This window comes from Heterocephalus glaber, unplaced genomic scaffold, assembly GCF_053883595.1.
Source record: "Heterocephalus glaber isolate CG9 unplaced genomic scaffold, H.glaber_assembly_v1.0 deba00000122, whole genome shotgun sequence".
Classification (NCBI taxonomy): Eukaryota; Metazoa; Chordata; class Mammalia; order Rodentia; family Bathyergidae; genus Heterocephalus; species Heterocephalus glaber.
In genome coordinates, this window is record NW_028258138.1 from 88,553,348 (window position 1) to 88,674,653 (window position 121,306).

A 121,306-nucleotide genomic window follows, 5' to 3' on the forward strand; every position below is an offset into this window, starting at 1 on the left:
ACTTTAGCAGGAGGGGCCTACCAAGAGATCCTTAGGTCATTGGGTATTTGCCCTTGCAAGGGATTGTGGGACCCCAGCCCCTTCCTGTCTCTCTCTGCTTCCTGTTTCAGGAGATTTTGGGCTGGTTGCCATTGACAGGGGGCCAAAGTAACAAACCAGACTGCTTAATCTTGAACGGAAACCTCCAGAACCATGAGCCAAAATAAACTTTTTCTCCTTGTAAGTTGTCTCGGATATTCCTTTACAATGACTGAGAACTGACTGATATAAAGAGGTAGCTGGTGATGATGGAAAGGAGCTTTGTGGAAAGATAGGAAGAGGGGCCATATTGGGCTGAAGCCTTCGTCCATTGACTCAGGAAACACAGGTGTCTGTGACAGAGTAAGACAGACACAATCCCCAACTAAGACAGGAGAGCCTCTTCAACAGAGCATCACAACCAACAGCGTCTGTTTAACAGGGAGTTTCGGTGGGCTGTGTTATGAACAGCCCTCCAGCTGCCTCTCTGGAGAAGCAGAAGCTGAGAGGATGCTTATGAAAAACAACAAAACAAACCTAGCTCCAAGGGGAAACTCTTAGTCTAGAACTCCACCTTGTCCACTTCCCTGCATTTATGTCTGCAAATAGCTGGTTCAGAAATAGCTCACCTCATTCAGAAATTCCTAAAAAATAAGAACAAGAATGACACTAACACACTATAGGGAAATTTTAAATAGGAAGAAGAAAAGAAAATGCAAAGGAAGTTCATCCCAAACGTCTTGCTGAGGAGCAAATGCATCTGGGATGAGCCAGTTTGCCATCAGCCTGAAGGGGGCATGGGGCAGGAGGCACCCACTGAGGGGTCTGGCATCTGACAGGGGTGCAGCTGCAGCATGGGTTTTAGACAAGGTCTTGCTATGTAGTGAATAGACTGGCCTTGAGCTCACTATGTAGCCTAGGCTGGCCTTGAACTTGTGATGATCCTCCTGCCTCAGCCTCCCGAGTGCTGGGGTTACAGGTGTGTGCCACCATGCCTGACCCACAGAAGTGTGGTTTTGACAATCACTTCAACATTATGTAGAAAGAGACTGAACTTTGAAATCAGGCCGATCTGGGATTGAGTCACAATTGTTTTGTAGTGTTTTTGGTTTTTGTTTGAAGGTTTGTTTGCTTTGAGACTAGGGGAGGTTGGTTGTTTTTGAAACAGGTTTTCACTGTGTCCCCAGGGCGGCCTTGAATTATCTGTGTAGCTCATGCTGGCCTCAAACTCAAGATCCTCCTGCCTCCAGTCTCCCAGTGGTAGGATCATGGGCATACCACCATACTGAGCTAGAATTATAATTCTTTTTTTTTTTTTTTTTTTTTTTTAAGACAAGGTCTCCCTATGTGGTTCAGGCTGGCCTTGAACTCACTGTGTAGCTCAAGCTGGCCTTGAACTTGCCTCAGGCTCCCAAGTGCTGGGATTACAAGCATTTGCCACCCCATCTGGCAGGAATTATAATTTTTTTTTTTTGCAGTTCTGGGAATCGAACTCAGGACCTTGCGCTTGCAAGGCAGGAGTGGTGCCACTGAGCTAAACCCCCAGCCCAGGAATTATAATTTTTTTTAAATTTTATTTTATTGGTACATTTTAGGTATACAATATAATGACATTCATTATTGGAAATTTGCACCTTTACATAATCTCTCTTGGTTCTTATTTTTCCCCCTTCCCCTGCCCTCCCTTCAGCCCCTCCATCCCTCCCTATTTACAAATACTTTGTTTCCATTTTTCCATTTTCTGATATTAATTCCATTCCCTTCTTTCTTTTCCTCTACCCCTCCCACTTCCCCTTCCCCTTTGCTCCTTTTCTTCCTATTTCACATTATCTATTATACCTCTTAGTCCTCATTTACACTTTCCGTTTCTCACACTAGAGAAACTATTCAGTATTTACACACATGTGTCTTACTTATTTCACCTAAGAGTATGGCCTCAATGTCCATCTACTTAGCTATAAATGTCTCTAATTTCTCTTTTTTATGGCTGAGTAGTACTCCATTTTATTAAAAAACCACATTTTCTTTATCCAGTCTCCAGTTGATGGGCATTTGGGCTGCTTCCAAGTTTGTTTGGTTTTTTTTTTGGTACCAGAGATCGAACTCAGGACCTTGTACTTTTGAGGCAGGCGCGGTGCCACTGAGCTAAATCCCCAGCCCTCCAACTTTTAGCTATTACAAATTGTGCTGCTATGAACATGGGTCCGCATATATCACAGTGGTATGATTCTTTTAATTCTTTGGGGAAGATACCCAGCAGGGGAATAGCGGGGTCAAATGGGACTTCCAGTCCTAGTTCTTTGAGGTATCTCCATACTGATTTCCACAGTGGTTGCACCAGTCTACACTCCCACTAGCAGTGGAGCAGGGTTCCTCTTTCCCCACAGGCTCATCAGCATTTGTTATTGGTTGACTTCATGATAGCAGCCATTCTTTCTGGGGTGAGGTGGAATCTCAGCATTGTTTTCATCTGCATCTCTGGAATGACCAGTGATGTTGAACATTTTTTCATATGTTTATTTGCTATTTCTACTTCTTTGTCTGAGAAATGTCTGTTCATTTCAGATGCCCATTTTTGGATTGGGTCTTTAAATTTGGGAGGTCTGATCTGATTTTTTTGAAGTTCTTCATAGATTCTAGATAGTAGACCTTTGTCTGAGGGACCGCTGGTGAAAATTTTTTCCCACATTGTGGGTTGTCTCTTCACACTGCTGGTGGTTTATCTTGCTGTGCAGAAGCTTTTTAATAAGAAGAGATCCCATTTGTTGATTATGCTAGTTCACAGGCAACTGAGGTTTTGTTCATAAAATCTTTTCCTACACTAATGTCTTCAAGAGTTCTAACTAACCTCTGTTCCAGCCAATTCAGCGTTTCTATTTTAATATTTAGATCTTTAATCCATTTTGATTTTAGTTTAGGGCATGGTGAAAGATATAGGTCTAGTTTTAGTCTTTGGCAAGTTGAAACCCAATTTTTCCAGCACCATTTATTGAAGAGGCTATCTTTCCTCCAGTGAGGGTGTTTGGCTCCTTTATTGAAGATGAGATGGCTGAGTGTGTCTGGCTTTGTTTCTGGATCTTCTAATCTGTTCCACTGGTGCTCAGGTCTGCTTCTTTGCCAGTAGCATGCTGTTTTTATCACAGTAGCTTTGTAGTATAGTTGCAGGTTGGGGATTGTGATACCCCCTGCCATGTCTCTGTTACCTAAAATTGCTTTTGCTATTCTTGGTCTCTTGTTCCAAATGAATTTTTGGATTGTTTTCTCCAGGTTTGTGAAGTATGCTGCTGGGATTTCAATTGGGATTGCATTGAATCTATATAGCAGTTTTGGAAGTATGGGCATTTTCACTATATTAATCCTTCCTACCCAGGAGCAGGGGATGTCTGTCCATTTTCTGATATCATCTTCAATCTCTTTTCAGAGTGCTATAGTTTTCAGAGAAGAGGTCTTTGATTTCTTTTGTTAGGTTGATACCTAGGTAATTCAGTTTTCTGGATGCTATTGTGAAAGGAATTGTTTGCCCTATTTTTCTCTCAGTGAGTCTGTTGTTCATGTAGAGGAAAGCTATTGATTTTTGTGTGTTGACCTTGTAACCAGCTACTTGACTGAATTTTGTTATTAAGTCTAGAAGACTTTTGGTGGAATTCTTGGGGTCTTCTATATAGAGTATTGTGTCATCTGCAAATAATGACAATTTGACTTCTTCATTACCTATCTTTATTCCTTTTATTTCTTTCTGTTGTCTAATTGCCGTGGCTAATGTTTCCAAAACTATATTGAACAGGAGTGGTGACAGTGGACATCCTTGTCTTCTTCCTGATTTTAGTGTGAAGGATTTCATTTTTTGACCATTTAATATGATATTAGCTGTTAGTTTTTCATAGATGGCTTTTATCAGATTGAGGTAGAGACCATCTAGGAATTATAATTTTTATAATCTGCTACCTAAGTGATTTTGAACAAGAAACCAAACTTCTTCATGTCATTTTTTTCAGCTTTGAAAGAAGAATAACACTTCTCCATAATGTTCATTTGTGGAGTTAATGAGACAACATTTGTTCAGGCAGTAGGTTGGGCTGGCACCCAAAGTATTCCCACAAAAGAATAAAATTTTAAGACTCAAAAAGGACAAGGACAGGGCTGGGGATTTAGCTCAGTGGTTCTGCTGCCTGCCTTGCAAGCAAAAGGACCTGAGTTTGATCCCCGGTACCAAAAAATAAACAAACAAATAAACAAAAAACGACAAGGACAGACATGAGTAGAAGAGACACAGCTGTTACAGTTTGGATCCTAAGTGTCCCCTACTTTGTCCCATGTGCTAGAGGCTTAGTCCTGTCTTAGGACTCTTGAAGGTGGTAGAAATTTAAGAAGCAGGGCCTAGTTGGGGGAGTCTTTGGATTATTGGGGGTGTGTCCTTGGGGGAAATTGTGTAACTCCGGTCCTTTCCCTTTCTCTTTTTTGCTCCCCAGCCACAAAGAGAGTGGCTTTGTCCCTCCAAGGTGTCATACCGCAGGCCAAAGCAGCAGGCCAGCCAATCTTGAACCAAAATCTACCACACTGAGCCAAAATAAACTACTTCTCTTTGTAGGGTGATTATCTTGGAATTTATTACAGTAGCAGAAAGCTGATGAAAGTAACACTCAAAGGAATTATTTGTTATTATTTGTAATAAAGACGTCTCAGGAACACCCAGATCAATTCTAGTTACCCTGGGAATACAGTCATCCCTGAGCTGAACTGGGCTGGGCTGGTCTGCACTGGATGAAGTTCAGTTTAGACAGAACCAATTTCATAATAGCGTGGGAGACAAAATGCACTAGCAAAGGAACTCTTTGTCTCCAAAACCATGCTGGAAGGACAGTGCCCTGATTAAGGTCATGAGGAGGCAGTGTCCACTGGGAGGACGTCCCAGGAACACTCAGGAAGGCATCAGACCACCTAGGCTGAGGAGCACCCATGCCAGAGCCCCCCAACATCCCCATCCTAGCCTGAGGTTTCATGCTCATTGAGTAACCCACTGACACTGTGGCGGGGGGGGCGATCCTGGGGATTGAATTCAGGCTTTTTAATCTTTATTTTGAGATAGTGTCTTACTAAGTTACCCAGGCAGAACTTGAACTTTGTGATCCTCTTGCCTCAGCTTCCCCAGGTGCTGGGATAATGGATCTGTGCCACCACATCTGGCTTCTGGTGACATTTTGACTTCCAAAAGACTTGATCATAGGAAGAGGAGGTGCTGATAAACCAAGCCTCCACCTGGCCTCCTTAGAGCCATCTCCTTACAATCTAAAGGCCCTGGGGCTGGCACCCGGGCCACCCCACTTCCCTTCATGATTTGGAAATGCCGATGGGGACATCTGTAGCTTCCACCTTTTTCTCTCGCCCCACTCCAGACAGGTATGAGACGAGGGCAGAAAAGAAAGTGCTGGTGCTTTGAGTTCCTGGACCCCTGCTCCATGATTGTCAGTGACAAGATGATCAAATGCCACACTTAGCCCTTCTGCAGAATAGCGTCTGTTATGGGATGCTTCCATTTTCATATGGCTACCTCTGGTTCTCTCTTTCTTGTTTTAGAAAAAACCTCGCCATCATGAAACTCCTCCTCCTTCTTGCCTAGCGCTATGCCCTTCTTTTCCTCTCTTGCATGGAGGAAATAACGGCATTCATTATTTCCCAGAATGCCGCCAGACGTCACAGGTCACATGTGGCTGCCTCTTTCCCTTCACACTGCGCTTTCCCACCATCACTCAGGTGCTTGTCACGCTGACCCTGTGGCTTTCTCTGTCTTCATGGCTCATCTCCTGGTGTCATCTTCCTCTATGAAATTCCAGGAACAAAAGGAGCAGATACTTTCCTAAGAGGTGGCTTTCCTCTCTACCTGCCCGGACTAACAGAATGAAACTGAAGTCTCCTGTGTGTGTGTGTGTGTGAGAGAGAGAGAGAGACAGAGAGAGACAGAGAGAGACAGAGAGAGAGAGACAGAGAGACAGAGAGACAGAGAGACAGAGAGGGTCTCACTAAATGGTTAAATTGCCCAGGCTGGCCTTGTGCTTGGAATCCTTCTCTTTTCTTCCCCCGCCTCTTTTTTTTTTTTTTTTTTTTACTTTTTTCCCCAGTCTTACTAGAAGTTTATCAATAATCTTTTCAGAGAAATAACTCCTTGATTTGTTGTTGATCCTATTATGTTTATTTCATTTCTTTTTTAAAAATTAAGTTTATTGGTAGATTTTAGATTATACATAATGATCACCTTCATCATAGGGAATTTGGACCTGCACACAATATCTCTTGATTCTTCTTTTTTGCCCATTTCCCCCCCCCCCTTCAACCCCTCTTCTTCTCATTATAAAAGCTTTGTTTCCATTTTTTCCTTCCATTCTTTCTTCTTTTTCCCTTCCTTTCCCCTTCCCTCTCCCTCATTTTCTGCTCTTATCTGTATTATTTCCTTATTTTTATTTTCTTTCGGAGTTTTTAAATTTTTTTCAAATTTATTGAGATGAATTTTTAGCTCACTACATTTTAGCCTTTATTCATGTCTAACCTATGAATCCAGGATTCCACAACTTCCTAAAGCATGACACTATCTGCATTCCACAACTTTTGTACTTTGTTATCACCAAATTTAAAATATTTTCTAATTCTCATTGTGATTTCTTTTTTGATGCATGGGTTATGTCAGTGTATTAATATTCAAATATGAGAATATTACAGGTTTTTCCCCCTTTTCTGTGTGTGTGATTCTGGAGATTGAACTCAGAAGCCCCCACATGTTTTTGCATTCCCAGCCCTTTCTATTTTTATTTTATTTCAATATTTTTGAGACAGGGTCTCTTGCTAAGTCCCCCCCCCCGCGCCCCCAGGCTTGAATTTAAGATCCTCCTGGCTCGGCCTTGAGTGCCTGGCGTCCAGGCATACATCACTGGGCTCACTTAACTGCACTGAAGTCGGACAACGCACTGGACTGATCTGCGCTCTCTGAAATGTGGGGGTAGCTGCAGCACGAGGTCTGTACAGAGACGCCAGCCCAGCGCCTCCCGGGCCACACGGCCTTCCGTGACGTCACTCTGTCACTTTACTCACCAGGGGAAGACAGGCCTGTAACCAACGAGCGGGAAGCACCTGGCCTGGCCGTTTCTGCTTCCAGGTTCTCAGGAGAAGCGTGACTGCCTGAAACCACCATGCTTCGAGACCCCTAGCTGGGTGGGAAGCGGCGATGAGGAGTCCCGAAAGGAAACGGAGGCCAAGCAGCGCTGGGCCTCAGGCCTAGTGACCAAAGGGCGCCGTCCTGGACCGTGCCCTGCGTAGCCTGTACACTCCAGCTTTCCGCGGACTCCAGGGAGAGCCCAGGGAGGTCCGCCCACCCGAGCCCAGCGAGCCCACGGCCTCCAGGGATAAGAGGAGCTGTAACTGTCGAATATGATATTCTGTGTCTCATCGGGTTCATTATTAGTTTATGTATTCAAATCTATTTCCTTAATGACTTGGTTTGGTTTTATAAATTACTGAGAGAGGTGTATTAAAAATGTCTCACTATGAGGGCTGGAGATTTAGCTCAGTGGTTCTGCCGCCTGCCTCCCTTGCGCAGGGTCCCGAGTTCGATCCCCGGTACCAAAAAAAAAAAACCCACAACTCTCAGTATGAATTTATATTTATGCATTTTCTTTTTAGTTCTATCATTTTTTCCAGTGCTGGAGAACGAACTCTGGGCATCCCACATGCTGGGCAAGGGTTGTGCAATGAGCTACACCCCCAGCTTCCAGTTCCATAGAATTTTTGTTTTACGTGTTTTGAGGCTATGTTATTAGGTGAACACAAATTGAGCAGTATAGGTAATATAACTTCTTGTCGTTGTTAGTATTCCTCTTCTCTCTAGTAAGGATTGCTTTGTCTGATATTGATACAGCTAAACCAGCTCTGCTTGGGTTAACGTTTGCATGGTATGTCATTTTCCATTCTTTTACTTTTGACCTTTCAACATTCTCATATTTTTATCAGCAGCATGTATTATTTTTAAAAGCCATACTGCCTATTTTGATCTTTTAATCAAACACTCAGTACACTTACCTTGAAAATAATTATTCATGGGGCTGGGGATTTAGCTCAGTGGTTTCCCTGCCTGCTGCACAAGCACAAGGACCTGAGTTTGATCTCCGGTACCAAAAGAAAAAAAAAAGTGGTGTACAAATAATTATTTATGTACTTAGGGTAATAATTAACATTTCCACAATAGATCTTTTCCTAAAGAATGAAAAAAATTTTCCCTGAGAAGAAATAAGGGTTATTACATTGACATTGTTCACTGAAAAATCTACTTCAAATAGTTGCTTTTGTTAATCAAGCTTTTTAAAAGCTTCTGTTTAGAGTTCAACTACATAACAGTGTGGGTGAACACCTTCTCTCCCCTCAGCTACTGTTAACTTCTGTCTTCCAACCTTTCAGGATGGGGAATCCACAGCTGTCATGAACTTTGTGTCTTACAGAAGCATCAAGGCCCCTAACTCTAATTCCCCATACCTAGTAACTCCAATTTGACTATAAAAGGTACTAGTTTTGTTATAGCCGTTTCAGCAAAAAGAATCATGCCACGAAAATGTCCAAATTAAAAGTCCTTTATAGCCGGCGACCAAAAGGTGAGCTCTCACTCTTAACTCCCTCTTGGTACCGAGAAAGTAGGGAAGCCCTGTTTTTAAAGGGAAAAACCACACAACCACACAATAGAATGTCATGATCTCATCTTTGAGCAAGCACAGGGTACAGAAGCAGATTGCAAGTCAGATTAAAATCCAATATTTGGGGTCCAGCAGGAAATTCCTATCGTTATGGTTAGGGCCACAGTATAACAGGTCCTGTCCTTTGTTCTGAACCACAAGGTAAGCTAGGTGCTGGTTAACTTACCACTTTGAACAAGCAGTCTGAGGAGGAAAAGGGGTGAAGTTCAGGCACAGGCCTTTGGGGGGTTTCTGGTTAACTTGCTTACTTCAGTTTGATGGTTGTTCATCACCTACTTTATGAAAGAAACCTCACTTAGTCCTCACCATCTGCCTATTATTTGGGCATTATCAATTTGCCCTTACCACACAGCGGAGGTGTGGCCAGGTTAAAGGTCCAAGGTCACAAGCTAAGTGCTGTGGTGGGGACTTAAAGCAAGAAAACGCTCTGCTTTCTGATGCTGGCAGGCAGCTGCTGAGACTCGAGGCCTTCCGATGCATGGGTAGGAGTCTGGTATCACATGTGTGTTTGCTTTGGCAAAATGCAGAACACAAAGTAAATAGCAAAAGCCAGACATGTACTCCAGGAAAGGTCTATAGGTTTTCATAGAATTAATACCTCGAGCAGTTTCTACTGCTATCCAATAGTGACAGGAAGGTAAGATACATCACTTAACAGCCAGGCCTTTCATATGAATATCTAGAGGACACTCACCCTAAATAGGATTTGATGCTAAATACCATTTCTGGGAATTGTTTTGCCCAGAGAAACTTTATAATTCCATAGGTCTAGAAGTTCCCTCAGAGGTCAGCTATTCCAGGCCATTTATAGTACTGTTCAGCAATTATCTTTTAAAGTAGTGTTCTAAGGATCTCTTGCTTTTTATGTTACATGTGTGTGCAATGTTTAATTTTTTATAAGACATCACATAGGGCCGGGGATTTAGCTCAGTGGCACTGTGCCTGTCTTGCAAGTACAAGGTCCTGAGTTCAAACCCCGGTACCAGAAAAAAAAAAAAAGACATCACACAGACGGGTATGGTGGCACACAGCTATAGTCTCAGCACTCTGGGAGGCTGAGGCAGGAGGATCAAAAGTTCAAGTTCAGCCTGTGCAATTTAACAACTCAGTGAGTCCCTGTTTCTAAATTTTTTTTTTGTTACCAGGGGTGATCGAACTCAGATCCTTGCACTTGTGAGTCAGGCGGTGGAACCACTGAGCTAAATCCCCGGCCCCCTTGTTTCTAAATTTTAAAAAGTGCTAGGGATGGAGCTCAGTGCCAAGGCCCTAGGTTCAATCCCCAGTACCACACACACACACACACACACACAAACACATCACACATAGAAAAGTAAATGGGGAGGTGCTAGGAATCGGACCCAGGGCCTTGCACATGCTGAGCACACACTGTACCACTGAGCTACAACTCAGGGCCCAGGAAAAAAAATTTTTTTAAATTATTTCTAATAAGACATTTCAATGGGGAAATTATAGTTTCTCAATGAATAGTGCTGGAACAACTGAGTGTCCACAGCCCAAAGAATGAATCTGGATTCCTACCTCACACCACATACAAAAAATAACTCAAAATTTACCAAAGGGCTAAATATAAGACTTAAAATCATAAAACTCTTAGAAGAAAATATAGGAGTAAATTTATATGATTTTGGGTTAGGCATAGGCTTAGGTACAAAACCAAAAATACAACCAAGAAAAGAAAAATAGAGAACTCTGGTGTAGCAGTGCACATCTGTAATCCCAGCACCTGGGAGGCAGAGGCAGGAGGATCGCCATGAGTTCCAGGTTGGCCTGGGCTACAACATGAGTTCAAGGCCAGCCTGCAATACATAGTGAGACCCTGTCTCAAAAAAAAGAAAGAAAATAGAAATTGGATTTATTAAAATTAAAAACTTATGCTACAAACTATATCATTAAGAAAGAGAAGGGAGGGGCCAGGGATTTAGCTCAGTGGTTTTGCCGCCTGCTGTGCAAGCGCAAGGACCCGAGTTCGATCCCCAACACAAAAAAAAAGAAAAAAAAGAAAGGGAAGGGAAAAAAACCACAGAATAGAAAAAATATTTGAAAATTGCATATATGGTAAGAAAATTGTATCCAAAAAGTATGATGGACACTTGACTTATGAACTCAATTCGTTCCCGAGGTCTGGTTGTAATTCAAGTTGATCAACTGCCTTCAAAGTCTCTCTCCTGTACACAGGCACATCTCAGTGTCCTTAGAGAGACACTGGCTCAGGATTTCTCAGTTAATCCCACACAGGAAAGGATGCTGTAATGTTCCTTCCAGAACTCTGTAAGGGTTAAATCTGTATCTGAGACCATCTGGAAGCACAAGTGGCTGGCATTCTGGTCGTAACTAAAGACTTTGTTCATAAGTTAAAACTAAAATTCCAGTTATAACCTGAATTGTTCATATGTCGGGCCAGTGGTAACTCAAGGGTCTACTATATAAAGAACTTTTAGAAGTCAATAATAAAGAGACAACCCAAATTAGAAACAGGCAAAAAACTTGAATGGATATTCCTTCAAAGAAGATCCAAAGCTGGTCAATAATTACATGAAAAGGTGCTCGACATCACTAGGCATTAGAGAAATACAAATCCAAACCATGAGATACAGGGCACACTCACTACCACACAGACAAGTGCTTGAGGGTGTAGCTCAGTGGTAGAGCAGGCTTTGCATGCACAAGGCCCTGGGTTTCATTTCCAGCACCACAAACAAATATAAATCAATACCATAGACAATAACAAGTGTTGTCAAGGAACTGGAGAAACTGAACCGCTCATACATTACTACTGGGTATGAAAATGATACAGCCACTTTGGAAAACAATGTGGCAGTTCTTCAAAATGTTAAACGTAGGGTCTGGGGGTTTAGCTCAGTGGTTTCGCTGCCTGCTGCGCAAGCGCAAGGACCCGAGTTCAATCCTCGGTACCAAAAAAACAAAACAACAAAAAAAATGTTAAATGTATTCACTGACCCAGCAATTCCACCCTTAAATATAAACCCAAGAAAACAGAACATACATCCACACAAAATTTGTACTTGAAGTGTTCATAGAAACATCATTCATAATACCCAGAGTGGAAATATTTAACAGAGGAACCGTGACTGCATTATGCTAAGTAGAAGAAGCCAGTTCTGAAGGCTTGTACAGCATGATGACATTCATATAAAATGTGCAGAATAGACAAACCTTAGAGACCGAAAGTAGTTTAGTGATTGGGGTTGTGTATGTGTTTTGGGATCTGGAGAGTGGCTTCTAAGGACTTCCTGGTGATGAAAATGTGCTGAACTTAGACTGTAGCATGTAAAAGGCCCTAGGTTCAATCCTAAGCACCAAAAACAAAACAAAGACTGTGGTGATGGCTGTAAAATTGTCAACATACTAAAAACCACTGATCTATATACTTTATGTGGCATGTAGATTATATCATAATAAAGCTGTGTAAAAGAAAAAAAGCTGATCCATTAAACTGATGCAATATGATTAAGGGGTCACTCCACCCATTATTAAACACTGAGGATATTCTCACATAAAATGAAACAATTTACATGAGCAATACTTAAAATCATACTACCTTTCACTTCCACTTATGACAATAAACTCTTAGGAAAATAGTTCATCTTTGCCTATTTTATTTCTTCATGTGCTTCTAATTCCTGACAAATTTATGTTATCAAATTATTTTATTGCTTCTGTACTATTTCAAGGATATAAACTGGGTGTGGGGGCTGGGGATTTATCTCAGTTGTTTCGCTGCCTGCTGCACAAGCGCAAGGACCCGAGTTTGATCCACAGTACCAAAAAATAAAATAAAATAAAAAATAAATAAACTGGGTGTGGTGGCTCACACCTGTAATCCCAGCACTTGGGAGGCTGAGGCAGGAGGATCAGGATCATCATGAGTTTGAGGCCAGCCTGAACTACAAAGCAAGACCCTGTCTAAAAAAAAAAAAAAAAAAAAAGGAAAAGTTGTCAGTGGAAAAATATAATTCTGAAGTGCTGGTGAGAATAGTGTTACAAGCCTGTATTATTAAATTTGAGTCATGAAAAAGGCCAGAGCCAGAGGCCACAGACATCCAAGTCACCCCAGCACTAACCTAAGTGTGCATGTTCTGTGGTCTACAGCTGCTGTGCACTTCTAGGAGGAACAGCAATTCTAACAAGATGACAGTTTCGAAAATCAGGTCATGGACATCTCCAAAATGTAGTAATGCCGGGAATTTAGCTCAGTGGTTTCACCACCTGCTGCGCAAGCAAAAAATGTAGTAAGCCCACAAGACTCCACGTGGCACGACCACATGAATAATGATGGGAAATCACCATGTTGTGACACAACCTCAGTTGGTTTAAAGACACAGAGAAGCCGGGCACGCAGGGTGGGCCTGTGGTCCCCAACACTGGGGAGGCTGGGGCCAGCCCTCGACCCCTGGGAGACCTCACTTCCAGAGACTCTGATGCACCTGACACAGAGGCAACAACATCTTTATCTCCTTGGAAACACAGTGCATGCGCTCGTCTCTATGTTCTTTGAGGTCCTGTTCAGTGCAGGGATCTAAGGTGCCCCGTGGGTTCATCCCAGGGGATGTAACAACCAGAGCTGTCTGACCCAGTCACTTCCTAGGCATTTAGTATCAGAAACCACCCACACATGAAGAATGAATTAGTAAAGTGTTTTACTCCATATGTACCAAGTCAGGGACAGAAACTTGTAAAATCAAAATAGAATAACCAGAATCATAAAACCTTGCATTCACAATATTGAACCTAGAAAAAACAGAATGTTAAAATTTTTTAAGAAATTGACAGAGAGAGAGAGAGGCTCATATAGAGTATGTTTCACTGACAATCTGTACACTCAGAATTTGTGAACATGTTACAAGGTGGGGGAAAAGTCCAGTACAAATGTCAAAACTCAGGGCCGGGGATTTAGCTCAGTGGTTTCGCCACCTGCTACACAAGCGCAAAGACCCGAGTTCCATCCCCAGTACCAAAAAAAAAAAAAAAAAAAAAAAAGATATCAAAACTCAGAGCCCGCTGCACCTGCCTGGCAAGCACAAGGTCCTGAGTTTGATCCCTGGTACGAAAAACAAAACAACAAAACTCAGAGCCAAAAATAATCCTGAGTTTTCCACAGGTACTCACTGAGAAAGAGAAGACTTCTCCACCACCCATTTCCTGGTCCCAGATGGGAGCAGTTATTATGCACATCTCTGGTAACATTTTATAGAAAATAAATGCCCAGATATAAGGACAATTTAACTTAACATTTCCTCTTCAATTTGCTTTTTATAGCAGACATATTGATTTCATCTTGAACATGATATGCCAGATAGCCTGAGCTTCCGGGAACAAAGTCATGTAACTCCCCAAGGTATTTCTTCATGGCATCAATTGATATGTAACCTAAAAAATAAGCAAAAACATACAATACATATTTGAAATCTTAAACCATGCATTTTTTGGTGTGTTATGACTGGGATTCAAAATGTCCCCTAAAGGCCTCACTGGGTTGAAGGCTTGGCTGCCAGCTGCTGGGATCTGAGGAACTTATCGGATCCTGAGGCCCTGATGTCATCCAGTGTCTCAATCCCCGAGGAGTGCCTAGCTCAAGGGCTGACAGGGAGCCAGAGCCTCGCTGGAGCAGGTGATCGCTCAGGTGTGTCTTTGAAGGGCTCTGCCTCTTTCCCTTTTCTTGCCACTCTCCTCAGCCAGGCCCTTCCACCATGATGCTTCTGCCTCAGAGCCACCAACTTCGGCCTGGAACATCTGAAACCCTTTCCTCTCTGAAGCTGTTTTTCTCAGGTATTTGGTCACAGTGATGGAAAGCTAACACACAGCATCTTTAAGATTTTTAAAACATGTTTTTTTAGAAAAGAATTGAAAAGGATTATTAAATAATACCAGTGAAAAGATTGTCCGTCAAATCTGATAATAATCAGGAAACATATTCCTTCCCCGTTTCTACCACCTTTTAAGCCCTTATTTTATTTTATTATTTGAGACAGGGCGTCACTATGTAGCCCAGGCTAGCCTTGAACTCACAACCCTCCTGCCTTACCTTCCCAAGTAGCTGGGAGTACAAGCATGTACCACCATGCCCAGTTAAACCATGGGTATCTTGGCTAAGAGTGTGACGTTCAGGTTGGAGCTGGAACAAAAAAGTACCTAGACCAAGATAACTAGGAATAACTGGCTTAGAGAGTAAACACTTAGAATTATCTATTATTCAACTGGCTGCTAACAGCACAAATAGCTCATCTTCCCTATCAGAGTAGGCAACATTTTCCTGCACTCCCAACACTGGGATAACATTCTTTGGTGAAAATTTAATTAGAAAAATCGCTATAACTGCTCAATCAACAAGGTTATGGGAGTGATTCTGATTAATAATCTGAAATATGAAATAGATATATGAGTATTAGGAAAATGAAAGGACACCTTGCCTAAATGTAGAAAGCTTAAGAACTCAAAGACTTTAAACAATTACTTGAAAGCAATTGCTACTATTTGAAGGATTATATTTTAGGTAATGCAAATGTTTGTGGTTTATACTGAAATTGAAATCTAATTTAAAAGTAAATATTATATGAAAAAATTCTGGTACAGCTCAAGTATGATTGAATTTAGGACACCACTACCATCAAGACCAACAGGATATCTATGTGTGTAGTTTAGTTGCTTTAATAATAAGTAATAAATTCATGATTAATAAACTATGAATCCAACCATATAAAACTGATTAATATATATATATATATATATATATATATATATTTTTTTTTTTTTTTTTTTTTGCTTCCGGGGATCATACTCAGATCTTTGCACTTGCGAAGCAGGTGGCAGAACCACTGAGCTAAATCCCCAGCCAGTATCTTTATAATTTTTTTTTTTTTGGTACCGGGAATCAAACTTGGATCCTTGTGCTTGCGCAGCAGGTGGCGAAACCACTGAGCTAAATCCCCAGCCCAACTTTATATTTTAATAATGGTCATTACTTTATTAGATCTCCTTTTTTTTTTTTTTGGTACCGGGGATCAAACTCAGGTCCTTCTGCTTGCGAGGCAGGCGGCAGAACCACTGAGCTAAATCCCTGGCCCTAGATCTCCTTTTTAATTCTTATTTTCATTAGTACATGTTTGCAGTACATAAGGGTTACATTCACCCTGGGAAGCTGGTGCGTGTGCATAACATTAGACCTTTGGAAGCATTGTTGCTATGCTGCATGTTCATGATGTTAGCCTAATGGCTGGTACCTATGGAAAAGAAACTAGTGAAGAAAAGTATTAATGTTTACTTAGTTGCACATATACACTGTTTGACGTTTCTAAAGACATATGAGGATCGGAATAAAAAATTGCTACATCAGTAAAACTATTCCCATGACAAGTGTAGGTATGATATTATAATACCTTTTTTTTTTTTTTGGTTTTTATCCATGGTCCCTGCCCAGAGCAGTCCGGGAGAGAAAAGCTCAGGGAAGAGAAACTAGACTTTCTCTCCCTCCAGGAGAGCATAGAAACTCAAATCTTCCTCTATGTTTCTGTCTTGGGAGCTAGTCATGAAGAAATTCCCTGTCCTACCCTTACCTAAAAGTAGTAGGTCATAAGACTCCGCTCTTTTCAGGTGCTGGGTGAGCATGTCTTTACTTTATGGCTGATTTTAGTATTTACCACTGACATCTTCATGGCGTTACTAAGCATTTGATAAGTCCAATGAACACAAGATGTTTCGTACCCACTGATGGAGTCACCTGAAGCACAGGCAATGCCAGCAATATACCACAAGTTCAGTTTTGGATCCCCACACTTTAGCTGAAGGGTTAGGTCCTGGGTGCCTCTGGGCAGCCATTGGCTGCTCCCATTCTTAGAATTTAAGGGCTTCTGTTCAGTTCATTGTCCTGTGCAGCCCAACGGAACTCTTGAAAGGCCAGGACTGCCTGCTATTATCATCACTAGGTGGCAGTTTTCTTTGATTTCTCCCCCAATATCCCCAAATTATACATTAAAAGTTCCTTTTAAAGTGCTTTCAGAAAGGATAATTTCTGCTATTCAAATGACAAAGAAGAAAAAAAACAAAAAACCAGAAGAAATTTAGAAGACACAGTGGTATGACAGAAGACACTAGGGATCTGTGGACTGTCAGAGAGGTAGTTTTAATACTGTTGAATGAGAAAATGATACATAATACAAATTATTTTTAAATCTCTTTTCAAAAACGTATGCTTTTAAAATTGTTTTTTTTTAATTGTTGTGTTTTTTAAATAATTTTAAAATTGTTATCAATGACCTCACTTCATGTTAGCTAGATCAAAGTATGCAAATATCTCTGGATGATTCAGACAAGACCTTCTTTAGATTATCCCATCTGTCACCTAAACCCTTTTCCATCTCCTCAAACCCTTATAAAGAACCCACTCTCTCACCCTGGTGGCACAATTCCTCTCTTGGAAGTCTGCCCACTGACCCCCTTGGCAGCATACTCTGATCTAATTAAAGTCTTGTCTTTTCTACAAAAACAAAACCATCCTCTCCCCCACACAAGATAAATATCCGCCTCGCTCAGAACTGTCCGAATCCCAGTGGCCACTTCTCAATTGGCCCCTCAGCTGCACCCTCAGTTTCTCCACATGTGGGGAACTCAGGTAAGACACTGGGTGATCCTACAGCTGGCTTCTGGGCATCTGCATGTCTCTCAATTACATGCAAAGTTTGGACGTTAAGCTTGTGTGTGTGCGTGTGTGTGTGTGTGTGTGCGCGCACGCGCATGTGGAAAAGGGGCCTGTGTTTTATCAACTTTTCAATGGAAACTACGATTGGGGTTGTTCATATAATCTATCTTTCAAGTCAATTCCAGGCATGGGCAAGGCCCTGGGTTCAATCCCCAGCACTACAAAAAAACAACTGCCAGAACAAGAGGGAGGAACCTGACTCTGATATAAACAAGGGTGTTTTTACCCAACCTAGAGACCACGGTTTAGCACAAAAATATGAGGCCTATCCTTGGGTCAGTTTTGCAGGTTAATTTATTTACTATATGAGTGATGTCTCTTCTATTCCCTGTATCTACTGAGTAGAGAGGGTTCTACTTGGTGGGACTTAACGTATAGCAGCAGCTTTACCTGCACACTGCTTCCTTGTTTCTCCCCTACTTGAGTTTACTCTAAATTTTAAGTTACCTGTTAACATGTTATTCACTGGATAATCCTGAAGAGGGAAGTACATCTGCTTTTCTATAACTGGAGTCCTTAAAAAGTTATTTTCTGTGCTATAAAATGAAACATACAGAAAGTTATATTTATATATATATACACACACACACACACACACACACACATACACACACACATGCACGCATGCACACAGACCTTGTACTCTCTGGAAGGCTCGATGAATACCAAACAAATCATTTTGGCTGGAAAAGGTAGTAAGTCAAAAGGCAATCGACTTCAACAAGTTCTAGCTGATGTGTCAAGTACCAAACAAATGAAGAGTACTGGGACAGAACTCACATCAAAATGCACCAAGTGCCAGATTTGACAAGTTTCAAAGCAGTCAATACCAAAGTACAAATATATATATATATATATATATTTTTTTTTTTTTACATACATATTTAGATTTGTATTACAATTGAGAATTTATTAACTTATTTCAGGCAATACATATTATAATTTAATGGTTCTTTGATCAGACTTTAATCTTATTGAATGAAAATGTTAACTGTAAGCTTCTTTTTTGCTTCTGAGTAATATAAGGGCATATATATGTGTGTGTGTGTGTATATATATATTTGGTTTTCTTGGCCACTTCACAAACCAAATATTTATTGTGCATGTAAAGGCCCGGATCATTCTCAGTATCAGTGAAAGCAAAACAATAATACCCCAGAATGAGAGAAAATATGCAGTATGCGTGTATGTATATATGCAATCTTAACTATACCAGAAAAAAAACATTGCAGACTCTATTTTTAAGGGATCAGAGCACTTTTACTTTTCAGCATTCAAATAATTTAGACTCTATTAACTAATACGTCCATATTTCACCATAACAAATGAAAAAACAATATTTGGGAAAACCATGATTTACAATAATTTTTTTTTTTTTGTACCGCGGATAGAACTTGGGTCCTTGCCCTTGCACAGCAGGTGGCGAAACCACTGAGCTAAATCCCCGGCCCTACAGTAATATTTTGAAATAATTTTTTTTTTTGGTACCAGGGATCGAACTCAGGTCCTTGTGCTTGTGCAGCAGGCAGCGAAACCACTGTGCTAGATCCTCAGCCCTCCAATCTTGAAATGATTTTTGACTTCAAAAAGTAAATTATGCATAGCGCATTTGTGTAACATAGTTATATATTCTTTTTTGGGGGGGGTACCAGGGATCGAACTTGGGACCTTGAGCTTGGGAGGCAGGTGGTGGCACCACTGAGCTAAATCCTTGGCCCTATATTCTAATTTTTTTTTTTTGGTAGCAGGGGTTGAAGTCGGGTCCTTGAGCTTGTGAGGCAGCAGGCAGAACCATTGAGCTAAATCCCCAGCCCTATATTCTAATTTTTTAAGAGCTGAAGAGTTTTTTTTCTTTTCTTTCTTTTTCTTTTTTTTTCTTTTTTTTTTTTTGTGAAAGACAGGGTCTCCCTAAGCTCTGGAGGCTGGTCGCAAACTCCTGGGCTCACGCAATCCTCCTGCCTCAGCCTCCCATGAAGCTGGGACTACTGGTGCATGCCACTGTGCCAGCAAATATCCTATTTTATAACTTGTCAAGTAATAGTATTTCCTGTACTTGGACTACATGTAACCAATAGATAATATAATTTTATGAAATTAAAACTTTAGGGCAGGGGATTTAGCTCAGTGGCACCATGCCTACCTCATAAGCACAAGGTCCTGAGTTTGATTCCCTATACCAGAAAAAAAAAGAAATTAAAACTTTAACAATAAAACTGAAGTCATCTTTGAATTTATTATATTCCTAAAAACATAAATTTAAAATGAATAACAGTGAAGCCTTTATTTTCAATTTTTTAAAAAAATTAAATTTCTTTTAAACGCTTCCAAAAGAAACTATACCTCAGTTAGATGAGATCTTACAAATAAAGCAAAATAGTGCTCTCCAACAAGTCTGAGACTAAACCCACTGGTCCACAGGAGTAGATGTATAAAGTGGTTTAACCACTCCTGAGGGCAATTTGATAAGAAATATCAAAAATACAAATGCACATGGCTTTTAACCTAGTAATTTCCCTTCTAAGAAATTACTCACACATATCTGCTCATGCAGAGTGAGAGAAATATTCACTAAAGCACTATTTTTTTTTTTTTGGTACTGGGGATCAAACTTGGGTTGTTGCGCTTGCGCAGCAGGCGGCGAAACCGCTGAGCTAAATCCCCGGCCCTAAAGCACTATTTTTAATAGCTCAAAATTACCTAAAAGTCCATTAAAATAGAGGACTAGAATTAGATAAACTATATATATATTACATATGTATGTATAAACAAGGTTAAATAAAATATAGTGAGTTCACATAATGGAATATCTCACAGTATAAATGAAAACAATTCTATGTTGTAACATGGGATGATCTCCAAGACAAATTATTGAATGAAAAAGTGCAAAGTTCACAACACTTTATAGAAAATAAAAAGAAGAAAAAAGAGTCTGTTCATGAATTTGATAGCACATGTGCATATATGAGAAACGTAACAGTGATTGCCTCTGGGAGGGAGCTAGCTCTCTAACAGTCAAAATAGGGGCCGGGGATTTAGCTTGGTGGTTTTGCTGCCTGCTGCGCAAGTGCAAGGACCCAAGTTCGATCCCCAGTACCAAAAAAAAAAAACAACAAAACTTTTCTTGGTGGAGTCTAACAGTCAAAATATTTTCAAAGCATCCCTTTATATTTAACTCTAAATTCCAAACCATGTAAACATGTTACCCATTGAAAAATTAAAACACAAAAATGAGTAGGCACAACTAGCTAAGAATAATATTTTTTAAAAGAGTAAGGAGGAGCTGGAGATGTAGTACAGTGATAGATTCCGTGCCTAACACGTGTGAGGTCCAGAGCTCAACCTCCAGGATCACACACACACACACACACACACACACACACACACACACACACACACAAAGGAATGAGTCTGGGCTTTTACTCTGATACATTTGTTTTTCAAAAGCTAAAGGAAATTTATTTGCAAAACGAAAATAAAGGCCAGGTGTGGTGGTGCACAACTGTAGTTCCAGCACTCGGGAGGCTGAGGCAGGAGGATTGCTGAGAGTTTGAGGCCAGCCTGGACTACATAGTGAGTTCAAGGGCCAGGGATTTAGCTCAGTGGTTTTGCCGCCTGCTGTGCAAGTGCGAGGACCAGAGTTCAATCCCCAGTACCAAAAAAACCAAAAAAACCCAAAAAAACATAGTGAGTTCAAGGCCAGTCTGAACTACATAGCAAGACTCTGTTTCAAAAAAAAAAAACAACCAAAAAACCTGAAAATAAAATTAGCTCTACACCTCATACTATACACAAAAATAAGTATCTCCAGAATTTAAAACCTATTCATTTCTGAAATTTCTGAATTATAAAGGGCTTTTCTGAACACAGAAGCAGTAGAGAAACTATTTGAAAAATTATTAATTTAATGATATAAAAACTAAAAATGTATATCTATGTATATCTACAAAAAACTACATGCCAGGCAACAAACGGAGGGTACAATTTATCAAATTGGCAGAAGGATAACACAGTTATTACAAAAGACATCAGACAAGTTGATAGAAAAAATAGTGAGACCTCCAACAGAAAAATGGAGAGAGGATAAAAGTGAGCCACGGAGCTGGGGATTTAGCTCAGTGGTGCTGCCGCCTGCCTCACAAGTGCAAGGTCCTGAGTTCAATCCCCAGTACCAAAAAAAAAAAAAAAAAGTGAGCCACAGAAAAAGAAACGCAAAATGTTAATGAACAAATTCGAAGAGCTTCAAAGCAACTAGTAATCAAAGAAAAACACAAAATAAAATGCCATTTTTCATCGATTAAATTGGAACAGGACTTCTTAATAATATTCAACACTAACAGTGCTTTATTTTTGCTTTTGGTTTTTTTGATACCAGGGATTGAACTCGGGACTTTGAGCTTTCGAGGCAGGCGGCGGAACCACTGAGCTAAATCCCTGGCCCTATAGGGTTTTTTAATTTTTTTAACAGTACCTTAAATTTGTACTTTTAGGGGAAGTAACCAGCATTATTTCTGACAGTCTTTAAATAAATCCACACCTCTTTTATCACAAATTCCACATCTGAGAATTTACACGAAGAAAATTATCTTAAAGAGCTGGGGATTTAGCTCTGTGGCACCTCGCCTGCCTTGCAAGCATAAGGTCCTGAGTTTGATCCTTGGTACTGGGGGGAAAAAAAGAAAAGAAAAGAAAATTATCTTAAAAGTAGAGCAAGATTTGTTTTAGCTTTATCTTATTTATTTTTATTTATTTATTTACTTATTTGGTGGTACTGAGGATTGAACCCAGGGCCTTCACAATGAGGTATATCTCCAGCCCTTTTTAAATTTTTTATTTTGAGACAAGATCTCACTAAGTTACCAGGCTGGGCTCAAACTTTTAAACATTTAAAGATAATTAAAAAGATGGTAACACAAATAAGAAGAAATACCATACATAGCCCTTACAAGTCATAATATCAAATAAACATATTCTACATAGGAAACTGCCCATAGAAAGTTAAACGTAAAATCAAGAGACAGACTGTACATGCTACCCGACCTCAACTCTGTTAACTGTATTTGTATAAAACTAGGGGGATCAGCGGTGCTATGCCTGCCTGGCAAACACGAGGTCCTGAGTTCAATTCCTGGTACCACCTCCCCCCAAAAAACTGGGGAAACATACTAATAAGTGGTGTGATTGACTTTAATTTAAATTTTCTTTATTTTTTCTGTATCTTCCATTTTGACAAATTATATACATTATATTTATAACAAAATAATTTTTAAAATGAATATTAACATGCAATTTTCAGAAGATTTGGGGAACATTTGGGAAGGGAAAACAGCATGATATTTAAGAGTTTGGGTCCTGGATCAGCTAAACTTGGTTTCAAATTCAGTCTGCTCCTGAATAGTACTGCGTGATTTGGTTCTCTGAACCTCCTTACTCAACTATAAAGTGGCACAAATACTGTAGTATTTATCTATCTCATACAGTAAGAACCAGATGAAATACTGTAAGCTGCTTAGTTTACAAATGTCTTCTATTTAGCAAATGTTCAACAAGAGTTCACCATTTAGCAAATTATTACTTCATAGCTGTAGGGTCAGGGTTTATTTTATGTTTTCACTGCAACCCCTGGTGGCTACACACACACACACACACACACACACACACACGGCTCTAAGCAGACACTACCTAAGGTGTATTCACACCCTTTGTCAATCTTATTGTTATTGGGTTGGATATATTTTTCCCAGATTTCTCTGTATGCTAAGTAAATTAGCCTTAATAAAAGAAAAACCTAAAGTGGAAAGAATATATAAATAAATCCATTAACTATCATATGGAGAAAGAAAATTGCTATTTGATTATTACAGCCAAACACCAAACTTTTGAACAGCTAGTGTTGCCTATGAACTTTGAAAACTACAGAACTGGAAAATACAGAATTGGGACTAGATCAGGAATAAGTATGCATGGTGAGGGGCCTCTCAGATTTCCCCTAACACATGGCAAGTCCAGGCTTGACTGCCTTTTAAACTGAATTTCTGAAGCCAAAGTAACCACATTATAAAGAATTTGGAAAGGGGGAAATCACTGTTAACTTGGAAATTACTGCTAAAATTTAATGTATTTTCCATTTTAAAATATTTTTAAAACAATGTAACTTATCGTTACATACATAGAACCCCGTTTCCTTCCTGGGAGGGTCAGCCAGCACAGTCAATGCAGGGAGCCAGAATTAGACTGATCCAATTCACATCGTACTTCTCCCCCACTTCATCAAAGTTTGTATGACTTTGGACAAATAAATCTTTTTAATCCTAAGCCTCCTTTTCTGTAAAACAGGAATGATGATGATGACGATGATGATGAATCTATCAATCTCATAGGAAGATTGCACACAATCTGCTCATTCACATACACTAAACTGAATATCAGTGAAGTACATGAATTCAATACCTTTTGGATAATTCTTTTTCATTCTCTGTGGCTAGTTCACTGTTTTCCCTAAAGGTATTTATTTCATTTGATGTTACTTCATCATGCTGTGGATAGCAAAAGAAATCACATTTCAAAAAATGAGCAAACCAATGAGAAAGTCAAAAATGTCCTCACCAAAGGAGACAAAGTAAATGGGAGATAGATAGCCACCCAGACAGACGGATGGACAGACAGACGGCTAGATATGGGTTCGTTCAGTCTAGCTTGCTATAAAAATACACATATAGCTATGCTATATATTTTGAGAGATACATAAAGAAGATTACAATATTTTAAATGTCAGCTATTTTTGCACTGCATAAGTAAAACTGGTGATGTTCCCTAATTTTTGAAATTTTTTCTAATATGATGATACTCCTTTTTGTCATAAAAATAGGGAAATAAAAAAGTTACTATTTTAAATTTTCTTAAAATGCTTGACTTAAAGGTTTCTAGGCTTCCTGTGAATTACAAATCAAAAATATGAAAAATGCTGAACACACTATTTCCACCTCAAAATAATAGCGAGGTATTTAGCTGTGCAGTTTTGGAAGAATTAAATATATTAAGCTTTTCTAAAAGACTCTGAAAGTGACTCAGATACTGGTAACTATCACATTTACCTAAAATGTCATTAGGAAAAGTCTAATTAGGTCATAAAACCACTCCAAGTAATAATAATGCTCTCCAAATGACCTTCATATTTATCCTTGTTATTCCCATTCAATAAAGTGCCTTCCTCCTGATGTGTTCTATGGTTATAATTAGCTGCTATTCAGCATCAATCAATATTTTTAAAGCATTGACAAAATCCTTTATCATATATATAATAAAACAATTTCTAGAGTCAATAACGAGTACAAACATACTAGTTTTTTAGTAGAAAAAAACACTGGACTGGGTTAAAACAAAGAAAATTTGGTTCCATTTTGCTTATAACTGTCTATGTGAACTAATGTCTTTCCCTTCCATTCACCTGTTTTTTTAATTTATAAAACTAAACAAATTAATGATCTTTAAGTTCTAGTACAGTTCTGGTATGCTCAGTAATTACTGTCAAATAAAAACCACTCCATCTTCATTCTTGTCCCTGGGGACACTGTGACAAATCAAAGAGTAGATATTTTCCTCCTTAGACAAACATCCATTTTTATCTCCTAGCCAAAGATACCAACAGAACTGTTATTTTGAAATGATGATGTTTTGGGTGTGTTTTGTGGGTTTTGAGGCAAGGTCTCACTCTGTAATTCAGGCTGGCCTCAGACTTGCTACGTAGGCCAGGACTGGCCTCAAAATTTCAATCCTTCTGCCTCAGCCCGCCAACTACTGGGATTACAGGCATGTGCCTCCAAGCCTGGCATGAATAGTCTTATTTATTTAAAAAATCTTCAGTTTTATCAATGTATTACTGTTAAAACAGTGTCAAATAAAATCATGTGCTTTATTCTGTCTCATTATTCCTAATGTTTTACAAGTAAACATTTTAAGATTTCATTGCTTTCAGAAAAATTTGAAATTGAAGATTCTAATCAAGTACTTTAATTCACTCTTACCTTTTCTATCAGAAAGTGTTGTTCTTGTTCCCAAATAAAACTACCAATTTTTCTTCTTATTTCTGTGGTAGAAAAACAAATCCAATACTATTTTTAAAGTAATTTTTCAATTTTGCATGAAATTTGAAATTTCTAGGCCACCATTATTCCACCTGCATCAAAATCACCTAGGATACTTATTAAAAGTACAGATTCCTATTGAATCAAACCACTGAGGAGAAGCTCAGGAATCTGAATTTCTAACAAATTCCTGACAATTCTAATGTTTTATAAGACTCACTGTTTTAGACTTCTCCTGTTAGAATGTCTTTATCAGATGTCAGGGTCTCCTTTTTTTGTTGTTGCGTTTTTGTGGTATTAGGCAAGGGCTCTACCACTACATTACAATTCCCGGCCTTTTTTATTTTTTTGAGACAGGGTCTCACTAAACGGCCCAGGCTGCCCTCAAATTTGCAATCATCCTGGTATGAGTGTCTCTATTACACCAAGTATTAATAAAGAGGACACTGTGGAGACAAAATAAAAAGTATAAAACTGCTCAGTTTGTAGAGCAGAGATTCTCAAGAATTAATTTACTTTTCTAAAAGAAGCAGATAAGCAGTATGTCTAGTAAGCAGGAATTCTGTAGTATTCAGTATGTCAAGTGACTGTCTTCCTCCCAACTCAATGACTTCAGAAGTTTCCACAGTAGATCAGAGGACAAAGAGTAACATTATTCTAGACTTTTGCTGTCTGGTATGGTAACACCTAGCTAAATATGGGTACTGAGTACTACAGTGTATGGCTTGTCCAAATTGAGACATGTCATAAGTATAAAATAAACACTGGAGTTTGAAGGCTTAGTATCAAAAATGTAAAATATCTCAATAATTTTATATTGATTATATATTGAAATGTTATTTGGGATATATTAGGTTAAATAAAATATATTCTTAAAATTAATTTTAGCTGGGTGCAGTGACAAACTGTAATCCCAGCTAACTTGAGAGGCTGAGGCAGGAGGATTGCAAGTTGGAGGCCAGCCTGGACCACTTAGAAAGACCTTGTTTCAAAATTTAAAAAGAAAACAAAAGGCTGGTGGTGTGGCACAGCACTCTCTGGGTTCAATCCCCAGTACCACAAAAAAAAAAATTAACTTCAAAAAAAAATTAAAAAAAAAAAATTAACTTCATGTCTAAGTAGATAAATACATATATACTTTTTTTAGTGTATGTGCTGCTGAAGTAAGCACATACATTTTTTTTTAAAGGAGTATGTTTCATTTAAAACAAATTTTTAGCCAAGGATTTAGCTCAACGGTTCTGCCACCTGCCTCACAAGTGCAAGGACTGGAGTTCGATCCCCGGTATGAAAAAAAAAGAAAGAAAGAAAGAAAACAAATTTTTAAAAAATTTAAATACATCTTAACATAAGATGCTAAACTCAGAGGGGTAAGGGCAGGGAGGGCAGGGGATATAAAAAGAATGAAGATGTATTATGCGCATGTGCCAACTCCCCGTGATGACTGTAACCCTTACGTACTGTAAACTTGCACTAGTAAAAATAAAAATTTTTAAAACTCAAAGTAGGGGGCCTGGGATTTAGCTCAGTGATTTTGCTGCCTGCTGCGCAAGTACAAGGACCCAAGTTCAATTCCCAGTACCAAAAAAAAACACCTCAAAGTAGGGGGCCTGGGATTTAGCTCAGTGGTTCTGCTGCCTGCCTCGAAAGCACAAGGTCCCGAGTTCTATCTCCGGTACCAAAAAAACAAAACAAACAAAAATTCAAAGTTAGGAATGATAATTTAAAAATCAGGTTGAATAGCCATTCTATAATATGAGCTCTTTGAAAGTGGATACTAATCAGCACAAATACTTTTTGAGTAAATCAATTCTCTCATCTAGTAATTAATTTATTTGCCTAAGGACTTGGAAAATTTAGCATTATAAATTTTATCTAGGTCTTTCTGAGACATCAACTACAGAAGAAACCAATAGTTGGGGTTTTTTAAAGTCTCTATGAAAATATTTTCAAGTTTTTTGTTTTGTTTTGTTTTATTTATTTTTCAGTACCAAGGATCAAACTCAGGACCTCGCACTTGTCAGGCAGGCGTGGCACCACTGAGCTACATCCCCAGCCCTATTTTGTTTCTTAGACAGGATTTCACCATGTACCCCAGGGTGGCCTTGAGCTCATGATTCTCCTTCCCTCCTGCCTCAGACTCCCAAGTGCTGGGATTACAGGCATGTGCTACCATGTGTGGCTAGCTTTTGTTTTTAATGCTCTCTTCACTGGGAATTTGTACACAGCTTCAATCTGTCCTTTCTGAGATGGACATAAACTGGGTAAACAAGATACATATTAAGCATTTGGTAATAATGTCAATCTACACATTGGAATATTTCAAGTTAGCTCAGAAAAGATAGGTAAGATTTGGACAGATGAACAAGGTAAGAAAACAAAGTAAGGAAAATTTTAAAATTTTAACTAGAAACTTCCAAGTAAGGAAACCTAAAACACAAATCTCAGAAGCACTTTATCTATTTTTCCCTTTCTATTTCACAGGGTTGTGAAAAAATGTAAACATACTTCCAGAAGCATGAAGAAAATTACATGCTAGGCAAGGTGATGCTCTGTAATTCAAGCACTCTGGGAGGTTCAGGCAGGAGGACTGCAAGTTCAAACTCAGCCTAAGCAACTTAACCATTTAGCAATAACTTGTCTCAAAATAAAAATTAAAAAGATAAAAAGGGGCTGGGCATGTATCTCAGTGCAAAGGCCCTGGATTCGATCCCAAGTACTGGGCCCCCCAAATATATATACAATCAAAACCAACCTTTAAAGAAAATGTAAAGAAAAATTCAGAAAAGTAATGAAAAGATTCAAAACTAGCAAAGAATATATTAAATGCTCTCCATATGTTGTAAGCTTTAATACATTATACTATTTTATCCTCAAAACAACATGGAAGAAGTTTAATACAGATAGGAAAAGTTTAATAGTTTAAAGTTTAATAAAGATAGGAAACTAGTAAGCACTGGGTCCTAGCTGGGGAACACTTGAAGGGCAAGATCTGCATCTGTCTTAATAACCATGGACTCCCCAGCACCTGGCTTGGAACCTGGCCAAGAGGGTATCTCACTGACTGTGTGAATAAATAAAGCCAGGATATACACACAAGGCAAACTGATCCCAGGCCCATGCTCCTCCCACTTGTATTAAATGGCACGAAACTCAACATTTTCTCATTGAGAACAAAGAAGAGTAAAAGTGAATTTGGCTGCCTAATGGGGAATTTGCTGGATTGAGCAAACAGGTGTTGGTTGAACGATCTTCGCTAACCTTTTTGCAGGCATGCAGGAGGAAGAACAAAATGACCTAAAGCCACTGAGTTTTTAATTTCAGCATTGGCTACTGCAGAGAGATAGTAGGCATGAAAAACTGTAGCATTATCTTCTATGTAATCAAGGCTCTGGTAAATTCTAGGAGAAAGAAAGGAAATCTTTTAGGTTATGAGATAAAGAACATATTCAGGGCAGGGGATTTAGCTCAGTGGTTCTGCCGCCTGCTTCGCAAGCTCAAGGACCCGAGTTTGATTCCCAGCACCAAAAAAAAAAAAAAAAAAAGAACATATTCAGTCTCTTTAAAGAAAGAACAAATGACTGTAAGTAGGGTACATTATAGAATATACTTATGATGGGGCCTAAGTCTAGGCAAGTCTCAGCTTTAGAGACTTGGTAAATTATTATATAAATTGAGAAATTTAACCTAAAACAGTATGGTTACCTGGACATCATCAGTGTATTAAGAATCAGTAATCTGTAGGGGCCGGGGATTTAGCTCAGTGGTTTCACTGCCTGCTGTGCAAGCACAAGGACCCCAGTTTGATCCCCAGTACCAAAAAAAAGAATCAGTAACCTAGGAATTTTACCCATAGTCATTGTTATAAGAGGGATCAATTAATTCTGAGGCATGGAGGGAAGTTAGGGAAACCTACACAGAGAGAAAACATCTCTCCTAGCCCTGGAAAAAGGTGACACATAGAGATGAGAAAGAGCATTACAGAAAGAAAGAGGAGGAGGAGGAGGAGGAGGAGGAAGAGGAGGAAGAGGAGGAAGAGGAGGAAGAGGAGGAGGAAGAGGAGGAAGAGGAGGAGGAGAAGGAAGAGAAGGAGACAGAGGAAAAGAATGAAGGAAGGAGGAAGAGGAAAAGGAAGAGGAAGAAAGGAGAAAGAAAATGGAGGAGGGGAAAGAGGAAAAGGAGGAAGGAAGAAAAGAGGAGAAAGAAGAAGGAGGAAGGAGAAAAAAATGAATGAACAAGAGGAGGAGGAGGAAGTAGAAAGATGAAAAACAGACATAAAAAGGTACAGTAATGACAGTTTAGGCTGACTGGACTATGGAAGACATGAGGAAAACTGGGAAATAAAGAAGGTGGGTTCTGGCCAAGACCTAAATCTGTGAGTAGTCAGGAGGGAAAAGAGGAAGGGTGGTGGGCAGTGAGTAGATCTCTGCCTCATAATCTGACAGCAACTCGAAGGAGAGGCAGAGGGCAGGTTCCAGGCACAGGAATCCGTGGGGAAGTTAGGTGACAGTCGAGCCAGATGTAGATCAAGGTGCTCCTACAATAGAGGCAGTGAGGATGAAGAACAATGACAAGGTCCGGGTGCAGATCTGGCCAGGGACTAATTCCTGCGGTAGAGCTCATCCTTCAGCAGAGACCAGGAAGGTTTCAGGTTTGGAGAGCACAGGGTCTGACCGGGTGTGGGGTGGCTGCACGTCTGGTCTGGACATGCTGCAAACGGGGTTCAGACACAGAGGGGCCCTCAAGGTGCCACGGAGGGAGAGGTGAGGGGCCAGCCAGAAACATTCAGGTGGGATTAGGGCAGAAAGCGCAAAGCAGGGGGGAAGCAGACAAAACAATGGGGAGGAAGAAAAGAGGGCAGGTGACCACGTCGCCCACATCTGCGGCTGAGAATTTGCTCCCTGCCTCATTCCACCACAAGGGTGTGTTAGCGGGCTGCAGCGTCATCCCCAAGTCCTGCTCCTGGGGGCGCAGAGCCCAGCCGAGACTTCCGGTACCTCAGCGTGTCGGGGTGCGAGGCGTCGCAGCTGAAGAGGAACTCGGCGGCTTCCGCGTCACTGACCGTGCCTCCTTCCGCCACTGTGGAGGCAAAAGCAAAAGCACAGGGTGAGCCTCGCAGGCAATCTGGCAACTGCCCTGCCTCTCGCGGCCCTTCTGCAGGCTTCCCACCCCAGAACTGCCTCAGGTCCTGGCTGACGCTGCCACAGAACCACCCGCGCTGCCCTTGAAACATGGCGCCACCTGGGCCAGGAGGACCGAGGGGAAGGTGTGGCCGGCAGCCGAGAGCACTGATTGGCCCGTGGTTCTAGGATGAGCTCATTGATTGGTTCTCAAAAGCAAAAGGCGGGAAAGGCCTTAGGCCGAAGAGGCAAGGTCACTACTGCACAGAACTGAGGTGCTGGCAGTGGCGACGGTGGAGGAGGAGTTCACTGGCACTGGTGAGTTTGAGTATTTAGAGTTACTATGCAGTGTTGTATAGCCACTGGAGCCAGTCCTGAGGCATCACATATTATTTTGAAGCAAAACTCATTATTTCATCTATAAAATGTCACTTTGAATCTCCAAAAGATGAGGACCTTTTCATATATATTTACTACTACTACTACTACTAATTATTATTATTATTATTATTATTATTATTATTATTATTATTATTGGCTTTTTGAGACAGGATCTTCTATATAGTTCAAACTGGCCTTGAACTCACTATGCAGTCCAGGCTGGCCTAGAATTCACAGTCCTCCTGCCTCAGCCTCCTGAGTGCTTTATGGTTTTCCCCCACCATACATGGCTTTGTGCCTTGTATAGTTTGACAGTTTTCTCTGTCAGTTTCAGCTCTATATAAATTCTATGTACTTTATTGGTATCAAATCCCCATTCTTCTAGTTTCCTGAAATAGTTGATTTTCATCCTTTGTTTTTCTAATATGTGCATATAAGGCCATAAATTTCCTTTTAAACTGTATGCCACAGTTTGTTTTGTTTTGTTTTGTGTTACTGGGAGTTGAACCTAGGGCCTCACACATGGTAGGCCGGTGCTCTACCACTTAGCTACGTACAACCAAGTTCCCTATAATTGTTTGAGATGTCATTTCTTATCACTCAGTTCAAAATATTTTCAGATTTTCATTATGAGTTTTTTGACTCATGAGATTTGAAATACTTTTAGATGTCCAAATACATAACAATTTGCTAGTTATCTTTTGATTGATTCCTTGTTTAAATGCGTTAAGCCAAGAATATGGTCTGCTTATAATCGTTTGGATTTTGACATTTTTCTTTATAACTGATCAGCTTATCATCAGTGTCCTGTGTGTGTTTAAAAAGAAGGTTGGGAAGCTGTTGGATGTTCTGGAGTGTTGGGTACAGTCTTATACAATTGCTCATTGGGCTTGTCAATCATATTGTTAAACATGTCTGATTCTCCATCAATTACTGAGAAAGCCATGTAGAAATTTTGTACTTTAATTATGGATTTATCAATTTCTTCTTGTATGTCTGCTAATTTTTTCCTTATATATTTTGAAGTTGCGTTGTTAAGTACATGTAAGTACACTTGTTATTATCATCTTGTTGACTGAACCTCTAAGGACTTAAATTTGAAAAGGGAAAACTTCAAAACATATAGACTAGGGGGTGGAGATTTAGCTCAGTGGTTCTGTCGCCTGCCTTGCAAGCACAAGGACCTGAGTTCGATCCCCGGTACCAAAAAAACCCCAACAAAACAAAACATATAGACCAGAGGAGAATGTCTTTCTGGCCCCAGTGTAAGAAAAGATTTTTTAAAACGAGGCACAAATGTTAATCATGACAGAAAAGATATGTAAATATGGCTACATTAGTCTTCTCTTAAAGTTATCAAACTTTGTAAACATACAAGCCACATAGCAGAGTAAAATATCTGCAGCACAAATAACAAGCAAATATCATACATCTTTTGATTACCATCCAAGGTCTGTTTCCAGCAAAGAAGTCACATATTGGTGCTTTTTTATGTTGAAAATGTAATTTTAATAGATAATTCTTCATCTTACATAGGATTACAATAAAATATACCACATTCTGAAGAAACCCCAGAAGTTATGAGAATGAGAGTGAAGAAAATCCAGATGGGCTACAAATCCATTAACTTAAACTGCAAGAGTCAATGATTCCGACCCAAAGGTTAACATTTACACATAAATGGCTACATAAAACTTAAAAATAATAAGAATGAAGAATTAGATGTGGAGAAAGGTGGGAAAGAACACTTTTATGAGGGAAGAAACTCTTGGGGATTTTTTTATCTATCTTTGTTTTGTTTTGTGATACCAAGAATTGAACTCAGGGACTTGCAATTGCCAGGCAGACGCTGCGCCCTAGAGCTACACTCCCGGCCTAGGAAGAAACTCTTATGAATGAAAAATTTACTAAAACCAAATTAAAGAATAAAAGTTCCCATACCATACTAGAAAGAATGGACACAAGACTCATTAATTGAAAGTCTGGTGCTCTTAAAGGAAGAAATCTTTCTGATGACACTTATGCAAGCTGCTTGCTTGAGATATCTTCTTAGTTCTGAAAGGAAAACTTGACAAATATCTCCACAAACCCCATACAATGATCAGATTGGTGTTTCTTAATCACACACTGGTGGTAACACATGAAGTTTTCAGACAACCAAGAAAAAAGTTACAGCCTACATTTGAAGCAAAAAGAAAAAAAATAGTGGCACAACATACAAAAGTCCTAGATGTCAGTTAGAGCTGCTTTCTTTGCTGCAACTCTCCTGTACAGTGATTTTCAAACACTGTGTCAAGACACTAATGATCACCTAAGCAGATAACACAAAACACGTATTTCAGATTTCTAGGGAGTTAAAAAGGTCAGATGCTGATGCTTTATGCATGCTCAGGGCCTGTTTGTAAATTCTCCATTCAGCAATACCTTAACACAAATTTGCATCGGTGAAATGAAATTGGCAGATCCATCTCTTGCCTTTCTATTTGTCAGATGGTGAAGACCAAAACAGAATGCTCCATCAGTTTTAATTTTTATATACAATTGTCACATTGGGAAAATGAAATAAACACAGTAAAATAAACTGTACAAAGGCAAAGTAGAGTAACAAAAAATATTTTACTGAAACATAAGATTTACAGAAGTTTCCAGACAAACCATACAATTCTCCTGCCTTCACCTCCCAGAGTGGTAGGATTACAGGCATGCACCATCACTCCTGGCTTCCTTTCTTAAAAATAGGGGGGGGTTTTGGTACCAGGGATCGAACTCAGGACCTTGTGCTTGCGAGGCAAGCGATGGAACAACTGAGCTAAATCCCTGGCCCTTAAAAAATAGTTTTATTGGATGTGAGGGGGATCTGGCTGCGACATCTGTCACCCCATTGATCGCCAGGGTTGATTCAGCTGATCTGGCTGGCTAGGCGGGCGTCGCCTTCCTCCCTCACCGCTCCATGTGCTTCCCTCCCGAAGCTGTGCGCTCTGAAGAGGACGACTACCCCTGATAGAGGAGGACCGTTTCCTGAGTCAAGGGTATACGAGTAGCTGCGCTCCCCTGCTAGAACCTCCAAACAAAAAATAGTTTTATTGTGGTATAATTCATATCCTGTAAAATTTTCCCATTGTAAGTGTACAGTTTACTAATTTCAAGTTTATATCATTATGCAAACATTCATTTTTGAGAAGTTATTTTCCAACCAGGCATGGTGGCACATGCCTGTGATCCCAGCACTTGGAAGGTTGAGGCAGAAGGATTTCTGTGAGTTTGAGGCCAGCCTGGGCCACATAATGAGTTCAAGCCCAGCCTGAACTACATAGCAAGACCTTGACTCAAAAAAAAAAACAACAAAAAAGGGCTGGGGATTTAGCTCAGTGGTTTCGCCGCCTGCTGTGCAAGCGCAGGGATCCAAGTTTGATCCCCGGTACCAAAAACAACAAAACAAAACAAAAAAAAGCAGCCATTTTCCAAATTTGGGTTAGAATTCTTTCACCCTACTCATTCTAACTAATCACAATTCTAACTTAATCACAACTTTTTTTTTCCAGTACCGGGAATCGAACTCAGGACCTTGCAAGTGCGAGATAGGCAGCAGAACCATTGTGCTAAATCCTCAGCCCATTAATCACAACTTTTACCTAGAATTTTCTTCCAGTGCATATTGACCTCCCCTTTCTCTGAATTTTGTAATCCTTGTCTTTCCCCACAGCAGACTGTAGATACCGATTATAAGGAACTCTTAAGAGGTAGCAAGTAGGTTCTCTTCTGTTTCCCAAACTCTTCATCATGCTACTTGAAATTCTTGACACTGTACCTAGAAGCCCACCATTAGAAATATTTACTTATTAAATGTGGAATGTATATTAGCTAGTAATGTAATGTGTCTGTTCAATTTTCTGAATTTGCTCTTTTTGCGGGGAGGGGTAAAGGGGATTGAACTCGGGACCTTGCGCTTGCAAGGCAGGCGGCAGAACCACTGACATAAATCCCTGGCCCTCATTTAGTTTTTTAAATTTTACTTTTGAGACAGGGTCTCACTATGTAGCCCAGGGTGGCCTTGCACTGAATTTGATAATTTAATACTCTGGTTCTGTAAGAGAATAAATATCTGGTTCTTAGGAGACAGTCGCTGTATTTAAGAATATGTATTAATAACGCTTGTAACTTCATCTAAAGTGGTTCAGCAGAAATAACAAGAGTAATCGTATACTCACTAATCGTAACAGTGTAGAGGATAGAGACCGAAAAAATGTGGCATAGCATTGATAGTTGGTGAGTCTAGATGGAAAGTAATGGGAGGCTGCGATACAAATGTATAACCTTTTGGGCCGGGGATTTAGTTCAGTGGTTCCGCCGCCTGCTGCGTAAGCTCAAGGATCCGAGTTCGATCCCGGCACGAAAAACAAAAAAAAAAGGTCCAACCTTTTGAGGTGGAGGAGGAGGCAGCCGGACCGAGCAAGCAGCACCATGTCGGCGCCTGCGGCCGGAGTCGGTAAAAAGGAGCTCAACTCCAACCACGACCTGGCCGCCGAGACCTCAGAAAAAGAGCAACAAGAAGCAGTTGAACATACTGATGAAGTACAAAATGAAATAGACAGACTTAATGAACAAGCCAGTGAGGAGATATTGAAGTAGAACAGAAATATAACAAATTCCACCAACCATTTTTTCAGACGAGATCAGAATTGATCACCGAAATCCCAAGTTCTTGGGTAACGACATTCATTAACTATCCACAAGTGTCTGCACTGCTTGGGGAGGAAAACGAAGAGGCGCTGCATTATTTGACCAGAGTCAAAGTGACAGAATTTGAAGACATAAAATCACGTTACAGAATAGGTTTTTATTTTGATGAAAATCCTTACTTCAAAAATAAAGTTCTCTCCAAAGAATTTCATCTGATTGAGAGTGGTGATCCATCTTCAAAGTCCACTGAAATCAAATGGAAATCAGGAAAGGATGTGACAAAACGTTCAAGTCAAACACAATAAAGCCAGTGGGAAGAGGCAGCATGGAAACCCGAGAGCTTCTTTACCTGCTTTACCGACCATGCTGACGCGGGCACAGATGAGTTAGGAGAGGTCATCAAAGATGACATTTGGACAAATCTGTTGCAGTACTACTTGATTGCTAATGTGGATGACAAGGGAGGGGAAGGAGAAGGACATGATGGTGATGAAGAAGAAGGCTTGGAAGACACTGTTGAAGGGGATGAGGATGAAGGTGAAGAAGATGTAGATGATGATGAAGGGGAGGAAGGAGAGGAGGATGAAGGAGATGACTAATTGAACACTTTTCTTTTTTTTCCTTTTTCCTTAATTTCCTCCAGTCCCTGGGAGCAAGTTGCAGTCTTTTTCCCTCCTCTTGTGCTCAGTCGCCCAGTTCTTGAAGTCTTTTCTCAAACGCCGTGGTTCCCAACTTACTTTGTGGGGAGATACCTTGAGCAGAACACAACTGGAAAAGGGTCTCCACAACCTTCTGTTCTAAATTCATTTTGACCCCCTCTTGTCTCCACACAAACTGTGGAATCAACACCACCGTGCTCTGTGGGGAAAAAGGAAACCCTTCTGCTCCCTTCGCTCTTCGGGAAGCTGGAGGGCGCTCGGCCCCTGGGCAGTAGTGCATAAAAGTCTAGCTCTTTTCCTCCTTTCTCTGTATGTTGGGCTCAGAGATTACACTATGTCTCTATGTGAATATGGACAGTTAGCATTTACCAACACGTACCTGTCTACTTTCTCTTGTTTAAAAAAAGAAAAAAGACTTTAAAAAATGGGGTATAGAAGGTCAGCAAAGGGTGGGTTTGAGATGTTTGGGTGGGTTAATCGGGCATTTGACAACATGGCTTCTCCTTTGGCATGTTTAATTGTGATGTCAGCAGACGTCCTTGCAGTTTAAGATGACATTTTTAAAATAAAATACTCTCCTAATGATGACTTGAGCCCTGCCACTCGATGGGAGAATCAGCAGAACCTGTAGGGTCTTATTTGGAATTGACATTCTTTATTGTAATTTTGTTGGTTTATTTTTAAATTCTTTTTTATTTTCACGGGAAAGGAAAAGGTAATGCGCAGTTTTAAACATTCAAAGTGTATCAGTTGCTTTGTTACAATAAAACTATATGGGGGGGGGACACAAATGTATAACCTTTTTATAAGTTTAAGTATTTTTCTTTCTCTTTTTCTTTTGTAGTACTGAGGATTAATCCCAGAGCCTCACAGTCCTAGGCAAGCACTGTACCACTGAGCTATATTCCCAACCCTAAGTTTTCATTATTTTTTAAAACAAAAAGATTTTATTAAAAAGCCGTATTCCTTTAACTCAGTGGTTTTCTGTCTTAGCCACACATTGGAATCACCCAAGAAATTTTAGAAACTACAGCTGCCTCAGCTCTGCCTGCAATGGAGTTTTTCTAACTGGTCATAGGTGGGGCCCAGGCATCAGAAGATGAACCTAATACACAGCATCCATTACATCGTAGGAATAATGCATGTCCCTTATATCTTAGAAGTGGACTTGTAGTCAGATTCTTTTCCTATATATCGGCCATACCTTAGAAGTGAATTACAGTTTAGTCAAGCTGGGAGTAGTGGTACGTGCCTGTACTATTTGAATATAGAAAAGCAACTGCCCCTCATAGATAAAGCAAGCAAAGGGGACTGAGAAAGGAAGAAAAAGAGTCAGATTTGCTATACTAAAAAGTATACTGAGAGAATTCAAAACAAGATTATACTCTAGTTCAGACCATCTACTACCTTTTTCTTGAAGTCTCTGCAGCACGTTTTTAAAAAATTACATAATAAGTTCTAGAAAATAAGGGAGAAGAAATTTTATGTCAAAAGGTAATTAAATAAGAAGGAGAGTGCTCATGAAGCTGGGCCTGGTGGTGGTATCCCAGCACTCTGGGAAGCTGAAGCTAGGATGGGCCCAGCCTGGGCATCTTGTGAGTTAGTGAGACCCATCTGAAAGTAAAAAATAGAAAGGGTATGGGGATGTAGCTCAGTGTAGAAGCCCTCGATTCAATCCCCAATACACACACACACACACACGTGCACGCACACACGTGCACATGTGAAAGTAAATCTAATTAGAATGTTTGTGCTGGAAAAATAATGGTGCCATGATAGTTCCTGGGCACATTTGAAAAGGTTTTCCAAGCATCCCAAATTCAAGTTTGCTTCAGTAACAATGACATGATGGTCATTCTCATGAGAGGGGCTCCTATGTTACAGAAGACCTCGGAGAAGTAGATGCCACCCGGAAAGGTGCCCATGAAACCCATTGAGGACTCTGAGAATGAAATTCCATGTATGAGCCCTGTTATTCTGAAGTTCTCCATGCACTGAGAAGATAACCCACTGAGACTGGTAAACTATTTCAATACTCCTTTAATAACACTCTGAATTTACACAATAGTATGACTGATCACTGTGGGTGTAAGATACGCAGTGGTTCTTTATTCTCCCCACCATCATTAAGGCAAGGGCAGAAGTAGGGATAAAGTTTCTCTGTGAAAGTGCTATTGAAGGTGTAAATGTGGGTCATGGTATTGGCATTATAGAAGGACACCTGCCCTCCCTCGTAATCCAGGTAAATGCCCACCTTGGTAAGGTTGTTGGCCAGTGGCAGACTGCAAGAAGGCAAATCCAAAGCCTTTAGGTCAGTTTGGTTCCTGAGTCTTAAGAGCCAGAATCCTCGCTCTGGAGTTAGAGGACAGTTGCCCTTCCGAATGATGGACTCTCTGGCAACTCCAACTGTCCATTTTGTCTTCTTTGCTACTTTGACTTCCCAGTACCACTTTCCAGATTCGAAGCTTTTGGAGCCCAGCACAGCCACACTTGAGTCGAACCTCTCTGGATCATTGGGCATTATCTTCTTAGTGTCACCATGCCAGACACTGGTCCGGTCTTTGGATAGCACTAGATTTGGGTGAGCTGTTTTAGGGTCCAGGGTTAATGGACATAGGCCTAGTAGTAAGAGAAAGCAGGGCATGGGAGGAAAGAGAAGTGAGTGGGAATTTCCACCGGAAGAGACAGCATTTACCTACCTCAGTGCTTTATCTCTCCATACACACAAAGTTTTAGACATACTGTAGGGCGTATTTATAGGCTTTTTATTGTTTAGGTATCCGTGTTCTATTTCCAGACATTTTTATATTAAGGGCAAAAATCAAGCTTTACAGTGAAGTAATTTATGTCTACTAAAGGAAACAATACACATAATGTAAATCTGTACTAATAAACGCAAAAGTACCAAAGGGGTAAAAATTAGATAAGGTTGCCCTGAGAAATCTTTCTAAGGAAAATAAGTATTTTGTTGTGAGAGAATAAGCGAGATGTATTTGCAATGCTTTGTGGGTAAACAGTGGGGGAAAAGTAGAGTAAATACAATCACCTCTGTGGGAGAGATAGGTAAGACTTAGCTAACTGCTAGGTTTTAGATGCCAATAGTGAGAAGTTTATATTGGATTTAACAGATAATGAGACATCTGAGATCTGGTGTGATTCATGCTCAGCATGTGGCCTACAAACTGGTTCCTAATCTGGGATAATTTATGTAGAAATTGAGAGTAAGATTTGAGGAACTTTTATAGCAATCTGAAGGAGCAGTTTCATGTCCAGTGAATTAAAATTGGGTCTTTTCTTTTTAATCTTTTTAAATATCAGATTCTAAGTAATTACATTGTATTCCTAAAAAAATATCACTTCATGACAGATTGAGATTTAAAAAATATGTGGATGCTTAAAAAGTTGATTGCATACAAATAGTAATCACTAGAGTCTAGGAAGAGTAGCAGAGAGAAGGGGGAGAATGGGATTGGGTAGGAGAAATGATTCTACTGTACTCTAATTCAGTAGGGCACTGTAATCGACAGCAGTTTATTATCTATTTCAAAATAACTGAAAGAGTTTGAAGCTTCTTGATATATAGGAAGGAGAAATGTTGGAGGAGATGGAAATGCTAAATGCTAATGACACAAATTCTAGGTGTGAGATAACCAGACATTGGCATGAAATTTGATAAAGGAACTATAATAACTGTGTGGTCACATCATGAACACAGATATATCTGCATATATTTGTTGTTATCGGATTTATTTATCCTTGGAAGTGAGATGGGTAGAGCTCAGCTGTCTTCCTGGAAGAGCCTGAGCCTTTTCCATCATCCCAAGGACTTCTCTTTTGAACAAGAGGCTTAGAAGAGTTTAAAATCCTGAATTTTTCTGTATAAGGTGACTCCCCACCCCCTCACGTACCCCCATGCACTTTGGGTCATTAATCTTCCCAATTCGAGGACTGGAATTTCTTTGACAGTGCCACCAGGACCTCTTACCAACCTTTTTAGGATCCAGCTTGCTCACACCAAGCCTCTGACATTTGTGGCTAGCTCAGCCTGCACTGGCTCTAGAGATAACCTGTGTACAGCAGCTCCGTGTCCTGTGTTTCCTTCTTGTGTCATGCTTGTCACAGATAGTTCTGTCAGCTCCACACAGCCGCAGAATAGCTGTGTTTTTGAACCTAAGCACTCCTGACTACTTTCACAAATGCGTCAGCCTGAATGACTAGAGTGGCCTTTTACCCTTCTGTTTCTATTCCTGCCCATCTGCAGCCTAATTTGCTTATCACGAGTGTAGTTGTACAGTTCCCTTCCCTTCCACTTCCTGTTGCACCTGAGATAAAATCCAGAGTCCTTGGAGAGATAACAAGAGCCATCTGGTTTACCCACCTCTCTGACTTCATCTCCACACAGCCCTCTTGCTTACTTTGATCCAGTTTCCCTTGCCTTTTGACAACTCCTTGAACATTCCCAGCTCATTCCTACTTTAGGGTCTCCAACACCTCCCCACCACCAGTATTCTTTCCCTACATGGTTCATGCCACATTATTCAGGCCTTTGTTCATGCAAATTAAATAAAATGTTAGTCTCTGTCATGAGTATTACTAGGAGTGTTCATTGTAAAATTCTTCAAACTTTTTTGTGTTTGGAAACCTGTACAATATAATGTAAGGGGAAAGGAGTTACCGTCTCAGAGACGTTTTCTCTGGCCAGCCTAAGTACAACCCTCTTTCTGCCATCACTGCTTGGTCTTCTGCTTTATATTTTCTTGTGAGGAAATTATTTATTTTAGTGTATGTGCTACCGAAGCGAGCACTGAAGTTATTTATTGAATGTACCCTGCTTTATTTTCTTCACAGTTGTTATCACTGTTGAGGTTATTTACTTCTTTGTTTGGGGGGGGTTGTTTGTTCTATTGTTGTTGTTGTTTTTTCCCAGTACCAGGGATCGAACTTGGGACCTTACACTTGTGAGGCAGGTGAGGCACCACTAAGCTAAATCCCCAGCCCTATTGTTTTTTGAGACAGGGTTTCACATGTAGTTGCCCTTGAACTCACTGTGTAGCCAGGCTAGCCTCGAACTCACTCACAGCAGTCCTCCCACCTCAGCCGCCTCGGTGCTGGGTTTATAGGTGTGCACCACCATACTTGGCCTAATTATTTATTTCTTCACTGTGCATCTCCTTCACCAGAATATCATCTCTGGGCAGGCAGAGCTCATCTGTTTTGTTTCCTCATGTATCTTTAAAATTGGAAACTGTTCCTAGGTGTCTAACTTTACTGAAGTTCCATGTGGAGCCTAAATCTTCCATGCTTTTGTTCCTGTGACCCTTCGGTCACACCAGACTGTAAACCCTGCCAGGGATTTATCCTCTCTGCTGCTCTTTTCCCTGTATTCTCTTCTTTTCCTCTCTCCACACATCCTCTTATTACTCATCTTTCTGCTCCCACCGAACCCTTTTCCAGTCTGCTTTTGGGTCTCCCTTCCCAGCTCTCCAGCAGCACCTGTTTACAAAATTCGCTCTTTACCTCCCTGCCTAAACAAAAACCGTGGCTGGCACACCCCTGTACATCCAGCACTCAGGAGGCTGAGGCAGGAGGGTCACGGAGAGAGGCCAGCCTGGGCTACATAATGAGTTCAAGATCAGCCTGAACTGCAGTGACACCCTGTCTCAAAAAACAAAAACAGAAACCTTGTGGTTCTTCCCCCCAAAATACACAGCTTCCATGGGACTATTCCTTCTCTAAATCAGTTGCCTGAGATCTGCTAGCCCCAGTGCCACTCCCAGACCACTGCTGTACTCCTCACCCTCGTGTGAAAATCCCTCGTTAGAGTCCCTCGTTATGTGATGCTGTTGTATACAAACCCCCTGGCCTTAGGGGCTTTCCACTCCTGGCCCCTAAACCCAGCCGCCCTCCCTTGGACACAGCCACCTCTCTTCCCTCCTTGAAGGTCCTTGACTTCCCTGCCACAGACTTTTTACTTCATTACCTTCAGATATCCTTACCAGAGACCTCCAGACCCTACAGTCATTGAGAACTAGTCATTCTCTAAAATATTAAATTCAGATATTCCATTCTTTTATTTCTTGAGCTTTCTGACTCTCATTTCCCTCATAACCATTACAGTGGACCCTTGAGTTACAACTGGACTGACATACGAACAACTTGGGTTATGACCGTAATTTTAGTTTTAACTTATGAACAAAATCTTGAGTTACGACCTGAATACTGGCTGCTTGTGCTCCAGATGGTCTCAGATACAGATTTAACCCTTACAGAGCTCTGGAAGGAATACTACAGCACCCTTTCCTGTGTGGGGTTAACTCAGAAATCCTGGGCCAGGGTCTCTCTGAGGACACTGAGATCCACCTGTGTACAGGAGAGGGACTTTGAAGGCTGTGGAGAGGAGCTGAGCCTTCATTGACCAACTTTCGTTACAAACAGCCCTTGGGAACCCTAAGTACAGAGTCCACTGTACTTAGCTTCGTTAACATCTGTAGTTCCTGATTTCTCCTTAGTATCTTAATCTGTTTCCTTCCTGACTTAAAATCCTTCTCTCAACAGCTCAGCTTCCCCCTTTTTTAAATAATCTTAATTTATTTTTGGTACCGAGGATTGAACCCATGACCTTGGGCTCGTGAGGCAGGCGTGATGCCACTGAACTAAATCCCTGGCCCTAACCTTAATATTTTTATCCCCTTGCCTGCCATGCAGTTTTGCAGCCCTGCATCTAACTACCCATTCAAATTCACATCCCAGCTCTGACTATAGCGTTGTGCAGATAGATACTACTACAAACTCATTATTTTCACTCTACGCTAGATCATCAACACTGCCCACAAGTCCTATATTTCCCAAATCAAACTCTCTCTGGTTCTTTACAACAACTTCAGATCTTCGACTCCCTCCTGAAACGTTTTATTCCACCACTTATTCCCTTACTCGGAGTCAGAAGGTTTCGTCTTCTGCTTCACAGAGAAAATAAAGTACATTCTGTAGAACCCCACAGTCCTTCCCACTCATACTGCAAGGTCTCTGGCAAAACTGTCAGCCTCCACCATCTTTCTCTCCTCTCCTCTTCCAGGGGAAACGGAAGTCAGTGTCTCCCCCTCCCCCGCCTTCCCTACTTCTACCAGTTCTGCCTTTTCTTCTTTTTAAAAATTTTCACATTTGTGGTACATAATGATTACATTCATCATGGAGAGCTGATACTTGTACAAAACACATTTTAAGGACCGGGGATTTAGCTCAGTGCTGCCGCCGCCTGCCCCGCAAGCGCAAGCGCAAGGACCCGAGTTGGATCCCAGGAACCAAAACCAAAACACATCTTAATTCTTTTTGTTCTCCTTCCCCTCCTCTCCCTCCCTGCTCCCTCCATCTCTCGGATCCCCTTCTCATTTTATGCCCTTTCTCAGAAGCATTGATTCCAGCCTTTCTACATGGATTCTTCCTTCTGGCATATTTTTTAAAGTCCTCTTTTGAGCCCAATGGTAGAGCACTTTCCTAACATGCACAAGGTCCTGGGTTCAAACCCCAGCACTGCAAAGAAAAAGTGTCCTTTGACTCTTATATGTACGTTCCCTTCTCGGTCACGCTTCTCAAACAGGTGACCCTTTCATTTCACTACTGCCTCATTTCCAAACCACTCCTGAATACATAACAATATAATTTCTACCCATCCCATTCTTGAAGTCGTTGTCAAAGTCACCGCTTCTGTTGTCTAGTAGTTTTCTTAGTAACCATCTCTAAATCTGGCATGAGTGACCACACACTTCTCTCTCTCTCTCTTTTTTTTTTTGGTACTGGGGATCGAACTTGGGACCTTTCGGTTGTGAGGCAGGCAGTGGGCACCACTGAGCTAAATCCCGGCCTCCACACATTTCTCTTTGACACTCTCTTCCCTCAGATTCAAGTCAACTTTATTTCTTGGTGTTTCTCTTATTTCTGCTGCCGTATTCCTCAGACATACATCTGATAAAAGACTTATATCCTTTATAACTTATCATTAATGCAACTCAATAAAAATATGGGCAAAAAATTGAACATAATTAACAAAAAAGTTATATGAATAGCAAAGAAACGTGAAAAGTTGCTCAACTTTTCAGGATGATCATTACAGATATACAAATTAAAACCACAATGAGATATTACTGTACTTCAGATAAAATAATTAAATTGAAAAGATTGACAATATCAAGTTTTGGCAAGGATGTAGAAACTAGGACTGCCATCCAATGGAAGTGGGAAGGGAAATGGTACTGCTATTTGAGAAAAAATAAACGTTTCCTGGTTTCTTATAAAATTGAACATACATTTAGCAAACACCCACAAATCCCACCACTTGATATATACCCCGAAGAAATTAAGACACAAGGATATGTAAACAGATAGTCACACAACTTTATTCATAATGGCCCAAACTGGAAACTACCCAAATACACATCAATTGGTGAATGAATAAGCAAATTGTCATGTATCCATAAAACATAATTATTGATACACTCAAGAGCATAGGTCAATCCCAGAAGTTACTGTGCTAGGTGCGAAAAACAGACACAAAATATGGCACAAAATATGATTTCACTTGTGCAATAGTTCCGAGAAGACACATCTAACGTAAAATAAAGCACCTCAATGAGTGTTGGAGGTTGGGAGAATAAGGGAGGAAATGATTGCAAAGGGTGATGTTGGAATTTTTTTGGACTGACAGAGATTTCCTGTTTTGGTTATGGAGATATAGGTACATAAGTGCATAGTCTGTCACAACTCATCAAATTGTACAGTAGATGCAAGGAAAGTGGACTAATTTTATGCTATGTTAATGATGCCCCAGTAAAGCTGACTTTCTTCCAGTGTCAATATCCTAGAAAAATTATTAACAGGGATAAATTTGTAACTTTAATGAAATCTACAACAAGTGATGAGTCAGTCTATTTTCACTCTTAAAAAACTTTCAAACGGGCTGGGGATTTAGCTCAGTGGTTGCACTACCTGCCTCACAAGCAGAAGGACCCAAGTTCGATCCCCGGTACCAAACACAAAACAAACCAAAAAAACTTTCAAACTTTATTTCTATAAAAATTTGTATTTAGAAACATAATTTAATGTTCTGGAAATGCCATTTCCGTTTTTTTCTCCTGCTCGATCCTTTGGTATGTGCAGGAATACAAAAACTTAGCACTTAGTAACCTTTTTAGACACATTTATTGAAATTATTGGTTTTCTTCAGAAGCACTGAAGAGCTCTAATTTCCTAAGAGAGGATGCTTTATGCTGTGACCCTCAAATGCAAGACCTTATGTGTACAGAAAAAGCGTGTGCAGAAACCTTCAGGGATTTATATAGCTGATTTAACAAAACAGGATAAGGTTTTGGCTGGTTGCCATATTTTATAGAACAATCAAAATCAGGCAGAGAAGTAATTCTAATAGAGTGGACCCTTGACTTAAAAACTCAGTTTGTTCTCAAGGGCTAGCTATAACTCAAGTTGGTTGATTGAAGGCTCAGGCTCCTCCACCAGCCTTCAAAGTCTCTCTCCTGTACACAGGCGGATCTCAGTGTCCTTAGAGAGACACTGGCCCAGGATTTCTCAGTTAACCCCACACAGGAAAGGATGTTGTAATGTTCCTTCCAGAACTCTGTAAGGGTTAAATCTCTGTCTGAGTCCATCTGGAAGCACAAACAGCTAGCATTCAGGTTGTAACTCAAGACTTTGGTCTTAAGATAAAACTAAAATTTCAGTTGTAGCTCAAGTTGTTCCTATGTCAGGCCAGTCATAATTCAGAGGTCCACTGTATCATTATGGAGTCATATATTCTTAGATCATAGCAAGAGAGGAAATTCAGTCATACTAACCAGCTTCCTTTTGGCTAAATGCTAACCTTCCCCCACATCAGATTCTAAAGAACCAATCAGGGCCCCAGAAGGGTCCCATCGATTACCAGCCCTGGGAACCAGTAGTCTAGCCCACAATACCTGGAGAGAGCGTGAACTGCATTTCCTTCCAGATCCTGTACTGGATGGGACCTCTGAACAGGCCGGGGGTCAGCTTCCTGGAGATCAGCCCTCTGGGCACCAGCTCCCAGGTTCCTTTTTCCAAGCTGCAGGGACAGAAGTCTGCTTCTTAGACCCTCTCCAGGACTGATGGAGGGTGTCAGGAGTACCACAGGGAAACACTCACCTAGTCAAGAGATGTGTGATGTCCTAAGAGAGGAAAGGAGAAAGACAGGAGTCAGATACCTGCTCATCAACTCCAGAAGTTTCTGTTGACTCTGATCACCACCAGAATCCGAGAGTCAGTCCGTACATCCCATGTACCTGTGTAGATGGTCCCCAACCGACTTCCAGCATCTTTCACCCTCCCTACGCTTTTGCTGATCTGCATCTCCCATCTAACCTAAGATAAATTGGCCTTCCCTTGCTTTGATTTCCTAAATTCTCTTTTATAGGCAAGAAGAGAGAAGCCAATACGACAATAATTAGGGATAAACGTTGTTGTTTTGTTTTTGAAAGAGGGCCTCTTGCACTCACAAGGCAAATACTTTACCACTGAGCCACATCCCCAGCCCTTCTTACTATATTTTGAGACAGGATCCTGCCAAGTTGTACAGGGTGGCCTCGAACTTGTGGTCCTCCTACCTTGGCCTCCCAGGAGGCTGGGATTTCAGGTGCCACCATACCCAGCTAAAGTTAAACTATCTTTTACTCATACTTCCAAATAGTCTCAGAAGAAAAGCACAGTAGACATTCCAGTCCCAAGGGCACCTTGCTTCCTCCTGCTAAGCTTCTGAGGTGACAATGTCACGGGCTAGGGCCAAGTCCGGCTTCCATCTTTTCAGAAAGGTCAGTGCATGATTGCTGAGAGCCAAAGATTCAACACAGCCTGCCACATTCTTATTTTTGAGAAATAGATTTTCAGAACTCTTTATGGAAAAAGATGAAAGTATTACTACACACTGTGGTGTTATTAATGGGATTTTATTATCTTGTTTTCTAGAGGGTGAAAGCAAAGCTTTCTGTGGACCATAAGGCAAAAGCAGCCTCCTGCTTTTTTCCTAGAGAATTTTAAAAAGCACTACAGCAGTTGTGTGTTTTGTTTTGTTTTGCCCTGGTGGTGAAAGGCCACTGCCACGTGCATCCCAGCCCCTGTCCCCCATCTGGGGCCCCCAGCATCCTGTGGAGTCTCACCTTGAGGAATTCGAAGGTGTTCTGCTGTTCCATCCGAGTCTTGATGCTCGCCAGCATATCTTTGGCGTGGAGAACCTGCTGCTGAAGCTGGTTCAGGCTTAGCTCCATCTCCTCGCTCAAGGCTCTCCCTTCCTCCTGGAGGGCCTTCACAATGTCCTTCTCTTTATTATGCAGGAACTGATGCAGCTTTAGAAACTCCAAGGACACGTGCTCCTGCAGATGTACCTTCTCTTCCTGGAAACTCCGTGTTCACCACAGGTATTACTAACACTAGCAGATGGTGTTGAGGGCCCATATCACTTATGCTAACACAACTCGGGAAATACCAGGCAGGAAAATGCATGTAAGTCAACCTTCAAACCTGCTGAAAAGGAGCCCTTTGGGAGACTTACTCCCGCTTTCCCAAGTTTAATAGTTTAGGATGAAACAGGCAAAAGTGGCCGTTAGGTTTTTGTTGTATAGCATTGTGGAGTTGAATAATACCCTCCTAGACTGTCACACCAGTGTCAGGCAGTACTGTTAGGCTGGGGCCACAGGCCCCTGGAAGAGCCGCCCTTACCTAGAAAGCAGAACCCTAAGAGGATGCTGCTTCTGCTGCCGGGAGCATCTAACAGAAGTCTGAAGCGCTGAAATTGCTAACTGTTACCCTTTAAGTTCTTCGGTGACCTCAGCCTCCTCACAGGGGAACCCTCGGATATCCCAGCTTCTCAGCTCCTCATTCTCCTCATTTCTGGTGATTCACAGCTTTATCTCATTCCCATAGTCACACCTAGGATTTTCATCAGCCCCAGGAATTGCACTGTCTCCAAAATAACATTTTATGCTGGGAGCTCCCTTACTCAGGAGCTCCTGTTGCAACAAGTATTGGATCTCATTGAAACTCTGAGTCTGTTCCTGAGCTTCTCTCCTCACAGCTCCTCTTTCCCATCTTGGACTCCAGGGTCCATCATTATTAACTGCAGTCTTAACAGCTCATCCCTTCTAGCTCACAATTTCCCTTTCCCTTACACCTCTCTCACCGCTGTTTCTCGGTCTTATTTATTGGTTCCACTTTCTCAAATAAGCTCTAAATATTAGAGTTACCTGACATTCTGTCCCAGCTGCTTTCCTCTTCTCATTCTATTCTTCCTTTCTAAGCAGCACCCTCTCCTCTCATAGCTTTAAATATCATTTAATGATGACACCTTGTCTCCAGCCTAGACGAACTTCTGAGCCCCGGGTCTCTATATCCAACTGCCTGTCTGATATGCCTCTCACATCTGATCAGTTTCCACATCCAGGTTGTTTCTGTTTCCAGAGTACATGCTCAAGGAGTTTATTTCTCTGCATCACCACTGCCTCTCTCTAGTCCAAGCCACTGCCATCGTTCTCTGGGATCCCTGCAGTAGTCTTCTAACTGTGGTCTTTGTCATTACCTCTCTCCAATCCTTTCTCCACACAGCCACCAGAGATATTTGCAGAATGAAATGAAACAATGTCCTGTTTAATGCCCTTTAATAGTTCATCATTATTCAGAGAATGAAGTTTTAAAATGCTTAACATTTCTACACCAGGGTCTACACGACCAAGGCCATATCTGCTTCTTCAATATTATTTTGCTTAGAACACATCAGTTTTATTGTCCTGCTTTTGATTCAGCAAGCAACTTTCTGTCTCAGGTTTTTGTATGTGTATTTCCCTCTTCCTAGAACCTTCTTCTCATGGCCTGTTTTCATATTCCCCTCACCTAGCTCACTTGGTTGTTACTTATCCTTTGATTCTCAATTTTTAATATGTGACTTCTTCAGAGCATACAGTCTAGGTTCTCCATTTATATATCCGTTAAAAAAAATTTTTTGGTACCAGGAATTGAACTCAAGACTTTGTGCTTGCCAGCCAGGCACTGCGCCACTGAGCTACATCCCTAGCTCCATTTATACATTCTTTTTTTTCTTTGGTACTGGGGATCAAACTCGGGTCCTTGTGCTTGTGAGGCAGGTGCTGGAAGCACTGAGCTAAATCCCCAGCCCAATATTTATATATTCTTAACATGCCCTATTTCATGTATAATAGTAATCACCATTATTGTTTTATTGTTATTGATGAATTGATTTAATTAATATCTCCTACTTCCGGAATCTGATATAATACCTGACTCACTCAATAAATATTTGCTGAATGAATCAATGTTGACACTAATAATTGAATTAGGAACTCTTACAAAAGGAAGAAAATTCTATGAATGGCCTGGGGATTTATCTCAGTGGTTCCACTCCCTGCCTCGCAAGTGCAGGGTCCCAAGTTCGATCCCCAGTACTGAAAAAGAAAATTCTATGAAGCCATCATTCTTTCCATCTGTCCTTTCCCTGAGCCTACATATCTCTTCTTCCAGATGCTGAATGCCAGGGAAGGCTCTCCTGCATAGAATAACTAACTAATGAAGAAACAGGGCTCCCAGTTTAGCTCCTCAACTTAGGGATCGATCTGCCAGATCTCTAACCATTAATGTTCTAAAGCTCCTGTGAAGTTGGAAGTATAAGCAATAGCTTTATTTAGTTTGGAAAATGCTAAGAAAGATCAGATCAGCTGGGCATGTAGCTCAGTGGCACAACACCTGCCTGGCAAACTTGAGGTCTTGAGTTCAATTCCTGGTACCAAAAAAAAAAGACCAAATCAAATAGGAAAGGTATGCAACTGGAGGGGTCTAGGTCCAGGATTCTTAGTTGTGAACTCCCAGGAAAGAAAAGAATTTCTTTGGAAATAGCAATTTTTAGTGAATTTTTCTGGTAAATTCCTTATTTTTCCATAAAAAGACTAGACAGATCTCAGCCCCACAATAATCACTTAGTGACTGAATTATCAAAATGATCGGATATTAAGCAGAAAATTAATCTGCTTTGTTATCAACTATTGGCAACCTATTGTGGGTTAAATCTAAAATGTTCCCCAAAGGCCAGCTGATGGGCTTTTAGGAAGTGATTGAATTATGAAGGCATTAATTTCACGTATGGATTAATTCATTGATGAATTCATAGCTGAATGGCTATTAGGAGAAGGGCCTAGGTGAAGGGAAAAGGTCATGGGGGCATGACCTTGGGGACTGTATCTTGTCCTTGGTCCTTTCTTTTCTGGCTCTTTTGCTCTTACCCTCTTTCTCTGCTTCCTGGCTGCCATGAGGTGAGCAGCCTTCCTGTGCCACACCCTTCTGCCATGATGTTTCTGTCTCACCATAGACCTGGAGCCAAACAACCATGTACAGAAACCATGAGCTAAACAAACCTCTCCTCTCTTGTTTATCTCAGGCATTTTGTCACAGCATCGAAAAGCTGACCTACACAGAAAATTGCTACTGGGGTCTATATCTGTCCAGGTAGTTTTAGTGCACAGGAGGAGTTTGGAAAATTTTGGAAGAGTGATAGAGAAGCCGTGGAATGCTATAAGCAAAACCTGATGAGAATTCTGGGGTGGGCTTAGAAGTCCAGAATGCAGGCAGTAAAGAATGTGCTCATGAGACTTCAGATGGGAGCATGGACTCTACTGGGAATTGGACCATTCATGTTATACTCTGTCAAAGGATTTGCCTACATCTTGTCCATGCCCTAAAACTTTGTGTAAGGCTCAATTTAAAGGTAATGGACTAGTTTATCTGGAGAAGAAAATTTCAGTATAACAGTATAACATTTAGTTTGTGATGTGGATATTGCTGGCTGCTTTCAACCAGATTTACGGTGGGATTCAGGAGTAAATAGCAAAACAGAAAGATTTATAAATTTTGCAGTTTGGCCAGAAAAGAAGCATGTATAAAGCTGGGAGCAAAGAAGGTATCATTACAGAAGAGATTAGCACCACTGAAAAGAAGGCATGGTGGGGCATGCCTATAATGCCAGGACCTGGGAGGCTGAGGCAGGATGATCACCACAAGTTCAAGCCCAGCCTGGGCTACACAGCATGAGCCTATCTCAAACAAACAATCAGAATTAAAAAGCCAAGGGCTTTATACTGGGACAAGAAGAAAGATGTCTTGAGGGCATCTCAGGAATCAGCCAGACCCCCCACCCATTGCAGGCTCAAGGATGTAAATGTGTAAACCTTTTATTTGAGAAGAGAGCCCCTACACTCATATTGTGGCAACGTGTGCCTTGGTGGCTAGACATGAAGCTACAGAATTTAATATTTGGCCTGCTGAGTTTCAGGCTTGCTTTGGGCCAATTTCTTTCTGTTACCCTATTCCTCCCTTTTGGAAAGGGAATGTTGTTCACTCTGTACCGTGGTATCCTGAGAGAATATAACTTGCTTTTTGAATTTTTATAGGGGCTGACATTTCAGAGCTGTCTTGAGTCTCCTAGGAGACTTTGGACTTGGACTTTGGGTAACACTGGAACTTCTAAGAATTTGGCAAATCTTAGAAATGGACTAAATACATTTTGCACAATGAAATGGATAGAAGCCTTTGAGGTCAGCAATGGAGTGTTATGGTTTGGATTTAAAAAGTCTCCAAAGGCCAGCTGATGGGCTTTAGGAAGTGACTGGATCATGAGGACATTAACCTCATCAATGGATTAATAAATTGACGAGTTCATAGTTGAATGGTGTATTAAGAGGTGGGGCCTAGTTGAAGGAAGTGGGTTATGGGGCATGACCTTGGGGACTATATGTTGTCCTCAATCCCTTCCTATCTGACTCTTTTGCTTTTTCTCTCTTGCTTTCTGATTGCCATGAGGTAAACAGCTTTCCTCTGCCATACCCTTCCATGATGTTTCTGTCTTGCCATAGGCCAGAAGGGAGCTGGTCTGCCATGGACTGACACTTCTGAAACAGTGAATTAAAATAATTGCTTCATACTTTAAATTGTTTATCTCAGATATTTTGTCCTAGCAGTGAAAACTAACACAGTACCTATTCCATGAACGTATTTCCTTCTGGCTCATTTTTGTCAGTTCTCTAATTATATAGCCCATGCCATTTGGCATATTGATAATATATGTATGGGCACCTTTGCCCCCTTGTAGCTGAAGTTATAAGGAAGGTGTAATCCAGTTCTATCTCATAACCCATCTACTCTGCTCCTCACCTTGCAAGAAGCAATAGCATCCTTCTGCTTGTTCCTGAGAGACTGAAGTTCCTTCAGTGTTGTCTCCAGTTGATCCTGGTAAGTGGCAAGCTCCACCTAGAAACACCAAATAGAATGAACCCATCGCAGGGTGGGGGACACAGATATCTCCAAAGCCCATTGTGCCAGAACAAGGAGGCTCTTACTGCAAAAATCTTTCCCTTCCCCTGTATCTTAGTTCCTGTCTCTCTGAAGAACTGTGAATGGGGCTGAGGATCTCTCTCAGTGCTTGCATAGTATGGGCTCTGGGTTTGATGCCCAGCACCACCAAAAATTGTGAACATAATTATAAACAGTAGAAAAGCTTAGTTTTGCCCTCTTATTAGCTAACTCTACCAATTTGAAGAAGGCAGTGGAACTCTACATTGTGTCACTCTGGCTACACTGTTCTCACCGTATGTCCTTTTACTTATGCTGTTCTCACTCAGCACACTTGTTTCTTCCCTCTGCCCGTCCAAATATTAACAACTTCCCAGTCCAAGCCCTGTCCCCTTCCTTCACTGTACGCTCCCTGATGTAGCTTTCTCTAGTCCTCTCAGAAATTGTAAACAGCTACAAATTACAAGTGTGACAAAATGTAGTTGTCAACACTAGATTATCGCATATTGCTTCTGTTGTTCTAGTAATTTTAAACTTGACCACATTTTGAAACTTATAACAAGAGCAATATCTTTTACATCACATCATCTTCTGTACGGTATGAGATTGAGGGAGTCAGCTAAAGCCCCTCCACTGTACCTTTCCTATAAACAGCCACTCTGGAGAAAGAACTTTGCAAAATATTTTGTATTTTCTGAACACTCTGAGATTTCTCATTATTACAGTGGACCCTTGACTTACGATCTCAATTTGTTCCCAAGGGCTGGTTGTAACTCAGTTTGGTCAATTGAAGCTCAGGCTCCTGTACACAGGAGAGAGACACTGGCCCAGGATTTCTCAGTTAACCCCACACAGGAAAGGATGCTGTCATGTTCCTTCCAGGACCCTTTAGGGTTAAATCTGTATCTGAGACCATCTGGAAGCCCAAGCAGCTGGCATTTGGGTCGAAACTCAAGACTTTGGTCATAAGTGAAAAACTAAAATTCCAGTTGTAAGCCAAGTGGTTCCTATGTCAGGCCAGTTGTAACTCAAGTGTCCACTGTATTTGGTTAAAGGAGTGAGGCGGGAAGAGAATCCCCACAGAAAGCATTTCCTAACTCTCCTAAGGGCCTGCTCAGGGCTCACACACCGTGAAGACTTGGACAGCGTCGGGGATTTGCAGGAACTCCTTGGACGGCCCCATGCACAGCCTCGAATCCTTGCACTGAAAGCAGATCAGTTTCCCATCTGGCTTACTGAACAGCTTCAGGTTCTCTCCGTGCTCTGAGCACTGTGGATGGTCCTTGAGTAGGGGCAGCTTCTTCACCTTCTCCACCAGCTTCTCCAGCACGAGATTGAATGTGCATTTGCTATACTGACATAGCATCTTGCACTCAGGACAGAATGTTTCCTTTGCTTCCAGCTTCCAGAAATTTTGGATACAGGCTTGGCAGAAGTTGTGGCCACAGCTTAGCATCAGTGGGTCACTGAACCAGTCTTTACACAGTGGGCAGTGCAGCTCTGTCCTAATGTCTTGCATCGCCACATTAGAGGGGACAGGGGAAAATGAGTCATTCACTTCCTGGTTGCCTCGGTTGATGCTGGAGGAGGCTATCGAAGACACCTTGGGAAAAGAACAACTTAAGTGAGCATTCCTCTTTCCTGTTGCCCATTTCAACTTTTCGGGATGGTGGGCTGTATTCCTAAAGCAGCTGATAATTAATGCAACACAGCCAAAGTTCTATAATCTCTCCTTTCATACGGATAAAAAAATTCAGTGTTTTCTAGCACTAGTTCTCTCTTTAATAGAGAACCAAGGAAGAGGAGGAAAGAGTAATCAACCAAAGAAACATATTTTCTACATCTTTCTCTTTACCTGCCTTCCCAATTTATGCGCTGAACACTTTTCTTTCAACTTCTGTGCTAGTTATTACCTTTATTTTTATTTGCTAGGAATCAAATACAGTAATTGGAAGCTCACTGACTTTTCCTGAAATGAAACATATCTGTCCAGCCATTACACTGAGGAAGAAATAGAATGCTATTGGCATCCCACAAGCTCCCATAGGCCTGTTTCCAGGTGATTCCCTTCTCCAAGGTTGACCCCTCTCCTGATTTCTAACTGTCTATTAATTCTGCCTGGATTTGTGCTTTATGTAAATACAACCATAGAATGGTACTATTCTGCTTCTGAATCCTCTTGTTCAACATTGCATTTGTGAGATTTATTCCTACTGTATAGATGGAGTCCAATTGTTCTCACTGCTATATGGCATTCCATTGTGTGAGGATAATAATCAATTTACTTTTCCATTGTATTGTTTTGTTTTGTTTGGTATGGGGGATCGAACTCGGGTCCTCGCACTTGCGCAGCAGGTGGCGAAACCACTGAGCTAAATCCCTGGCCCACTTCCATTCTATTGTTAACAGGCTTTGGGGTTAGTTACCACTTTAGAGCTCCTATAACTAGTGTTGCTACCGACACCCTTGTTCATGTTCTTTGGTGAATAATATATATACATTTCTCTTGGGTATATTCCTGGGAGTAAGGAATATAGGATTGGCATATATTCAACTTAGATATTGCCCAACTTTTCTAAGTAGCTGTGTCAATTAATACCACTACCACTGTTCTCCCATATCCTTTCAACACTTATAGGTGTATTCATTTTAGCTATGAATGTACAGTAGTATTACATTGTGACTATAATCTCCATTTGCCTGGTGACTGTATGTTAGAGCCATTCCTCATGTTTATTGTCCATTTGCCCTCCCCTTTTTGTGAAGTACCTGTTCACAGCATCTATTTATTGTTGTCTTATGTATTTATAGGAACTCTAGATATGTTCTAAATAGGAATTCATCAAATACATGTATTATAAATATCTTTTATTCTGAGTTGTCTTTTCACTTTGTTAATACATATTTTATTGGGCCGGGGATTTAGCTCAGTGGTTCCACTGCCTGCCTCGCAAGCGCAAAGACCCGAGTTCAATCCCTGGCACCAAAAGGAAAAAAAAAAAAAATATATATATATATATATATATATTTTATTGAACAGAAGTTCTTAGTTCTTTCTTTAAACTTTTATTCTTAAATGTGACACAAATACAGAAAGCGGCATAAAAGAAATGTATCACTTACTGAGTTACTAACAAACACTGCATTTTTGTTTTTGTTTTTTTTGTTTTTTTTTGTACTAGGGATTGAACCAAGGGCCTCTGCACTGAGCTACATCCCCCATCTCCAATCTCTTTTTATTTTTTTAAACTATCGAGACAGGATCTCTCTAATTTCCCCAGGTGGGGCTCAAACTAGCAATCCTCTTGCCTTAGCCTCCTAAGTAGCTGAGGTTATGGGTGGTGTGTCAGCACGCCCAGCATACAGCACTTTTGATGAAAGCGTTTAAAGGCCACAGCAGCTTGGGGAAATGAATAACAGAATAAGGAATAAACAGACCAAAATTCCTGGGAAGAAAGAGAATAGAAAAGGACATGCATAGGAGAATGGGGGCTTTAAAAAACTCCCACATAAACCAGGTAATCAGGAAGACCACATGCAAGCCCAGGTCTGGACACACACTTTCACATCCGGCTCCACATGAGCAGGAAGTAAAGGCTGAGGCAAAGCTGTGAGCAGCCTGGCTAAGTCTTGAATCATTCTCAATGCAGAGACAATTTTCAAAGTCCAGGAAAGTACTCTTTTTCTTATTCCTGGATCCAGGCATTTGAAGAAACTGTCAGAACACTAGCTGATCACAGTGCTTGCAGAACACAGGCTTCAGTAGCTACACTACAAAGGTAACAGACTTTGTAATAGCCCAGCAAAGTCACTAAGAAAACAAACAACAAACTGGAGCAAACAGCAACAACAAACCTAGGGATGAGGAGGCTCTTACCTCCAGAGATGCCACATTGTAATACTCAAAGTGTCTAGCTTTCAACAAAAAGGCATGCAAAGAAAAAAACTATGGCTTCATTCACAGGGGAAAAATTAATAGAAATTATTCCTAAGGAAGCCCAACCATTGGATCTACTAGACGAAGACTTAACAATCTCAAATATGCTCAGAGATCAAAAGGTGGCCAGGAGAACAATGTCTCACCAAATAGAGAATAGTGGCAAAGAAAAGAAAAAAGAAATTATGAAAAGGAATGAAATAAAAATATGGAGCTAAAATACACAATAACTAAAAGGAAATTTTTACTGAGGAATGAAAAGATAAAAGAATGTGCAAAAATAAACAGAGCCTGAAAGACTGGGAAGAGAGTATCCGGCATACCAATTCACACATAATCAGAGTCCCAAAAAGGCAGGAGAGAAAAAGGTGTTACAAAAATACTTGATGAAAATATGATGAAAGACATGAATTTATACATTCAAGAAGCTCTACAAACTCCAAGCGAGATAAATTCAGAGAGGACAGATCCGCAGCCCTCCCTCCTTCCCTTCTCCATCCCTCCCTTCTTCAATTCTGAAAGACAAGGTCTTGCTATGTTGCCCAGGCTGGTCTCAAACTGTCGTCTAATCAGCTGTAAAACACAGTTAAAAATGATGACTGCTAACCCTTTTCTGCCACCCAAATCAGTTATTCTTCATAGCAGCTATTTTGTGGGGTTTTTGTTGTTTTGTGTTTTGAGACAGGGTCTTGCTGCATAGTTCAGGTTAGCCTTGAACTCACTATGTAGCCCTGGCTGGCCATGAACTCACCATATTCCTCCATCCTCAGCCTCCTAAGTGCTGGGATTACAGACACGCTCCATCAGGCCCATCTTGTTTTTTGAGTTTTATACCCCAGAATTCAGAGTTCTCTATATAACATTTGAATATTCCTGTTTCTAGTCTTATTTTTCATGGTTCTGTTATACTCTGAAAATTTTTAATTTACTATCCTTTTACATATTAATAATTCATTTAAATTTTATTCAACAAATAACAAAAGATTCAAAAAAAAGAGTACTTTTGCTGGTACCAGGCTGAGTAGGGAATTCTTTGAAAGAGAAAAAGAATCTACTTAATCTCTGTCTTCTCAGTATGTGCTTTTAAGACAAAATGAAAAAAAAATAAAATAAAAAATTTTAAAAAAAATTTTTTTAAAAAGACAAAATGAAGAAAAGTATGTTCATCAGAGAATATGCAAAGTATTCAAGAAAGTCAGGGCTGGCTTGAAAAGATTAAATAGTTGCATTTTGAGTAAGATAAAACTTGAGAAAAAACTGGATAGAGCAAGTGTACCTACTAGAGTGGTCTGTAATACTAGTAATGCAGTGCCTTTTAAAGGTGGATTTTAAATGTGTTTTTAAAATACAGTGTATCCTTGACTTATGAATTCAATTTGTTCCTTGGGGCTGGTTGTAACTCAAGCTGGTCAGTGGAGGCTCAGGTTCCTCTACACAGCCTTCAGAGTCTCTCTCCTGTACACAGGCAGATCGCAGTGTCCTTAGAGTGACAGTGGTCCAGGATTTCTCAATTAACCCCAATCAGGAAAGGATGTGTAATGTTCCTTCCAGAACTCTTTAAGGGTCAGCCAGGGATTTAGCTCAGTGGTTCCGCCACCTGCCTCGAAAGTGCAAGGACCAAAGTTCAAACCCCGGTACCAAAAAATCCAACCAAACAAAAAAAAACAGGGGCTGAGTCTGTATCTGAGACCATCTGGAACCACAAGTGGCTGGCATTTGGATCAAAACTCAAGACTTGGTCATAAGTGAAAAACTAAAATTCCAGTTGTAACCCAAGTTGTTCCTATGTCAGGCTGCTTAACTTGAGGGTCCACTGTACATTTAAAGTAGGTAGTAGTTGCCAGAGCTGGGCCAAGGGGAATGGGAAACTGACTACTAATAGGTTTGAGATTTCTTTTGGGGGCAATGAAAATGTTCTAGAATTACATAGCAATGGTTGTACAGCTCTTTGTATATACTAAAATCGGGTCGGGGATTTAGCTCAGTGGTTCTGCTGCCTGCCTCACAAGCACAAGGTCCTGAGTTCAATCCTAGGCACCAAAAAATAAAATAAAAGGATAAATTTATTATATGAAAACCATGTAAATATTTAATATAGATATTACATGTAAATATTATTTAATGTCATTGCTGACATTATATGATTGCTTGGGTTTTATGGTTAATTCATTTGCCAGTTAAGGTTTTGTCATTTGGCCTATCCTTCACAAATACATCCTCTCTCCTGTTGAGGGAGGAGAAAAGGAGAGGGCAGGGGCATGATCAGAGCTTGTTACATGTGTGTGCAAAGATGCTGTGTGTGTAAATGGGCTGCATGCACGTACAAATGTGCCAAAATGAAACCCTCTCGTCTATATAACTGATCTGCACCAATTTTTAAAAATACATCCCCTGCTCTAGAACATAGGATTGATCCTATAATATTTAATGAGCATTCACTATGCAAAATGCTGTACACACAGTATCTTACTTAATCTTTATAATAAGCCTTTGAGACAGGTGTTGTTTCTCCACTTTTAAGGAAAATGAAGCTTTGAGTAGTTCCCCCAGGTCACAGTAAGTGGTAGAGCCTAAATTTGAATTCTTTAGCTGACCCCAAAGGCTGTCAAGGCCAATCAATATGCATTGTGGAATTACATTTATTAACTATATCAAATGGCACAAGTTTCTATTGCCCTGGAAGGGGTAAAAATTGGAAACCAAAGAAGATTCCCAAATGTGAGCACCTGGAAACCTGTGAGGAAATCCCATCCACCGCCAGGCCCTCAGGGCAGATCTAACCCTAAGGCCAAGAGAGAAACTCAACCTTCTGTGGAGCAAGAGCAATGGCAGCCTCCGAGATGGTTAGGCTATGGCTTCAGTTTGACTACCCAACGCCAGTCACCCCACATTGTACGGTCTTCTGCCTTCTGGTGGATTTGAACAGATGCTGAGTTGTCACGGATCTCATTAGTTTCATCCACCAGTGCTTTTGGCTTCAGTTCTGGGGCCCTCCTAGGCCTCTACCTGGATGGGGGGCTGTTGCCTCCCACTGAGAGCGCGCGCCTGGTGAGGGACAACGACTGCCTCAGAGTCAAGTTAGAAGAGAGTGCAGTTCCTGAGCTTTCTGTCCTAGTCAGCAATGGTGGCAACACTCATTTCTCACCTGTAAAACCAAGAAGCGGCCTTCTAAATTGGAGGAAGATGAAGAAACCAAACTAGGTTGCATATTCTCAAAGAAGCACTGGAAGAGGCAAGAGAACAGCAGCAATCACGAGAAGGCCTCGGATCTGGACCCAAAAGCTGTCTTGGGCCAGCCTGTGAGGAAAAAAAGCAAGCGAAAAAACAATGCAGCTTGTGACAGGGTGGATGCTGATGACAGAGAGACCAGAAGGAAGTCACCGAAGGAGAAACGTGAGTATAAGAAACAGACCAAGAATCGCAGGTCTCCGAAAGCACAGGCAGTAAAAGAACGGAGCATCCTGAACTGTAGTCCCCCCAAAGGCTCTGCCAGATACGGCATTGGCAAAGCCAAAAGGAAAGTCGGGAGAGGAGTGTGTGCAAAGCACAGTCCCACGTCCTCCTCAGAGTCAGAGTCTTCTCATGAATTGAGCAGCGATCATCTTGGCAAGCCCACGCCGGAGGCTGGGAATTCCTGGGAGAAACTGTCCGCGAGTTACCAAAGGACGGGCCCTCTACGAAACACACAGCTGCAAACAAACCATGCTCAAGAGCCACCTTGAACCTTGTCCCTGGCAAGGGCAAGACCACCAGGGCCTCATCCTCATCTAGTTCAGATTGCAGTTTGGATTTAGGTGATGAAAATGTGGCATCCAAGCACTCACCGGAGCATGGGGTCAGCTTCTTAAAGACAGCCGGCCTCTTCACAGGAAGGGGTTGTCCGGGGCCCAGGCCCTCGCCTCAGACTCTGAACACCACAGGATGGAAGCCTTCCAAGTCGAGTGACGGCAGACAGGCTCCTGTTCCTCTGCCCAGTATGTCTGTCCCCACCAGCTTTGGCAGAGGATGGGGACAAGGAGAGGACCTTCTTTCTTGGAAGGGGGTGAGGGGTCGGGGCATGCGGGGCAGAGGTCGAGGACGAGGGCACGCTCTGTCCTGTGTCTTAAATAAAAACCCTGAATGTCAGAAGCAACAGCAGCTAAGCGAGACCATGACAAACACATCCACTATCATCCAGAATCCAGTAGAGCTACCCAAGGACTACAGTCTGTTACCACTGTTAGCAGCTGCCCCGAAAGTTGGAGAAAAGATTGCATTTAAGCTTTTGGAACTAACATCTGATTATTCTCCTGATTTCTCTGACTACAAGGAAGGAAAACTATTAAGCCACAATCCAGAGACCCAGCAAGTAGATATAGAAATCCTGCCATCCTTACCTGCTGTGAAGGAACCTGGGAAATGTGACTTGGTTTATCACAGTGAAAATGGAACCGAGGTGGTACAGTATGCTGTGACGCAGGAGAGGAGGATCACTGTTTTCTGGAGAGAGTTGATTGATCCAAGACTGATTATTGAACCTCCAAGTAACACCTCCAGTACGGAGCTTATCAGAGCATGACCTCCACCCCAAGGCTTATAAACGTCTTCCTGTGAAAGTGACTGCAGTGTGAGGTTTTTTATTTTTAAGAGGATTTAGAAGTTGTGTGTATTATTTGTTATCTTCATTTTACTGTATAGGGAAAAAAATCTACCTCATCATTTAAAATTGGGTATTGGTTTGTAGACCATTTTTTCCTTCAGATTAACTTCAGTTAACAAAATTTAAAACATAACATTTCCTGCAGGCATTGTTTTATGTTTGGTTTCTTTGTTTTTTTGACCATTGAAGTATCGGTCATCAGCTTACAATACTAAGTACAAGAACAGGCTGCATATCTTGTCTCAATAAATTTTATCAAGTAACATTTTTAAAAAATTAAAACATGTTGCTTCACCTAATTTTTTAACATTTGAGTTGTTCCATTAAATGTGGAACATCTTATAAATTTCAAGTTTTTTATACTTGCACTTGCGAAGAATTAACAAGCAGTTGAGTTTGTTGCCAGCAATGAGTTAAGGAATCCTTTCATGTTTTTCTCAATTTAAAAATTAAGGATTCTCAGGGACCTGTGTGGAACAGTGAAAACAGTACCCTGTGTGTGTTGGAAGGAGAGTGGGCAGTGCACCCAGGCGAGAGGATTCGCCGTGCGCCCCGGAGCAGGGAGTGGGTTATCTTGAGCCAAGAGCCTGGCTCAGTGTGCTGGAGTGAGGATTTGGAAGAGAAATTGCCTCTTCTGATACTCAGAGACCAAAATGGCTAAATATATGATGTGAAAATTGCTTTCTTTTAACAAAAGATCAGATCCCTCCTTCAGCTTTGCAGATTTCTAAATAAAGTCATATTGAACTTAAAAAAAGAGAGAGAGAGAAACTCAAGTTGGGGATCGACTGCACCTCTATAGATACTCTATAAATGGCAGGAATCGCCTAGAAGTCACCTCCTCTCCTTCCACACACTACACACCTTCTTGGAGAATTAGAAAGGGCCAAGGAATAAGACTGGATTGTTCTTGGAGACTTGCCAAAGAAAAGCATTTTTCTGAGTTTTTTTTTCATGAGAAGGTTCAGACTGTGAATTATTGATTTCTTGGAGCTCTTATTGAGAGGGATCTTAAGAGATTTCACTACTTTCCAGCCTCTAACATTCGCATTAATGGGATAGTGGAACACGCCTGTAATCCCAGCTCTCTGCCAGGCTAAGGGAGGGGGACGAAAATTCAAGCCCAGCCTGGGCATTTTACCAATTCACAAGATCCAGAGAATCTGTGATCCTCCCGCCTCAGCCCAGCCCTTTTGTTTTATTTTGAAACAAGTTCTCATTAAATTGCCCAGGCTGGCCTCAAACTTGCAGTCTTCCTGCTTCGGCCTTCTGAGTAGCTGGGGTTACAGGTGTGTGCCACCATGCCCAGTTTAGAGGGTAAAATTTAGTGTAGTTACGTTTTCCTCAGAAAGTTGCGGTGGATTTCATTACTTTCTTAACACCCTCTCTAATCTAAATTCTCAGTTATCCCAAGGCTTGGTATAGGAACCACAAATTGTCACAAATTAGATATTTCCCTGAATTTCCTTTCATGAGCCAAAAATCCACACCCCGTTTCCATTCCCAGAGAACCTGCCGCGTTGGAAAGGGGCAACTCACCGCCATGAAGCTCGGTCATCCGGCCACCAGGGGGCAGAGCAGGCCGCTTGGATCAGCTCAGCAGGCTCAGGGCGGCTTCGGGCCGCGAGCGGGCCGGTTCGCTCATTAGCACGGGGCTCAGCGCCCATGGAGGAGGAGGAGGAACCGTGCAGGAGCTAAAGAGACGACAAGGCCGCGTCCGGTCTGGACAGGTTCCGTGACAGTTGGGCAGTTGATTTGATCATCATTTGCTTGAGAGAGGGAGAAGCCTGCAGTTACACACGCACACGCACACACTTCATTACATTGAGGTGAGCGTCCTGCATTGGTCTGAGCTATTTTTTTTAACTAATTCTGATATTCTGTGTAGATAAAGATCATTTATTTCTGTGTAAACTATTGCTTCAACAACTACAAAGCAACAATAAATTTTTAATAATTTATGACGATCTGTGACTATTTCCATGTTAAGGTAAGTATTATTTTTGGATTTGATTCTGTAATTATTTGCTTTCCATTCATAATATCTGTTTCTGATTTCTCTGGTTTTCATTTCTGCCTTTGTATTGTGTGAGTCGTTTTTGGTGTTTCATTTTAATTTTGGTACTGTCTTTTTGTAAATATTTTTATGGCAGCCCCAGGTACAGCTTTCCAATCTTAACTTCTACACATCAGCCCATACCTTCAAAACTTAAATATAGGCAAGTTAATAACTGTAATACACATTTATTTACATGCTCAGGAGAAAATATCTTATGAGCTTTTTTAGGAAAGGGTTTTGTGAGTGAGTCAACAGGAAAATATTCAGAGTTTAGGAATGGGAAACTCAAGGAATACATGAGTGATAAATATATAAACATATACTCAACCTGAGTGGTCATTAGGGAAATGTCAACTAAACCATCGCATTATATCATTCAGTATTCTGAAGGCTAGTGGTCTGAAACTGTTATACATAATATTGGTGAAGATCTGGAGAAATAAGGGATTTTATGAACTTGTGGTGAGTGTAAATTCTTACACAATTTCGGGGGTGACTGAATGAGATTCCTCATGCTACCCCTCAGCAAGATGTCTACTCTGGCACATGCATCCCCAAAGGGCACATACTGTGTGCAGCAGCGCTGTTTGCCTCGGTGTAAGACAGCAAAACAATGCAGCCATGTGTTCATGCACTGGAATCCTCCAGTGTAGTTAAAATGAACAAGATTGTATCCACATTGAGAAGTCACACCCCCTATTTCACTGAGTAAAACAAGCAACTTGCAGGATACACACAGGATGCCAAGTATAAATAGTTATGTGAACTAAGCCTTTGTGTAAGAATGTTTGCCAGGCATGGTGCTGAACACCTGTAATCCCAACACTTGAGTGGCTGAGGCAGGAGGATTGCCATGAGTTCAAAGGCAGCCTGGACTGCATAGCAGGACCCGGTCTCAAGAAGCAAAACAACAACAAAATCAAGAATGTTTGCCTATGTAATAGAGTCTAAATGGAACTACAGGAATAAAGAACACTAAATTCAGGTTTGTGTTAACCTCAGTGTGAGTCTAGAGTGTGGATCGGAGAGGCCAACTGCAGGGCCCTGATCATGTCTTGAAGGTGGAAAGTCAGTCTTGCTGTTCATGATCTCCTCAGAAACAAATTTGAATATTTGAAATATTTAGTGATAACAGCCATGCGCATATCTGCCTCTGTATACGAAGAAACACCAGATCATAGGGGCATTCATACTAATAGAATTTGGGGTGATTATTAATTTCCTAATTTGTACCTGCATTTTTTGAATTTTCTTCTAGAGTGTGCGTTATTGTCTGAAACCGTGTTACACAAGTGCTTTCAAATTCAGTGAATGTTTTATTACGACAGACATGGTAAGAGACAGTAACCACAGCATCCAGGCAAAGCCCTACCTGGTTGTGTCAAATAGATTCTTTTCTCCAACCCTTCCCGCAGCCCCTGGGTCTCAGCAATCGCTGATGGGCGTTGGAACCTGCTGGCCTCTAACGCCGTGGAGAACATTTTATCGGTGGTTATGCAGCCTGAAGACCATATGGACTTGGGAAGACCTTGTATAGGGGTGTCGCTCTCTGCTTCTCCCCTGGGTTCCCCTGCTCAGAAGGCTCAGCCCGCATCCGTCCAGAAGAGGGCGGAGGTGAGTCCTTCAATTACAGTGCCATTCTCTGTTCTCTGGTGTAGAAGACGGAAGTGGCCCGAGGGGCTTAGGGGTCAAGCCTGTACAGCTCTTTATCGTGACCTTCGAACTTTGCAAGGGGCCACAAAATGTGGTAGCGTGAAATCTTACAGGAGACATAACTGACCCTCACCTTGTAAGACCGAGGGCCTTACCAAACGCTCCGAGGAGCTGACTGCAGCGACGAACACCCGGGAAGGAACACACCGGACAAGTTGGAAAATAAAACAGACCTTTATTAGTCTGGCCAGACGGCACTCCCAAAGCAAAGTAGCTAAGAGAGGCAACTGGCTCAGAGTACGAGGCTGTTTTATAGGGGGTTGAGGGGGAGGTTAACATGTAGATTTACGGGAAAAAAAGGAACAAAGGTTAGTGGTCGACTGTCACGTACTGATGGTCAGCAGACATACTAATGGTCACGACCGTCACGTACTGATGGTTAGCAGACACACTGATGGATTGTTCTACAGGTAGTGGGCCCGGGAACATTCGTTCTCCGGACAAACAAGGGGTTGAGCAATTTTACTTAGGAACTCTGTTTCGTTACAGATTCTATTATCCCAGAACTAACAAGCACATTTTAACCATTAATTTACAAGTACAGTAGAGGCTAGGGGAATAATTGATTTTGGAATCATGCAGTCCCACAACCTGTCGGCGGGAACCCAGGGAGGTGGCCTCTACAGGGCACCAGTGCCGCCCCAGTGTACCCAGACTTCCTCCCCTGGAGAAGCCAAGCTACCCTGGCGGGGCTTCCGGCCTCCCAGGAGCCGAGGCCCTCCCTCCGCCCACGGCTGTAGGCCGGCCCAAGGCGCCGTCAGGGCCCAGCCCTTCTCTTCTGCCGCACAGCGGAGCCAAGAGAGGGGTCTCAGAGGGCCCCTCATCTTTGCACCCTCCAAGCCCCAGCGTCAGCCTCTGCCCCATCCTGGAGAGCTCCCAACTGCCCTCCACCCTCTGTGGCACCTCTGAGGAAAAGCTAAGGATTTCGGAGGGAGAGGAGGGGAGGGAAGCAAGCTGTACCAATTCCACAAAATAAAAGTAACTGTGCATGACAAAAATATGCTGATTTTTTTTAAAAAGAAAAGGATTCCAGATGAGACAAGGCAGTGTGCTGATTCAGGTTTGCTACCACACCCAGAGAGAAACTGTCCTAGTGAAGTAACCATCACTGAGACAGGACTCACCAAAACGAAAGCACAGGGGCGGAAATTCTAGAACTAAAGTGCTTGCCCTCAGGGGAATGAATAGCAGCATTAGAAACCCATTAGCTGTGAAGAGGCGAGAGAAATCCCCCGGGGAGAAGAGGTCCCTCATTATAGACGTAGCACATGAATCCCCTTGTTAAAAATAGGCTTTTCATGAAAAAGAAAAATTTATTCTAGTGAACAGGGACTAAAATCAGGAGATTCTAGCAGCTAGCTGGGAAGAGCCATTTATTACATCTGTGTGTGGATGGGCTAACATTGGGAGAAAAATAGCTGCAACTAGCTGAGAGAGATTTCATCCGTGAGTGGAGGAGAGAGATATTAGCAACTAACTGGGAAAGGAATTAGGCTTCTATAGGTATTGAAGGGGCTAAGGAATCTGGGGTGACAAGTTTGTGATTGAGTCCAAGGACAGTCAGCATAGCTGTGTGCACAATCACTGGACTTTTTGGCACCAGGGGGATTGTATACTTTGTTTTGAGTGTATTTGTCCTATTACGGAGAAGCTGCTGTTTGCTGAAAGCAGCCTGTTTGCTTTGTCCCTTTTGTTTAGTCCAGGCCTGACACCTCCCCCCACCCCCCAGGGAGGCCTTTCCAAATACACCAACCTCGTCTTGCCTGGCAGAGGGAAGAGCCCTGGAGGGACAGCATTCGTTAGCCAGTCAGCTCCAGGCAGCCACGGAAAGCTACAGAAACTCCGAACAAAAGCCCCTGGGCCTGTGGTTGGTTCCTCATAACAGACACGTGCAGGAGGGCTGGGGAGAAAGGAGGGAGAACACAGAGACCTGAACCACAGCCATCTCCACGAGCAGTGCGCTAGCCGGGTCCAGCAGGGGTTCCCTGGCGACACAAAGGGGTGAGGAGAAGCCTGTTTAAATGCAAGGGCCGAGGACTTCTGGTTGTGACTGCTTGAAGCTACCCCTGAGCCCTGAGGGAAATCTAAAGACACTGAGAACTGAGAACGAATCACAGCGTTGAGACTTGACAGCCACTGGTCCTGAGAAGAATAAGCCATGGCCATCATAGAGGAGGGCAGAGAGGCCCAGGGAAGCCCCAGGGAACCCTACATGTCACAGTAAGCAAAGTCATTTTATTTTTTAGACAGGATCTCACTGTGTAGCCCGTGCTGGTTTCGAACTCATGGCAATCCTCCTGCCTCAGCCTCCCAAAGTGCTGGGACTACAGGCATAGTCCACCACGCCCAGAGCAAAGTCAATTCTTAATAGCCATGGGCTGTTTGCTGTGTCCTAACCTCTTTCTTGGGATGCCATCCCCCAACCTTGTCACATGATCGGAGGGGAGGGAACTTCCAAAATTTGCTTCTGTACTGCAGTTCTGACTTGTCTGTTTGAAGATGAGATCTTGGCTCCTCAATGCCCCATCCCCTGAAGGGGAGAGATTTACTAACCCAGACAGAGGCCACAATGCAAGGCAAACCAGGACTGACCTCCATTGAACCCTGATGTCTAGGGTAACGGAGTTCCAGGCCAAGCTAAAACAGCTCAACCGGTTATTATGCAGCTACAAATCCCCAGTCGTCCAAATCATGGCAGTGCCCAATAAAAAGGCTGGACTGGGACTGCAGCCCATCAGCGATGAGTTCACAGATTTGGCCTTTTGGTCCCTGCTGGTCCTGTGCAGTGTGCAGATGCTTAGTCATAACCCTCAGCAGCTAGAGGCGGCTCAGGACTCCGTCTCAGCCCTGAGGCAGTGGTCCCAGTCCACCCTGGGAGCCTCTTGTTCCATGCTTCCATCTCCGCCTGAGCAGCTGTGGGGGCCTCTGGCTGTCCTGCCCCTGATCCTGCAAGCCCAATAAATCCCCTTGCATGACTGTGCCGATACCTTCCACACATGACGAGAAAAGGTCTGCAGGATGGTGTGGTCTTTAGGTCACACGTGGTTGAATCTGTGGGTGCGGAACCCGTGGATGCTGAGGGCAGCCTACGGTTAGAAGCATTGTGGGCTTTGGAGGTCAGACAGTCCTTCTCCCCCTGCACCCCACCCCTGCTCCCCCATGGCTCAGCAGCCTCCCACCTGTGCTTCGTGCCACTCCTGGACTCACCTCCTTCAGCGGGAAGAATTGGTCCAGAAAGTGGTGCCAAGTTTGGTTAGCAGCTTATTCCAAGGGTTCCCTGGAAATCCTGTTTCCTCTGGCACCTACTCTTTCTGGATCCCAGCCCAGCAGCCCACATCACAAACAGATCTACACACAGCATGAGGCAGTTTGGATTCGTCATTGCTCGGGTCCCTGCTGCAGGACACCGTGACTACCTACGTCTTAAAGGTTTGCAGATTACTGGCCAGGGAGCAGGGTGTGCAGAACAAGATTATCTGGCTCTTATATTTTTATTAAAGGTCAGACTTCTAGAAAGCACTGTAAAATGACACTTGTTTTTATTAGCGCAAATCTTGCCACTTGACAGAATGTGGGTCCCACAGATAGAAGGCACATTCAATACACAACCACAACAGGAAACAAATTCAAAGATTTTAACTTATAGACCCCAGGCAAGGCGGAGAGCAGTCCTCTGTCACTGGTCTTGAGAGACAGAATAAAGAGCCCCAAAAGGGAGACCACAAGGCAACCTGTGGTGTGTGGGAGGGAATTGGGTGTGGGTCGCTTTGAGTGTCAACAAATCTCAGAGTTCTTAATCACCAGCCAAGAGCTTCAGTTGATTAAGTGTGGTGTAGACAGTCACCACCCAAGGAGAACTGAGACCTGATTCAGGTAGGGTGCAGTTAAACTCATATTTAAAATGGATGTTAAAGTGTTAGCAACTGTTATAGTTTAGTCTCATGTGTTGGAAGGGGAGACCTGGTCAGAAGTAGCAGGTCACTGGGACATGACCTGGAAGGGTATACTCTTTTTTTTTTTTTTTTTTTTTTGGTACCGGGGATCGAACTCAGGTCCTTGCGCTTGCGCAGCAGGCGGCGAAACCACTGAGCTAAATCCCCGGCCCAGAAGGGTATACTCTTGTCCCTAGCTCCCCCTTCTCTCTCTTCTTCCTAGCCACCTTGAAGTTGAAGTGAACAGCTTTCTTCCACCAGGCCCTTTCACCATGTAGTTTCTGCTTGGAGTCAGCAGACCATGGATTGAACCCTCTGAAACTATGAGCCAAATAAACCTGGGATTAAGACAGGGACTGCATGGATTCTAGTGTTTTCTGTCAGAAGAGTCATACAGGAGCAGTTAGCAAAGAAATAAGGTTTTGTTCTTATGCTTGAGCAAAAGGGGCACGGGAAACCAGGCTGACCCAAACAAAAAACAGAACCATGGTGTACAGCTTTTGTGGCATCAAAGGGGCAGGCAGGACAGGACTTCATCATGCCTCTTCAGGAGATGCAGGTGTCATTACTATCTTTTTTTTTTTTTAATAGGATCTCACTATGTAATTCAGGCTGGCCTCAACTCACAGCAATCCTCCTGTCTCAATCTCTTGAGTGCTAGGATTATAGGCGTGTGCCACCACACCCAGCTCATTACCATTTTAAATCTCTACCTAGGTGTGATCTTTACACTGCTAATAAGGTAAAAGTAACTATAGGCTACTTCAGTGACTATTCCACACATACATTTATCCCTTGCCACCTGGAATGTGGGAAAGTTCCTAACTGGGATTTGGAGCTGGGTGGATCACTACCTGGCTCCGTGGGTTTGATCTGAAGGATCTCTTTTGCTTGGCCCTGCTTCTTGGTAGCTCTGTGGACCACATGGGCTTTGAAAGCTGAGCTGACTTCTCATCCTTCTGTCCTCAAGTGTTCCCTAAATTTCACACCCTTGAAAACTAGGCCACTCTTTTAACCCCCAAATTCCTACTGTTTATTTCTGCATAAGACTGAGAGCTCACCTAGCTGTTGTAAGAAATGAAATTATTGGGTGCCCCGGGTGTGGAGGCTGCTCTGAACCTGTGTGGAGGGAAGAATGCACTTGCCTCCTGCTGACGACCCAGGTTTAACTACATACGGGTGCGTGCAACAGCCATCACCTGTGAAGTTAGGATTTCCAGGCACTCAGTGCCGTGCTGCATGGTGGACATCCATCCAACCATTGAAAGTGCCAGCCACGGGGAAGGGGACTCTAAGTCAGATAGGGAGAGCAGGCACTGTCTATGAGCCGTGGTGCTCAGGGCTTCTCCTGGCACGAATGACAGTTTTGCCACAACCACCTGCCTTTGTTCCTCCCAGGAAAGATGCATAGGAATCCCAATGGAGCCTTTCTCAGATGGGGTGGATTTGCGGGTGGGAAGCAGTCGGACATGCATTCATGTTCATGAAGGAGGAACTGTTCGGGTGGGACTGCCAGTAGCTTTGGTGGCTGGTGGCTGACAGCTGGGTCCTTTTCCAAACACTGGCCTGGGCATCGGGTTACCAAAGCCTGGCTGGTGGGAGGGGACCAGGCTGCCACTATCCCCGCACCCAGCTACCTCCGATGGGCCGTGCTGCCCTGCCCAGAAGCAGTATCGGCTCCCTCCCTTCACTCCTCCTGTCCTACATCCTACATCCCTCCCAAGCCACACTCCCAAAAACAGCTGTTAGAACATTGCTGCCTCAGAGTCTTCCTCAGAGGACTTTACCTGAGAAATCTAAAAATACTGTTTTATAATATTGCACTGCCTTATAATTAAACAATGACATTTCCATGGGTCTTCACTAAGATATGCAAATAATTCCAGGAATACTTTTTTTTCTTGGTACCGGGGATCGAACTCAGGTCCTTGCGCTTGCACAGCAGGCAGCAAAACCACTGAGCTAAATCCCTGGCCCCAGGAATACATTTTAGATACACCAGAAACACAAGGAGAATTTTGAAGAGAATTTAGCTATTTTATCTTTGAAACAATTCAACAATTATCTTCTGTTGTATGCAATGATATAATAGGTATAATGAGGAAGCTGTTTCCTCTGCAAGCTATTTCCACACCGACTACATTTTGCTCTATATTTATTAACTGAAAATTATATGCAATGAACTGTATTATACATGTGGGTGAAAATATGTCTTGATAATTAGTGGGTTTTGTTCATTTTGCTTCCTGAAGGATCATGTATCCCAGCTTGGAATCTCAGACCTGAAAGAACTATGCTTGTTAGGCGCCTTTCCAAACTGACTGTAATTTATGGATGAGCCAAAGGAATTCCTAGCCTGCTTGAGCCCCTTATGTTTCACACAGCTTCGTTCACCTCCATGTTTTCTTTGGGTCTCTCTATCTAGTCCAGGCTGGCTTTCAACTCACTATGTAGCTCAGGCTGGCTTCAACCTGGCAATGAGCCTCCTCCTCAGCCTTCCGAGTGCTGGGATTACAGGCATGTGCTACCATGCCCAGCCTCCACCTCATTTTTTTTTTTCCAGATTTTTGAGACAGGCTCTCACTGTGTAGCCCAGGCTGGCCTCCAGTCTTGGCCTCCAGTCTCATAAAGATCCTCCTGCCTCAGCCTCAGGTGCTAGGATTAGAGGCATGGTGTACCACAAACGCCTGGCAGTTCGCCTCATTTTAATTCAAAAACCTTCTTTCCCCCCCTTGAACTGAAGAGTTCCCGCTGGGTCCCACCTCTTGACATTTCTGCCTTCTCCTGATAGCACCAGCAGACTCTTGTAACCTCTTGTCCCAGAAGCCTCCTCTGTGACTCATCCTCTTCCAGTAGGTGCTGTGCCCTGGCCCTGGCACAGTAGTTCTCAGCAGAGGTCCTAACAGAAGCCATCCACTGGGCATCTTCATCACTCCTGTGACACCAGGAGCTCCGGTTGAGGCCCGCAGGCCCGCACTTGTGCCCTCTAGCCCAGCGCCAGCACCATGGTGGGCACAGCCAACGCCAAGAGCGTGGCCAGCATCACTGGGCCTCTTCTGACTTGAGAGTCCCCGAGCGACCGTGGACCGAGTCACAGGGGACTGTCATAAATGCTTCCACCTCATTGCTTTCTTGGGTTCTGGAGCAGACTCTTTGGTAAATTGAGATTTTTTTAATGAATAAACAAACTCATGCAAAAAGAACCTATATCCATATAAATCTGAATATTTTGCACCTTTTCTGTAGGTTTCTAAAGATTTATATTTGTGAGAATGTATCTGAGCTATTGATCGTCAACCCAGGAGAGGAAAACACATGCTAAGATACTGACCTGAAATTCCGAGAGGCTCACAAAGATAGAATAGAATAAAAAGAGAGAGGAGCCCTTCTGAGCAGTGGCTCCAACTATAAGCAAAAGCTTTACAGCTGACCTTCTCCCTGATGAAGCCCTGGTTGTTATGGTAATGGAAAGGCGCTAAGTCCTTTGAGATTTATAAAGTAATAAAATAAGGTTATATTCTAATTTATACAAAAATAATTAAACTGTATAAAGTGAATCTAGAGAAATGAAAGAATTCCTATGTTACTGTGAAAGAGATTCCCAAGATTCAATAACGTGTTATTAGCCAGGTGTGGTGGTCCAGGCCTGTAATCCAACCACTCAGGAGGCTGAGGCAGGAGGATCACCTGAGTTGCAGGCCAGCCTGAACCACAAAGCAAGAGCCTCTTTCAAAAAACCCAACCCCCCCCCAAAGAATAAAGTGTCATTAAGGTGTAGCATTGGGCCAGGGATTAAGCTCAGTGGTGCCATGCCTGCCCGGCAAGCACAAGGTCCTGATTTCGATTCCCTGGTACCGGAAAAAAAAAAAAAGATGTAGTATTAATAGTGTGTTGTAAAGTATTCCAGTGCAGGAACGTGCAGGAATCACCTATCTCTTTATTCAATGTTGTCCTCACCTAATTGGGAATCAACTATTTAAAGTTAGAAAAATATAGTAACTTTTACACCAACAACCCAGCACCAAACTTCAGAACCAATATAGCTATCTCCTGTGTACAGGCAGACCTTCTTACCCCATGACCTACTACAGCCATCCGGACAGAAATTCATAGAATAGGGGGCTGGGGATGTAGCTCAGTGGCACTGTGCCTGCCTGGCAAGTGCCTGGCAAGTGCAATGTCCTGAGTTCAATCCCTGGTACCGCAAAAAAGGAGAAAGAAATTCATAGAATAGAAATGAACACTTCGGCCGCATGAAAATATACACTTCAGTAGCTGGTAAAACCTCCAAGCAACATTACAGCCATATTCATCTCTGATGTCCAACACAGCGTGGGCTGAAGCTGAGCCCTTAGGCCGCGATGAGCGATGAACCCGGGAAGGGAGGGAGGAAGGAGCCGGACGGAAAGGGTGTGTGCAGGGAGCGGAGAGGACCGGGACTCTTGCGGTTGATGAACCCGGGCCGGGTCTCCCCAAATCGTCCAGGCTGTCTGTCCAGCGTGTGCTTCTTCCAGCGTCCGTGGTGACTTTCCTACGTCGCCATAGTTTTTTTCCTAGTCTCTTTTTTGCTGATACAAAACTTACAGACGTGAAGAGCACAGTTCTAGTTTAGTTTAGTTTTTAGTGTACAAATTGATGAGTTTTGCTGAGCGTACAGTAGCGTGTAATTGTCATGCAATCTAGACAGGGACCTGCGCTGGGCGTGGTGGTGGCTCATGCCTGTGATCCCAGCACTCATGGAGGCTGAAGCAGGACGATCGAAAGTTCCTGCCCAGCCTGAACAACTGGGCAATTTAGCAAGACGCTGTCTCATGATAAAAAAAAAAAGAAAGAGCTGGGGATGTAGCTCAGTGTGAAAGCCCTCGGTTTGACTCCCAGTACCAAAACCAAAAAACGAACCAATAACCCGATTTCCAGGATTAAACAAGGACATCCCTACAAACTGAGGCAGCTGAACCTGGGCGGCTCCCCGGCAGCGGGGATGGGGTGGGGGTGGGGTCTCTGTCCTCCCTCGGGACTGGCGGGCCTGGGACCTCGAGGCCGCCGCATAATCCTTCCAGGCTACCGAGAGGTCGGGCCGGCCGCCCAGGAGCCCCGCCCTTTTCCCCGCCCCCGGCTCCTCCCGCCTTGAGGTACCGCCTCTTTCCCCCAGCTCAACCAGCTCTAGAACCGTCCCTCCTCCTGTCAATCAATTCAAACGTCGCGTGTAACGAACCAATCGCAAGCCTGGCCGAAAGGAAGAGGCGGGCGCTTTTCCCGGAAGTGCTGGGAAACCCCTCCAATCAGAGGCTCCGTGCGGGAAGTTTGAATTTTGCTCGGGCTCGGGTGGTAGGCATTCCCGCGTCGGAGGCAAAGGAAGCCGTCCAGACCCGCAGGACTTTCTTATTTTTACTTTGGCTGAGCTTTCTCGCGAGAGGTGCTTCAGGTAGGTGGGATGGGGGCCCGTTCCGGAGAAGGCCTGAGGCGGGGGCTGTCGCCGTGTCACCCGCCCTCCCGGGGACGAGGGCGGATCCTCCAGGAGACGACGTGCTGTTGCTTCGATCTGATCCGATGCAGTCGCGTCTCCCCGCCGGGGCGCGGGCTTAGCATCCCTGGCCCCGACTCTTCCCAGATGCTGTGACCGCTGAGACCGCCCGCGTTGGGGACCTCTGGGTAAACAAGACTAAGGCACTCTTCGGGTGGACGAAACTCGGGGAGCCACGGAAAGCCTGGCGGGGTTGCAATCAAGGATGCCTTTAAAGCTATCGCGCCGGGTGTTTTAAGATGACCGAACACACGTTTTAGCTTTTCTTTGTATTTAGCAAATTAGCGACGGGCGTGGTGGTGCGCGTCTGTAACCCCAGTAATCGAGAGGCGGAGGCAGGAGTATCACTGAGGGAGTGAGTTCGAGGCCAGCCTGGGCTATCTAGCGAGGCACTGTCTCCAAAAAACCCAACCAAAACAAAAATTTAGCAAATTAATACTTGTAGGCGATAACAAATCACATGATAGAGTTTTTTGCAAAAAGCGTAGCTCATTGTCATTTCCTCTGGGCTCTTTAAGGAGGATGTTATTGGCATCCAGGTCAGATGGGTGCTCGCTTTTTATACGCTGCTAATACCTTAAAGTTACTGTGTGTTTTGGTTCTTTCTTTCTTTCTTTTGGTCATCAAACTCAGGACCTTGTGCTTCGAAGGCAGGCGGTGGAACAAATGAGCTAAAAATCCCCGGCCCCTTAAAGTTACCGCATGTAACCTTTAGTTTATTACATTTTTGTGCGGATTCATTTATCTACAGTTTTCTGGGGGACTTTCGTAGTTACTCTTTTTGAAGAGCATAGTGTGCCTGTGACGTTGTAAAATATCTGTTGGGCTCTGTCCCCGTTTCTTGGCTTGCAACTCCTAAGATCCATGGGCTCAAAGTGATGTCGTTATAAACAGGCTAATGAATTGTCCGCTGAAACGGTCGTTTCAGGTTGATGGTTGGGCACAGGAGAGACTACAGCGAGATTAGAGGGTCTTCAGCCCCAGCCCCACCTCCGGAGAGGGGAGAGTCCTGCCTGTGATGAGGCCTCCATAGAAACCTGGAAGGTTAAGGTTTTGAGGGCTTACTAAGAGAAACACGGAATTTCAGAGAGGTGAGCCCGAAGAGGGGCTGGGAGCTCTGTGCTCCTTCCCGGGAGCCTCGTCCTGTGCCTCTCTTCACCTGAGTCCCTTAGGATAAGCCCACAGGTGTGAGTGCGCAGGTCTCTGAGCTCTCTGAGCTGCTCCACCCAATCGGTGTGACCTCGGCAGGGCGGCGAGGGAGCCCTGGACCACGGCTGCTAGCTCAGGTCGGGTAGAACAATCTGCAGCAGTCTCGTGGGGCTAAGCCCTTCACCTATGGGGTCCGGCCCTGCCTCTGGGTGGGCAGAATCAGAATGGGTCGAGGTAGACACTCAGCTGACATCCTCCGCAAGGTTGAATGCTTGCTTGACGGATGTGAGTGTAATGGTAGAAACTGAGTCTGCTTATCCCTGTATTCTCGGAGTACTTACACCTTTTCCAGCCTCCTCATCAGCCGCCCTCTCTCCCGGCCTCAGGTTTTTATTCTGGAGAACCATTCTTTTTTCAGTAGTTTAGTTTGGTAGATCTGCTACCAGCCGCATAGGTAACCCTCTCAGACTGTCCACTTCTTCTTATCCGACTCAGTTGGGTGCATGATTAGAACGCGTGACATAGTCTTTACTGCCCTTCTTGTTTTGTTTGAATACATTCTCAAAGGTGGTTTTGTTTTGCCATACTGGGAATTGAATCCAGAGCCTTTTGCATGCTAGGCAAGTGCTGTACCACTGACTACACTCCCAGGCTGGCTTTGAACTTATGATCCTCTTGCCTCAGCCCCCTGAGTATCGAGGATTACAAGCATGCTCCACCACACCCCAGCTTTTAAGTGGGGATACACTAAGTAAGCTATGTGATTTCTTTCTTTCTTTCTTTGGTACCAGGAATTGAACTCAGGGCCTTGAGCTTGCCAGGCAGGTGCTGCACCACTGAGCTACATCCCCTTCCCAATTATGTGATTTCTTGCATGGACAAAAATAATGGGGCAAACTGATCACCATAGTAATTGTTCCTGAAAACCCTTTTGGTTGGTCTTAAATATCCAACTGGCTATATATGACATATTGGGTTTTTTTGCTTTTTGTGTTTTTGTTTGTTTGGGAGTTTGCTTTGGTATTTTGAGACAGAGTCTCACTATATAGCCTAGTCTGGCCTTGAATGTGCGGCAGTCCCCCTGCCTCAGCCCCCTGAGTGCTGGGATGATAGGGTGCACCACCATGCCTGTGTGTTTTTGTTTTTTGAATTGAGAAGAAATGCTAGGCCTCCTGTGTTCATCACCAGATGAAGGAAGCTATTCTGTTTACAGCTTAGTTCCCCTATTTTCACCTTCACTTACATTCTTTCCAGTATTCTCCATGGCCTCTTGCCTATATTCCAGACTAGAGTTTTCCTGGGTTCCACTTTATCTGTCAGGCAAGTATCCATTTAGAATTAGAGTAGATTGAGCTGCGCAAGTGCAAGGACCAGAGTTCGATCCCTGGTTCCACTTTATCAGTCAGGCAAGCACCCATTTAGAATTAGAGTAGATTGTAATGTCTTGTCCTTTAATGGTCTCTTTTCCACTCTGTCACATATTTATTCCATTGTGCATTTTAATATTTTTATTTCAGAGGCCTCTGAGATGGGATAGGAGATAACCAGAATCTTCAGTTGTTCTAATAATTTAATGAGAATGCATGTGAATTGGTTTCTATTTTTTCCTGCCAGGATGTCTTCATATTTTGCGAGCCATCACAGAAAGGATTTAAGTACTGAGATGATCAGAACTAAAATTGCTCACAGGAAATCACTGTCTCAAAAAGAAAACCGATATAAAGAATATGAACGAAACAGACACTTCGGTTTGAAAGATGTCAACATTCCAACCTTGCAAAGTAAAACTTTTGTTGAATTAGATGAGACATCTCAGGAACTTGCTCCAGAGAAGGCCAATATCAAGCCAAGTAAGTCAAAGTCTGTCACCCTCTTAAGTGCTGTGCTTTTCAAGGTAAAAGTTAATTTAATGCCTGTGGGAGTGGGGGTGAATTTGACCAGAATAGTTTTTAAATATCCTCTAAATAACTTGGTGATATATATATATATACACACATACATACATACATATACATATGACTGTATCATGTCCATGTAGAGGCTGTAAGGCTAGCTAGGCCGAAGCCATTCACTGCAGATTATTACACCATTTTATCATCTACATTGGCTTGTAGAAAAGCTCACATTCTTCTGGAGCTTGGTTAAGATAAGTGTTGACAAGATAAATTGATAAGCCTGAAACTGGAATGATTAAAGAATTAGTGAAATAGAATACTTTGCCACACTGCTGCTCAGTTCCATCTCAGGAGGAGCAGCAGCCAATCAGCCCATCTCTCCCCTCAAGACCCCCGTGTCCTCCACTCCAGGTTAGAGTGGGATTGGCTTTGTCCCATAAACCCCAGGAAAGGGGGGGCCTTCCTTGTGCACTGTGGGCTAAGTCATTCCTTCCCAGTTTTGGGACAAGGGAAAATACTTCGTTCCAGTGGTGTTAGGCATTTGCAGGCCCTCTCTGCAGCTTGTGGCCTCCTCAGAAGTTCTCTTGAGCTGGGTGTGGTGGCGCACACCTGTGATCTCAGCGCCCAGGAGGCTGAGGCAGGAGGAAGGCTTCCAGTTGGAGGCCAGCCTGGGCTATACGTTGACCCCAAACCAAAACAAAACAGGAATTTGCTAAGCCTTCTGGGTATTTTCAAACCTCAGTTGTTATATCGTTACTGTTATTTACAGAGGTTTTATGATGAGGCCAGTGATCTTATCTGTCAATTCTGAGTCACTACTGGGTCTCACTGTGTAGTTCAGGCAGACTTTGAACTCAAAAGGATCCTCCTGCCTCAGGCTCCCAAGTGCTGGGATTATAGGCCTGCACCACCACACTTAGCTAAATTTGTATTTTTTTTTTTTAATTTTAATTTTTTTGGAGGGCTACTGGGAATTGAATTCAAGACCTTGTGCTTGCCAGGCAGGTGCAGCACCACTGAGCTACATCCCTGGCCCCTAGCTGAATTTTTTAAATTAAAAACAATTAATGAAAAAAAAAAATTTTGCTAGGGGAAACATTACTGTACTTAGAGAAAAGCACAAAGAATTCATACAATTTGCCAATTAGGAAGGTTTTTTTTTCTTTTTAAAGGAAGGATAGAACCAGATAAAAAGAAATAAGGAGTCAAACGGGGCATGGTAGTGCACATCTGCAATCCCAGCACTGGGGAGGCTGAGGCAAGAGGTTCGCTCCCAATTCTAGGCTAGTCTGAATGACAGTGAAACACTGTCTCAAAAAAAATAATAATAAAACGATGCTAATAAGCGTCACTGGAGTCCTGATTATAGACTAGGCCATTAGAACTTGATGGCAGCTAAATAATGCAAGGTAAGTGGAAGGCAGCACTGGACTAAAGATTACTTCGTAATTTATCACTTTTGTGATTTTTTTTTTCTTTTAGTGGTGCTGGGGATTGAACCCAGGGCCTTGGCCCTGAGCTACATCTCCAACCATTTTTAAATTTTTTATTTTGATACAAGTTCTCACTAAGTTAACCAGGCTGGGCTCAAGAACTTATGAGCCTCCTGCTTCAGCTTTAATCCCACAGCGCTGGGATTCCAAGCATACAGTGCTGCAGCACAGAACTTGCCTTGTGTGTGTGAGGCCTGGGCTTCAGTCCCCAGTAGGGGGAAGCAACTGGACCGAAGCTCCGCAGGGTTCTTTAGTTTTTGTTTTTGAGTGAGTTCATCAATGCATGCGGGAAGGTCAGAGGAAATGGTAGTCTAGGCAGAGAGAAAAGAACAGTACCTCAGGAGCTGGGAAGAAGTGAAAATAGGGAAATAGAAGGATATGGGAAGGCTCAGTAGAACCAAACTTTTTTTTTTTTTTTTTTTGATACTTCAAAGCTTGGAGACTTTGACTTTTTCAAGCTTCAGCTCAGAATAACCAGTACATTAATTCAGCACATTTTGGTTTTGTTTTTTGTTTTTGTTTTGGTACCGGGGATTGAACTTGGGACCTTGCGCTTATGAGGCAGGCGGCGGAACCACTGAGTTAAATCCCTGGCCCATCAGCACATTTTGAAATGGTACGGCCTTAACGTCTTCAGTGGAACAGCTGCTTTTCTTTGATGGAAAGACTTAAAAGATCCCCAGATAAAATGTGTAGGCCTTTCTTGGTTTCTGAGTGCACAAGCTGAGGGTTTACAAAAAGGCCTTTGAAACAAACGGAACTTTAAGCCTGGACTCCGCAATCGATGGTTACAGGAATTGTGAGGAGCAATAGTGGTATTGCTGTGAGGAAGGGAAATGTTTCTAGTTTTTGGAGGTGCACACTAAAGTTCTTAGGGGTGAATTTACTTCCAAAAAACAGCAAGTGTGGCAAGATTTTTGTGATTATTGAATGTGGGGGCAGGGCTCCGGGGCTGTGTGTGGTGTGTATTTGAAGTTTTTCATAACCTTGAGAAGGTTAAGGGGTAGTTGTGAGGAGAACTGGAGGTAGAGAGATGTAGATATGGCTTGAGGACTCTGGCCTGGAACAGAACTAGAGCGGTGAGGCAGACAGGGATGAGGATGAGAGGACCTTGCCCCTGCATGCTGTGACTTCCCCGTGGCACCAATCAGTAGAGCGAGAGGGAGATTACCCAAGAACGTCCTCGCGTAGGGGGCAGGGATTGGTGTAACCTGTTAGAGCTAGCGCTTATAACTGTAGTAGTTACCCCAAAACTCAGTGGTTCAGAACAGTAATAAACATTCATTATTTCACACTTTTCCATGTGGGGCTCAGAAATGCAGCTTAGCTAGGTGGATTTTGTTCTCTTTCTTGCGGCATTGGGGGCTGAACCCAGGGCCTTCACCCTAAGGTAAACCCCAGCCCTTTTAATTTTTATTTTGAGACAGGATCTTGCTAAGTTGCCCAGGCTGGGCTAGAACTTTGAACCTTCCTGCCTCGGCCTCCGGAGTCCTGGGATTCCAGGTGTGGCCACCACCCCTGGCAGAGCTGGGCAGTTGTGGGCAGCTGCAGGGGTCAAGGAAAGGTGCATCTCAAGGCCTAGCCGGGACCTCGGGTTGGTGCCGCCTTGGGCAGGGCCCTGGGTTCTTTGTCCTGTGAGCTTCTCGAGGCTGCCTGTGACTCCTGCCGGACCCTCAGGCCCCTGGCTCCCCCAGAACTGGAGATGTAAGGAAGAGCGAAGCAGAGCTGCCCAGACGTGGCGATCCCACTCCATCTTTCCAAGCTGTGGCTTACACAGGACGGGATGCTGCCGCATGGGGGGCAACAGGGTGAGGCCACCAGGAGGTGACAGTTACCTGCCTGTCACACGTGGGCATAGGCACCGCTGCTGCACAGCCAACCAGGGTCATAAAGTCAGCACCAGGAACGAAATAAAGGAACAAAGTTTAAAAGGAAAGACACTTTATCTGTAAGAAGGAAACAAGGCAGAAAGCTGCCCTGTGAGAGGTGAGGGTGGGGCACCCCAGAAGATGGATACCCTCAGGCCTGGTCCTCAGCCTCCTTTTGTCAAGTGCTAAAGACCCTCCCAGGTCGGACCTGAAATTTGTCGCAACCTGATTGGCTCTCTGGGCGTCATAGCCGGATCCGGGCCATAGCACCCTAACCTGGGCACCATCGCCTCTGTAGGCTTTAGTTTGTTTTCCTCCTGCCCGTGTGTCCTTGTCAGGGCCTTGTCTGTGGGATTTGTAGACTGGGAGGAGTCTTGCAGACAAGGTCACTTGGAGCTAGTGATGAGGAGGGGATGCCTGTGTATCTGGTGTGACAATACAGTGGCCCTGGAGTACACAGACATATTTTCCTTTACGTTAGTAGCCCTCCTCCCCTTTTGTCTCCTTTCCATTTTATTGGAGGTGGAGAGGGGCTGCTGCCTTGGTTTCCAGCACCTGACCTCCCCTGTGCTTTGCTTGTCGCCCTCCCTCTGGTCTTATTCATTGCTCCCTCCAGTAAAGTTTTAACTCTTTCTAGTCAGGATTAGCCAGAAGCCCTAATGAGGCCCTTATTCTGTTCTTGTCACTGCCTAAAGGCCCCTCTTCCCTGCAGTAGGAAGCTGTTAGTAACGTGAGCAAGCCGAGCGCACACGAGGAAGAGACATTTCTAATAACTGGTTAGAAGGTGCTATGGGCTCTCCTTAGCAGCACATGAAGTCGGTTGAAAATGGTCCTTTAGGCCTCTGCCATAGCTTTTTATCTGAAATGTTTATGCACTGTATTGTTTTGGATTCTCCTTCCTGTTTAGAGTCTATGAAAACTATTCTAAGTGATCAACGCAAACAAATGCTCCAGAAATACAAAGAGGAAAAGCAGCTTCAGAAGCTGAAAGAGCAGAGAGAGAAAGCTAAGCGAGGAGTGTTTAAAGTGGGCCTTTACAGGCCTGACATCCCTTCCTTCTTTTCAACAACGCAGACTGTTAGGAAAGCTGAGCCAAAAAAGGTAAATTTATGATTTTAACTTGGTACAGAGGAATAAGTCTCTTTTCATAAGGAATTTTCTTTCTGAAATTAAATGACTGAAATAAGCCCTCCCTTAGTCCCTTTATTTATTCACATAACCATTTGGTAGGAAGTGGGAATGACATCATAGTAGCTCAGAAGAATGAATGCCAGATTTCTTCTTTTGTTGTTTTGTTTGGGGTTTTTTTATGGGCTTATAGATTGAACTAGGACCTCACACATGCTAGGCAAACTTTCTACAACTCAGCTACATCTCTAGCATAATTTTTTTTTTTTTTTTGGAAGTAGGATCTCTTTCTTTTTTTTTTTTTTTTTTTTTTTTTGTACCAGGGATCGAACTCGGGACCTTGGGCTTGCAAGGCAGGCGTCAGAACCACTGAGCTAAATCCCTGGCCCTGGAAGTAGGATCTCATAAAGTTACCCAGGGCAGCCTTGAATTTGAGATCTTCCTGCCTCAGTCTCCCAAGTAGCTGGGATTACGGGCTTGTACCACCATGCCCACCAGGTTTCTTTTTTTCTTTCCTTTTTTTTTAAGAGCAGGACATTTTATTGAGGGAGAGACAGCTCCTAAGAGAGACAGGAGGGAACCTGGAAAGTGGGTTGCCCCCTACCATGTTTCTTGATGCATCTATAGATTGAGATAGATAAACCTAGGAAAACAGAGCCAGGGTGAATCATGCTATGCCAAAGGACTGGGCCTTTATCCCACAGGTTGTGAAGAGACAAGGGAGGCTTATAGATGAGGTAGAGAGAGCCATTATCGAGTTAATAATAGTCTGGACAAGAAAGCGTTCAGAGCTAAGGCCATCTGCAGCCCTGTGGTAATAGAGTGGGTGAGTGAGCAACCGGGGCAGTGCGTTTAGAATAAGCCAGTGTGAGACATCTTAAGGGACCGGTGACCGAGGAGGCGGTGAGGGGTGAAGTAGAGCGTCAGACACAATGATCCTGGAACCGTTTGTTTAAGCGACTGCCTGGAGAGAGAAGGGAGGCATAAGCAGGTGCATGTGTAGAAACATTTTACTTGGGCCATGCTGGGGACCGCAGGATGGAGAGCAGGACGGAGGCTGCGGGGCGGTGGACCAGGGTGTGATGCTGGGATAGAAGGGGCGTCAGCTGCAGCGTGGGGACCGCTCTGGGAGGGAGCACACAGCCCCCAGATGGTGCAGTCTGCAGCATCAGTGCTGGGAGACCAGCATTGATAACAGATCTCACTTTATTTTTTTATTTTTATTTTTTTGCAAAATGTTTATTTGTACATTTTCGATATACATCATGATCACATCATCATAGGGAATTTGTACCTGTGCATGATATATCTTGCAGCTCTCATTGAAATAATTGCTTAAAAGAGCTCATGCAGTCCTGATTGAAGTAAGAACTGAATGCTGTGAACTGGCCGTGGTGGTGCACACCTGTAACCCCAGCACTCAGGAGGCTGAGACAGGAGGATCACTGGGAGTTCAGGGCCAACCTGGACCATACAGTGAGACCCGGTCTCAGTCAAATTTAATCATGTAATGGCCCAAGATATTCCCTGCTTTTCTAGGCTTCATGAATCTCATTAATTTACTTAGCAGATCTCTGATTATTTATTCTGTGTAGATTGACCTCAGGATAGTATGGAAGAGACCAAAACTGATAGGTATAGCTCACAGTAGAAAGATGTAGCTAAATATATTCTGTATATATTAGGCGAAGGAGAGAGTATTTCTGTTTGGAAGAGAAACAGACCTTAGAAGAGGTTAGATTTACTCTAGACCGCTATGTAGGCCAGTCTGGCCTCGAACTCCCTGTGTTCCTCCTGCCTCAGCCTCCTATGTGCTGGGATTACAGGCGTGCACCAGCATACCCAGCAAAACAGCTAATCTTATTAATTAGGATTTTAATACCTGTGAAATATGGTTTCCAGTACTTTCTTTTCCTAAGACAATCTGAGGAAGTTTTGAAGATATTAACTTAAACATTATTTAAGTCCAGCCAGAATCAGAAAAAGTAGGCATTTAATGATAAAATTTAAGCTGGCAATTTCATTTTATAATGAGACATGAAAGTAAACTTGTTGTTGCTGTTTTTGTTCTGTTTTGTCTGACTTGATCTTCTAACTGTTTAAAGGCCACTTCATCTTCTGTACGAATTACAAGATCAAAGGCCAAGGACCAAGTGAAGCCAACTAAGGTATAGCTGATCAACAACTGTCACTCAATAAGAAATTACGCTTTTTTTTCCTTAGAGGAATAAACTTGTGTCTAATCTAATATCAGTCTCAAACACAGTGACTGATTCACTTGTCTTAACCAGAACTAAAATGATGGTTAGTGGTGCGGTGGTCAGGTAGATTTTGGGAGATGCCGAGGACATTCCCACTGACGTCTCTTTGCCCACTCGTCCTCGTGACGTCTGTCTGGGCCCTTGTCTCTGGGTCGTGCCGTCTGTTTCCTGGCTTCTGTCAGGCGCCTCAGGTCACCTGCCTGCATTTCAGCACAGTGGTGTTGGGGTGTCAGAAACTTCGGGGCCTTCTAACTTCCTTCTCGGGTGGGGCTGTAGGGGTCACTGTGATCAGTGCAGGCCAAGCAGGAAACATGTGATTCACCAGGAAGATGGGTTGCACATGTTCAGTAGACCTTGAGTGACTTCCATGTTCCTGCGACTTTTGTCGGCTCTGGATTACAGTAAGGAAAAAAACAAACAATAAAAATAGAGAAAGAAACTACCAAAATTCCCCAGCTTGGTGGAGCTTTTGTGTAAGACTGGCAATAAAATAATAAATATCTAGCAGTCAGACTCTTTCAAATGTTACGGAGGAGATGAAGAAAGAAAGGGTTCGGGGTGTGGAAGGGGTAGGGCCAGCCAGGGAAGGCCTTACTGAGAGGGTGGCACTGGATGGAGACCCTGACAGGAATGAGGGAGTGAACCATGGGAAAGGGCTTTCTGCAGGAGAAGAATCTTGTAGGTACATTTCAGAAGCATAAGCACCGTGGGCCTGGCGTGTTTAAGGAACTGTGGAAGGCTATGGCCAGCTTTGCTTTGCTTTGCGGTACCGGGAATCAAACTCAGGGCCTCACACTTGCCATGTAGGCGCTGGGCCGCTGAGCTACATCCCTGGCCCATATTCTTAATACCTTAAGTTATTAGCACTTTGTACAAGCAGATAGATGTAAGGAGATTTGTACAATGGAAAAACCTTGTCTTCATTTTCCTTGACTTAGTGCATTTTGTTGTTGTTGTTGTTGTTGTTGGATTCTTTATAATTGCCAGGATTTGGGTGAGGGATCATTTCCCAGATCAGAAATGGGGCAGTTTGAGTTATGGCCCGGTTAAATCATGTAGCACCTCATCTCTTAACATAGATTCCTACTAGGAGTGACGTTCAAGCAGCCCAACCTGACGAAAGACAGGCCACTAGCAGGAGAGCGCCGGACAGAGAAAACAGAGGTGGGAATGCCGCAATTGCTGTTAGGACCCTGGATGCCACCGCGGTGAGGCCTCACTCGTGACGAAGGACATTTGATTATTTTCCCACAGTTGTACCCCCCGTGTCGCCCCCACCCATCAGGGTGACCCGATCGGCAACTCAGGCCACACAGCAGGTCCCCAGGACCATCCCCTCCGCCCCAGTCAGAAAGCCAACCTCAAGAGCTGCTCGTGGTGAGGACTGATATTTTTTCTTTTGGGTACTGGGGATTGAATCAGGCTTTGCACTAAGTTACAGCCTTAACCCCTTTTAAAAATGTTATTTTGAGACATGGTCTCAATTTGTCACTAAATGGCCCAGGCTGGGCTTGAATTTATAATCCTCCTGCATCAGCCTCCCAGAGTGCTGGGAAGGAAGTGGAGAATTCTAACCCTGAGCTCCCATCTGTGCTGTGACAGCACAGGGTAGGTGCCAGGATGCTGACACCCCTGAATTAGCATAAGCAGTGCTTCAAAGTGAAAAATGAATGGCCCTCAAAATCTTAGTCCATCCATTCTAGCTGGGCCTGGTGGCGTGTGCCTGTAATCCCAGCACTCAGGAGGATGAGGCAAAGCCAACCTGGGCTACATAGCGAGATCTTGTTTCAAACTCCGACCCCCCCCAACAAAAATTCAAAATCTTGGTCCATCCATCTGATGAAACATAGCCACTAAGAACAGTGTTCTCAAAGAACACTTAATATCAGTGGTGATATATTAAGTAGGCAAAGGAAAACAGGTCAAACCCTGAGCAGTAGGATCACAGCTCTGTAAAATAGTATGTGATATTGTGGACATAGAGAAAAGTTGGAAAAGCATATTCTGAAATGCCAACCAGTGATGGAATTGAGGGTGTTTTTGTGGGTGTGGGCTGTGCGTGTGCGTGTGCGCGTGTGGGGTGCTGGGTAAGTATCACAGAGCCGCCCCTATCCTTTTAGATTTTTTTTTTTCTTGGGGTACCGGGGATTGAACTTGGGTCCTTGTACTTACAAGGCAGGCGGCGGAACCACTGAGCTAAATCCCCAGCCCCCTTTTAGATTTTTTTTATTTTGAGATGGGGTATCACTAAGTTGCCCAGGTTGGCCTTAAACTCACAGTCCTCCTGCCTGAACCTCCTAAGTAGCTAGGATTACAGGCTTTCTGGGTTTTTCTAGCTATCTAGTAAATATATATTTGGTATTCAGAGAAAAAAGTTAAGACACTTTTTTGTTTGTTTGTTTTGAAAACAGCTGGCCTATGCTTGTCAAGAAATTTTACTTCTTTTTATCATAAAACTTTTGATCATGGGCCGGGGATGTAGCTCAGTGGTTCCGCCGCCTGCCTCTCAAGTGCAAGGACCCAAGTACGATCCCTGGTACCAAAAATAAGAAATAAAAAATAAAATAAAAATCCTTCAAGACATACATTCCTATTGTTGCTTTTCTTTCTTTTCCCAGATTACTTAGTACTTTACATTTTTTATCTAGTCAAAACTTATATCTTATTTCAGATACTGAACCAGAAAGAAAGGCACTAAATAAAGGAAGACCTGCCACAAAGACAGAAACGAAAGCTGACAAGGTAGAGTACAAACATCTGCTTTGAAAATCTCACTGTTTTCATAAAGTTGGAACTGAGGTGAAGCCGCCTGAACCGGAAGGAAGCCGTGAGAAGATTTACTATTGTTTTTCCACATTCCTTAGAGAAAGCATAATTTGGTTAATCAAAAGAAGATGGAAAAAATAAGAACAACTTAGAGAAGCCATTGTGTGAAAATTGGGTACAAGACAGGATGGAGTAGGGTGGACATAGTGACTTGGCTTCCATTAGACCTGTGTTTGAATATTGTTTCTGCTTAGGATTAGCTGCGTAACTGAGCGACTTATGTCATTGAGTTTGTCCTCTGTCTCTGGAGAATTCCTACAAAGAGGAGTTGTTTTGGGGGTTTTTTTGTTTTTTTGGTACCGGGGATCGAACTCAGGTCCTTCCACTTGCAAGGCAGGCGGCGGAACCACTAAGCTAAATCCCCGCCCCGAGGAGTTGTGAGAATTAAATAAGCTAAGGTTTCTGAGAGCAGCTAGCATAGTATCTAGTAAAGTCCTCACCAAAGGGCCCTGTGTTAGGCCCAATCTCTTGGTTTACAATCCATGCTCAATTCCTTAACCTTAAATGGTGTAGCTGAAGAGTACGAAGTTCGTCCTGGTTCTCACTAAAGTCAGGTGGATCCCCTGCACTGAGGACCATACAGATCAGCTGGGCCTCAGAGCTCTTCTCTGGGACTCAGTTTCCCCTCAGGACCACCACCAGTTTTACTGGCCTTCAGGACCATGTTACCACCTAACCTCTTGTCCAGGTTGAAAAACCTTAGCTTGAGTATAGACCTTGTTGAAAGTCAGAAACCTAAAAAAAATTTTTTAAAGACAGAAACTTGGAAACCTCTGATACTTACGTTTCAATACCAAGTATTTGGTTTTGAGACAGGGTCTTGCTATATAGTCCAGGCTGGCCTCCAACTCGAAGCAGTCTTCCCGCCTCAGCCTCCCAAGGACTAGGATTACAGACCTGCCCCACCCCACCCGGCTCCCTCATTGGCTCTTCCTTGTTGCAGTGCTGGGGATGAAACTCAGGCCTCGGGTGCCAGGCAAGTTCTCCACCCCTGAGCAGCATCCCCAGCCCCAGGGTCACCTCCCACGTCTGTGAAGATTGCCTGGCTGCATCCTTAGAAATTCTGACCCTGTTCTGTTTACTGATTTCCAGGTGATTTCTTCTAAAGTCCAGATCGAAGAAAAGACTTCACAAACCAGCGCAACAAGTGAAACAGATCCAAATGGAGTCCCATCAAAAGTGGAACAGTTACCTAAGACACATCCCGCAAAAACAAGAGGCAAGAATTCCTTCGCACCTACCGACTTCGTGTTCCAGCCCCTGGACGGCGTGAAGTCCTATCAAGTGATGCCCATGACACCCCGGAGCGCCGAGGCCTTTCTGACGCCCTGCTACACCTGGGAGCTCCTGAAGCCACAGGGGTGGGGACGCAGCCTTAGCCAACAGCACAACACAGGAAGGGCTGTGGACATATTGCTTAGCTACACAGAGTCTTAATGTTGGGTTCTCTGCTAAGAGGGTCACAAACACCTTTCCTGGATCTCTTGTGTGCGTTTACTTAGTGAAGTATGTTGATGAAACATCATGAAGACTTGTACTTCTAAAAAAAGCTCTTCAAGGCTCTAGTAACTTTTTGACAATTGATATTTCCTAAGGATTGCTATTATTCTCACCATTCCATATAGTTTTTATGTTTTGCTTTTAATAAGTGACTTAATTATAACATTTAGAAAAGAAAATTGCCATAAGAATGTAACTCAGACTGGGCTATTTTGGGCTGAAAGTTACTCTGGAAAATCTACCTCTAACAAGAAAAATGCAATTAACTTGCCACAAGGTAGGGGAGAGGGTGGAATCTTTGAAGGAATAGGCAAGATCGGCTGGCAAGAAATATACTCAGAGTCTCCAAGACATCTGAGTTGTTATGGTCCATCGAGAGAGCTTCAGAATCTTTGAATTGCATTACAATTTTTAATAAACATGGGCGTTCTTATTACAGGTTTTTAAATTTTCCCCTCCAGAATAGAGTTGGTTTTTTTTATTTTTTTTTAAAGAAACGTATCTACTTTATCCCAGATTTTAAAAAGCAACACAATTTTGAAATCCTGCAATCAGATATATGGACTTCATGTTTCATGAAATCGGTTTTTGTCATTGCTTTTAGTGATAAGATGCAAGAAACAAGAAAAGAAATCTTGGGCCCAAAATGTAAAACTTATTCTACCAAGGCACTCCAGCAAGATTCAAGTAATTTACCATGTCCTCTGGATTCTGAAACAGTTTTCAAAGAAGGTACTGTATTTTAGTCAAAATTTTTGCTTACATTTCTGGATTATGATTTCTCAGTGATTTGTTCAGAGCTCATTTTCACCATATAGTTATAAGGACTGATGTTAGACTTAGATGGAATAAAAATACAGACTAGATTAGGTGTGCTGCACACCTGCAATCTCAGCACTTCAGAGGCTGGGGAAAGAGGATCTCGATTTCAGGGCCAGCCTTGGACACTTTCCAAGTTCGAGGCCAGCCTGAGCTACATAGTGAGACCCTGTCTCAACCCAAATCAGTAGAATACAGACGAAGAAGGCAGGAGAACTGAATGTAAGTTTGAATAGATGAAAAATACTGAGAACCACATTCGAGTAGGTGTGAGTGAAATGACTGAGACAGAAATCAAAACTTCAAATTTAGGCTGTGGTGGTCTTCCTCACAACAGCCCGTCCTGTGTCCCCAGGGTGTACTTTACCCTGCTTTTTCCTCCTCTGCTCGTCCCAAGCTCGCTCTGCAGAGCCAGTCTCTCTCTCTTTTCAAATAAACTTTGACACCGTCAAAAAAAAAAAAAAAAACCAAAAAAAACCAAAACCATAAAATTTAACATTGAGAAAATGGAAGAATTTGGGGGGTTTTTTTTGGTACCAGGGATTGAACTAGGGACCTTGTGCCTACGAGGCAGGCATCGACAGCACCACTGAACTAAATCCCAGGCCCAAAAGAATTTTTTTTTTTCCTTAAATTCTTTTATTGGTACATTTTAGGTATACAATACGTTTACATTTACCATTGGTTGCTTGTACCTGTACATGATGTATCTTGGTTCTTATTTTTTCCCCATTCCCTGTGTGCCCTTCACCTCCTCCACCCTTCCCTATTTACATAGACTTTGTTTCCATTTTTTCTCTCTTTTTTTTTTCTTTTTTCCATCTTTTTCTCTTTCCAGAAGAATTTTTTTAAATGGTCTTTTGGTGAGGGATGTTGTTTTAAGAATTGCTATTTTGAAATTTACAGGTAATGTTTTCTTTCATTTGTAGAACATGTCTTCAACCAGAATGAAGTTGCTTCTACAGATTCTGGTGTCCTGTCTGTAAAGGAAGCCCTGCCTCCCGCACCCGAGCCCTGTGAGGGCCCGATCCCTCAGCCACAGCATGATGTGCTGTACTTCAGGTGCGCCTGTTCCCAGTCCAAGACTTTTATATCCCTGTCTAGGCATTTCAAGCCCAGTTTAAAACATTTAATTTCAGATTCGCGTGTTGGCACACATCTGTAACCCCAGCTGTACAAGAGGCTGAGGCAGGAGGACTGTAAGCCTGCAGCCAGCCTGGGAGGGTTAATGAGACAGTGTCTCCAAAACACAATAAAAGGGCTGTTCTTGTAGCTCAGCGGTGGAGCTTTGGCCTAGCACACACAAGGCCCTGGGTTCAATCCCCAGAGCCACCGAACAATAATAATAGAAGTAATAATAACCTTACGTAGAAACTTTTTTGTATAAACATTTAATACAGTAAGTTAATGGGGGAAAACTGGCCGGATGAATTTTACTTTTAAATTTTAATTATTTTTGCAGTAGCTGGTACACTCGTGTGGTTCTTCAGAAGGGAGGAGAATATATAGGTCGAAAATCTCCTTTGAAGTGCTGGACCCTCCAGACATTCCCAGCACTGCACAGGGTTGATCGTCCACGTGCTAGGCCACTTCCACTCGCCTCAGGCCCAGGTTTCTCAAGCTTGGCATCGCTGACATTTCAGATCTCGTACTCTTTGTGGAGATTTCACCCTGCACATTGTAGGATGTCTGGCATCTGTAGCCAGTAGCGACAATCCAGTGTGTCTCTAGACCGTAGCAGAACGTCCCCTGGGGAGCAGACCTGACACCAGTTAGGAACCACTGGCTTTAGACCCAAGGGGCTCACAGTTAGGTTCTGAGCCCGGCCACTTTGATCCCAGCCCCAAGAGTTGTTAACCTCGCTGGCTGTGGGCAGTGGGACTGAGCGTGGTTCCCTGCATGGCCTTGGGATCTACTGCACATGAAGGTGTGAGGGCTGTGGCCGGCCTCCACACAGCCAGATCAAGAGGAAATGTTAGCGTGGTGGGGAGCCCTGGGCGCCACTCATGAAATAAGAAATAAGCATCGACTCCAGGAAATTAATATTGTGCATCTTAGACCTTAAGAAAGGTGTGTGTCATTGAGCTAACGCTGATTCTCGCCACACTGGAATGCCTGTCGTGATTTTAGAAATGTCCTCCGGTCAGAAGCTGAGAAGTTGACTCTGCACTGCCTGGCCTGGGACAGGAAGCTTGAGCTGGACATCCCCGACGATGGTGAGAGCTCTGTGCTCTAATGTCTTGGCTTGGTTTTTTCGATATGATTACATTCATCCAAAATGTGAAGATCTAAAGCTGTCCAACTTTGTAGTTTCATAAATAGCAAGAGCTTTTCATTTCTCAACATACGTTCCCTGCTGTCGCTGTGCTCAAGTGGTGCAAGATTCTTATTATTAGATTTTTTAATATGACTTTATGGGTGACATCAATTTCTGGTTTTATATAATTACACACACAAAAATTTTTTTTTATCCCGGGGATTGAACTCAGAACCTTGTGCTTTCGAGGCAGGCACCAGAACCCCTGAGCTAAATCCCCAGCCCCAGAAATATGTTTTAAATAAAGGAAAATTACCTAAATATTTAGGTAAAGATTTTCGGAAAAGTTTCTTTTTTTTTTTTTTTTTTTTTGTTTGGTACCGGGGATTGAACTTGGGTCCTTTCGCTTGTGCAGCAGGCAGTGAAACCACTGACCTAAATCTCCAGCCCAAGTTTCTTAAGCTTATTTGGCAAAGCTGCTTTAAAAAAAAAATCATGTGTGGGCCAGGGATTTAGCTCAGTAGTTCCGGTGCCTGCCTCAAAAATGCAAGGTCCCGAGTTCAATCCCCAGTACAAAAAAAAACAAACAAAAAAACCCCCAAAAATCATGTGTGCCTCTGTCACTGTGGAGTTCTCCTCAGATGCTGTGTGCAACATGGCATTTGAGGTTGGATTCTTACAAAATACAGGCCCTGGAGTGCTACTCACTACGCAGCCAGCAGGTGTATGGGACCACATCGCTAATTAGGCGTTGAGCTAAGTGGTTGGTATTTGTATGACAAAGTTTTGTGGTAGTAGAGTTTTTGTTTTGCCTTAAAGATTCAATTCTGTAAGCCCGAGGGTACTGGCAATGGAGTCCTACAGGTTCATCCTTTACCTGAGAAACACCTCCTTCCTCCTGTAGCTAAAGACCTCATCCGCACGGCCGTTGGCCAGACGAGACTCCTCATGAAGGAAAGGTTCAAGCAGTTTGAAGGGCTGGTGGACGACTGCGAGTATAAGCGCGGGGAGAAGAAGACCACCTGCACAGACCTGGATGGGTTTTGGGATATGGTGAGCTTCCAGGTCAGTGGCCGAGTATTTTGACTTTATTAACTTGATCTTTTTTAATGGAGTGATAGTAGTTGTTTAGGTACCTATGATATTAAGTGAGCTATTAAAACATTTGGATAAGCTGCACCATCAGTATTTGTTGCTGATGTTCTCCCTTGTGCTGTGGGGATACTTCCTGTATGGTTAGAAATCAGGACTGTGGTCTCTCAAATACACCCTAGCAATTTCACACGTGAGAAGTGAGCAATCTCGAGTTGAATCAGCAGCGGTCGAGCCCCTGTCATGCACCGGGCCTTGGATCAGGAGTTGATGAAAGGCACATTTTGTGTCACAGAGGGGCTGTGATACCGTGACAGCTTAGAGATAGCAGATAATTCCAGTCAGAATCAGAAAGTTCTGCAGTAGAGGAAATTCTTTGTCAGCAAAGGTGTGGTACAGGGATACTGCCGTCTAGCTTGTTGAGCTTATTTGAGAAATGTGTATATAAAATATCATTTCTGGAACTAATAGCCAACGCCAGACACTGGAAGCAGCGTGTTTTATTTACTTTGGTGATACTGAGGAATGAACCCAGGCGTGTGTGTTTAAGCACAGACTCCACCCCTGAGCCACCTGCCCCATCCCCACAGGAGGGTTAGATGGAAAAGACAGAAACCAGAGCAAACCATTAGAAAAACAGCTACAGTGGACCCTCGAGTTACGACCAGCCTGACATAGGAACAACTTGAGTTAACTAGGTGAATGGACCATTGACCAGGTAAACATCCAGATCTTAGCTGTGTTGACTTACAACCAACTTGAGTTACAACCAGCCCTCGGGAAATGATAGAGTTAATAAGTCAAGGGTCCAGTCAGTGGGGAACAGAACTTTTAAATGCAAGTATTAAGGTTCTCAAAGAGAGTAGGCATTTCCTCTGTCAAACAAGAATATTCAAAAAAGAATAGTCATAGAACCACAAAAAGAGCCTGTGGGCTGGGAAAATAAGAGCAAAAGTGGGGGAGGCCTGGGAGTGTCCAGAGCGAAGCTCAGCTCCACACACAGCACCCAGAGCCAGGGTAGCCCTGGACTGCTCACTGCTTGAACTCACTGTGATCCTCCTGCCTCAGCCTCCTGTGTGCTGGGATCACAAGCATGTGTCACCAAGCCCAGCTCACTGGTGATGTTAACACCTGAAAGAACAATGCCCTGGAAAATCTGAGGGAAAATAGTTTCCAGCCTGGAGTCCTGTCTTCAGTCAAGTGTAAGGCTGCAAAGGCATTTTTCAAGCCACAGTCTCCTCTCCTGCTGCCTTTGTCAGGAAACAGAAAATTTCACAGAAACCTCACAGAAAGTCGGCTAAGAAGAGCAGAGGAGGGTGTGGGCTGCAGCCCCTGAAAGGGACTGAGGAACTGGCCATCAGCACAGGAAGGAGGGATTTGAGATAGTCTACTGATATGGTGGTGCAGGCCTGTGAGCGCAGTACTTGGGAAGCTGAGGCAGAAGGAGCTCCGAGAGTTCAAGGCCAGCTTGGGCTCCATAGCGAGGCCTACCTTACTGCACGCAAGCTTGAGAAGCAGTAGCTCAGATTGGGGACCGGGAGGTTCAGGGCTCTGGGAAAATGAATGAATGCCTGAAACACCTGGTTGGGTTATTTTTCATTGTGCCAAGAGGAAATTCTGGGTTTGTAGCATGATTTTATCTTCTTGGAAGTGTAAATGTTTTTCACTCTGGTGAAATTCAGTTTATGAAATTTTTCTTTCTTTTTTGTTTTGGTTCTTGGGAATCGAACTCAGGGCCCGGAGATTATCAGGCAGGTTCTGTGCTGCTGAGCTCCAGTCCCGGCTCTGAAATTTTTTTCTTTTGTGTTGTGATTTTGATATGTCTAAGAACTCTTGCTTAACCACAAGTCAGGAAGATTTTCTCTTTTGTTTGTTTGTTTTTGGTTTTGGTTCTTTTTGAGACAGTCTCGCTATGTGTTCAGGCTGGCCTTGAACTCACTATGTAGCCCAGGCCTGCCTCAAACTCACAGCAATCCTCCCGCCTCAGCCTCCCAACAAAGATTTTCTTCTTTCCTTATTTCTAAGTGTTATAGTTTTAGCTGTTCCAACTAGATCTACAATCCAGTTGCTTAGTTTTTGCATATGAAATCAGGCGGGTCTAACTTCTTTCTTCTGCGTGAGGATATCCACTTTGCCAGCCCTGTTGAAGAATATCCTCTCCACATTGAATCCTATCGGCACCTCTGTTGAAAATCAGCTGCTCAGAGTTGCCGAGTCTTGAGTCATTTTGGCCTTTTCATATTTTGAGGACGGAAGTTGTGAAGATGCGTGCACACGCAAGGCAGGGCGTAGAGAGATCAGCAGGTTGTTGGCATCGGTCACCTCCCGGAGAGCCTGGGGGTGGACACCCTGATCTTCGTCCTACTAGGAAGCACATTGCTTGAATCTTTTCAATGAGAAGCCACGACCTGAGAGAAAAATATTTGGAAACGACATCTCTGATAAAAGACTATTATCCCAAACGCAAAACCTCTCAAACTGAGCAGCCAGCGGGGCGCAGCTTGGCGGTAGATGACGCCTGCCCAGGGCTCCACCTCCACGGCTGCGAAGGAAAAAGAAAAAAATGAACAACCAAGTCAAGAAATGAGCAGAAGACCTGAACAGATGCCTCCAGAGAGGAGAGGCGGACGCCGACACCCGGCGCCCTGGAGTCAAGTTCACAGCGAGAGACCTGAGCGCCAGTCACGCCTGTCAGCCGGGCCGGATGTGGACCGGCCGGGAGGCTCCCGACTGCCCTGCCGCTGAGGCTGCTGAGCGCACACCGCGCTGGAAGGGAAGGCAGCTTTGCAGCGCCTCACAGAACCAAAGGCGCTCTTAACATATGGTCCTGCATGGCGCCGGGGATTTAGCTCAGTGGTTCCGCTGCCTGTCTCGCAGGAGGAAGGACCTGAGTTCCATCCCTGGTACCAAAAAAAAAAAAAAAGAGTATACCATATGGTCCTGCAGCTCCAGCCTGCCACGTTTACCCAAATAAATTTAGAACGTCTGTCCGTTCCAAACTTTGCATGTATCATTCATCATTACCAAAACTTGAAAGAAACCAAGAGATCCTTCAGGAGGGAAATGGATAAATAACTTTAAAAACAGATTTATGTCCATATTGTATAACTTAAAAATATTTAGGATATAGCTCCTGCCACTTTAGTGGTCGGAAATAGTCTCAGAGTTACTCATGTATGCCATTCTAATGTAGATTTTGGAGGTTTGTAAGACCAAAATAACAATTTTACAATTAAAAATTCTCAATTTGCTGCCTGTGATCCCAGCACTAGGGAGCCTGAGGCAGGAGTATCTCCTCAAGTTCGAGGCTAGCCTGAGCTACATAGTGAGTTCGGAGCCAGCCTGAACTACAAAGTGAGACCAGCCCTGTCTCAAAAAACAAAAACAAAAACAAAAAACCCAGGGCCGGGAATATAGCTCAGTGGTGCTGTGCCTGCCTGGCAAGCACAAGGTCCTGAGTTTGATCCCAGTACCAAAAAAGGAAAAAAAAAAAAATCTCAATTTGAACACTAAAGACTCATTTTAATTTTAATAACTCACCATTTATGAGTTGCCATGCTCAATTTTTTTGGAGCTTCAGTTCATTAGTTTGTAACATGGTATCATTAACCTGATAAACTTGGGCTTTGTTTGTTAACAGATAGAAGATGTAAATAAAAAATTCATCAATCTGATGAAACTTGAAGAATCTGAATGGCAAAACAATAATGCAAACAAAAAAGTTTTACGGGTAAGTGGTGGGTTTATGTCCAGATTTCTAATGTACACTTCTGATTGGTTTTTAAGTTTTAGAAACATTTAGCTTCTCAGTTCTCATTTTACAAAGTAGGTTTCATCTATTACAGCATTCTGCTTGCCTTTGAAAAAGCACAAAAAAATGAAACACAAAAAGAAAATGAACACAAAATTTAGGGTGTTTGTTGCTGGGGAGAAGATGAGACCAGGATTGAACAGGGCTCCCCCGAAGTTTCCAGAGAGGGTCCCGCCAGCCTCGGCTTTGTTCATTAAACTGCTAGCATGTTTGATTGTAATAATGCTAGTAGTTGAGTCGATAATTTATGTGGTGTTTAGTATGTGCTAAATATTAGTCCCACTACTTTGTACATATTAACTCACTTAATCCCACAGCAGCCCTGTGAGATTGGGCACGGAAACCCAAGGTCTGGAAAGATCAGGTCATTTCCCAAAGGTAGACCAGGTGGGCTTCAGGCCAGACCTTCCTGTTCCGGAAGTCTATGTCCTTGACTAGTAGACTGTTCATGTACCTTTGGCTATGATTGATTTTATTTATTTATTTTTTTGGTACCGAGGATCGAACTCAGGTCCTTTCAGTTGCTGAGCAGACAACAAAACCACTGAGCTAAATCCCTGGCCAGGTTTTATTTATTCTCCATTTTTATTGTTCACTACTGCATGTTTGCAGGACACATGATGACCTTTGTCGTGGGGAGTTGGTGCATGCACATAGCACATCTCAATTCTTTTTCCATCCCTTTTCCCTCCCCTCCCAGCATCTCTTGATCTCCTTCCCATTTGAAAAAGACCTCCCTACTTCCTATTAGCGCTTTTATTTTGCTCTTTATATTTTGAGTTTCTTGTATAAGAAAAGCCAGGCGATATTTAAAAGGCGAAAGATTCATATGATCTGAAGAGAAACCAGAGTATGCCAGGCGATATTTAAGCTCGTGTGACTGACTTATTTCGCTTAACATTGTGGTCTTAAGGTGCATCCATTCTCCTATGGATGACTCAGGTTTATCCCTTATAAAGTGTGACAGAGTAGTGCTCCGTTCAGTATAAAGGCCACGTTTTCTGCATCCGTTCATCTGTTGATGGACACATGGGCTGCTTTGAAGATTGAGCCATTGTGAGTTGTGCTGCTATAAATATAAACATGGATATGCATGCATCACTGTGACATGATGACTCACTCTTTTGGGAGGATACCTAGGAGGGGAACAGCTGGGTCACCTGGAACCTGTAGCTTTAGTTTTCTGAGGCATCTCTGTACTGATCCTGGTGTTGGTTGTGTTAGTCTATACTCTCAGCAACAGTGGAGCAGAGTTCCTTTTTCCCCACAGACTCGCCAGCATTTGTTGTTTGATTTCTTGATGATGGCCATTCTTTCTGGAGTAAGATAAAATCCCAGTCCTGTTTTAATTTGCATTTTTCTGATGGCCAGCGATGTTGAATATTTTTTCATGTGTTTATTGGCCATTTGTATTTCTGAGAAGTACAAGAAAAAAAAAAGGGGCTAAGGATGTAGCTCTGTGAAGGCCTTGGGTTCAATGCCCAGTTACCTTCCCTTACATAATAATAATAATATTATTTATTTATTTTTGGTATGGGGCATTGAACTCGGGTCCTTGCGCTTGCGCAGCAGGCGGCGAAACCACTGAGCTAAATCCCCGGCCCAATAATGTTATTTATTAATGAAGTCTCATAAGAAGGACACTGAAGGCAGTGGCTAAATGATTAAAAGAACTTCAGGTCTACTAAACAGGGCACAATGTTCTCTGTTTCTTATTGAGAAGTATTAATTAAATCACCCTGGATACTGGTGAGAGTCTTGCAGTTCCTCCTGGTACCAGCAGATGGCACTCTCTGGCTGTATTATATAGGTTGCTGTTGGTTTAATTTTTGGTTTGGTTTGGTTTGTTTGGGGCGGGGGTGTTGTTTCTTTGAGGCGATGAGGATCCAGTCCAGAGGCTGGCACTGCCAGGCAAGCGCTCCACCACTAGCTACACCCCTAGCCCTTACAGGGTACCGTGAGGGGGAGCAAACAAATGAACCCGAACTGGTCTCTTCTGTGTACCCTGATAGTGTGTCCTTCCAGCAGTCCGCGCCATCTGACCTTCGCCCTCTCCTCAGCACGTGGCTGATTAAGTGTCTTCCCTTTGTTTACAATGAAACCCACCCACGCGACCGGGTGTCCGTGTCCCTCCTGGTGATCTCTGCTCCCCAAGCCGCCTCTCCTTCTGGTCAGACCAGCCTCCTGCACGGTCCCCCCGCAACCCACTGCGGTCACTCACCCCGCCTGCAGAGCAGCTGCCAGGTTTTTCGTCCACGAGACGCTGAAGTTACTAATCCTGCATTTGAAAAGAAAAATCTCACCCCGTTCGGTATTAAATACAGTGGGTTTTTCCGTTATCGTTTTTAGCCCCAGGCCCCATGCACACTTGGCGAGCCGTCTGCCGATGCCCGCGTAACCTGGCCCTTCCTGTGCAGTTTTAGCCCGCGCTCTGGTGACCCTCCAACCTGCCTGTCAAACCACTTTCCTGCTTTCGCTAGTTCCGTGTCGTGCCTCAGCCTACCTCAGAAGTCAGTGTGTCCCAAACCCAAGTCGCTCCCACACCCCGGGGCTCGTCGCAGATCTGGGTTAGTCCCTGACCCTCGCCTCTCACCGCCTCCCTTCCCCGCTCTGCTCGATCCCTGCCCTTCAGCTTGTCACCCCCAGATTCTCACCACACCCGGGGACCTGATGAACAGATGGAGAATCTGTGATGTAATTTATAGATGCTCTCTCAGTATCGACATTTTAATTGACAACGTTGCGGACCGCTTCTCTCCTAAGGCAGTAGCCAGCCTCAGTAAACGCCACACTTTCTCTTCACAGAAGAAACCTGCCCGCGGCGCAGCCAGCAAGCCGAGAGAGGACGACAGGGGGCGCGCCGCTGCCCGGAGTCGGCTGGCCGCGATCAAGAGCGCCATGCGAGAGCGGCTGCGGTGGGAGGAGCAGGCCGGGGCCGGGGCTGGGCCTGGGGCTGGGGCTGAGGCTGAGGCTGAGGCTGCCGCACCGCCCCGGCCCGCGGACACGATCGTGTTCGATGCCGGGTTCTTCCGAGTGGAGAGCCCCGCTAAGTCCTTCTCAGGAGGTCAGCGTCCTCACCGAGGTGTCTGGAGACCCGGGGGCCAGCGGGGCCCAGGTGGCAGGGAGAGTGGCGGGGACAGCACGTGACCCTGGGCCCGGTGGCTCGTCCCTGGGTCCCACTCCAATCCGAGTCTTTTGCGGCTCCGCACCCTCTCTCTAAACAAAATTTGATCATTTTTTCTAGAAATATTTTTCCCCTCGGGTATTCATCTTTTTCCCTATATTTACGCTTTCCTACTTCCTGGGAGATTTCCTCAACTTCCATGCTGGGATCATGCCTGTTTCACGAGGCTCCTTCCCAGCTGCCAAATGTTGCTTCGTCCGGCATCAGCTTGGTCTCTGTGCGTGTGGATAGTGCTGCTCTCTTGGCCCCCATGCAGCCAGCTTCGGTTCCCCGTCTGGGGTTCTGTCCCATGTCGGAAGCTTTCCTCAGGCTTCTGATCCCTTGCTGCTTCTCGAGTGAGATGGGCACTAACCCCCTTTCTGTGGGCCGAGGTGGCCGGCCCAGGAACCTGCATGAGACTGCATATAAGTCTCGCCACAGGCTACCAGGTTCCCAGGGAGGAGGATTCTCACCTGCTGCCCAGAAGGTATTGAAAAGTACGGTGTGTGTTTACATTTTTAAAAATACATGACAGTTGGGCCGGGAATTTAGCTCAGTGGTTCTGCTGCCTGCCTCACAAGTGAAAGAATCCGAGTTCGAACCCCAGTACCAAAAAAAAAAAAAAAAAAAGCATGACAGTAAAGGCACATTGGCAAGAATCTCCCTCAAAATATTTCCTCCTTCAGGCTGGGGATTTAGCTCAGTGGTTTCACTGCCTGCTTTGCAAGCGCAAGGACCCAAGTTCGATCCCCGGTACAAAAAAAAAAAAAAATTTCCCCCTTGCTCTGAGCACACTTCTCGTCCTTGCCACTTTCTGAAGCAGTTCTGGAAGTCCTCTGTCGTATCTTTAGTGGCAGTCATGGTTGATGTCCTGAATAAATTCAAAACTTTACCTTTTCATGGTCATTGTGACTTTGGGGAAGAGCCAGAAGTCTCACGGTGCCAGATCTGGTGAATGACTTGGATGAGGTGACAGTGTTGCGTTTTCCAAGCCACCTTTCTGTTGGATATCACTCGGCTGTAGCAGTTAGGGTATTTTTGATCCCACTGTGCAAAGACACTCTCAGAAAGGACTTGTTAAACTGCTTCAGAAAATGGCAGGAACGATGGGACAAGTGTGAAGGGGTGGAGATTTGTGGCCATCAGTTTTTTACTGTAATCGATTTTTTTAATGTACACATTCACCATATTTTTTCATATCCCTTTGTGCTCTGGTTGCCAGCAATTCCAGAACCATGTAGGGGGGGAAAAAGTTGAGCATCTCAGCAGATCAGTTGTAAATGTTCACTTACTCTTCACATTTTCCACAGGGCATCTTTCAACTCTCCCCAGTATCCCCTAAGCCAGAGGTCCTGTTTCCCCTTTTTCTGGAAACAAACCTGGTTTTCGGGGATGGAGAGAGTGGGTGTTGGCAGTCGGGCTGCAGCGGCTCTTCTTCCTGATTGGTGGCTCCCTCGACGTCTGCGTCACGCTTCTCGAATCTTCTCGCTGCTGTTGCCTCTGCATTAGCTTCCTTCATCCTTATAGAGCTCTCCTTGTAGAAGATTATTTCTGTTCATGTTGTCACGGTGAATGTCAGGAGGAAGCCGAGTCTAATGAGGGCTTAAAGCTGTCTTTAACAGAAAGCCCGGACATCCGGTTCTGACAAAGAAAGGAACAGTTATGGGGTTTGCCCTGTCTTCCTGGAATAGAGAGCAGTGAATGAAAGAGCTTTTTGGTACTAACTGACTTCTGTCTTCCAGCGCCGTCCTGTGAACGTCTGTCGCAAAGGCTCAGAACGCCCAAGTCTGTTACCAGTGCTGTGCCCGAGCACAGGGTGGACCTGGCCCTTCACAGACAGACAACATTGCCAGAGAACCCTGGCCCCTGGAGCGCCCAACGTGGACATGGTGATAAGAAGACTCTGCTTTCAAATATTCCTGAGAGCAGGTTATTTCTCTAACATGTTCTTAAGAGTTTAACATATCAACATACTAATCATCATTTCAGGTTATGCTAGTGCAGCTTGCAGACATATTTTGGTTACATTTCACAGTGGCCCTGTGAAATGTAATTAAAAATCTTTCTTTTTATCAATGAGGAAACTGAGGGTTAACATTTCAGGTGGGAGCTGGGCATGTGGTCCTGTAGGCCCAGCTACTTAGGAGGCTGAGGCAAGAGGGTTGCTTGAGCTTACAAGTTCGAGACCATTGTGGGCAACATAGCAAGACCCTGCCTCAAAAAAGTAAAGTCCCTAGACTGAGTGCAGGGCTCCAGCTCCATGACCGGCTGAGAAACTTGTGGGCCAAAGAGTTAACTCAGGCCCATTCTCCTCTTACAACCTTCTGCCCCGGGTTTCTGGCCACCCTTGGGAGAAGTAGCCAGATCCTCTCAGGCTGCTAATCTGCGGCTGGGACAGCATGGGGAATCCAGTCACAGCCACCCTGAGAAATGAGGGAGACAGGCAGGTGCCACGTGGGCTGTGTGCATTACAGGGAAGTGGATGAGAGTTTGTTATTGAAACGTAAATAGTTCATGGGATCAGTTTTCAGACTGCTAATATACATCATAAGTATTTAGCCTTTATGGGAGTGAGAATACTTTAGGTGTTAGATCTGTGGGTTATAAAATACCAATTTATTACTTTTCTCAAATGCCAGTTACTTTATTACAATATAGATCCTGTCATTTATTGTCTTGTACCGAGAAGATCCAGAATTGCATTTGGGTCATATTACAAATGCTCTCACACAAATGCTTATTGATCGCCACAAGTCATCCTGAAAGAGAGCAACTCCGCTCTGATAAAGGAAAGTGAAGCCAGATGCTAGGAAGAGACAGTGTATTTTTAAGGAAACAACTTGGGGAGGTTGAAACATTTCCAGTGTTACAGCAGTGAGCAGGGATGCCAGTCCCCGCTCCGCTGGCCTGAAGCTTCCTGGGGAGGCTGCGACCTGTGGGCTGGGCTGGGCCAGGCCAGGTCTCCTCCAGTTTCATTGTCAACCTGTTCTCTACCCTCACTCAAGTCGCGCAGAAGCCAGAGGCGGCCGTGTGCTGATCTGCCTGAGTAGAATGCTTCTCCTTTTTCAGGAACATCGAGGCAGAAGGCGCTCAGTGTTCCGGATCACAGGATTTCACCGACATGAACCCCGTGAGTCCTGTGTCAGCATTGTAGACACCCCAGTGTATCCCCGCTTCTGTCATTGTCCCTAGCAGCTCCATGACAGTAGCCAGGACTGATGCGGAAATGCAGGTCACTCCAGAGACTGGCCCTTACTGCAGTGCCTTTGTGTAGGGTTCCGCTTACGCCGTGACTGTGGCCTCTGTGTGTGACTGGGATTCGCGGTGACACAGCTACACTTATCTGTGTTGTGCCTGGCTGCTCTGGCAGTGCCATGGGACAGCTGGGGTTAGGGCAGAGGACAGGGGTCATCAGATCTGTAATATCCACACCTGGTTCTTCCTGGAGAATGCCTGCCCTTCTCAGATTAAGTTGGAAACCAGGGGATAGGTACTTGGTGAAAAGATTCCCTCCATTCCTGTTATTCCTATGTTATCTGGGGTCATTGTTATGAAGCAAGACTGTAGGGTTTATAGGCCAGTATTCTTTGGCCAAGTTCAGAATATATAATAGCAACAAGACGTTTTGTTTGTTTCAGGGTTTTTTGTTGTTTTGTTTTGGTACCGGGAATCGAACTCAGGACCTTGAGCGTGCCAGGCAGGCGCTGTGTCACTGAGCTACATCCCCAGTCCTGTTTGTTTGTTTCAGGTTTTTGTAATTAAATGTAATGGCCATTTCTACTTCCAGGATATAAATAAGACAAACTTCGAGATGAGTTGTTTACCCGGTGAAACAATGAGTTCGCATCTTGCTGGAGGAGTAGCTGATGATGCCACAACTAACAAGGAGGAAACTTCGGGTGTCGTGGAACTGAATTCTTCATTTACCACACAGGATGTTCTGATGAGTAGTCCTGAAAAAAATTCACCGTCACAGAATAACATCTTACAAGAAGCAGCAGCTAAAACTTCTCAGCCAGGTAAGAACCTTTAAAATACAGTAAGGCTTTGTTTAAAAAAGAACTTGGATTAAGGTATAGAGTATCATAAATCTGAGTGCCAGTTCCTAAAGATGAAGGCTGAAAAATCGACACGCACAATAAATTCCTCATACAACAGTTACGCTGTCATGTGCGACTTGCCCCCAGCCCTCGCGAAGACTCCGTGAGCCCCGTTCCACCCTGGACACAGCGCTCGCTGTCGACCTTGCCGTCTCCAGGGAGCCTGCTTCCTCCTCGGTGCCTCTTCCTACTGTTTTGTTTTGTTTTGTGGGTACTGGAGATCAAACTCAGGACCTTGCACTTTCGAGGCAGGTGCCAGGCACGGTGCCACTGAGCTAAATCCCTGGCCCTTCTTCCTGCGACATTGGGTGACTTTCCCACAAGACCACACAGGTCTTGCGGGCCGAGGTGTCTGCACTGAGGACATCACGAGCATCTGCCTCACAAATGGCAGCAGAGCAAATAGGGCCTGCCCTCTTCAGCACTCTGTGCTGTGGGTCTCACTGGACACTTCCTGCCCACTTGTCACATGGCTACTTTTAATGCTGTCAGCATGAGATTTGTTTGTAGAAAACTCTATACTGAAGGTGAGGATAAGAATTCTACTGAGAAATTTACATAAAAATATATGTAGCACAATGGGCCAGGGATGTAGCTCAGCGGCAACGCGCCTGCCTGGCAAGTGTGAGGCCCTGAGTTCAATTTCCGGTACCAAAAAATATATTTATATATATGGCTCAAAATGGCCTATGTTTGTCTTTGAATGAAAATCTTTTCATGTCTTTCAAAGCTTTGTCTATTTCTAACCACGAGAATGGCCTTTAAAGGTAAATATGATTGTTTTTCTTGTTTTCCAGTGCTGTTTGATACCAAAGGGCTCACTACTGAATACCACCTTCTTGATTCAGTAAGTTTTCCCACCTAATTTGATGTCCCTCATTTTTCTAGATTTGTTTTATAAAGTGAATTGTTACTTTTCAGTTTGTGGGTGAGGTTTAAAGCTTACATCATGGGCCAGGGATGTAGCTCAGTGGTTCCGCCGCCTGCCTCACAAGCGCAAGGACCGGAGTTCTCGATCCCCGGTACCAAACAAAACAAAACAAAACTTACATCTTGTCATTGTTTTTGCTTACTCTGAAATCCATTCATTACCATTTTCAAAATGGAGAGAAGCTTTCTGTGTTTCTATGCTCTAAAATACAGTCTGGGGGTGAGGGATTTAGCTCAGTGGTTCTGCCTCCTGCCTCACAAGCACAGGGTCCCAAGTTCAATCCCCAGTACCAAAAAAACAAACAAACAATAAAATACAGTCTGGGTTTCTTTAACTTTTTTTATTAGTACATATTTATCATACATAATGATCACACCCATCATGAGGAATTTGTACCTGTACCTGATTTATCTTTTTTTTAGTACCGGGGATCAAACTCAGGACCTTGTGCTTGTGAGGCAGGCGGCAGAACCACTGAGCTAAATCCCTGGCCCCACGATTTATCTTAATTCCTCCTTTTTTTTCCTCATTCCACTCTCCTCCCTTCAAACTTTCTTCCCCTCTTCATTCACACAAGCTTTGTTTCCATTTTTTTTCCTTCCATACAATACAGTATGTCCTAGTATTAAACCCTGAAGGTTTATTTTCCTGTCTGATTTATGGATCAGATTGCTTGAACACCTGGATATCTGGTATGTGGCTTAGGTTAGACTAGGTATTTCCAAGCCATTCAAGGCAAGGCAAGGCAAGGCCTTCCGAATGTCCAGCTGCTTGGCCCGCCTCCAGTTATCCTTGGTTACATCCTCCTTTTGGATCATTCCATTGTATTCAAATGAAGCCCTCCTGTCCCTCAGTCTCTCAGGAGATGCACTCCCTGCCCTCTGAGCTCCTGTGTCCGTCTGCCTCGCTGCAAGCTCTTCCTCCTGCCACAGAATGTGCTGTGTGCAGTTCTGCAGCTTCTGCTGTGAGCTTCCCAGATGTCACTCGGGGCCTCGAGCCTTAAAATCTGATCTGGGCATTAGCCCTCTGGAAGCCTCTGCCTCCACATCAGGTCACACACAGACACAGGCCCTAGATACACGTGCATGCTTTCCACCTCATTAACGGAGAATGTGAGTGGATTCCATTTCTAAGATACATTACAATTTCAGAAATCCAACCACTTTCATAACTATAAATTCTTATTAGCTATCTGACTCATACTCTTTTTTTTTTTGGTACCAGGGATCGAACTCAGGTCCTTGCGCAGCAGGCGGTGAAACCACTGAGCTAAATCCTCAGCCCTGACTCATACTCTTAACATAGACACTGTGCTATGAATGGAATAGTTAGCTCTCTCTTTCCTCCTGGGTTTGTTATTTTTGTTTTGTTTTTCAGCACTGAGGATGAAACCCTGGGCCTTCACACTGAGCTACATCCCCAGCCCTTTTGTATTTTGAGACTCTCTTGCTAAGTCACCAAGTTGCCCGGGCTGGGCAGGTGGCCTTGAACTTGTAGTTCTCCTACCTCAGCCTGCAAGAGTGCTGGGATTACAGGTGTGCACCACCACACCTGGCCCCTGCTAAGTGTGGTAGCACTGGTTTCATCCCTACTGGCAGACATTGTATTTCAGTGATCTGAAGTAGGAGTACATCATTTTTCTTGATCATGTGATCCTAAAGTGTCGCTAGCGTGGACACCTCTGGCTTAGGGCCTTACCTGGAAGTTTCTAAGACCAGGATACAAGGAATCCTTAAGTCAGGTGCAGGACTGAGCAAATGTGCATGGAGCCTGGGAAGCCCTGGCCGATTCCCCAGGTTCCTTGTGGGTCTTGGCTCCTATTGTATTCTGACCTCCCTCCTCCTGTCAGGCTCCAGGCTGCCAGAGTCTTGAGAGCAGAAGTGAGTTCCTGTGACCCCAGACCAGGCTTCCTTTCTCTTTTTTTGGTATTGGGGATCAAACTCGGGTCCTTGGGCTTGCGAGGCAGGCGGTGGAACCACTGAGCTAAATCCCTGGTCCTGGACCAGGCTTTCTTGGTCCTGACCTTAATCACAAACTGAGAACAAGAGGCTCAGGGATTTCAGCCTAAGGCCAATTTGTGTAACCTGCCTTACTTAGTCCTGTTCCTAGGTCTGAGCTCCAAATGACTGCTTTTGATAATATGGATAATTGTCTCATTGATAAAGCTTCTTTTTTTTTTTTTTTTGGTACTGGGGATTGAACTCGGGTCCTTGAACTTGCACAGTAGGCAGCGAAACCACTGAGCTAAATCCCCGGCCCTAAAGCTTCTTTATAGTTTGGTTTCCTCATAATTTTTTCAGATCTAAATATTCCAGTTCAGTGGTTTGGAGTTTTAGCTCCCTCCCGCCCTTTTGTTGCTGAGGGCTGAAGTCAGTTCCTTTTCCTGTTTCTGAGACAGGATCTCCCTTAGTTACCCAGGCTGAGCTTGAACTTTGGATGTTCCTGCCTCAGCCTCCCAAACTGCTGGGATTCCAGGCGTGGAATTTACACAATCAAGTCCACCTCTATTTAGGGCCGAACTACTGTTCACCCAGTGGCATCACTGAAGCTGCAGTAGAGCTTGGGCCAAAGGAGCGGATGGTCACAGTGCAGTAAAGACCTGTTAGGTCGGGTTCCGCATTTTGAATTTGTGGAATCCACGTAGACAGCTTAAGACGCTGCGGCCCCTACATCCCTTTGCGCGCTCGCCATGGGGGCGGGGGGGGGGCGGGGGCGGGGGTTGCTGATGTCGCTGAGTTGAGTCCGCTGCGGGGCAGCTTTCCTGACCCTGTGCCTCCCCCTCCCAGCCAGGCCTGGCCGGCAGCGACCCCTTCGCCTCAGCGGAGTGGGGGCGTCCGCGGGGGACCCGACTCATCTCCTTCGGCGGGAACCTTATCGCCTTCTCCCCGCTGAGGCCCTCCGAGGCAGAGCGGCCAGAAGACTTATGAATTTAAAAATAAATGCAAACGCTCGTCCCGCGATGGGCTGTGTGGGAAATGTGGACAATGCGTGGTTGCGTTCGCCCGCGCCGAGCGTTTCAGACGTGATGCTTCTCGCGAGGTGGGGGTGTTTTGTACATTAGCACACAATAAAAAGCATTCTTTGTCTTGCCCCTTATTTACAGTGTGTAGGATTGGAGCTAAGTATTCGCAGGGCTTATACGCGTTCTTTAAACTTTGGCCAAACGACTTACTTCCTTTTATACTTTCCTCTGAACTCCTAAACGCATAGCTGTTAAACCGACCCGCAGCCGCGTCTCCGAGGGTCCTGAGTTTCCGCGTGCAGAAGTCGGTTCCGGGCGCCTGTCAAACGCTTCTGCTTCCGCCGGGAGAGGCCCATTAGCGCCTCCCTTTCTCTTTGCCTTTGGACAACAGCCGCTGATTCTCCCGAGGAGAATCATCCATCACCTGTGCATGGGCCGTGTTTTCTTTCCTAAGCTCTTCACTGTAGGGTTCCGGAGCACCTGGAGGACGCCTGGCTACCCCGAAGCCGGCCGTGTGAGTGCATGCGTAGGGCTGAAGGTCAGGCGCTCACGCTGCTAAATTCTGGTGACCTTTAATTGAGGGAATTCCAAACGAGAAAACACCGACACCTTACGCACCTCTGAGGGCTGGGCCGGGAGCCTGAGCGGCACCCCCGGCCCTCTTGACTTTTATTTCCACACTGGGTCTCACGAAGTTGCCCCGGCTGGCCTCAAATTTGTAACGGTCCTGTCTCAGCCTCTCCCCAGTGGTGGGGACTACAGGCGTGGCCACAGCCCCAGCTCACAGCTACTTAGGCTGTTCACGATCCTGAGCCCTTGAAATCCCGAACCGTTACAAGCACATATTCTTTGCCGACTAGCTTGTTTGAGCTATTCAAACGCGTAACGGACTCAGACAGGCCTAGGACTAAGGAAACGCGTTATTTCACGAGTTACCAGAATGACGCCGAGCTTTTTCATCATCGGCTCACAGTCCTTGGTGCTGACTCCTCTCGGAGGCTGGGTCCTTGCGATCATAGTGGCTGCCAATGCCGGGCGGGCATCAGCCTGGCCCTAGTCAGGATTCTCTCTGAAGCCAGGGTGCTACCCGAGGAGAGCGGGGCTGGCAGGAAATGGAGCGGGTGCCGGCGAGGCAAACATCTGGGTCCCCCATGGGTGTGTCCTTGGGCTTCAGGCTCTAGAGTGATGCATTAGGGAAATCTTCAGGCACAGAATGAAAGAACAGAACAAGAGCCTCTTGTTTTACTTAAGACTTCCCAGTTGGCAGTTCTGTGTGCAAACAGTATTTTATATAATGTTTCAGTAACCTGTATTTTAATTATTTATTTATTTGGTACCAGGGATCGAACTCAGGTCATTGCGCTTGCGCAGCAGGCAGCAAAACCACTGAGCTAAATTCCCAGCCCCCTAAGTAACTTGTATTTTCAAAAGTGACCATTTTCCCAGCATTCAGGAGGCTGAGGCAGGAAGATCACTGAGTTTGAGGCCAGCCTGGGCTACACAGCGAGACCTTCTCTCAAAAAACAAAACAACAAAAAAGCTTAATATGTGGTTAGCAGCAGCAGCAGGCTCATCCGCCTGCTGTTACTGAGTGTTCTGGTTGCATCAGGAGGCCCAGCCATTGGCCCATACCATCTAGGCCTGCTCCGGACTGGTGTTCCATGTTCCTACAATAAAACCACAGTATTGCCTTTCTCAGAAGCTTTCCCTGTTGCTGAGCAACCAGGATGCTGATGGGAATTGTTCATGGGTAAACTTTCTCCTCAAGAAAATCAGCGGGAGGTTTCCTTGCAGCACCTCCTAGCTGCAAGGAGAATTTGAGAATTTGGGGGTAGTATATATTTATTTTATTTTTGGTGGTACTGGGGATTGAACCCAGGGCCTTTCCATTAAGCTGCATCTTTAGCCCATTTTTTGAGACCGAGTCTAAGTTGCCCAGGTTGGGCTCAAACTTGTGATCCTCCTGCCTCAGAGTCCCAGGATTACAGACATAGGTGACACTGTCCTGCTGCCTTCTTCCTGAGTGAGCTAGCAAGTGCAGGGCACTTCGGGCAGCCCGACTGGACATTCAAATCGCTACACATTTCTTTTTCCCCTGGACATTCGGGAGAGTAAACTGCCCCAATGAAGTGACAGAAGAAAGTAACTCAGGGAATAGCTCAGTAATAATGTTTATTAAATGAGGGACTCAGGGAAGAAAATTGCGCATAAATGTAAAACTTTCCACTCCCAGTGAACCTGAAGCCTTTGCGTGGGTAAGGTCTGGCCTCGATCCAAGCATCTGCCATTCCGGATTATATCATAGTGTATGTCGCGCTGATGAGGGTTATGTCACCAGAAATCCCCAGTCTGTTGATTTCCGTGAAGTTTCTCACCCGGTGATTGTACTGCATGAGATGGGCGTCATTGACCGCCACCTTGAAGTGGTCGGGTTCCATCAGCACTTGGATCTGCAAAGCACAAACACAACCATCCCATGAGGCAGTGCCCCTTGCTATTGCTGGCAGCCACTGCACAGTGTCCACAGTGCAAAGCGCCATGTTGCACATGACACAGCTATAGAACTTCTGTCAGTTTAAAAGGGAGCTGGGCATGATGGTTGTAAGCCCCGCACTGTAGAGGCTGAAGCAAGAGGATCCCAAGTTCAAGTCCAACCTGGGCAACTTAAGTGAGATCCTCTCTCAAAAACAAAAAAGGGCTGGGGTGGGGATTTAGCTCAGTGGTTTCACCACCTGCTGCACAAGCGCAATTCCTAAGTTCAATCCCTGGTACCAAAAAAAAAAAATTCATTTCAGCCTGGCATGGTGCCACACACCTATATTTCCAGCACTCAGGAGGCTGAGGTAAGAGGATCGCCACAAACTGAAGGCCAGCCTGGGCTACATAGCAAGTTCAAGGCCAATCTGGACTACACAGGGAGACCCTGTCTACAAAACAAAATGCTCCAAGTGTTCAGGATTTCGAGCGATTCCCTGTGAGAAACAGACATAACCACCACATAGGAGTGGCTCTGACTTACTTTGAACTGTTTGCCCATCTCGAAGGGGAAAGTCTGAAGGCGCTCCTCCCGCCCCCAGGCGTTGCTCTGCTTGGTGTTGCACACGATGACCCGCCTGTTGTTCTCGTTGAAGCGTGGGTTGAAGTGGAAAGCCACATCGTTCCCCCGCTTGAAGTCCAGGGCCAGTCTGTGGTGAACCAAAGACCAAGTATGCAAATGATTGAGGGGCACAGGCTTGGGAGAGCTAAGCCCATCACAGCGCACAGGAGCATGTTCTGGGTGGATAGCGAGTAAGTTAGAGAACGGGCTCAAACTGGAAAGTAGACTGGGCCCAATGTATCATATGTAAGAGAAGTGTATCGAACGCCTATGATCCCAGCACTCAGGAGGCTGAGGCAGGCAGCTTACCTCAAGTTCGAGGCCAGCTTAGGCTACACTGTGAGATTCTGTCTAAAAAAAAAACTTGCAGTGCCAAGCAACCATTTCTTCAGTGTACTTCCATCACCCATTTCAGCCAGAACTCGTGATCTGCCACGGGCTGGGACCACATCTCCAGTGTTGCTGGCACTGAGTATCCAGTGCAGCGACCCTAACTGGCGAGGATTCTGCATGTCTCTGTGCTGGGGTCGCAGGAGGAGGAGGGCTATCAACAGGTCTTGGTGCAGTTGTTACACTGGGGGACACATGGCAAGGGCCGCAGGCAGAGGGGAATCCAGTGTCACATGCGTGTTTGCACAAGCGGCTAATGTCTGGGTGGTAACTGCCAGGAGGGCCGGGGCCGGGGTGAGTGGGCTGCGCAGTGTCAGATCAGAAGCCACCTCGCTGGTGACAGGAAGTGGCTCCTGCTGACTCATGGGGCTATGTGACCGGTCCTCACGGGTTCCTGAGACTCAGAGGAGCTGTGTGCATGCCTGGAACCGGAACCTCACGCGCACAGCGTGGGACAGGAGACCCGGACTCACCAGTGGCTTCCTGGGCTTGCACCGCACCCTGGCCCGGGACCTTCAAACCCCAAGTAGGGAGCTCCTAGGGAGCGCCAACCCAGAAGACTGCCTCCCCGGCCCACCCTCTGATAGCATTTCCTGCCTGCCTCCGCCGCAAAAATGAGATGACAAAGTGCACAGCAAAATACAGAATACAGGTACGTCCCCATTTACTGCTGAGTGACACTTCTGACGCTTCAAAAATTATGTAGGAGCCTGTACGACTGACTGGTCCCATAGGATGGTGGAGCCAAGATTCGACATGTGTAGTTTTAAAATTCTATTAAAATGCAAAATAAATCGTCCCCTGTACAGCAGCCTATGGACAAGCGTGCAGGGCCACTCCCGGGGCCCACTTTACCTGTTGGCGTTGGGCTTCACGGTGCCCACAATCGTTATGAGCATGCGCGGCACCAGCCCGCTGGGCAGGAGCAGGTCATAGGGCACGGCCTGGAAGGGAACAAGGGCGCAGCATCAGCCAGAGCCAGCGTGCCGAGCAAAGAAAAACGAGCTGCTAATGGTTAGTAAACGTGGATGGACGGGATGCAGCTCCCACTTAGGGCACCTTGGCCAGGGCCTGGAGAGAGAAGGCTCTCGCGTGCACAAACCGTGTGAAGAACAAAGGACCAAAGGGAGAAAATGACCCTAACTCATCCACTCCCACGGGGCTGTACAGGGGCATCAGCTCGGCCTTGTGATGGGCGCTGGCCTTTCTGCTCCCTGCTCCAGGCACCTGCCACGCCGAGCTGCGCTGGGGTGACCCTACCCCCCGAGGGCAGCGCTGCCACTGCCTTCTGGGGCTCCTGGGTGTCAGCGGACTGCGTGCCATGCCGCACACTCAGGCCCCGCGCCGAGCACTTCTGGTTGGCACAGCCCACTGCCAGGCCCGCGGGCCAGGTGTGCCAGGCTGCCCAGCGGAAGCACCTGCCTCCTCTGACTTCCGGTCTGGTCTCGGCACACCCATGCTCTACTTGTCCAGCCTGGAGAGCAGGGCTCCTCCAGACCCCTAGGCCTAATCAGCGCCCTCTGGCATCTGGCACATCAGCCTCTCGTCCACAGCCTTCTGGCCGCCTCCCCTGGGGAGCCCTGACCCCCCAAGCCCCACGCTGCTGCTCGGTTCCATCTTCACATGCACCAGACCCTTGGGGATCCCCTCGAATCGGGTTTCACTCAAGGTTCCTTTACTGATAAGCATTTTAATTTGCACGCAAATTAAATCCTCAGGTCACAAGATTATCTTCAGATGGGTTTCAAAGCCAGACTACCTAGGTTCCTCGGCTCCCTGGATGACCCTGGGTGAGCAACGTCATTTCCCACCACCAGTGTCGTGGTGTGTGAAACGGGAGGGATCTCGGTGGTGTCGGGGCTCCGTTAAGGAAGGGAGATGCCTCCACTGGCTGGGCTGGGGGGCGTGCTCCATGTGCATTAATCTAACACCAGCCCCGTGACTGCGCTCTCACCTTGACATGCACTAGAGCGGCTTTCCTGAGGCCTCGAGCAGATGCCACAGCTCCTTACACTAATGGTAAACCCAGCCGGCTCCGGTTCGAACCCAGTTCGAACTTGGGCTCTGTGGTGAGTCCCAGAGAAGGGATCTAGGAGCCGGGCTGGAACCCAGGCCTCCCTGACACGCTCTGCACCCCAGTCCACTGGAGCACCGCCCCATCTTACCAGTGGTCCCGAGGGGGCGCCGTATGGGCTGGCGCCAGGGTAGGCTCCAGGTGCAGCCCCAGGGTAGGTGCTGGGTGCAGTAGGGCCGGGGTAGGCTCCAGGTGTGGCCCCAGGGTAGGCGCCAGGTGCCTGCCCGGGATAAGCCCCAGGGGCTGCCTGGCCTGGGTAGCCCCCAGGAGCCATCTGTCCAGGGTAAGCCCCAGGAGGAGCCTGGCCAGGGTAGGCGCCAGGATAGCCAGCTCCTGGGTAGCCCCCGGCCCCAGGCCATCCTTGAGGGTTCTGGTGTCCAGGACCGGATAAGGCATCGTTGAGCTGGAAAGAAAGATGGCAGCAATTACAGCTAGAAGACATCTGTGTTGCAGAGGACAGGAAAACGGGCACACCTGACCTAGGTAGCAACTGAGAAATACGGTGAAGGGGTGAAATTTCTGTCATTGTGGTTTTGTGCCACCTAACAATAGTTTCAAGTTCCAAAGACTAAAATTAGGCTCTAGAGCCGGCATGGTGGTGCACACCTGTGATGCCAGCACTGGGGAGGCTGAGGGAGGCAGATTACCTCGAGTTTGAGGCCAGCCTGGGCTACATAGTGAGTTCAAGGCCAGCCTGAACTACATAGCAAGACTTCTGTTTCAAAAAATGAAAAAGGAAATAAAGTTAGACTTTGAGGTCTTACACCTGCGGGATTTTTCATTTTCTCCTGGCCCCAGCTGGCTCTCCACTCACAGGCCCAAGTTTTCTAAGCTGCTCCAAATTTCTTTCGGTTACTGACTGTGCTCACAGCAGGGTGAGAGGGTCACTGTCCTGCCTGGCTTCCTTCCCACATCTGCTGGCAAAACAAAACTGCAGCCCACAGGAGGAGGGGGAGGCAGAGGAGGCCCCGGGGAGGGGAAGTGAAAAGGGAAAGCAGTGCTGAGGTGAATCCCTCACCCCATGGGGAGGGGACAAGACTGGGAAGGCAGAAGGAAACACTTACCGAGAAGCTGTCTGCCATCTTCCTGAGGAAAAAGAGAGAGGAGTTATCATCTGCTCCTGGATGCTCTCACCAAATCCTCCAAGTCTAACTTCCGGAAGAGCTCGCCCTACTCCTGCTCAACACCAGGCACTGGGCTGAGTCCACAGCGAAAGACCTTGAAACACCTCCCCAGGGGCAGGGACGCTGTCAGCCAGGCCACCCAGCCTGATCAACTCTGCTCACCCGAGCCCTGAGGTAAGAGGTGTGCTATTTACTCCATCATGTGACCAGATGACACTGTGCCCCTGGGATCCAATGAATGGTGACTACTTGATAGCTCCTAAGAATGTACATTTTTGGTTTTTGAGACGGTCTTGCTATATAGTCTAGCTGGCCTTGTACTCAAAGCAATCCTCCCACGTCAGCCTCCCAAGTGCAGGGTTTACAGGTGTGCACCACCACGCCCAACTAAAAGTTTACAATACTAATTTTTCCCGTGAGCTCCTGCTAGGCCTTACTGTGTGCTTTCTTTATGCACACCAGCTATTCTTACAACACGTCGCTGTGATTTATATCACCATCAGACATTTAATAATTAATCTTATTTTTCCCACACCTCATTTTTTTTTTTTGGTGGGGGTACTGGGGATTGAATTTGGGACCTGCACTTGCAAGGGAAGCGGTGGCACCATGGAGCTAAATCCCTGGCCCTCCCACACCTCTCTTAACCTGGGCTGCGACCATGTCCTTCCCCAAGGTGGAGACCACTGCAGTCTAGGAGTCCTAGGCCCTCCCCGGCTGACCATGCCTCATTCCCATCGTACTTGACCTTTGACAGCAAAAGTGGGGACTCCTCCGCTTTGCCCTCCCCACAAGGTGGCCGCTGCAGGGTGGGCATGGCACCCTGGAAGAGCTCTTGGAGGCAGGAGAAACAAACTCGCAGCCATCACAGGCATGAGCCACCAGACAGTGACAACTGGAGTGCTCTCACACATTGCCACCGGCCCCACATCAGGGGCAGGACGGTGCGGGGCTGGGAGCTGGGAGTCCAGGCAGTGGGCAGGGCAGCCCCGGGAAATGTCCATGCTGACACTGAACACCTGACCCCTGGCCTTGCTGATCAGGTTGGGCAGTCAGGGAATAATCTCAGCCAGAAACTCCACGTACAGCTGTTGGCAAGTGTCCTTTACTTCACTGAGAAATTGAGTCTCACTTATCCGGAACCCAACAACACAGTGAAATGGTAAACAAATTTAAAAACCCAAGATCGTGTTTTTGTCCAGAAACGAACTGGGTGACTCATTTGGCAGGCAGAATGCCATTTCGCATGTCACTTCCCTAATTTTAACCATATTTTATCCAATACAGTATACTTTTTCAAAAATTAGGCATGGACTATTTTGAGTAGGTCAATTGCCAATCATGAAATCTCCCTCTGTTTTTGTGTTTGTTTGTTCTGTTCTGAGACAGGGTTGCACTATATAGTTTAGGCTGGCCTCGAACTCCTGCCTCGGTCTCCGGAGAGCTGAGATTACAAGTGTGGAGTAAGGGATTGCTACAGGAGTCGGCAGCCGTGGGAGAGAGCAGTTCCTCCCTGCAGTAAAGAGCAGCTCTGTGCTCCTCTCACCTAGCAATTAGCCCAGGTGCAAGGCGCCCCGGATTGCAGCTTGGGAGATCCCTGCTCATAAGGGCTCGGCCTCTGGATATTTCCTGGGGGCCCGGGAGCCCCCACATTCTCATCGGGAACCAGGCGGGGGAGGGGGCTCCCTTCTGGCCCTGTGGTGCACAGAGGGACCTGGGACAGACGCCTCCGATTTCCTCCTCGCCCAGCAGCCAGGGAAGGCGAGCGACCCAGTGCTTCCCCGTCCCCATTTTACCCTTTGGAAAAGCTGGGGCGCAGTCAGCGGCGGGCAGCGAGCTGGGAGCAGGAGGCAGGCGCGGAGCCACCCGCCGACCCGGGGGTAGCTGTGGCCCCAAATGATCAAGGAGGGAAAGGCCGCACCGTGCGGAGTTTCAGGGCCTCAGATTCCCGAGGTCACCGTGCGACTCTCGAGTCCCACCGCCCTCTTGTGGGCCCCGCAGCCGCTGCGCTGAAAAGCTAGAGCCTCGCCAACCAGTGAGAGCGGAGTCTTCAGCATGCACCTGCGCGACCTCCGACCCAGCGAGCTGGCTAAGGACCCCGTGCAGGGGCAGGGCCGACACGTTCTGGGCGACAACCCTTCCCGCAGCTCCAACCCTCCAGAGGCCATCGCCGGCCTTGGCGTGAAAGACTCTGCTTGGGAAGGGTTCAAAGTCAGTGTCTTAAAATGCCTGCCCAGGGGCTGGGGATTTAGCTCAGTGGTTTCGCTGCCTGCTGCGCAAGCACAAAGACCTGAGTTCGATCCCTGGTACCAAAAAGAAAAGAAAAAGGCTGCCCAAAGCCATCCCAGCTAGCTCCGGAGGCTGAGGCAGGAGGATCACCAGTTGGAGCTCAGCCTGGGTAACTTCATGAGACCCTGTCTCGAAAGAAAAAAGAAAAATTGACGAGGGGTGTAGCTCCGTGGTAGAACGCCCCTGGGCTCCATTTTCAGCACCGAGAAAAAAGGGGGCGGGGGTTATTGTTCAGAAAGGTAACGTTTATTTTAAACTTTATCACAGACGCTAACAGTGCTAATGCAGAAAGTTTGCAAAGCTGGGCGAGGCAGCCCTTGAACGTTGGCGAATGCTTTTTTCTTTCTCCCTAGGCTGTGCCCGGAGGGTTCATTTCATCCTAAGGTTTTCCTCTCAACCGAGCCTGACTCCCCTCCCTCCCCGGGATTCCAGAAGCCGCCAGCCCAAGTCCAGGCGGCCCGAGGTCCCGGAGTCACTTTACAGGTATTCGGCCCGTGTCCCCGACTCCGGGTGCCCCGGTCCTAGCTGAGCCACCAGCCCGGCCACACCCGACTGGGTGAGTCACTCGCGACCCGCGCCGGGGACAGCAGCAGCGCTTTCCGAGCGGTCCGCGCCGGTGGACGCCACTGGCTCCCCCGGGTCCCAAGGGCCCGGGCGGGCGCAGCGACGCGAAGGGCGACGCGCCTGGCTCCGCGCCACGGCGGCCGCAGAGGGCGACCCCAGACGGCGCCGCCCTCCCCGTCCCGGCTCCCAGGGCCCTCGGGCCGCAGCCCGGTCCGGCCCCGCTCACCCTGCTGCTCGCCGCTGCTCGCCGCCGCTCCGTTGAGGTGCTGCGCGTGGGCGGCGCTGCGCTCAAGTACGCGCCTCTGCGCCCTCCCCGGGGCGGGACTGGCTGGTGCCACCGCCCGGCCACGCCCAGGGACGTGCCTGGGGTCCACAGCACCGCGCCCATCGCCGACTGGCACGGCAGGGCGGGCGGAGCCTGAGACCCCACTCCACACGGTCTGGAACTCAGATCCTCCTGCCTCGGCCTCCCGAGACCCCCCTGCCTTTGAGAAAACCGACTTCCTGGCCTGTCCGTCTGCAGCCAGCCCTCCAGATTCACCTACCCCTGGTCCTGACCCTCACCTTGACTCACCCTGACTCCGACCCTAACCCCAGTCTGACCCTCTGACTGACCCAACACCGGTTCTGACCGCTGAGAACCCTCGCTCTCCGGGGTTTGCTTCCCTGTCGACCTCGGCATCCGCTCAGGTGTGGCTCAGGGCCACAGTAGGTCCTCAGGAAATGTTTGTTGAATGAATGGATGAATTAATGAGTTACTTCCCAGGAAATCTGTTTCCTCAGGATTCCCAGCACTCGGGAGGCTGAGGCAGGCAAGTGCAGCCTGGACTGCATAGGAGACCATGTCTCAAAGAAGGAGAAAAGAAAAGATTGAGGGGAAAGTCCTCTAAAACGGGGAACCTTAACTAACATTTAAAATATATATTAAAAAAACAAAAAATCAGACCTTCCCAAATTTAAAGACCCAATCCAAAAATGGGCATCTGAAATGAGTAGACACTTCTCAGATGAAGAGGCCAAAAAAGCAAATAAACATAAGAAACAATGTTCAACATCACTGGTCATTCGAGAGACGCAGATGAAAACAACATTGAGATTCCACCTCACCCCAAAAAGAATGGCTGCTATCGTGAAATCAACCAATAACAAATGCTGGCGGGGCTGTGGGGAAAGAGGAACCCTGCTCCACTGCTGGTGGGAGTGTAGACTGTTGCAACCACTGTGGAAATCAGTGTGGAGATTCCTCAGAAAACCAAAACTAGAGGTTCCATTCGACCCAGCTATTCCTTTGCTGGGTATCTTCCCAAAAGAATTAAAAGCATCGTACTGGCTGGGGACTTAGCTCAGTGGTTTCACTGCCTGCTGCGAAAGCCCAAGGACCTGAGTTCGATCCCCAGTACCAAAAAAAAAGCATCATACCACAGTGATATATGCACACCCATGTTTATAGCAGCACAGTTTGTAATAGCTAAAACGGAAACAGCCCACATGCCCATCAACTGAGGAGTGGATAAAGGAAATGTGGGCTTTGTTTCTACAGTGGAATACTACTCTGCCATAAAGAAGGATAGACTTAAGATATTTCTAGGTAAATGGATGCACCTTGAGACCACACTCCTAAGTGAAATGAATCAGACACACATGATTAAATATTGCATGGTTTCCCTGATGTGAGAAACCAAAAGTGGAAATAAGGACCAAAATAAAGATAGGGGAAAAATGGGAAGAAAATGTTCCAATGAGAAGGGGAACAAGGGAGGGGGGAGAGGATAAAAGAGAATAGAGGGAAAAAATAGGAAGCTTTTGTAGATGAGGGGGAGAGGGATTGAAGGGAACCAAGATACATCATGTACAGGTACAAATTCCAGGTGATGAACGTGATCATTACTTATAGCTAAAATGTACCAATAAATGTTTTTCCTTAAAAATAAATAAATAAAACAGCCATCTGGAAGGAAAAATAAACAGGGAACCTTAAACTGAAAGTCCCTTTGTTAGAGGCAGGAATGGAACAAAGCATGGTGTACAAAAGGTTGTTACAAGTGGCTGTGCTTGCTCGACAGTTGACGTTTATTTATTTGATCGCATTAGGCTGGGTAAAAACTGAGTGAAATCGTTAAGAATGTCCAAGATGGGTTTTTTTGTTTTTATTTTTATTAGCAATGTTTTCGGTATGTAATGATTATATTCATCGTGGGGAGTTGGTACATAAGCATAACACATCTTAATTCTTTTTGGTTTTTGTTTTTTGTTTTTGAGACAGGGTCTCACTATGTAGTCCAGGCTGGCCTCAAACTCACAGTGATCCTCCTGCCTCAGCCTCCCAAGTGCTGGGATTACAGGCATTCACCACTACGCCAGGCTGTAAAATGGGTTTTTTAAAGCTTGGATAATAACAACAACAGATAATATTTATCAAGAACTTGTTTTGGGCCTTGTGTGTATTTTTATTCCCATTTTAAGGATGAGAAATTAAAGATTTTCAGGAGGGACCAGACTCATTGCGTGAATGGGGTTGAGAGGATGTTGGGTCTGAGACTCAAACTTTGGGGCAGGAGTGTTCACCATTCAGCAGGCTGAAGGGACCCGGAGGGGAGAGGACAGAAGGGCCAGCGATCAGGGGACAAATGGGGCCAGAGGGGCCGCAGTGGAGGCCTCAGGCATCCAGGAGGGGAGGGCGGTCTCAGATACTACTCAATGGTCTTCAGAGAAATGGGACGTGGGGCTGGAGCACAGCTCAGGGGAGGGGACCCGCTCAGCCCTCAGGACCCTGGCGTCCCCCGCACCTGCTAAGGGAGTAAATAAAACACATAACAAGTGGAGAATTCAAGTAGAGCAAAGCCAGGACAAAACACAATGCCCTCTGGTGTCAGGTTCCTGGCAGTGGCTTAAGAACATCAACTAGATTTTTTAGACTCCTGGACCGGATCTCAGGGATTCCCTCATGCAGCGGCTGTCAGTGCTTCAGGGCCTCCTCCAGGGAGCTGCAAAGCAGTTGTGTTCTCCTCCCAGCTTCACCTTTAGCTTTTTTTAGACACAGAGGTTTTGCTGTCCACATGCGAAGCTCTGCCCCTGAGGTTGTGGCTCTGGGAGGCCATGAGGAAGTGGGGACAGAGCCCTCAGGAATGGGACAGGCCTGCAACATGGCTTTGTCCTTTCCGCCTTTCAAGGAGACAGTGAGAAGCCACCTCGAGGGGCCAGAAAGTGGGTCCTCGCCAAGCACCAGATCTGACGGCCCCAGACCGTGAGAAATGAATCTCACTCTGTAAGAGCCACTGGCCTGTGGTTTTTATTGGAGCAGCTGAGACGCAGGGGAAGGGCTGTACTTCTCCAAAGCCCTTCATGCTGAGAGCAGAATCTGAGTCCTGACTTCCACAACTGTCTAGAAAAACACTGAACCAAGAGCCCTGGCTTTGTACTCAGGTACACTATGGTGCATGGCAGGTACTGTCTGTTTCCAACAGGCTTCCTGCACCCGCTAAAACAGCCGGTTATTGACTAATGTGAAGATAGGGAAGCTGGGCATGGTGGCACACACCTGGGATCCCAGCACTCTGGGAGGCTGAGGCAGGAGAATTGCAAGTCTGAGCCCAGCCTGGGCAACTTAACTTAGTGAGACTCTGCCTTGAAACTCAGACGTAAAGGGGAGTGGGGCACCCCATTCACCAGAGGAGCGCTGGGGTAAATGATTACCCCGTGGGCGCCCAGAGACTGCCCACGGATGCCCTTTGTCTCCTAGGAAAGCGCTGTAAACCTTAAGGCTCTGAGTCATGCGGTCCCATGGCAGGGTGTGGTCCCCTCCTGGGCTGGGCTCTGCTAATGAGCACTACAGCTGGCCAAGCAGGTTTCCACGGAGACAGGGCTGAGTCACAGCCCACTGTTCTGTCATAATCCTCGCCCTTTCAGGGACAGAAAGAGCTGGGCCTGGTTGCTCAGCTGGCT

At 44.6% G+C, this 121,306-nt stretch overlaps 4 protein-coding genes and 2 pseudogenes across 10 annotated transcripts; 3 read left to right on the forward strand and 3 right to left on the reverse strand.

Moving 5' to 3' along the window:
- Window positions 1-8,611: 8,611 nt before the first annotated feature.
- Terb2 (telomere repeat binding bouquet formation protein 2) lies at window positions 8,612-30,807 on the reverse strand. Its single transcript, XM_004835484.4, has 7 exons — window positions 30,732-30,807; window positions 30,560-30,641; window positions 28,824-28,963; window positions 25,503-25,564; window positions 23,929-24,014; window positions 17,929-18,017; window positions 8,612-14,156 (listed from the first exon to the last, which is right to left on the reverse strand). Exons 1-7 carry the CDS (start codon window positions 30,793-30,795, stop codon window positions 14,014-14,016), a joined length of 666 nt encoding a protein of 221 aa, XP_004835541.1. The 5' UTR covers window positions 30,796-30,807; the 3' UTR covers window positions 8,612-14,013.
- A 205-nt stretch (window positions 30,808-31,012) lies between these two features.
- Window positions 31,013-38,267, forward strand: LOC147830567 (protein SET-like; annotated as a pseudogene).
- A 161-nt stretch (window positions 38,268-38,428) lies between these two features.
- Trim69 (tripartite motif containing 69) lies at window positions 38,429-63,150 on the reverse strand. Of its 2 annotated transcripts, XM_004835482.4 has the most exons (7): window positions 62,883-63,150; window positions 53,897-54,370; window positions 52,630-52,725; window positions 47,580-47,813; window positions 46,573-46,595; window positions 46,368-46,492; window positions 38,429-39,021 (listed from the first exon to the last, which is right to left on the reverse strand). In XM_004835482.4, exons 1-7 carry the CDS (start codon window positions 62,886-62,888, stop codon window positions 38,480-38,482), a joined length of 1,500 nt encoding a protein of 499 aa, XP_004835539.2. In that variant the 5' UTR covers window positions 62,889-63,150; the 3' UTR covers window positions 38,429-38,479. The 2 variants fall into 2 exon arrangements, with proteins under 2 accessions (XP_004835539.2, XP_087037586.1); XM_087181460.1 differs by lacking the exon at window positions 47,580-47,813.
- Window positions 58,852-62,835, forward strand: LOC147830568 (coilin pseudogene; annotated as a pseudogene).
- Window positions 63,151-74,304: 11,154 nt separating the features above from the next.
- Window positions 74,305-107,960, forward strand: Dlgap5 (DLG associated protein 5). Of its 5 annotated transcripts, none has more exons than XM_021261792.2 (19): window positions 74,305-74,472; window positions 77,335-77,570; window positions 81,884-82,077; window positions 84,210-84,272; window positions 85,445-85,529; window positions 85,620-85,742; window positions 87,037-87,107; window positions 88,284-88,552; window positions 89,296-89,423; window positions 90,440-90,572; window positions 91,641-91,726; window positions 92,672-92,832; window positions 96,500-96,589; window positions 99,476-99,752; window positions 101,576-101,762; window positions 102,903-102,963; window positions 103,621-103,852; window positions 104,731-104,780; window positions 107,651-107,960. In XM_021261792.2, exons 2-19 carry the CDS (start codon window positions 77,336-77,338, stop codon window positions 107,789-107,791), a joined length of 2,586 nt encoding a protein of 861 aa, XP_021117451.2. In that variant the 5' UTR covers window positions 74,305-74,472; window position 77,335; the 3' UTR covers window positions 107,792-107,960. The 5 variants fall into 5 exon arrangements, with proteins under 5 accessions (XP_021117451.2, XP_021117467.2, XP_021117465.2 ...); XM_021261808.2 differs by having other exon boundaries at window positions 107,655-107,960; XM_021261806.2 differs by having other exon boundaries at window positions 99,476-99,734.
- Window positions 107,961-109,981: 2,021 nt separating this feature from the next.
- Lgals3 (galectin 3) lies at window positions 109,982-117,687 on the reverse strand. 2 transcript variants are annotated; one of them, XM_004835486.4, is made up of 6 exons: window positions 117,591-117,687; window positions 114,452-114,473; window positions 113,479-113,790; window positions 112,169-112,257; window positions 110,846-111,011; window positions 109,982-110,276 (listed from the first exon to the last, which is right to left on the reverse strand). In XM_004835486.4, exons 2-6 carry the CDS (start codon window positions 114,467-114,469, stop codon window positions 110,121-110,123), a joined length of 741 nt encoding a protein of 246 aa, XP_004835543.1. In that variant the 5' UTR covers window positions 114,470-114,473; window positions 117,591-117,687; the 3' UTR covers window positions 109,982-110,120. The 2 variants fall into 2 exon arrangements, with proteins under 2 accessions (XP_004835543.1, XP_004835544.1); XM_004835487.4 differs by having other exon boundaries at window positions 114,452-114,469; window positions 117,591-117,659.
- Between the last annotated feature and the right edge of the window lie 3,619 nt (window positions 117,688-121,306).

Excerpts from the sequence above, each read along its gene's own strand:
- Dlgap5 (XM_021261792.2), top strand. The coding sequence starts at position 77,336 with ATGTCTTCATATTTTGCGAGCCATCACAGAAAGGATTTAAGTACTGAG. Across the intron at positions 85,743-87,036 it reads AACCTCAAGAGCTGCTCGTG|ATACTGAACCAGAAAGAAAG; the intron begins GTGAGGACTGAT and ends ATCTTATTTCAG. Across the intron at positions 102,964-103,620 it reads ATTTCACCGACATGAACCCC|GATATAAATAAGACAAACTT; the intron begins GTGAGTCCTGTG and ends TTCTACTTCCAG.
- Trim69 (XM_004835482.4), bottom strand. Across the intron at positions 46,596-47,579 it reads ACACCTTCGAATTCCTCAAG|GACATCACACATCTCTTGAC; the intron begins GTGAGACTCCAC and ends TTCCTCTCTTAG. Across the intron at positions 46,493-46,572 it reads ATCACACATCTCTTGACTAG|CTTGGAAAAAGGAACCTGGG; the intron begins GTGAGTGTTTCC and ends CTGTCCCTGCAG.
- Terb2 (XM_004835484.4), bottom strand. The coding sequence starts at position 30,795 with ATGTTTCAAGGGCAGCGCGGGTGGTTCTGTGGCAGCGTCAGCCAGGAC. Across the intron at positions 28,964-30,559 it reads TCGCACCCCGACACGCTGAG|AATTTACCAGAGCCTTGATT; the intron begins GTACCGGAAGTC and ends TCTTTCTCCTAG. Across the intron at positions 14,157-17,928 it reads AGTGAATAACATGTTAACAG|GTTACATATCAATTGATGCC; the intron begins GTAACTTAAAAT and ends CTTATTTTTTAG.
- Lgals3 (XM_004835486.4), bottom strand. Across the intron at positions 111,012-112,168 it reads GTGAAGCCCAACGCCAACAG|ACTGGCCCTGGACTTCAAGC; the intron begins GTAAAGTGGGCC and ends GGTTCACCACAG. Across the intron at positions 110,277-110,845 it reads AGATGGGCAAACAGTTCAAA|ATCCAAGTGCTGATGGAACC; the intron begins GTAAGTCAGAGC and ends TGTGCTTTGCAG.